The following is a 115,533-nucleotide window of genomic DNA, read 5'->3' as shown; positions in this document are numbered from 1 at the left end:
TCGAAACGGACTTTTTCTCCGATTTCATTGCTACAAACTTTCTTTCTTGCGAATAATCATAAAACAACATTCCTGAAAGTTTGAGCTTGATCGAACATCGTCTTCATTTCTAAAAATGCTGATTCTTGCCAGTGTTCACTACCTGTGAAATAAGTAGGGCCAGTAAAAGTCATTAAAGTCATATTTTTTTGGTAATGCAGAAAGTTGTCAAACCGATAACAGTGAAACAACGACGTTTCTACGGTGTCTATTTAAGAAGTTATAAAGTCATAAAAAGTTATATTTTCTGTTTTAGATCATAAAATATGACTTCATTTTTACTTCAAAATACAAAGATTGAGCCGGAGTAACTTCGTAAATGCAGTTCAAACAGCTCCTGTAGACATTGAACTTTGATAATAATTTGTGGAAGGGAGGCAATGAGAGTTCTCACGCTGAGTCTCACTTAGCATTGGAAGCAACATTTTTATTACTTTCTGTAGCCTAGTAATAGCGCTTGCTGTTTGATGTTAATTTGCATTGTGACATCATCTTGACACATTATTTTGCAACACACAATCCAGTCTCTGAACATTATAAACACTTGCAGTAGGCCACTACGTCGCTAATAAGCTGAACCGTCGTAACTCCAAAAATGCAGTTTTGAGAAAATTGAATTTTAAAGTTCACGCTGTGTTTGCTGTACATTGTTTGATCTTTCTAAAAGTTCTCTAACGGAAAAACATGAAAACTATATATACATTGTCTTTCATGGAGCTTTGTTGTTGAAAAAAAGATAATTCTTTTTTGCAAAAATTGAACGTTAGAAAAATGAGTATGGACATACGATAGTTTAACAATAAAAAATTGTCGAAATGTAGTTACAATAAAACAGCAAAATCGTTATGCGAAATAGAAAGAAATATAAGTAAGCCTTGAATATCAACATGCAAAAAACGATTGAAAGAAAAATTACCTAAAAGAAAAGGGAGTGTTAACGTGAAACGTGTAAAATTACTTTCAGAGCAGAGTATCGTAAGTCCCATTTTATTATTTTGCAAAACTATCGTAACTCCAATTTGCGATAGTTCATCATTCTGTATCATCAAAACTAAAGCAGATGGACTTACGATGCTTTAACAAAATAAACTGTAGTTTATAAAGATATCAAATCAACCAAAAACGCAATTTTGAAAAATTTGGACTTACGATAGTTCAGCTTAACGGCGACTAAGTCAACCAGTGCTGAGACCTCAAGAGTCAAGGGTACTTTTCGAGTACAGAGCTTTGACTCGTACTACTAAGTAGCTGGTTTGGTAGGTAGGCCTACACATAGGCGCCGACTTTTATTTTTGCACGGGGTGGCAGATAGCACAATATGGCAACCTATAAACTTTCAAACTGCATGTTTTTGTTTGATTTTTACTAAGCATTCGAAAATTGCATTTTTTTAATTTGAAAATAGATATTCATTTAGGGGGTGGAGCTAATTTTATTTCCGAGTATTTTATAGCTGTCATAATTTATAGCGATATTAAGCAGTTTAAAATTTTTCAAAAAAGATTTTTGGGAGAGGCAATGGAAAGATCGTATTTTATTGATTAATAAATCCCATTGTAAACCTAACAAATGTAACAATGACTTATGAAAAGTAACAAATAAAACGATCCCAACAACAAGGAAACAAATCGTAGCCACGTGTTGCGTAATCTTCACGTAGCTTGCTTGATGTTACGCAAGTATCATGCTTGTGACAAAAACAATCATTTTCTTCGCAATACTGTATTGGTTCACCTCTTGCTTTACGTTGACTTGAAGCGAAAACCAATAATCAAAAAAAGATTTAAACGTCCGTTCAAATTACATTTATTTGCAGTAAGTAATGTAACCTAAACGGGGTGGCTGCCATCATGCCATAGAGGTTATGGGGTGGCGTGGCTGGCCACCCCGCAAGTCGGCGCCAGTGGATGCATTAGACATTTGAATTTTTGTAGTGATTTTCAAGTGAAATAGAAGTGTTTTGTTAGTTGTTCGAGTGTGTTATTGTTCAAAATACATGTAAAAACTTACATACGAGTTATTAATTAGAGATTAGCATAAATTTGATGCTTAAAACAAAGTCATATATTATCATATATTTCAAAAAATAAAGTCATATTTTTCAATTTTTTAGGTAAAAAAATGGCCCTAGTAATAAGTAATAGCACAACGTCACTATCAAAGCAGTTGTTATTATTAGGGTAGGGCAGTCCGTGGTGCATTCCCAGGTCCAACGTCAATGCAGGTGAACAACGGTTGCAATTATTACAATTCAAGTACTTGACATTTCTTGGCACATTTTCTCAAATGATCAAAATATAGTCATCATAACACACATTATTACCTGATTTGTTGCCACACAAGTGTTGATGCGAGCCTTGCATTTCTCATCACGTCGGGAACAACGCCAGTATTTCTTAAGCCCGTCTGGACTATATTGAGCTAGTTGAAACATGTAGCCATCATGTAGAAAAACCTCACCTTTGCGCTGCGTACTAATCGATTCCTCTGCCATGATCAAGTAACATCAACTGAGAGTCTAACGAAGGAACTAACCAAAGGAATTTCAGGTCATGTAACGCCGAAACCCAGGTTTACTCTAAACTGCCACTTAGGTTTTAACTTCATCTTTTATTGCAAACGCTATTTGGCAACTGTCTTTTTTTCGTTGACACGTTTTCGCTGAGACTTTATCTCATTAACCCCTATTGGTAATCATGAAAACTGTTGTTCTCATGTAAAACACATATTTTGAACGAACCCAGACATCAAAACTCGTCATTTTTACATTGATTCAACGTCTGCAGACGTTGAATGAATGTAAAAATGACAGATTTTGCCGTCTGGGAAGGCACTCAAAGGTAAACACTGGATAAAATGCAAGAATGCAAAAGATACCATATTGTCGAATTAAAATACAAAATTCTCTAAATAAACAGAAGAACCGGACATACATTTCTCTGTTATCATTTTTAATGTAAAAAATTCCTTTTGTGGTCCCTTTGTCTGGAACAAATAAAAACTGTGCTGTTGAAATTTCCGATTGTAGTTTTGGTCTCAATCTCATCAACATGATTCGGAGTAAGCTGTTTGTTACGTAATTCACAAGGCTAATTGTTCTGTGGAGTGACCATTCTGTTGCTCCGGTTTTCTTTGGTAAAGTTATGAATATGGAACGTACCATATCACTAGGGATGTAACCGGTGTCATAAATATGATTTATGATCTCAGTGGTTAGGTCTAAACTCCACTCATCTAAAGCTTCGAGATCAAAATACAAAATTCTCTACAGTAAATAAACAGAAAGTGTCGTTGGATTTAGAATTTTGTAATAGTTGAGGATTCTAATATATTCTAAGTTTGCATGCAGACGGCGACGCATGATACATGTCAATTTTATCTGAGCAAACATTGATAGTTCAAAAATAAATTTAATTCGCTTTTTAGTTTTAAGATCTCAATGGTTAGGTCTAAACCCCACTCATCTAAAGCTTCGATGATTTCAACTATAAAAGAAGCGATATTACAACATTCTCTAAATAAACAGAAGACGTTGTCTATTTTATGTGAGCAAACAGTTCAATTTAATAGTTCAAACATTTTTCGCTAAATTTCATTTCAATTTGTTTTTCTTTGTCGGAATGCAAAAGAAACGATGTTGGATTACAGAAGGATTATCGTTGGATTTTCAAAAAATTGCCGAATAGGGAACTAACAGATAAAGACTGTAGCCCAATAGGGAACTAGCCGAATCGGATCAGCCAAATCGGACTAGCCGAATCGGGCTGTAGCCGAAAAGGGTAATAGCCGAATCGGACTAGCCGAATCGGATCAGCCGAATCGGACTAGCCGAATAGTAGCAGACCCTGACAACAGCATCTTAAAAGAAAACCTGGTAAATGTCCTAGGAAGCAATGTAATTACAGGCCTCGAAATTCACGGCGGACACGGTGGTCATGTCCGCCGTCACGGCATGTGATGTCCGCGGGATGTACCATCTAGATCGGTCATATTTGTCCGCCGAGAAATAACACCGGAACTAGCAATACAAATTGTCATTGCATAGCACGAACCATTGTTGCAAGAATATAATTTTCCGCGCATTCTAGGGCGCATCTACAAAATGTGAATACGGTACTGTATCCCTTAGCTTCCATTCAAGCAGGAAAACTTTCGATTTTTACGTTGCTTCAACGATTGATGACATTGAATCAGCGTAACAAAGGTGAATTCTTCGCGAAGAATCGATGGGAGTACGGAGTACTTCTACACTAATCAGCGCAACTTAGTTCAAGTTTTACGTCACAATGTCTGGCTTTGATCTCCGAGTAATATTGATAAGGCACGGTTGGTTACAAAATTTGTTAAGTTTTGAAATACAGTAAGAAAGAAAAGGCCGAGGGAAAACTCACTTTCGCTCACATGACACACAAAAATAAACCTAAAGAAAAACGCCTAGCGAAAACACAGCAGAAAGTACTAGCGTTAGTGTAGAAGTTTTCCGACTCGTACCCAGAGCATTGTGACGCAAGAAGCCACGCGACCTCGTTCGGTGGAAGTTATGCGGCGTATAAGCAGCTACACAACGCTTTGACTCTTCAAGCACACGTCGTTAATGACGACAGCCTTTCAGAGTGAGTTCGCTGAAATTTTAAAAAGCTTCTAAACCGTACTAGCTATAGTTCTCGAATGGCGAAGAATTATCAAGATAAAGTGATTAAACATGACGATCGACGTTAAAACTGGTGTGTCCGCCGTGAGACTTAATTTGTCCGCCGAGATAGCTGCTCAGACCGGACACGTTTGTCCGCCGTCAACAAAAACGAATTTTGAGGCCTGAATTAATGACTGTGCTGAAAAGTATATAAAATTAAGCTCAGACTTCTTGGGATCTTCTCACAGCGAAGACCATTACCAAGACACCCTGCAAGTGGCAGAAAAACACAGAAAGTGTCAACCATTCCTTCGCAAAAGAAGCACCCACTGTTGATGATACCCAACTGCCTGTTTGACAATTATATGCATGCATCATCAATCATGATAATATGTCAACCAACTGGCTTGGATACTAATCGTACTTGCAGTTTTTGAAAAAATGTAACTATTTGCAGGATTATAGATAACTTAAGCCCGTATTCTAAGATCCAACTTGAGTTCAAGCTGAAACTCAAGTATGACTTGGTCCATGCATTTGGTATACCATAACCCAAGTCCAACTTGTGTTCCAGCTTGAACTCAAGTTGGATATTAGAATACGGGCCTTAGTATCCTATCCAATGTATCCATGTCCTACTTAATGAGCGTTAGCTGTTGCTGTGTTACTATTTATGATTCATGTCCCACTTGTGTTGTCGTCATTGAATTTTTATCCTCCAGGACGGAAAAACATCATTGAAGCACAGCACATAGTAGGCAATTTTTGCAGCACTCGCTTTGGAGTTGCCTGTAATACACTGTTTCCAGTGACTTAAATTAGTATGACTGGAATTTATTTTAACTACCCATTACTGGATGGAGGCAATCATTTTGACCTTTCTTGCACAAGAAAACAGCAACACAGTGGTTTCAGTAGCTGAAATTAATGTAAACACTCTTTGGTGCGAAGACCAATGCGCTAAGCACAACACACCACGTTGCTGCCTGCTTAATGGAGGTTGTGTGAGCCCCTGCTGTGCTATTACTTATTGTGATGTCCTATTACTTCATAGATGGTTTTTGATAATATTGTGTCATGTGATTAATTTTGGTGAACTTGTGTCAGTTGCCACTTATGTTTGGTTGTTCACATCCTATGTTTCGCTATTCAATATTCATGCCAACTGCTTTTCTTAGGTTGTGCAAAAATGAAAAAAAAAATTTTTTTGCTCAGATTATTATTTTGGCAGCATTTTTGAATTAAAGTGGGGTATGGCAATAACTTTGATACCCAACAACCCATGTCTATCTAAAGTGGTTTTTGAGCTATGGCGATTGGAGTAGGCAGAAATTTCGGAGTCGCGGTGGGGGGGTAAACGGGGGGCCATGAAATTAAAAATTATTTCCAGGTTATTTTTTTCCCAAATGGAACAGAATTAACTGAGGGACAGATCAAAATTAAAATAAAGGGAGCAAATGAAACACCCTAACCTGCGCAGATCCAAGAAAGTGCTGACAGACTTTTAGAAGCATATTCCCAGGATTTGGAAGACGGATTGAAAGATGAACTACCTCAGTTTTCAGAATTCGTAAAGCACATTACTATTGATTGCTCCTCTTCAGAACTCAACTATTTCACTTTGATTAAAGAAAACAATATTGACACCACGTTTTCTAACATTGACATTCTGTTGCGCATTTATCTATGTAGGCCTATGATGGTAACTAATTGTACTGGAGAGAGATCATTTTCAAAATTGAAGTTGATTAAAAACTATCTACGAAACACGATGGGACAAGAGCGGCTACATTATGTAACTCTTTTGAATACGGTGTTGAAAATGACATTTTGAAGTCACTGAACTCATCTGAAATAATTGCCAAATTTGCAGAGACCAAAGTGCATCGAAAAGACCTTTGAATGATATTGTTGAATTTTATATTTCTTCTTGCAAATAAAACATTGCATTAGACTTTTGTTATTTTTGTTGTTGTAGAACAGAGGCGGGCAACATACGGCCCGCGGGCCGGACCCGGCCCGCGACGGGATTTTAAGCGGCCCGCAGACAGTTTCCGGTCTTAACATGATAATGTGGCCCGCGGCCACACTCTGCCGCAATCCCCCACTCTGCCGCAATCCCAGCTACGTCAAATAATAGTGACTGTTAGTTATTCTTTGGTTCTTTGATTCTTTGTTTTCGGTTTTTAGTCAAGTGACAAGCATGTTGTGTTTCGACCTGACAACGGATATATTATGGTTTTTGGAGATAACAGAGAAAGATACAGAACATCCTCAACTCAGAAATTCAGAATGGCTATCAGATCTGGCGTTTTTAGTTGATCTCTTCGAACATAATTATGAATGAATTGAGCGCCAGACTTCAAGGGAAGGGCACTTTTACTCACGAAATGTACTCAACAGTGAAGGCATTCAGGGTGAAGCTAAAACTGTTTTCTCGCCTGCTTAATCAGAATATCACAACACACTTTCCAACACTCGAAACTATGGTACCCCAGATGATGACAATTGAGAAGTACACCAATATGATATCTGCACCAGACAATAAATTTGGTTGTCGTTTTGAGGACTTCCAGAAACTTTCTGCTGAGTTTGATCTCTTGTCATCACCCATTACAACTGACTTTGAAAAGGTGCCGGATGCTCTACAGCTGGAATTGATTGATTTGCAATGTGACTCACCCCTGAAAGAGATATTCCAATCTAAAAGCATTGACAAACTTTATGCGTCACTGAATGAGTCCAAGTTTACCAACCTGAGAAAGATGGCCATGAAACTATTGTTCTGTTCGGGTCTACATACATTTGCGAGCAAACACTTTCGATCATGAACATTAACAAGACAAAGCTGCGACCCAATTTCACTGATGTTCATGATGTGCAGTCTTTACTGAGGTTTCTACATCCGACATGCAGCCAGAATTCAAAGAACTTGTTGACAACTTTGATCGACCACAAATGTCTCATTGACTTCAGCAGCTATTGAAGTAGGCCTACATTACGTTAATTGTTAATAAATTCTTTACTACTGTTTTTGGTCTCCATGCTTTAAACTTAAAGTTTACATTACATTAAATACAATTTATTCCTTGTCTAGTTAAATGAATACGCGATTAATGTAGCGATTCATGAATCCGGCCCGCCAAGCACTTCATTTTCCCATATCAGGCCCGCCGACTGGAGAAGTTGCCCGCCCCTGTTGTAGAATGTAATCAAATTTATAAAATATTCAATTACTTCCCGGGTATTATCTATACATCAAATCAATCTGCTACAGGCCCCGCACTTGGTTAATCCAGCACTGAGGCTCCGTCTACGTAGCAAATTATGTTGTTTTTGGGTGCATTCAACATCTGATGACATTGAATCGACACAAAATGGTAGCTTTTTGCTATGTCCCAGACAGCAAATCAGTCATTTTTAGATTGATTCAAAGTCTGCAGACATTAAATCAATGTAAAAATGACAGATTTTGTTGTCTGGTGTTGGATTGTAGCATCGCAACTTGTTCTAGTGATTATTTACCGCGAAGCTGTTGCAGTTTGCATTCTAAAAGTGTTTTCCTGCTTCCGATCGCTAGTTCATCTATTGTTTTATGTGTCAATGCAGCATAAAAAGTTGCCCCCACACAGAAATATGCGTGGGGGCCTGGCCCCCACGCAGGCCCGCAGCCAGCCAGGGGCCTCGCCCCCCTGGAAAAAATTTCGTCCCCCCTTGACAAAATCTCAACATTCTCGAGCAACAGCTACAATTATAATGGTTTTGCCCATTTAAATTTTTTTGAGCCCCCCCCTTGCTCTGCGGTCTGGCTACGGCCCTGCCCCCACGGCTTAGGCACCTATGGATTCGGTAAAAAATGGATAAAATTGCGAGAAAGCTCAGCCTACACTTTCTGCTATTGCACAACCTAGCTATCTTCATTCTTGAGAAATTTGTGAAATTTAGCATTAAAAATGCCAACCTGGCATCCCTGGCCGTTAGACCCGCGAGAGCATGTGATAGTCACATGATCGACGATGCGCATGCGTCGAAGTCTTTTTTCGCTTGCAAAATGCAACAAGACAGATTTCGCGCCACTCGCGTTACTTTCAACCACGTTCAGCCGAAAGAGCGGCTATAATTTCGAATATGTCCGATACGAAAAACGAATTTCGAATATCACCTTAATCGAAATCGAATCGAAATTGAACACCCCTAGTTAGGCTTAGCGAAAACTGTGGTTAGCGGAAACTGCAAAACTGCGGGAAAATGTTTGCGGAAACTGCGATCAGCAAGGGTTAGGGCATGTACTTCTAGATTACCTAGGTAGTCTAGATTACTTCTAGGTAGTCTAGAAGTACCGTACCAGTACATGGTTAGGGTTAAAGCATAGATTACTCTATGGTTTGAGCTAGGGTAAGCGAAAACTGCGGAAAAATGTTTGCGGAAACTGCGATCAGCGAGGGTTAAAGTATAGATTACTCTATGGTTAGGGTAAAGGTTAGCGGAAACTGCGGAAAAATGTTTGCGGAAACTGCAATCAGAGAGGGTTAGGGTTTGAGCATAGATTACTCTATGGTTAGAATTAGGGTAAGGATTAACGGAAACTGCGGAAAAAATTTTGCGGACACTGCGATCAGCAAGGGTTAGGGTTAGAACATAGATTACTCTATGGTTAGAGTTAACGGAAACTGCGGAAAAATGTTTGCGGAAACTGCAATCAGCGGACTTCGGTTTTGAGCTATTTTTTCTCTCGATCTTTTCAGGGGGAAATTTTAAAATGATTGCGGAAACTGCAATCAGCAATTTCGGCTTTTTTTATTTTTTTTCTCAATCTTTTCAAGGTACGAACTGACGGTCCGAACTGTTCATAGTACGAACTAGGTTGCATCCGACTTGACCGACAGGACAAATTGTGAAAGAGCACCCGAATTAGTTTGCACCCTTCTTTTCAGGAAACGAAATACGGTAGGTTGAATCCAGAAAAAGTCACACTTATTTTGTGGTGGCCCATATACCCCTAAATTCAATGATTAATTCAAGGGGACACTTTAAAATGATTGTAGAAACTCCAATCAGCGACTTCGGCTTTGTTCTATTTTTTCTCTCAATTTTTTCAGGCGACGAAATCGGGGGACAGAGTGTTCTGGGGACGAATAAGTTGCATCTGAAAAAAAAGTAGCACCACTACAGTCACTACTCCAGCAAAAATGTACAACATTGCTATCACTACCGGTACCAGAAAAGTATTAGTGCTACTGCCACCTCTGTGCACAACTACAGTAGCCCAATATTACTTACAGTATGGTAACACACGCTGCTTGTTAATTGTAGCCTATTAAAGTTGCCAAATCGACATTTTGTTGTAATGTTTGCACGAAATCATTAAGACAGTGGGCCAGTGGCTATACTTACCATCTAGTTGCAATAGTTACTGAAGCTATAATTACCTTACCCCACTTGCCTTAAGTACTGACATAAATATGATCATAATGACTTAGTGAAATGGCCATAAAGTTAAAACTTTCCTACAAAAGACAGCTGGAAGCACTGAAAAGCATTGTCAGTCAGTCAATTGTCATTGAATTAACCGCTTTGAATTTTAATCATATTGCCAAGATCGAAATCGACATAACTATTCAGGAATAAATTCGAAGCCGAAACTACCTATCCCTAGATGGGATCAAGGATCAACAAAGAAAGGGTCAAAGTTAAAACCTAGAAAAAACTGCCACCTTAAGCCACACTTCCTTCAGCGTTGCCACAGGCCTGTAAGTAAATTGGAGATATTAAGGGGATATGGGGACAGTTCAAGACACTTATATATGCACTGCTGATGTTCCCAAGCATGAAGAAAAGAAAAAGAGAGAAAAAATTTATTTAATATGTTGTGAGAATAGTATACGGTACAATTATAAACTATACAAATAAAACAGCACCATAACAGTCTAGATTCCACAACTGACAAGAAGCATCGAAAGACTTTATCAGTTAATGAATGAGCATTTCATTTTTGTTAGATTGGGGCCTTAATGACTTGATAAATTTGAAGTGATTGTTTTTATGAAAGGTAACTTTTGATCACAACTTAGGTTAAATTAAATGAAAAAAGATAAAATTTAAAATAATCGGGGCCAGTGTGGCCAACTGTAACAAGCGTCGAATTGTCTCAACGTCCGCCCATACCTAGTCTTAATTGCTGCAGCAACATCCCGAGTACCAGCATAGTAGTGAGGATGATCTTCAGATCTTGAGAATGATACCTTGTTTTTCTGCACGTATGAGTATATTGCAAGAAAAAAAAAGGAGTTTCCAGATCGAAAACGTTGCAGCCAAATAATGCCTTGATTACCAACAAAATGAGATGAACTGAAACGAAATCATGATTCAGAACATAAAACTAAATTATGACCATAACTGAACTGACACCGTGACTTTCAAGAAAATAATCCGTGGTGAACTGAATGAAAATAACGCACCACTCAATTGACTGAGAAAAACCATACCGATGCCGGTAGCCTACTGACATTTCTTTAACACTAGACGGTTGATTTAAGGGAAGCTCAGTGTCATTAGAATGCTTCAAGCAATACAGCATGTCACAGATGCACAACATTGAAACGGCGTAAAGCTACGTATATGTGTATCAAGGGAATATAAGAAAAGCCGTAGACGCTGCACCAATCTTGCATTTTTCCAGAAAAAAATTTTTTTTCGAGTTTGCGTGTTTTCTTTTGCAGTTTTGGTGTTGCTTGTTTTCGGGCTTGTTTTTTCCCGTCCAACTTTTTTGAACTTTGAACTTGTTTCTGAGACTGAAATTAGGAGTCTTTTGTAGTAAACATTGCACTTTTTTCAATCTAAATAATTAATGCGTAGGCTAGTCTACAAAGACGTAAATATATGTCATTTTTGGAAGAAATGTCTTTTCCGTCATTTATGCATGAAAAGGATTGGCCAACAAATATTTGCGTGGAACATCAAATGCCTGCCCATGGAGGCTATGTGGGCAGAATCAATTGCATGTCATTGCATAGCTTTGCCACAAAATGTGATGTAGTCTATGGACTACGGTACAAAAGTTGTATTTAAATTTTTAAACTGTCAAACTGCGTGCTTGATGTTGATTGGTAGTTTTTGCTAATTATTGGGTTTGTTCAAACTGAAGTTAACTCATAATGTTTTTTCTCGCTGTGATGGTCAGAAATAAAAACAAACTGAACTGAACTGATTCTTAAAAGGTATTTTTCAAATGAAGACGTGATAAAAAATGGATCAACAATAGACCTTTCCCGCAGCTCTGTGCAATGAAGCGTGACGTTGAAAACAATCAGGCTGGCTGCTTCATTGGCAATCACCAAATTGCTTGTGAATACTTGATAACTTGTTGAGTAGTTAGTAGAATCTTCGTAAAAACATGAAATCAACGTTAAAAAACAAGGACCTGACTGTTAAATTTTATTCAAGTTACTTTTCAAGTTAAACAAGTTAAACAAGCCAAGCGATACAATGATAAACCACTTATTTAATGGGCTCTAGTAACTACGCATAAGCTATGGCGCTTGAAAGAACTGCTGGTAGTGTGTTAATGTCTAAGCAAAACGCTGTTGGTCTGCAATTCTGATAAACTTGAAATTTCTTTCTGCTTTAGCTACTATGTCTTATAATAATAAGTGAGAATTACTGTCTTATTTGCTACAATAAGTAGGCTAAGTGGTTTTCAGCTTGTAGCCTTTTTTTGCTTCTTTACTTGTGAAAGCAATGCAGCCTATCACTTATGGCCTACTTGCATTGAATATGAACCAACTGAAGTAGGCTAATAAGCTGGACTGCCATTCAATCAGGGCCGTAGCCTAAACTTCGTCAGTTGGGGCTCCGATACAATTATGAGGCCTCCATTTGTTTCTGTGCTTAGGCTCTTATAGAACGTAGAAATGACGCATGTAAAGCTCGCATGAGCTGCACACCACAAAACACCGGTGTCTATCGTTGTCAATTCTTGCTACAATCAGCTTCTGACAAATATTTATTGTTACTATACGCTTATGCCTTGTTTTGGCCGCTTTTAGCTCAATTGCCCAACGGTCAACTCAACCCATTAATAAAGACGTAAAACACACACTTCGCATTTGCCCAAACTCATCCAATAAAAACTGGATTTCCGCAGAAGTTTGGTGATTACTTTAGATATGAAATCGAAGCTACGTTTTAATCTTTTTTTTCCGACCACAGAAGAATTTCAATTATTTGTTTGTTTAGTGTCTTTGCCGAGACACAGCTGCAAACTCTGGAGCGGTGTCGAACCGACGTCCTTTGCGAACGTTGCACAAACATTTTCATAACTTAACCATGCAGTTGCTACATTACTATAAATTGTTTGTATTTAATTAAAGTTTTATAATGTTAAAAAGTTTGCTAAAATTTTAGACAACAGTTAGTAGGCTAATAATTTAATGAAATTGTATTAGCCTAACCAAAAAGTATGGATTGGGGATTCCACTTGCGCTGTAGTTCAATTTAAAATGATTGCGTGTGTGTTGCAAACTTGTGATGTGATTATTTCTATTTTGACAGAAAGTAATAATTGCCAAAAATACATAGGCCTATGCTGTCTCTATATATTAATTCCATAAAAACAAAAGAAGCCGAACCAAACACAAACATTAAGTGGCTAGAAACCTGGAGTGACCAAAAGCATAGGGTAAGCTAGGACAAAAACATCAAGTAATAAACGGAAAAGCTGCATGAAAAAAATATAAGTGTAGATTCTACATGAAATGATAACACGCCTAGGCTACCCACTTTAGTTGTTTACAATTTTTTTCTAAAAATAAATAACTCAATTGTAATACTCAGTCAAAAAAGTACTTTTAGTACAAAATGTAGCCTACGTCTAAAATGAGCAATTGTTCGATTAAAACGTTCAAAAACTGTGCTTCACTACTACGATTTCAATTCTTGAAGTGGTTTGTTTTTAACGTCACGCTTCATTGGTTGGCTGCGGGAAAGGTCTATTGCACGCTAGCAAGGTCTGTGTTTACAGATTGCTATGTTTTTTTCATAAGCTCAAGCGCACTTCTGCCAAGTTGAGACTTTATTTTTGTTGGTTGGTTTTGAATCTTTATTCTCGGACTGACAAAGCCTTGATTGGTTATTCCTGGTAGTTTCGCATACTTGTAGAGGCTCTTGACGCAGGGCCGGTTACCCAGATTGGCAGAGTGAAGTTTTCCGATTGTTGAAGTGTTGTTGCCGGGGAATTATTCCATTCACTAGGTGCCGCTGAATGGAGAGCAGTCCTGAAATGCGTTGCTCAAACGCATCCCCCGAGAGTCGAACTTACGCCGCGTGATCTTGAGCCGAACGCATAACTACTGAGCTAACGGGGCGGATAAATGTTGAGTCATGTAGATTGTTGAGATAAATGTTAAAGGCGTAGTAAATGAAATTTTCAAACGGGAATTAAGCATTAAAATGCGTAAACTGAATTGAAACATTCAAGAATACATTTCAAAAAGAATTACTGAAAAAAAATTGTTTTCAATGACACTGGCAAGGCCCAAAGTTCAATATTTCATTTATTTTTATTTTTTTCAAAATGACCAAAAAGTGCAAACACTGCTCGAGAATACGTCACTATCGACAGCAATAACAAAAGCCACGTTACCACATCTGATGTTTTGAGCAAACTGTCTGATTTTTTGATGTTGAAATCTGCTGGGCACGGAATGCTGATCAGACCGCAATGGGGCAAAATTTTATTGAAAATTGTTTTTGGAAAATCGCCAAGTCAGGTTTTTCTTTTACTATCCCTTTAAGATTGTTGAGTCATGTAGCCTAGCTCCCACGAGCTTTCTCTAACGTCACCCACTCTTACAGTACGCTACGTTCGCAACAAGTCACAACTCACAATTAATTGCGCCCATTGCGATAACATACAGTACACTGCGATCACAGATGCGATACAACAGACGACAGGAAGCAGAGAAGTGACATATAGTCTTCGAGTCAGCTGCTCCCGTTCTTTTGGCTTGCCATTAAGTGTCTTTGCCGAGACACAGCCGCGTGCTCTGGAGATGGGTCATGCCTCGCCATGTTCTATGCAATTTTGCTGACAGACAAAATAAGGAATATTTTCCCCGTTAAAATAACAGAACCGTTTTTAAAATCACTTTGAAGTTGGAGACAAAAACACAAACGGAAGGTTTGCGATGAAAGTGCTTGTGAAATAAAATTACTGTTGAGGAATTTGCGAAAAGCCATTTGGGTAGGCTATATGGCTGCATCTGGTGTAGCTCCTGCGGCACTATACACAGTATGTATTACACACGTTCTTTCATAAATAATTGGTTCTGAATCCGGCAGTCTTCGGCTTTATTGTTTTCCCTGCGTTAGCTACAAATCCTCAGGCTGGAATTTCACAGAGCGCGTAGGCTTACTTGCTCTTATGCATTACGCTGCATTCTTATCATTTTGTGTCTATCTGCGTTGTTGGTCTGTTGTGTGTTGTGTGTAAAAAACAAGTAGGGCCATGTTTGTAATCTAAAAGCTGGTTCTTAAACTGATAAAAAAAAGTAATAGAAGTCTCAACTCTTGGTGTGTAAGTTTCGATAAATTATGGGCTGAGTTGGTTTTCAGTAAGCTATAGTAAATTTGTTCCTATGTTTCAAGAAGTTTCAACGTGCAGTCGAATGTAGAAAAGTAGTTTCAATAGTTTTCATGATGAACTTGAACAGTATGCTCCAACTGTAAAATATCTCGTTATGGGCTTCAGCTTCAAGATTGATTTCAATCAGTTTTGTATTCTAGGCTATTTGCAGAGATGTACGTATAGCCTATGCCGCAAATTCTACGCTGTAGACTTGCGGCGTAGACTTTTTGTTTACGCTAACGCTTACGGCCACAAATTTTTTGGATAGGCTAATTGTCGCTTGAGGCTACGCCGTAAAGTTTTCGCGGTTTTTTAGCATAGCGTCAACGTATACTTTTTAATGTCTTAGCTGTTGTTTGCATTTTTTGGCGTTTCCAAAGCTTTCAAAAATACTTTTTTTCGCTACAACACGCCAATACCTTCCAGCGCTGCAGTTGAAAGAATGTTTTCAATGGGCAAAGACATATTGAAACCAAAACGCAGCAAAATGTCAGATGAAAATCTCAGATGCTTGTGTTTCTTCGTGAAAATTCAAAATAAAACTTGTTTGTTTCGAGTGGTTTATATGCTACCGTGTGAATGTTTGGCACCTAGCAAGCAAAATGAGTTTACCCTAGTGCAGTATTTCTTAAACAGGTGAATGGTTCACCCCAGGGTGAATGAAACTTTTGCAGGGGTGAACCAACCAAAAGGGGTGAATAAGGGTGAACCGTCAGAAATGGATGATAGCTTGCGAGCAGGGCGGATATTCTGGGTGTTCACCCTGTTCAGTGAACAGGTGAGAATTTCCAAAAACAAAATCAATTCTAAGATTTTCATTTTTTAATCAAAACTAATTGTTTTTTTTTTATAAATTTCAATATTTTTTATTGTTTTATTCTTCTATAAATTTCAAAAACTAATTATTTGATGCTTTAGTCTTTTTAGACTATTACATGTGATGTGTTCTTGAAAGCGAAACCAACCGACATCTTCGAAGTACATTAGCTTACCATTGTTAACCATTGTTAACCATTGTTAACTTTAGCTTACCAGTTAGGCCTACCATTGTTACCTTAGCTTACAGTAGGCCACCATTGTCCAGGTGATGCCCGAAATGAACAAGAACCACTTATTTTTAGCTTGTCAATGATAGCGGACTTGCATGAATATAATTAAAAACATGAGCAGCTTGTACGGTACCAAAAAAATAAAAATGTGTGGACTCGTCGATGAGAGTGGCATTAGAAAGACTGATGTATCCACGATTTAAAAAACTAGTTGCGAAAGTTCAGGAGCATCCTAGTCACTAGTAAACAATTTTCTGCAGTAAATCGACTACTGAACTGTTGTTTTTAGGTGTTTTTTTTGTTTATTGTAACGGCGAAGTTGGTTTGCACTGAGTGTATAAGTACAAAAATTCGGTGACTGTGTTTTGTACTTTTGTAGCTTTATATTTCTGGACTCGAGAAATTGTAGATTTGCAATGGTAGCCTAAAACTTAGCTTGAGTTATTCTTAACAAAAATTGAAACAACCTCAGTCATTTTGTGCTGTTGTATATAGACGAGATAGTTTTATCATATCATGAGACAAGGGTGAATGAAATCTGGAGATAGATGCTAGGGGTGAACAAAACTAAAAAAGTTTAAGAAGCACTGCGGCCTAGTGTATGCCCTGACGCCACTAACTTTTTTTACAAGTTACGTTTACGCATACGGCGTATGGTTTTTCGAACGTTTGCGTTTACACTGACAGCGTCAATACTTTTTGTATGCGCGTACATCACTGGCTATTTGTAATCAAGACCGGTCTTACATATCTTGTTGCAATGTGTCAAGTTGGCTTGCGCAATCGCAATAAACTACAACGAAGAATATAGACGTCGTTCTCTGTTCATCTCCACTGCTGCCGCGCTCGAGTTGTTGTTGCACTACTGCAGCTGTGTATGGGAGGCCCATCTTTGAGTGTAAAGTGACATTTTACACAACATAAAAGATTTACCGTTCCATCGCTTTACCGGTAAGTCAAAAACCAAATGTTGCATGGATATATACAGTTGGTCACAGCGGTAAACCATAATGTCGTCGTGGGAAAGTGGTAGGCCTAACACAAATTTCCCGGATCCGTTCGTCTGTATGCAATGACACCGCAACGAAAAAATACTCTTCTGAAAACGTGTTTTTTCAAGAATTGTATTTCTGCAAAAAATTATAGCCACCGGCTGTCGAAAATTAGTGCAACGAGTATGCACTACGCAGTAGAAAACTTGTCACCACAATACAAATTACTGAGACAAAGACGGAAATTTCGTCTAGTTGGTAAGCACCAAGCAAATAGTTAAATATTCGACCAAGTTTTCAAAACGACAATTCTAAATGACGAAACTGACTTGAGATATTTTAAAACGCACGTAACCAGCTTCTGTGACGTAATATTCCATATGCATTGTTATGCAATTTCACAGGTGTTCAAAAGGTTGTGCAATGTTATGCTACAGGTGCAATGTTTTACAGGTCTTACGAAGTATGTTGCAATGTCGGCTCATTTTTTAGCAATTTCCATGACGTAAGACGCCAGCTAGGTTAAGTAGACCATAATGGTTTTATGTGACGTTTCATTTGGTGAACGATTGTCCAGAACAACAGTAATAATAATAATAATACTAATCATGCTTTTATTTGCGCCCATTGCGATAACATACAGTACACTGCGATCACAGATGCGATACAACAGACGATAGGAAGCAGCGAAGTGACATAGCCTATAGCCTAGTCTTCGAGTCAGCTGCTCCCCTTATTTTTGGCTTGCCTTTAAGTGTCTTTTGCCGAGACACAGCCGTGTGCTCTGGAGCGGTGTCGAACCCACGTCCTTTCGAACGTCGCGCAGACGTTTTCACCACTCGGCTACACAGCCGACTATTATTATTATTATTCAGTGCTGGTATTCACGTTTTTCACCATTATTTCAGAAAGCTTTCGCGAGTGCTGTAGGCTATAGCCTTTCCTAGCACACAATCACATATTGGTCGTTGGTTAAATCTTGGTCGCTGGTTTGAATCTTCATCGTCTTGCTCAGTTTGAGAATGGAGATTCAAACCAACAGTAGTAGGCTATTCATTGAAGTAGTGTGCCTGCCTCCTGCACACCTGTGTGTATGAATTGTGTAGTTAGATGTTAGATTTCCTGTTATAGGGTGGTGGCTGACTAGATGACTGCTTATGATCTTTCGCTACCATCCTAATTGCCCCATAATATAACTAACAGTTGTACAATGCATTGTTTTGACAATTACATTTAGTCTGCTTTTTTAACATAGTAGGCTATACATGTATGGCGTTGTTGAAACAAAATAAGTCGACTTGACTTTAAATAGTGCCGCTACATCTGGCAACGCTGCGACTGTCATTTCCGTTTACTCATGGGTTACATAATTCAAGTATATAAATCTGTTGGTAAAATATAAGCCAAAGTTTATGAGGTTGTTTGCAGTCTTTACCCAACCTTTTGTTGTAACGTCTTCATTCAGACGGTGGTTGATGATGGGAGGTAATCAGTCAATGGTTTCTAAAGAAGAAGCAATCGAAGGGCGAGCTAACGTAAGCATATTTTAATTACATCTTTTATTCAAAACAACAACTTCTCATAGTGCGGTGAAATGATTTATATTGTATTCTCAATATTCAATCAGTAGAAGTATCGGTGCTGGTTTAGGATCGGCCGCTTTGGTTAGTGACGTCATGAAAATCTGTGACGTCATGCATAAAAACGCAACTACTTTTAGGAAGGGTGCAAAAATGCGGAATAGAAGTAAAAGCGGAATGACTATTGATTTTTAAATATTTGTAGGCATTATTATTGATCTAGCGCTAAAAACGCAACTACTTTTAGGAAGGGTGCAAAAATGCGGAATAGAAGTAAAAGCGGAATGACTATTGATTTTTAAATATTTGTAGACATTATTATTGATCTAGCGCTAACTTAAACTGTTACTATTTTGTACCAATTCTCAGCAATTCATTTTTACAATAAAAATACTTGCTTTATTAACGTAACAACTTTCACGTTTATATGTTATCTACAAAACGAGCAATCGTGGTTCAGTATAAACCGCCCACAGTTTGCTGTGATCGATGAATACTGCCTCCACCAAATATGCTGTAGCTTTCTCATTTCTGCTCGGATTTTAACAATTTTCCTATCGTTGGATGGCATTATGCTTCATCTACCCGAATAGATTAATTGCCCATCTAAAGTAGGCATTATATTTATGTAGCGCTAACTTAAACTTTACTATTTTGTACTAATTCTCAGCAATTCAATTTTTACAATAAAAATACCAAACCAACACAAATTAAAAGAGTATGTCTTGCTTTATTAACCTAACAACTTTCACGTTTATATGTTATCTATAAAACGAGAAATCGTTGTTCAAACGCAACCGCTCGACGAAGCTTTTTACCAAAACAATGCATTTTTCAAGGCGATTCGATCGTGGTTCAGCATAAGCCGCCCACAGTTTGCTGTGATCGATGAATACTGCCTCCACCAAATATGCTGTAGCTTTCTCATTTCTGCTCGGATTCTAACAATTTTACTATCGTTGGATGGCATTATGCTTCATCTACTCGAATGGATTAATTGCCAATCAAAAGTAGGGATTATATTTATGTAGCGCTAACTTAAACTTTACTATTTTGTACCAATTCTCAGCAATTCATTTTTTACAATAAAAATACCAAACCAACACAAATTAAAAGAATATGTCTTGCTTTATTCATATGTTAACTTTCACATTTATATCTAATCCACAAAGCGAGCAATCGTTGTTCAAACGTAACCGCTCGACGAAGCTTTTTACCAAAACAATGCAAACACAAAGCGATCATTACAAGCCGCCCACAGTTTGATGCTATCGGTGAATAGTGCCTCCACCAAATATGCTGTAGCTTTCTCATTTCTGCTCGGATTTTAACAATTTTCCTATCGTTGGATGGCATTATGCTTCATCTACCCGAATGGATTAATTGCCAATCTAAAGTAGGCATTATATTTATGTAGCGCTAACTTAAACTTTACTATTTTGTACCAATTCTCAGCAATTCAATTTTTACAATAAAAATACCAAACCAACACAAATTAAAAGAGTATGTTTTGCTTTATTAACCTAACAACTTTCACGTTTATATGTTATCTATAAAACGAGAAATCGTTGTTCAAACGTAACCGCTCGACGAAGCTTTTTTCCAATGCATTTTTCAAGGCGATTCGATCGTGGTTCAGTATAAGCCGCCCACAGTTTGCTGTGATCAATGAATACTGCCTCCACCAAATATGCTGTAGCTTTCTCATTTCTGCTTGGATTATAACAATTTTACTATCGTTGGATGGCATTATGCTTCATCTACTCGAATGGATTAATTGCCAATCTAAAGTAGGCATTACATTTATGTAGCGCTAACTTAAACTTTACTATTTTGTACCAATTCTCAGCAATTCAATTTTTACAATAAAAATACCAAACCAACACAAATTAAAAGAGTATGTCTTGCTTTATTCATATATTAACTTTCACATTTATATCTAATCCACAAAACGAGCAATCGTTGTTCAAACTTAACCGCTCGACGAAGCTTTTTACCAAAACAATGCAAACACAAAGCGATCAGTTTCGAGTGTTCATTACAAGCCGCCCACAGTTTGATGCGATCGATGAATAGTGCCTCCACCAAATATGCTGTAGCTTTCTCATTTCTGCTCGGATTCTAACAATTTTATTATCGTTGGATGGCATTATGCTTCATCTACTCGAATGGATTAATTGCCAATCTAAAGTAGGGATTATATTTATGTAGCGCTAACTTAAACTTTACTATTTTGTACCAATTCTCAGCAATTCAATTTTTACAATAAAAATACCAAACCAACACAAATTAAAAGAGTATGTCTTGCTTTATTCATATGTTAACTTTCACATTTATATCTAATCCACAAAACGAGCAAATGTTGTTCAAACGTAACCGCTCGACGAAGCTTTTTACCAAAACAATGCAAACACAAAGCGATCAGTTTCGAGTGTTCATTACAAGCCGCCCACAGTTTGATGTGATCAGTGATTACTGCCTCCACCAAATATGCTGTAGCTTTCTCATTTCTGCTCGGATTTGAGAAATTTAACCATCGTTGGAAAGCACGATACTGCATCTATCCGAATTCATTGGTTGCAAGTTTAAAGTATGCATTATGTTGATCTAGCGCTAACTTAAACTTTACTATTTTGTACCAATTCTCAGCAATTCATTTTTTACAATAAAAATACCAAACCAACACAAATTAAAAGAGTATGTCTTGCTTTATTAACTTAACAACTTTCACGTTTATATGTTTATCTACAAAACGAGAAATCGTTGTTCAAACGTAGCCGCTCGATGAAGCTTGTTTGACAATTTTACTGACGTTGGAAAGCACGATACTGCATCTACCCGAATCAATTGGTTGCATGTCCATTGTCCAAGGCAGTAGCGTATTTACGGGGGAGGATAAAGGGCGATGGCCTCCCCCTAATGATCAGGTAAAAAAATAAAATAAAATACAAATTTTGCAAAAAAAAAAGTTGTAGCGCAATAATTGCTCGGATGATTCATCCTAGCGCGGGGGGCGGGGTATACTTTTCGCAATGTAATTTATCAACAGTTTTTCTTCCTTTTCTTGACAATTGCATGGCACAAATTTTTCAGTAAAATGTGCAAAAAACACTTCTTTAATAATCAAGAGTTATAAAAACGACATCCACTACCTGACTTTATGTCCATTGTTCTTATTTTTTGTATTTCTTGCGTCTGTATCTGTATTTGTTTTTTTTTTCTGTTTTTCCTTCCTTCTTCTTTTTTGTGTCAATTTGCTATTAAAAAACGCAATACTTTCTTTCGTAAAATTGTTTGAATGAGAGAGTGCAGACTCGACGACCTCCTACGCCTTCAGGGCTACGGTCTTTCGCACTCTCTCATTAGATGCACACTGTACGTTTGTGTTTTATGTACGTTTCGCATCCAAACAAAAATAAAATGACCATCCATCCATCTTTGACACTTAATGTATAATAATTTTCGTTGTTGCTGTTAATAAAAACAAAATTTCTTTGTTTGAGATCTCACGCGTGGAATCTGCTCAGTGCTCATGTTGCGGTAACCTCTCCAATATAGCTGTAAAAATATTTGGTGGAGGCAGTATTCATCGATCACAGCAAACTGTGGGCGGCTTATACTGAACCACGATCGAATCGCCTTGAAAAATGCATTGGAAAAAAGCTTCGTCGAGCGGTTACGTTTGAACAACGATTGCTCGTTTTGTGGATTAGATATAAATGTGAAAGTTAACATATGAATAAAGCAAGACATACTTTTTTAATTTGTGTTGGTTTGGTATTTTTATTGTAAAAATTGAATTGCTGAGAATTGGTACAAAATAGTAAAGTTTAAGTTAGCGCTAGATCAATATAATGCATACTTTAAACTTGCAACCAATGAATTCGGATAGATGCAGTATCGTGCTTTCCAACGATGGTAAAATTTCTCAAATCCAAGCAGAAATGAGAAAGCTACAGCACATTTGGTGGAGGCAGTATTCATCGATCACAGCAAACTGTGGGCGGCTTGTAATGAACACTAGAAACTGATCGCTTTGTGTTTGCATTGTTTTGGTAAAAAGCTTCGTCGAGCGGTTACGTTTGAACAACGATTGCTCGTTTTGTGGATTAGATATAAATGTGAAAGTTAACATATGAATAAAGCAAGACATATTCTTTTAATTTGTGTTGGTTTGGTATTTTTATTGTAAAAAATGAATTGCTGAGAATTGGTACAAAATAGTAAAGTTTAAGTTAGCGCTACATAAATGTAATGCCTACTTTAGATTGGCAATTAATCCATTCGAGTAGATGAAGCATAATGCCATCCAACGATAGTAAAATTGTTATAATCCAAGCAGAAATGAGAAAGCTACAACATATTTGGTGGAGGCAGTATTCATTGATCACAGCAAACTGTGGGCGGCTTATACTGAACCACGATCGAATCGCCTTGAAAAATGCATTGGAAAAAAGCTTCGTCGAGCGGTTACGTTTGAACAACGATTGCTCGTTTTGTGGATTAGATATAAATGTGAAAGTTAACATATGAATAAAGCAAGACATACTTTTTTAATTTGTGTTGGTTTGGTATTTTTATTGTAAAAATTGAATTGCTGAGAATTGGTACAAAATAGTAAAGTTTAAGTTAGCGCTAGATCAATATAATGCATACTTTAAACTTGCAACCAATGAATTCGGATAGATGCAGTATCGTGCTTTCCAACGATGGTAAAATTTCTCAAATCCAAGCAGAAATGAGAAAGCTACAGCACATTTGGTGGAGGCAGTATTCATCGATCACAGCAAACTGTGGGCGGCTTGTAATGAACACTAGAAACTGATCGCTTTGTGTTTGCATTGTTTTGGTAAAAAGCTTCGTCGAGCGGTTACGTTTGAACAACGATTGCTCGTTTTGTGGATTAGATATAAATGTGAAAGTTAACATATGAATAAAGCAAGACATATTCTTTTAATTTGTGTTGGTTTGGTATTTTTATTGTAAAAAATGAATTGCTGAGAATTGGTACAAAATAGTAAAGTTTAAGTTAGCGCTACATAAATGTAATGCCTACTTTAGATTGGCAATTAATCCATTCGAGTAGATGAAGCATAATGCCATCCAACGATAGTAAAATTGTTATAATCCAAGCAGAAATGAGAAAGCTACAACATATTTGGTGGAGGCAGTATTCATTGATCACAGCAAACTGTGGGCGGCTTATACTGAACCACGATCGAATCGCCTTGAAAAATGCATTGGAAAAAAGCTTCGTCGAGCGGTTACGTTTGAACAACGATTTCTCGTTTTGTAGATAACATATAAACGTGAAAGTTGTTAGGTTAATAAAGCAAGACATACTCTTTTAATTTGTGTTGGTTTGGTATTTTTATTGTAAAAATTGAATTGCTGAGAATTGGTACAAAATAGTAAAGTTTAAGTTAGCGCTACATAAATATAATGCCTACTTTAGATGGGCAATTAATCCATTCGGGTAGATGAAGCATAATGCCATCCAACGATAGGAAAATTGTTAAAATCCGAGCAGAAATGAGAAAGCTACAGCATATTTGGTGGAGGCAGTATTCATCGATCACAGCAAACTGTGGGCGGTTTATACTGAACCACGATTGCTCGTTTTGTAGATAACATATAAATGTGAAAGTTGTTACGTTAATAAAGCAAGTATTTTTATTGTAAAAATGAATTGCTGAGAATTGGTACAAAATAGTGAAGTTTAAGTTAGCGCTAGATCAATAATAATGCCTACCATGGCCACCTAAAGATACGGCCTGATTTGTCACATTTTGCAGAAATTTCCAGGTTTTTCTAACTTTGAGCGAACATTTAAATAAATTTTTCTAAAAATTTGATTTTTACGCTTTCTTTATTCTTTTCCTCAGCTGACACAATAGGTTTTAACATCCTCACATGTTGAATAACAAAGAAAATTTGATTTCGAAGATTTTAGTCAGACTGTTAATTTTCAATAACAGTCTGATTTTGTGTTTTTCAGCTTACTTTTTCTCATTTGCTACTGCTTCCCCAAGGCAACAAAAATTTTTTATGTCATTAGGAAAACGCAAAAAGTAAAAACATCTCAAAAAATGTCAGTCAAGCACTAGCAGTAGCTGCAATCAAAATCTGCAAAATGTGACAAATCAGACCGCATCTCCAGGTGGCCATGTGCCTACAAATATTTAAAAATCAATAGTCATTCCGCTTTTACTTCTATTCCCCATTTTTGCACCCTTCCTAAAAGTAGTTGCGTTTTTTTGCATGACGTCACAGATTTTCATGACGTCACTAACCAAGGCGGCCGATCCTAAACCAGCACCGAAGTATCTATACTGTAGCTGTAGGTTATAAGATTGATTGCTTTATTTTTTGTGCAATACGTTGTCGGCAACAACAACAGAGTAATGCAGCACCAAAAATAGTTCAAACTTTACAAAAAATAACCAAGTAAAAGTACACTGCAAGTATCTTATCATATAGCCTCTATGTAAATGATAACTAGAAGCTGCATGATGACCATGACTGACTGCCTTCAAGTCTAGCACCTACAGTACCATTGCATAAGAAAACACATCAGAGGCTACCAGACTAAATACGGTACGGTATATTCTTTCATGCCTTGCACTTTGTTGTTACTCTCATCCAAATGTTACGTAGTTCTACAGTCTCACCAATGTTTACATGCCCACCTGACTCAAGATCAAGTGGTGTTATTTGTCTCTCGGAATGTGCACTTGAGCAACATATTTCAAGGACTGTTCTTCACTCAGCGGCATGAAAGTAGATGGAGTAATTCTCCAGCAACAACACTTAAACAACTATTAGAAACTTGACTTTGTCAATCTTGGTAACCGACCCTGCATCAGTGGTTCAAGCCTCCACAAGTATTCAAAATTGCCAGAAATAACCTTCCAAAGGCTTTGTCAGTCTGAACTCTAAGGAGAAAGATTCAAAAACCAAATCATGTGTTTGGCCCACCACCTCAAAGTTTAAACTGACTGGAAAGTGAAGCTACATTGTCCGGATGCAACCTAATTCGTACCATGAACAATTCGTACCGTCAGTTCGTACCTTAAAAAAACGAGAGAAAAAATTAAAAAAAGCCGAAGTCGCTGATTGCAGTTTCCGCAAACTTTTTTAAATTTTCCGCAAACAAACAAAAATTCTTGGAATCATGACTAGAAATTTTAAAATGTTTGCGGAAACTCTGATTAACCCTAACCCTTTTAAAATGTTTGCGGAAACTGCAATCAGCGACTTCGGCAAACTCTTAGGATCATTACCGGAAATTTTAAAATGTTTGCGAAAACTACGGAAAAACGGAAACTGCGATCAGCGATGTTCCATTTTTTTCTCACGATCTTTTCAGTTTGATTGTTTGCGGATACTGATACCTAACCGATACTCCAATACCCTAACCCTTTTAAAATGTTTGCCGAAACTGCAATCAGCCACCTCGACTATTATTAATTTTTTCTTTTGATTTTTTCAAGGTACGAACTGACGGTACGAGTTGTTTATGGTACGAATTAGTTTGCACCCACATTGTCCAACATTCTGCAGTTGCTATCAAGGCCGAGGATAAACTAATAGTTGAAGTCTTAAGTTACAATGTGTAACTTGTTTAAAGTTAGAACTCACATTTAAAATCTTGTTACTTGGAAGCAATTTAAGTATCTCACTAATATATGTACTGCAATTAGAAGCAATTTAGGTATCTCACTAATATGTACTGCAATTACCAAAAAGCTAAATTGCTTTTGCTGTTACCGTACACTTATTATAAATTGGGGTGCACAAAGCTGGGATGATCATTGTTTAAGAGTGACATGCCATAAAAAATATTTAAAAACAACTGGTTCAGACAGCTAGGCTTTACTTGAAGTGGAAAAATATATTAAATTAATTTTGTGTTCATTGCTGAAGCTTTTCACATCTTTAGAAGCAATATTTAGCAGGCGATTTATGAGAAAGATTAAACACTAGTTTTATCAGAGTATGGCAACCCTCACAGGACACGTTTTTATGACACAGTTCATCTGACTCTAACCTCAATAACGCGATTCACTTGCTACCATGTCTAAATAATGAGTAGCCATAAGGTCAGTGCCATTCTGGTTGAAGTCATTTAAACCCTGGAGGACTTTCTAAACTTTTTTTTTCACGACCAGTTTTTAATCTCCTAAAATTTTCCACGACTCCTCATGGTTAATTAAAATGATAAACAATGCAAAATATATAGATTTATGATATTTATTCAAACGTCTATTTCGAACGAAAAGTAAAAGCTTTTCCTTGCTCTAAATCTTGATGCTGTTTTCTTTTAGGGCATGTAGTTTAGTCACTGTGTCTTTAAACATTGCTGACTGTGTAACATCTTAATCACTGACACATAATGGTAAGTCTTGAATTAAGCTGTGAAAACACAAAAAGTGTTAATACATGCTTAAACCTTCATGATGAGAGCAACTATTTTAAATTTCTTAATTTTTATTATTTGTATTGTGATTCAGAATATTACATTGCATCAACGTTATATCATTAATTTATCAAATATTTTTCTAGCAACAGGTTTTTTATTGCTTCAGTGCTGGGTTTTTTTTTTCGCTGAGACTTTTCGATTATTTGTCCAAAATGACTTGAAAAAATTTGGTCATTTTTTATTTGTTTCAGTCATTTGTTCTGATGAAAATATTTCCTTTCAAGTAGCTGATACAAACTAAAAAAATTTTGAACATTTTGACCGAATTGACTATATTTTTTTCGGACATTTTGCTAAAAACTCGGTCAATGACCGATAAACAACCGAAAAAAAAACCCAGCTTCAGTGATAACATTTTTTGTGTGCATATCTGCAGTACATTGTCTGTATAGAATGAAACAGTAGTTTCTAAGCCTTTCAGTGGCATCATCTATTTTGACCATGTGGTGGTGAGCTGTGAATCCAAACATAAATGTAAAAAATAAATTTATAAGAAAGGTTTATTTTTTATTTAGTTTTTTTTAAATCTTCAATAGAATCTTAAATATAATTCTATTTGAGTAAGAGTATATATTATAGTCTATATTTATACTGTATACTAATGTAGCCACACTTTTGTGGTGAAAGCTTTAATACACTTGAATTTGCCAATTGAGTGTGGTACTTTTTACTTTATTTGTAAAAAAAGTTTACATTTTTTTCAGGCTTTAAAAGGAAATACTGAAGCTAAGCATCATGTCAATAAAAACAGACTTTTTCCTCCATATCCAGAAGATACTGAGCTTGCTATGTTTGGTTGGTGTTTTGTAATCCTAACAATTTTATGTTGTGTGGTTTAGTCTCATCACCTCCAGTCTTGTTTTTTTTTTTAGTTACTATGCCTTACCCCAGTGGTTCTCAAACTTTTTCAGCTTGTGGCACATTAGAAAAAATATAAAACGCACGCGGCACACTTACAAAAGAAGAAAAGTTGCTTTAAAAAAAATATTTTCATGCGTCAATACGATGGATGTGCTTGTTTATACCAATATAAGCTTCGACTGAAACGAGGTTGCATTGTTGACAAACATATACCCGAATTTCATCGTCAGTTCCAAGCAGTCTCTCTCGTTTACAGCTTTTAATTTCAGTCAAAACAGAAAAGCCATGTTCACATAGCCATAAAGATGCAAATGGTAATATAATTTTGATTGCTTTTGCACGGATCATGAAATAGAATTTGGAAGCAGACAGCCAAAACGCATTCAAGTTTTTTTGTGGCAACAGCGTTTGAAAAAATGGGTCGTTTCGTAAATCAATGAGCTGTTCTTCTTCTGCAGAAAGATTGATTCATTGCTTTCAAATGGTGTAGCTAACTGCTCTTGGCTGATGCTGAGCTGCGTCGGAGTCTGCCTCGCTTTCTGACCTAGTCTTATTCTGAAACGATCCCTGTTCCATATCTAGAAAGCTAAAACCTCAATTGCTAAGGTAACAGGGATCAGTTGTCAGTAGATGATACAGAAAATATATTTCGCACTTATTCAGTGCATCGTCAGTTCTGATAAAGGGCAGTTAAAACCTACAAGTAATGTTTTAAACAACATTACTGTGACGCAATAATGTCAAATAATGTTGTTTAAAACATTACTTGTAGGTTTTAACTGCCCTTTATCAGAACTGACGATGCACTGAATAAGTGCGAAATATATTTTCTGTAACATCTACTGACAACTGATCCCTGTTACCTTAGCAATTGAGGTTTTAGCTTTCAAATGGTGGGAAGTAATGTTAGCAATAGCTAACATAGCAGCCCAATAGTGACGTGGCAATTACCTTGCTGTATCGGCAATGCCATAATTGGTTTCATCGTCACATATGGTGAGGTAGGTGTGTGGTACAAGTAGCACCTTTGAACCCTGGGCAGTCGCCATGGATTGTTACACCATGGGTCTCGGGGAACACTGGTTTTGATCACACACCAAACTAACAAGTGGGTCTACGTCCCACCTCATGGGCAACAACCTCGACTGGTTGGCTAAAACTTGTTAGAAATCCTGCTGCCTTGCAGGAAATACTTTTTTAAGTAAAGGCTAGGCCCACCGCCAATAACTGTGGTTAGCGTCAGGAAGGGCATCCGGCTGGAAAATCTATGCTCCAAAATATTATTTAAATGCAGCAAAAGCTAAAAATGGCCCCTAGTCCCCAGCAGCCCTTAGATGGGCAAGGGGTGCGAAGAATCTCTGGGTTCCAAGAAAACAAGAAAACATTGAAAAAAGATTATGGTGTTAGAATCGGATGCTGGAATGTGGGAAGTTTGTGTGGTAAAGGAACTGAAATATGTGAAGAACTAAGAAAAAGAAGGGTGGATATATGTTGCCTAGAAGAAGTAAGATGGAGGGGACAGTCAGCGCGGTTTTTAGGTGCCAATGGGAGGAGATATAAGTTATGGTGGTCAAGAAATAACACGGGAATCGGTGGTGTTGGTTTCTTGGTAAAAGAGGAATTGTGTGAGAAAGTAATAGAAGTTAGAAGAAGGAGTGACAGAGTGATGACAATGGTACTTGCTTTTGAAGAGGAGGTAGTGAGGCTAATCTGTGCATATGCACCTCAAAGTGGTAGGGATTACTTAGAAAAGGAAAGTTTTTATGATGTTTTGGCAGAGGAATGGGATTTACGGAGTTCAAAAGAGTTGGTGTTTGGATTAGGAGATTTTAATGGACATGTTGGAAAACAAGCAAATGGGTTCGAGGGCATTCATGGAGGGTATGGTTTTGGGGAGAGAAACATGGAAGGAAGAATGCTACTTGAATTTTGTGATGAAAGGAAACTTTGTATTGCCAACACATGGGTTAAAAAGAAAGAGAAAAGGAAGGTGACTTACAGCTCAGGAGGACATGAGTCGGAAATTGATTTTATTGTGGTTGGGCAGGAACAGAGAAAGTACTTGAAGAATGTGAAAGTAATTCCGTGGGAGTTGCAGCATAGACTAGTAGTAGGAGACTTAAATATGAAAAAAGTGAAGAAAATTATGAAGAAAGAACGAGTTTTTGTGAGAAATGTGTGGAAACTGGAGGAAAAAGAAACGAGAATTATGTTTGTGAAAAGAGCAAAAGAGCTGGTAAACATAAGTGCGCAGGACTTGTGGGCTTCATTTCAGAAAGGTGTCCTAGCAGCATGTGATGAAGTATGTGGGAAAAAGAAAGTGAGGAGGGATCGTGGAGACACATGGTGGTGGGATGAAGAGGTGAAGCATGCGATTTCACAGAAAAGAGATGCATACAAGCAGTGGCGCAAAAATGGGTCAGAAGAGAATAAAAAGAAGTATAAGAGTATGAAAAAGAAGGCAAAGAGGGTTGTTGCAAGAGCTATGAAGAATGGTGCTGAGGAGGAACTTAATAAAATGGGGGAAAGCCAAAACAAAGTATTCAGACTCATAAAGCAAATGAAAAAGGATGGGAAAGATATTGTAGGGGGAAGATGTATAAGGAGTGGAGATGGGAAGTTGCATTTCAGCCCGGAAAGCAGAGGAGAAGTGTGGAAGGAACATATGGAAAATGTTATGAATAAGGAGAATGTATGGGATCATATGACAGAGGTTGATCTGGTGGAGGGTCCAGTGGGAAAGGTGACTCGTGATGAAGTGGTGGAGGCAATGGGGCAAATGAAACTGCATAAAGCAGCCGGTCTATCAGAAGTGAGCGTAGAGATGATAAAAGCAAGTGGAGAGTTGGGAATTGAAGTAATGCTACAACTTACCAAAGGGTATTAGATGGAGAGGGAATGCCGGAGGAGTGGAAGCACAGTACTGTTGTTCCACTGTTCAAGAGAAAAGGGGATGTGAGAAGTTGCAGTGCATATAGAGGTGTAAAACTACTAGAGCATGGAATGAAAATTGTGGAGCGAATACTAGAAAAGAGGTTGAGAACATTGGTGAAATTAAATGATATGCAGTTTGGATTTATGCCAGGAAAAGGTACAGTGGATGCTCTGTTTATATTGAGAAGAATGCAGGAGGAATACCGAGAGAAGCAGAGAAAACTATATATGTGTTTCGTCGACTTAGAAAAGGCATTTGACAGAGTGCCAAGGAAGGTGATGGAGTGGGCAATGAGAAAAAGAGGTATACCAGAGGTATTAGTGAGAGTTGTGATGTCTATGTATGAGGATGCAAGAACAAAAGTGAGAGTTGGATCAAATTATTCAAACGAGTTTTTTGTGAAGGTTGGTGTACACCAAGGATCAGTTTTGTCACCTCTGATATTTGCTATTGTGGTTGACGTTGTAACTGAAGGAGTGAGGGAGGGCTTATTGAGTGAAATTTTGTATGCAGACGACCTGGTCTTGACAAGTAGTAGTATGGAGGGACTGGAGAGAAAGTTTGAGAAATGGAAAGAAGCATTTGAAACCAATGGTATGAAGGTGAATCTTGAAAAAACAAAAGTGATGGTGAGTGGAGCAGAAGGAACAGTTGTTGAGAGCAAAGTAGATCCCTGTGGAATATGTGGCAAGAGAGTGATGAGAAATGCAATGCAAGGAATGTGGAAAGTGGGTACAGGCAAGATGTGCTAATGTCAAGAGAGCCGCAACAAGATTGGCAAAGTGTTTTGTTTGTGGGAAATGCAGTAAAGGAAGGAATGAAGTGGAAGGCCATGATGAATAGTTCTGCCATGGCATCGAAACAGTGACAGACTTCTGTTATCTGGGTGATCGGATGGATGGAAGTGGTGGATGTGAAGCAGCGGTGACTACAAGGGCAAGATTGGGCTGGGCAAAGTTCAGGGAATGTGGGGAAATGTTGTATGGCAGAAAATTTTCACTAAGGATGAAAGGAAAAGTATATCGGAGCTGTGTGCGGCCTGCAATGCTATATGGTAGCGAGACATGGGTATTGAGAGAGAGTGAACTGGCAATCCTGAGAAGAACGGAAAGGTCAATGGTGAGAGCAATGTGTGGGGTGAAAACGAGAAGGGAAAAAAGGACTGAAGAATTGTTGGATATGCTAGAGATGAGAGAGACCATAGACCAAATGGCAAGGGCAAATGGAGTAAGATGGTATGGACATGTGATAGGAGGGAGGAAGGAAGTTTTCTTAGAAAGGCACTAGATCTAAAGGTGGATGGGAAGAGGAAACGCGGTCGTCCAAGAAGAACGTGGAAACAACAAGTGAAAGATGAATTTTAAAAAGTCGGACTGAAGGAGGAAGATGCAAGGGACTGGGTGAAATGGAAAAAAGGGATTAAAACAATTGCTGCACGGAAACAATCGGCCACCCCCACTAGTGGGGAACAAACCGACGATGGATTATGATGATGATGATATGCTTATTTATCATCTATTGAAGGAGTTAAAGCACTTTTAAGTCGCATTATGCTTGTCTGAATGGCTTATTTTAAATATTTATACAGTTCTTTTCCAAAATTTCAAAAAGATTCGCGGCACACTTGAGAATCTGTGGCGGCACACAGTTTGAGAATCACTGCCTTACCCAGACAGCAAAATCCATCATTTTTACTTACCTTTGTGGATCAGTATTTTCTTTTCACTTCATTTTGTGTTAGTGAATAGTGATAAGAATAGTTTGGTATTATTTTGGTCTGAGCTAGTAGTGTTGCTGCTGTTGAGATAACATAGAACTCTTGTTGACTGAGGTAAAACACAACAGTGAGTTTTTCCATCATTAACTGTAATCAATTAACTACAAAGTGCATGGTTTCAGTGCATTTTTATGCACACGAAGTATTTCGTATGTTCTTGCAAGTTCTAACCAAGTAATTTTAACAAACCTAAAATGTAATAAATAAATAAAAACTTTAATAAACAAAATTTTAAAGTTAAAATGCTAAAACATTATATCACAACGATTTTATGTTGACCAGGAATGGGGTGTTTTTGGGGAGCAGAAAGGAAGTTTTGGAAGCACAAAGGAGTTTATTCCACCCAAGTTGGGTATGTATTTATAATGCAAAATGATTAATCGTCTTTGTGTGTTTTAATGATGTAATGATAAAGTCGTTTTTGTCAACCAGTTTTATATGTTTGCAGTACAGCAAAGTAAACTCTCTACCGAAACTCTAGCCTGCAAAGTTTGCATAAAAAAACGTTTCAAACAGTTTATTATTTAGCTTACAAAAAAATAATGCAGTATACTTGAAAATCATGAATTCATTGCAGCACAATAATTTTTTTCAATTGAACATACAAATGTGTTCACCTTTACATGATTTGTTTTCTACACTTGCACTTCAAGTTAGTACTGAGCAACTTTTGCTGAAACACCAACAAACCGTTGATTATATCTAGTAAAGTTATTCAAATTCTTTGTCATCGTCTCTCCTTCACACGCCTGTGACACTCAGTTCCACATAATTTGCTTTCATTAAACTATTGTTGAAAATTTATTTTTCTGTGAACCATTGTTCCAACCTATCAACTATTATCAGTACAAACATTTGAAAGTTATTGTATGCACCACACCTGATTGTGCAATACCATGTAACAAAAATATTTTCTTACATTCAATTTTTTTCCTGCAGGTACAGTGCTGGTTATACAAAAAATCCAACATACGATGAAGTCTGTAGTGGTAAGACTGGTCATTCTGAAGTTGTAAGGGTCGTTTTCCATCCCAATCAAGTATCCTATCACGATCTTTTAAAGGTTTTGCAATAACTTATTTGAAGGTCCAACGTGTGTAGTTGATAATTACTTGATGTAATCCGCAAGTAAAACACGGGACTTTCTTGACAGCATTCTTATTCTTTCATTGTCATACTTGATTCCCAGCATTAACTGCCTCTTATACGAACAGTTTCCAAGTTTCTCGGTCTTTTGCTATTTGTGTTAGATCTGTGCTGGTGTTGTGTTTGTTGCTTCAGGATTTTTTGTCTGCCTGGGGCACGCTTCCCTTTAATTTTACCTTAATTTGACAAATTGAAACGCAGTCCTAATGACAAGGCGGCAATAACAAACTGTTTAAACAACCAAAAGTTGCGTTGTTTACATCATGTCATCGCCAGGTGGCCCTGGTATGATTTAAAAACGTCAACTTTTATGGACTAGAATATCATAGTTTTGTGAGAATCTGCACTTTCGAAATGTTGCTGTCAAAGTTACCGTTGACGAAAGTGAAAGTTTGGTTTGAAAAATCTTATTTTTCCCAATGTTGTAGATTCTACAAAAAGATATTTCATCACACTGTAGAGCTAAAGTAATCGGAACAAGTTTATTTCTGATTTCAGTGACTCAGCATTTAGTAGAAATGATTAGAATAAACATAAAACAAATTCAGACTTGTGATGGGCGCAAGTAATATTGATTTAAGTGAGTCGTTTGACGTAATCGACTGAGTTATGTTTAAATTTAAAACTCCTATTCATGTTCTAGTTATTTTGGGAAAGTCACAACCCCACACAAGGCATGCGACAGGGAAATGACTCTGGAACCCAATATAGATCGGGAATATACTATTACAATGATCGGCAGCAACAGGAAGCAGAAGAGGCGAAAGCAACTTACGAAAAGGTAATTTCGCTTTAGAAAAAACAACTAGTTGTTCACACAAACTATCGGAGTTATTTGTGTATCATTGCAAGTCGAATATTCTTAAATCATGCGTGACACCAGCAACTGGTTCGTGAAAGTTAAATAGATGTTTTGTCTGGTGTACAGCTGAGTGTGGGTAGCCGTACACGACGCTCAGAAGGGCGTCGGTTAGACACATACAGAGGCTATGCTGATACGGAATGGCCCGTTTCGGTGAGTCCGATTCCCTATTCGGTGATTTTTTGAATTTTTTTTTAAATTATCGGGTACCGTAGCCTAATTATTGCCGTTTTAGGGTTAGGAGTTAGAAACTCACCGAATCAGACTCACCGAATAGTAGCAGACCCATGCTGACAAGTAACATATATAAACATGGAGATTGGTTTCTTTGTCGTCTGCTAAATCTACAGTATATCTCAAGCCACTGGGAATAAATCTGAAAATGACAAAAATTAAATATAAAAAGTGTAGGTACCACCATTATTAAAACGAAGTAAAAGTACAACTCTTGTTTCCAGAACAGATGTTGTGTTATTACTCAATACGCTTTTGGTTTAGTAGTTTAAGCCAAAGAAGGCTGCAATGTAAGCACTTGCACACATTACCGAAGGATTTATATGGTTTGACCTTCAGGTGCTGCTCGAAAAAGGTTATGGCAAAATTACTACCGAGATTAAGGAAGCCACGGAGTTTTATTACGCCGAAGAATATCATCAGCAATACCTGTCCAAAAATCCTGGAGGTTATTGCGGTCTTGGGGGTACTGGTGTGTCCTGTCCCATTGGACTTGGAAAAAACAAAAGTTGACTTTAATCTCCAGTATTTTTTCTCAATACTGTAAATGTGTTTTTGAGTAACACATGCTGTATTCATGGATTATTTTTATTTTGCATTGCGTTTGGTCACAAGTGTATAGGTTATAAAAATCTCATTGTTTGTTGTGAAAAGGTGTGATGTTAATTTGTTGTAACATCTTGTTCAATTAAAGTTTTCTTATTCTGACAATGAAAACTGTACGCCCATCCAATCAGTTACAGTGTTTTTGCTGACATTAACGTGTAAAGCGGTGTAACTTTAATATAGTTTTCAAGTCACGACTTACAGCCGAGCCACGCATCAACACAGTTCGGACAGACAATGGTTCGGAGCTCATGGACAGATCGGTTGCACGTATGTTATGTAATTGAAAGCGTTTTAGTGAAAAAGTCATAGCCTACACTGCCAGGTACGCATTTTTGGCCGGCAACGCTGTGGAAGATATTGTCGCTTTGTAAAATGTCATTGCACTTGCATGGAAGTTCCTGTATGTTGCCTATTATGTGAAATGAACAAGTAGCCTAGTGGTTTACTGTAGATGTTAACGAACTCAAAGGACCTATTGCACTGTGCTTTGTTTAATACTACTGGGACAGAAGCCGCTGCTTTACTTTCTCGAACAAGTTGACACTTCCTTCTTCACTGATACTCTTCAGCGTGACTAAGTTCTATTGTTTCATGAGTCAAACTGCGCAAGACAAGCCCGTAGCGGAAACACTAATTCCTGTAAAGAAAAAAGTGCGATGTGTTATTCACAGTTGCTTGACTGATGATCGATACTATGATGCATCTTAACCACCGATGATTCATACCTGAATGCTCTTTTTCTGTACAGTAACTCTGATTGACGTGTTGCAGATTCCAGAGAAAACGGTGTGATATGAAAAGTACCTGCGTTGTAATACATTTATTTTCTTCGGAATGACCCCGTTTGTGGGTTGTATTATTGCACTGTCGTTTTTTATTTCGTTTAACAAAATAATGTACGTATTAATTTCGTATAGTTAAATTCGTCAATAAATTCTCTCAGAGTTTACATTTTTATTCTGAAATAATGTTGGATATTTAAGTTTCTCGCATGTAGCAGTCACTGTGCTTTGAAATTCTATATTTGAAACCACGTTATGTATCAGTAGGTAACTTAACAACAGTACTAAAGTACGGTAATTGAATAGTAGGCCACTGGCTGGGATCTCCAAGAAAGTTGTGCAACTTAGAAATTTCCAGTGTCAGGAAGCTGTAAATCCGTCTGACGAAAGCTTAGGCTCTTTGACACTTTTCTTACAAAACAAAGACATTTCCTGACACTGACTCCACACCATTCGTCATAGCACATGACTAGGAAACTGTGTTCCGAAAGCTAGTGCAATTCGCTATTACCACTGTCAGGGAAATCAAGGACGTGACCACAGCGAACCCGCATCAAGCTCGTTTATATCTACATTCTACATTTGTGAAATGATTAGGTTAAAATGAACCAACCAGTGCCATTCGTCAGATCAAATCGTCACAGATTCATTTTTTATACAGTAGAATTCGCCTATAACGGCTTCGTTTATAACGTCAATTCGCCTACTAGGTCACATTTCGCTCGGTCCCGGCAGAATTCTTATCTTTTATGTACATTGTAGTTCGGCTACAACAGCATCGCCTATAACGTCAATTGGCATGTGACAGCACCCTTTATTGGTCCCCAGACGTCTTTTGTTCGTTTATAACGTCACTTTAAGCCATCACCTTCACCACGAACGGTCAGTCTTTTAATCCAGTTAGCGCTGCTGCTTGCAAAATGTCTTCCCTTTATTTTGCTACGTCGATCGCAGCAGGGACTTTAATTAACTTTTTTCCCGCGTGAAAAACTATCACGTGTAAAAAGCAGCTCTCCCGTGATTTTGGTAGACCTAATATGCGCCATTTTGTCAAAAATGACTTTTTTGCATTTTTCTACGTTTAAAGGCTTCATGCATCTCCTGACAAAAATTTGTGCCCTAATGTAGTATGGTTTTCGAGATAATTGGTGGGTAAAACCTAACATATTCTAATCTGTGCAAGAATAATTTTCTGAAACCTAACATATTCATCTACTCCAATCACGTAACAGGATATCGTCACGTGACAGCCATAATTTCAGAAGCAATTGCAGCAGGTTATTTCACAACATCTTACATCTCTTGAGTTGCATGAAGCGGATTTAAAAGCGTTTGATAAAGCAGATTGGGCGAAAATGTTGTCAAGCACTAAGTAAGCTTAATTATGTAGGCTAGCCTAAAAATGTCCATCCGAACACACTAGCTTTTCTTTTCATTTAATGCCGTATCACTTACGTCTCGCCGATCAATTTGATTTTTCGTAGCCTACTGGTGTACTGATGGCTTAGTTGACTTTACGGTAGGCTACGCTAAAAAACTTAGCTTGCATATGATTATTAAGATTTTAAAGCAGAGGCCCGGGGCCGGGAGTACGCTACTCAGTGTGTTTGGTCATTTTTAATCAACCGTCCCAGATGTTGTGCAGCCAATGAGCCAATGTAGTACGGTAGCCTTAAATCAGGGGTGACGAACCTTTTTGCGGTCGCGGGCCACTTTGTCAATTACACATGAGTTATCGGGCCACACAACTTAGCGCTTGTCAAAATTATATGACGTCATAGATTGGAATCGACCAAAAGTACAAGGTGAATTTGGTGAATAGTGTTTAAACAACTTTGCCTTATAGCTTTCCTATTTTCTAACTTTAAACCTTGAAAGTTAGTGTTTAGGGCAAGAAAATAGCAAAGGAAAGGTGTAGTGAATGTACCAGTGAATGCATAAAACAGCTTTGAGATGTCTTTAATGCATGAGCGATTGTCAAATCGTTTTGCGGGCCTAACAAAACTCATTGACGGGCCGCATGTGGCCCGCAGGTTTGTCACCTCTGCCTTAAATGAAGGCATGGTTATTAAGTAGGCTACCAGCAACTAATTTTGAGTCAGCGACAGCCTTTAACCTAGCAGGCTTTTGTGGTATCAGCAAAGTTATCTAGAGATTACAGTGATAAAATGATACACAGTTCTGGGAGAAATCTAGAGGCTTACCGGTACTTTAGGTTTGATTTAGGCTTACAAAGTCAACATAGTGTGGTCAAAGTCAACATTTAGCGTATATGAGGCTTTATCATACAAAAACATAACATTAAGTAAGCCAATACGGCGGTTAAAGTCAACATCGAGAGTATATATTAGGTTTTATCATACAAACCTAATACTTTTGTTATAACTAGTTATCTGGCAAAACCAAATATAAGCCATATGTATTATGTTAATAAACAAACAAAAACCTGACTCAAATTTCATTCTTGAATATTTTGTTTGGTTGTCCGCTCCAGCCTTCCAAAAGTCAACTTCGAGTGTTTTACCTTGTTAATTTTACAGCTATAAACACAAAAAGTCGTATATCTCGAAAACTTGAAAATGGCGGATATTAGGTTGTGACAAATCACGGGAGAGCTGACCTTTAAACAACTCAAAGCAACAGTTGTAGGCTACATGCAGTACTGTATAAACTAGAAGCCACTATGTGGTAGAGAAATCTGTGTCAAAACCGAAACAGCTGAAGATCAATGCCTTTTTTGCTAATAAACTTCTCCACTACTGTATGTAACGAGCTGTATTGCGCAAATTTCTTGTACCTTTCGCTGTAGGTTTTTTTTTTAAACAATTTCTTTGTTTACTGTATTTTCTGCGTAATTTTTGTCAGTTTGGTGGTACACAGTAAACCTGACTGGATTATACACCTCTTTCTTTAATCAAAAGACAGTTTTGGAATAGTTTGCGGTAGTTCGTCTATAACGTCAATTCGGCTATAACGTCAGTTTTTGCAATCCCCTAGTGCCGTTATAGGCGAATTCTACTGTACTATGCCGTGCGAAAACAAAGAACAAGCGTTGGTAATTCACATCTTGCAGGGCGATGTTGTGCGGAGCAAGGAGATTTAATTTCGGTAGCTTAGATGCAGTAGCTGATTAGCATTGACACTGACCGTAAGTGATCTGGTCTGCAAACCAACGTTTTCAAATTGGTTGAAACTGCACAGAAGGCTGAATTCACATCTCACCTCAATTTGTAATTTTATTGTCAACATGTAAATGGTCACTTCACTAAATCGGAAGATTTTGGAGATACCGAAACAAATGGGTTACATTGAGCACTATTCAGGACGAGAATACAAGTTGTGGGTGTTGGGAGGTTTATGAGTAAAGGATGTGATTCTCTTCTTTACTCAATCGCATAGAAGAAATGGAACTGAGTGTGGAACATTGCGACACGAACAATGGAATCGAAAGATAATACTCTTAGTATATGTATATATTAAATAAAATGTAAGCATAGTTGAAGCAATACATGTGCCAAATGTAACATGTCAAACAGTAGGCCTACTTGGGTGGAAAAACCATGATTTAGTAATGGACTCGAATAATCTAAATTTTACTTGCAAACGGACTAGAAAATCTTCAGCTACCGTACTTAACTTGAAGTACACAACCAGGGATATCGCACAAATTAGTGAAATAACTGACAATGTTGCTGGTAGCAAGAATATTAGTTGCAACCATTGATGTGTAATGTTCGCAACTAGCAAAGGGTTAATTTTGGTAACTCTAGTCTAAACCAAACCAGAAGTATGGCTTGGCGTTTCAGAGTGTTAATGACTGGCGACCTATACACCGGCCCTGCCAACGTGCAAGCTTTATGTTTCACTGGAGGCCTATCTGCTACCCTTAATAGCACTCAAGATTGCCACTATAAATTGATAGTCTGAGTACTAGCTGATATAGTGTTTTTGTGTAATAATGAGCTACTTCTGCGCTGTATTTACCATACATATAATGGACTGGATTTTGGCGGTTGTGCTGAAAATATGAATAGCATCTGGAACCTGGGAAAATATGTAATGTTTTAAAGGTGAAACTAAGAGCTTTGTAGTGATTTCAGATTTAGTGATCACACTTTGACAATTTTGATTTTCAAAACTATCATTTCAAACAGATACCCTATAAAACACAACTATCCCAGAATTCAAAATACACCGGCCTCCTGTCAATATTATAGGCTTGCATGCTGGCAAGGCCTGTGTATGAAGACCGCTATGCTGGCGACAATGAGTGCAACTTTGGCGGTACGTAATATATAAATTATAAAACCTAAGTGTACGGTACACTGTCCGTGCCTGAAGAAAAGAAAACTAAGTTAAAATCAGTATGAAGTGGACCACCGAAAATGACAAATATATCTTGATGTAGGTTGTTGTTTTATAACGTTGCTAATTTTTGGCTGCCCAACCGCCACATTACCATATTTTCTATCAGGCACGTAACAGGATGCTTGTGCAATATGAAATATGCATTTGAAACAATAACAAACTTTCGTGAAATTTATGACAAGCAGACAAGTCTGCAGGCTTTTTTTGTAGAGATTTAAAAAACAAGAAATTCAGCTCTTGAACTGGGTTCGTGATTGTCATAAAATACACAAACGCAGGCACCAAGATGTGTGATTGCATGATCTGCAACTTAAGTGTCTTTCGCGAAAATAAACACCAGATACTGATAAAATACTTACAACCGTTTGGTCACGAGTCCTGTAATGCGTATGCAATGAAAATAAATGACAATAAAACAGCTGTCGGTACACATGCACTAAATACATTAGACTGGACGAAACAGACCGAAAGGTTTTACGTTTCAGTTTGTAGAAACGGTCAGGTCGAAATGGTCCTGTACAAGGCTAGACATATTTTTACGATTTACAAAACTGAGATATCTTCTTTCAGCATTACACATCATTTATTCTGTAAAGAAGTTGTAATTGTACAGTAAATGAATAAATTTTCTGCAGAAAAAAATCTAACTGCTCAAAATAGAAAAAATTCAAAAAGGTATTGATGACAAACTCAACGGGATGCCATCAAAAAACGTCGGAGATTCATCAAGATCGTTATTTCCGCCTAACTGAAGCAAGCGGGCAAGATTGTGTACAGGTACAGTGGATGGAGGAACGACGAAGCAATGGTTTGTCATAGTAGAAGTTCATCATCAGGTGACCCGGATGCAAACTGTTCCTTGGGTTTGGGAAGCGAGTGGGCCTGGTGCAGCTGCCGTTGATACACGACGTGGTTTACCTGGTGAAGAAATGGTTGAACATGAACGCTATAACAACGATTATTTGGACTAAAGGTCATGCGGGGGAAGAAATGGGAGACCAAAAAAACATGGCTTGAGATGGTGAGAGAAGACATCAATAAAAACTCTAACAACCGGGAAGCATGGCAAAAGGGCTGCAAAAATCTGCTGGCGGACTCTTACTAGCGGGGACAATCGCCATCTACTAAAAAAACAGGTGTGCGGATAGCAACGTTTTCACCGATACTTTGCACGGCACAAAAATAATAAACCTCAGCTAGCAAAATTGGTACTTTTTACATTGATTCAACGTCTTGTTGCTAGCTGGGACGTTGTCATGCGAGTCAGTTCGGACACTGCCACTAACACAGCTGAAATAGCTGGATCACCTTCTCAGTTAATACATGAGAACAACGCAATATTTTTCTAACGAAGATAACATTAACAAAGTAGTTTTAATGCTGAAATATCAAGACTAGTCAAAACTGCACCAACTATGCAAAGGTGAAAGAACGAGAGGATAAGTTGCTGGGCTGACAATTGTGTTTCAACTTTTCCATTACCTTTAAATCGTAATCACTGACGAAAGGAGGTATTTCAATTTGATCAGGAGCGATGTACTTGTAGAGTTCTGGAATGCTCTTGATGGAAGTTACTTGGCCAGATACGTCGCGAGCAGAAAAGGAAGTGAAGAACCAAACAAAAAACTAAAAAAAAAGGAAAATCACGTTGTTTAGGTCCCCAGAGAGCAAATCAGTCGTTTTCTACATTGGTTCAACATCTGTAGACGTTGAACCAATGCAGAAAACGTTGAACGTCAGAAGACGTTGAAATAATGTAAAAAAAACACTGATTTGCTGTCAGGGTCGTCGTCACTGAGTTCCCAATGAGTATATTGCTACGGCTCGCCCATTACAGCTGTTTGCGAGCATTACGTAACTGATCGTATTTGATTTGTGGTCTTACGTGCAGAAATGTTGGAGCACTGATTTGAAACCTTAATGCTGTTGTGAGCTCTTTGTACGAGAAAAGCTAATGGACATATCGGTAATTTTAAGTCAAGGAGTATCTGAAAAGCTATTTGTAGAATGGGGAAAAGAAGAAAGTTACATGCTGTAAAAATGAAAGGTCTACAAGACATTTATCATGTTTTTAAAACAGAAAAAACTGCAAACGTTTTCTGTTGATACATCTCCAGCCCCTTTCAAGCATTTAAAACTATGGCCAAATATACTAAACGAAGTATAGCTAATGATTGCAGTTTGTTTTCTATTGTGACATTATAAATGCCTTGTTCCTGCTTGGCTTGCTTGCTTGTGACCTAACAAAGTAACCTCTCCACCAGTGTTGTTTCATCTTGGAAGTTACAAATTGGTTTTGGTGATCATTAGCAGAGCACAAGAAAAATACCACGTACGATCGCATCCTTATAATGAAAGCAATCGGTTACTAAAGCATATGTGCAGGATTGTCTTTGTTTGTGACATGTTAGCAGTTTTATAATAAAGCACAGTCACAAACGTTCAGTAAAATCATTGTCCAGGAGTAGAACACCATACACGGAGATTCACACCTTGCTCGCAAAGGTAGGATGGACGATCAGAAGTCTCTTCAGGTTCTTTTTGTACTTGTGATCCAGTGCGTTGTGCACTCGCTTGACGAAGCTCATCGGTGGATGGTTGTTGGATTGCGAGATGGTGTGGAAATAAACGAGATTGTACGGTTCGCTTACCATTGGATCCAGCAAACGTATGAAGTACAGCAAAGCCTGGGGAAAGAGTACATGCTGCAATTTATGAACGAAATAGCGATTATGAAAATATGATCGTTGTGAAAACATTCTGCCGTGCAATATTCATATTTCTCCTCTCACTAATTTCTCCCTTTCTTTCTTTTTCTTACTGCATTTGCTTAATACTGGGTTGTATCAAAGTCCACATAAACCTTTTATTTCAGCAACTACGTACGTATAATAAGCTTAGGCAAACAATTCGCCGGTATGACAAATGTTATCCTGTTGCCAGCTATCGCCTGATGATAAAACACTTCCCTGTAATGATTTGTCCGGAATCAGAACATTCTTTTCAAACGGTTGTTTCACCTACCTTGTCCAAGTCCATGGTCGACATATCCATATGCTTTGCTACAAGGACTGCTACCCGAGATCCGTCTTTGTCTTTCCCGCAAATGTATAAGGCTTGCGCTTGGGCAATTTGAGAGACATCTTCTGTGCGGGCAAGGCGTAGTAACCTTTGATACCTAGAGAAAGTCATGTTTAGATTTTTTGTCATATCCAGGCTTACACTTGGTGGTTGAGGATCCGAATTAAGCGGACGGGAAAGCAAAGGAACGAATCTTCGTATCCACCTTTAGGCATGTTTTTAAGTGTCCTGCCAAAGACACAGCCGCATGCTCTTGAGCGAGGTCGAACTGACCCTGAGTGCGGTACCGAGGCTCTCACCACTCGGCTGTGCAGCCGACTATAAGTGAATGCTCATAACATACATTGACGACTGACGTGGTATAAAGAAAGCCTTAAAAGAACGCAAACACCAGCTTTTCATTCACATGCAGACTGATATGCGGAAAAAAGTGTGGAAGTTCATTATAACTATTTCCGAACAAATATTGATGATTAATAATTAACTAGTATCTAGTATGTAAATAAAAACTTTATATCAATAAAAATAAACCAACAAAAACAGTACCGCACAAACAAAACAACCGATGGTTCAATGAAACTGAAGTCTAAAGTGCAGACTGATTGCAATTGCAAATAACAAGATCAGGCTAGTATCAGCCATTGCCGTATTTATTGAACCGCGTAAGAGGTGCGGCGGTTCAATAAATTATTAATGAGCTGGCAGCAAAGACCGGCAGAACATGGAATTTAGATCCATTGTAGGTTCAAACCAGTGTTATTTTTAACATACAAATTGTTATGCAATTTCAGCTAATTAAGATCTTGGACAACTACGCTCGTAAAGTACAACGGGCAAGTCCAACGAAAGCCTACACGCTGTGCAGACCGTTGCATTCCAACCAGAAAATTAGCCCTTTTTATTGCACATAACACTTCACAGTGCAAAACTGTTTGATTTGTTGGCTTGGACACTAAAGAACTACACCTTTGTACTAAAAGCATTGCAGTACATGCATATCGGAAGTCACAAAAGCACTATGGAAGTTTTCTTAGAATACTAAACTTCTTCGGGCACAGGACGCTTCCGGTCGGTGTCTATTCGGAGACTCCGATTCGGAAGCGCCGACTCGGAGATATCCCAATTAGGAGACAACCTTTTTCGGAGATTTCTACAATCGCACAGCGCATCTGTTTATTCAAAGGAATTAGCATATAATCGAGGTTAATCAGATAAAGTCTCAGCAAAAAGTCTCAAAAGACGTCTGAGCGACAATAAACAAACAAACAAAACAAAAAAACAGTTGTCAAACGGCGTTTCATGATTAGCAATAGAGGTTGATCAAATAAAGTCACAGGTCGACATCAGTGGCAAATCTTGCAATCGCTTCCTAACGTAATAAATTAACTTTATTAACATGTAGGTCAACTACTTTTCTTTGTCAGATGAATGAAATCGTCCCTCCCTTTAACGCTACTAACATGATCCACCACTGACATCAACGATTATAGGTTTGGTTAATTGCTTAACCTGTAAAATAATCGTTGCTGAATATCGCTGCTTTGATACCAGCAAGAAATCAGCTACTTTACACCTACCTCAGCGAAACAATAACCGTTTTGTTTGCATGGCATAGGAAGCTAAACACAAAAAAAAAACGCCTACCTAAATTAACCCTAGAAATTTTCAAGAATTCACCGAATCGGTTGTCTCCGAAATGGGCCATTCCGACACGCTTCCATAGTGGTACGTGGACAGGTTTTTATAGTTGTGTTTGTGTATACCACGCTGCATCAACCCGCACAGAATTGCCAGCAACAATGGTAAATTCTGATTTTTGTATTTTTGTTGTCACATGCACCATCACTGATGCGGCCTTTGATAAACTAAAGTAGATGCTGAGCAAGCAAATTTTGTCAACGTTCTCCACGTCGTGCAGTGTCCCAAATGTTCTTGGTTATTTTGTTTTATGAAAAGTTTGATAAGAATGTTATTCGCTATCTGCCACAGGCACATCTCATGAGAAACCGCCTAGGCAGAGATCTTTGTATTTTTCGTTCATGATGTCCGAGAAATTTTAAAATATATTTTTGTATATTATCTTCAAAGTATTTTGTTGCATATTTTTCCATATGTTCCCTTTCAAGGTTGGCACGCCTGGGAATAAAATGCCACACTGATAAACAGGCATGCAAAATAAGACGAGAAGATATTGCCGAATATAATTTTATGCCCGTTTTTGCAAAGGTTAACTTTTTTCACCTAATTCCGAATAGTGGAAAAGATTTGCGTCTTTGTGTTTGGTTTTTAAACAGTTCAGCTTGTTCATGCCAGTTTTCATTTTTGTATAGAATGCTGTTCTACAATGTTTACTGTATTGAAGTCTGACTTAGCTAGTGAAGTGATACACGTTTGAATGGTGGTGCCTAAATCGCATATTTTGCAGCGCATCTTTATACAAATCGCTTTACGAGGCGGACGATGCAAACCTATCGTCAGAATGACGTGGTAGACCGTTGATGTCAGCAACTATGACAACTCCCATTCAAGCCACTGATCTTTATCAGGCCCTTGACAATGATTAGGATAAAAAAAAGTTGACAAGAATTGTTGATGAAATCTTTTTCCAAATTGATATCCGGCATGAACGGTGGATTGCTTGCCATGCATTGTAAACTGTCAGTGCAACAGAACTTACACACGCTCCTGTGCATTTCGTTTGTTATCATTCCCCATGGTTTTCAAGAGAGCTTTCCTTGCAGCTTCATGGTCATCAGAGATTGCAGAAAAGGAATGCTTGGTTACTGAGTTTCTTGTAATGTTCGACGCAGTAGGGTCACCCGAAATGCTGGTATCGCCATCTTCAGGAGCATCTATTTTTACAAATGAAACCAAACAAAAACTCGATAAAATCGCGACACAAAAATATCGTGGAGTAGGAACACAGATGGAAATCAGGCTATTTTTCCATTGGTTGCAATGAAAAGGTCCGAGTTTCCGGCCCGGATACTCATTATGCGTAGTCTCCGAAGTAGTAGGCGACGCATGATGCATTTGAAATCGTTAAGTTATTGAAAAACGTTGAGCTACAAATGATAGGTGAGATTGAAACCAATTACACAGTTAAAATTGCAATTACATAATTTACAGTACTGCTCCGAACAAATCTAATTTATCGAGAAAACTTGATTCGTAGCATTGATCAAGAATAGAATATACTTCTAGACACCTCAAAGATTGTGGGCGGTTATGCACACGCTTCACGCTTGCAACACATTTGCATACCATAAACAACTGCAAGATTGTTGACTGATCAAAGTAAGCTGTTTTAATGCGTGGCAGAATTGCTGAACAGTCACGAAAGAATTTCAGCTGTTTTTTTTTATACACAAGCGATTGGCAAACGTGAATAAAAAAATATAAAAGAAGTTCTAAACTTCTAAAAATGCAATTTACCGATAAATGATTTGGAGAGAGGTAAATCAGTGATGCGTATCGCTCTGTCAACATCTATCCGTTCGCCCCATTCACCCAAATCACGTGAAGCTATTAAATCAGCGTTACGTAATGCTTCCTCGGTGGAACGAGGAAAGTAGGCAGGAAAAAACTTCAAATATAGGTCCTAAATAAAAAAAAAAAGTAGTTGCTTATTATATTGAACTACTACACGTAAATGAACACACCACAAATAGCTGGGTTACTGTCTATAAAAGAAACAAGAAAAAAAGTAGTAATAATAACAATATAGGCTAATCATGTTTCATTTTGTGCCCCTTACAACAACATACAGTAGCCTACATTTGCAGACGCAACACAACAGACAACAACAAAGTCATTAGGTCAGCAGCTCCCAATATTTTGGGATGCAATCAACTATCTTGCCGAGACGCAGTCGCGTGCACAAGAGCGGGGTCGAACCCACGTCCTTTTCGAACGTCGCGAAGACATTCTCATCACTCTGCCACACAGTCGACAAAACAGTTTGTGTCACTAAATTTCCGAAGCAAGTTCGAATACATCACTTACCAATTCATGTTGGTCGACAGACAAAACAATGGCTTGAAAACTGTGGCCCAGCTTGCTTAAGCAACATCTTATTGTACCTAAATTAAAGCACAACTGTAAATTTTTAATGCATCTAAGACAACTGACATGTTAAAAATCTCAGGACAAATTGTCTCATATGGTCATAGTATGCAACTAAGTGAGGCCTAGTTCTTTCATAGAAGATGTTCAGCATTTCCAAATATTTTCAGCAAGTCAATCCGACCATGCAATCTGACACACAAACTTGCTTTTACAAGTAAAAAATAACAACCACAAATCATACAAAGATTTACACAAGTGCAGGCTACACAAACCTTCATAAGAATTCACTACTTCCTTCTAATTGGAGACTGTCATTGAAAATCAATATTTGTATTAAAAATGGCGCACTTTATGATGTATCAAACTGCATGTGCACTCTATTTCATCAGCGATACAACGAAATACTGTAAACCGCTTAATATCGGTAAAAACAAACTCACCTAGTGCAATGTGAACTGCTTCTTCAAGTAGAGTAGAGCTAGTACTCGCGTACAAAGGAATAAAGCCGACCGTTTTAAACTTATTGTTGTATGCCATTTGCATGGCATTGCGATATGACCCTGAGTGAACAAGCAATAGAAAACAAAGTGTTGAAAAAGAATTTCACACAAGTAATAGTAGTCCAGTTTTAATCCGGTGATGTCCACGTTACCGAGGGTGGCCGGGTTCACCTCGAAGTGCCGCAACACAAGCAACTCATTATTCCGCTTCATTATATTGGTTTCGTTTCATAAATCGAACACAAGTGTTTGACAATAAGACATAAAAAACTTAATTTTGCAGAGCAAAAATTGTATTTTTTTTTTAGTTTTTATTAGAATAAAATTTAGAAGATTGCACCACAAAACACTCTGGTATTGTAGCATAGAAAAGATAAACAATGTAACTAAACTGAAATTTAAATCGAGAGTGGTGGACATACACAGTTCAAACTGGTGCACAAGAGACAACCAAAGAAGTGCACCAATTAATTACCAGCAGAAGAAATGATCAGTTCTTCGATTTTGGTTTTAACATTATAGCAGGGTCCGGAATTGTTTTTATAGCAACGAATCTGCCTTGGCGTGATATAAAATATCCATAATAAACGGACCGAGATGGTTTTGAATTACTTTAGTACATACACAAGTGAATTTGTGATAAAGCAATGAAGCTTTATCAAAAATAAAAAGATTAAAAGCAATACGGTGTCATATTCACTTACTGTGAAGAGCGTTTTGCACGGCCGATTTAAATTTTATGTTATTTCCAGGTTCCATCACTTGTATGATATATCTAGCTGGAAGATCATATCCACTACCTAATACTGTATTTCCAGTTTTGACACCTGAAAGAAGGATTGTTCAATTTATATATCAAACCAAGCGCAGCTAGATTCGGCGACAAAACAATTGATTATGTCTAATACAGTTTAAAATCACTCAACCATATCGACCATCTATTGTTGAAGACAAAATGCAAGTAACTTATCACAAATGCAGATGAAGCAACGAAGACATGAAATGTGAACACAATCTTTTATGTCAGATTGAATATAATTTGTTGACTACCTGCGACATTGCTTGTTCCATCACTGCTTGAGTTTGATATTGTATATAAATTTATATACAATATAAATTTATATAAATTTATCAAAGCACAAACAACATGGAACGCTCTAACCTCCGAAAGAAACGTACAAACATCCTACACAGCATATCCAAAAAATTAAAGGAGGTTGCAATAGAAAAGGCCAACTCTTTGGCAGAAGAAATATCCGCATCTGAAGACAGCAGTAAAATGTTCCAAGCAGCAAAACTACTTAAAGCGAGAAAGCCTCCTACCCCCATCATGATTCAAGATGTCAATGGCAGTTTTGTGGTCTCAGACAAAAGCAAAGTAGAGATTGTAAGAAAATGGTTTCAGCAAAAGTTTACAATTCAGATGATGAACCAATACAACCATTCACCGGAGAAGCAAGACCCTTGCAAACACCAATTACCACTGAGGAAGTGTCTGCAGCAATTTCTTCTTTGAAAAACCGTCGTGCTGCTGGCCCTGATAACGTCAACAACGAACTCTTCAAATTCTCCAAAGACATAATCTCCGGTTTAATATCACAGACTATTAATGAATCTTTCAAACAACACAAACCAGTAGACACCATCGGCGAAGGCATACTGATTGCTATACCAAAACCCAAGAAACCAAAAGGACCACCAGCTAATCTTCGACCCATTGTGCTCCTCAATAGCATCAGAAAAATCCTCTCCATCATCATTTTGCATCGGATTAGAGACAAAATTGACAGCTTTACTGGACCCTTCCAAAGCGGTTTCAAACGTGGCAGAAGCTGTGCTGACATTGTCTGGGCACAACGTATGCTCGTTTCAGTGGTAATGGCTAGAAAATGGGACTTCCACAAAATGGGAATAGATATGTCCAAAGTCTTTGACACCATCAAACGCAAAAAAATCCTTCAAATTTTAGACCAAGTTGGCTGTGATGAAGATGAACTGCGACTAACCCGCACCCTGCTAGCTGGCACGAAACTGTATGTGCGCATTAACAACGAAATGTCCGCAAACTTTGAGACTACCATCGGTTCCCCTCAAGGAGACAGCCTCTCCCCAATACTCTTCACCTGCTACCTATCTGCAGCATTGAGCTCAGTGCGAGAGCAATACTCCAGACCAAACCCCCCTATATCTGACACATGCATGCCTTTGGAAATGGAGTATGCAGACGATGTTGAGTTTCTGGATGAGGAAAGACAGCCACTTGATATGCTACAATCTATTGCTACAAAGAACCTGAAAAACTACAATCTTTTCATGAATGAGACTAAAACTGAATTCACCCACATATTTCTTGCAGACACAAATGAAACTGATACTGCTAGCCTACCGATTCGAGGAAACGAAAAATGGCGTACACACAAACTTTTGGGATTATTATTGTGCAGCACTGCCGATGTCAAATCCCGCTGCAATTTAGGCAATGTCGCTTTCAGATTACACTGGAAACTATGGAGCAAGAGATCGAGAATCCCATTACAGTTGCGACTAAGATTGTACAACGCGTACTGCATCCCAATTATGATCTACAACTGTAATAGCTGGTCTGTTACCAAAGCAAGTCTTGAAAGATTGGATGCCTGTCATCGAAGACATTTACGTGTCATAACTGGTCATACTTGGCCAAACAGTCTTATCTCGAACAAAAATCTCTACAAAATATGCAACAGTGAACCATTGTCTTGCAAGATCTCCACCATGAGATGGAACATGTTTGGACACATTCTGAGATTTCACCAGGACTCACCTCCTCAGAAACCCCTTGAATTTGCAATAATTGGCAGCAAAAAGTACCAAGGCCGAACCGGACGTCACCGTACCAATTTATTACAACTGCTGAGATCTGACATCAGAAAAGCTGGCCTGGGATCCCTGCTCAGCACACCACATCTCCACCGATTGCAAAACATCGCAAAGGACAAAACAGAATGGAGATCCTATCAACCTTGTTGAAAGACTGATCGAAGCCAACGGATGCCAAACGATTTGGCTACACTGGCAGCGGAGACAGTTACAATAATAATAATATAAATTTATACATTTGGATACATCAGTGCAATAAACAGGAGTGTTATGAAATTTTAACTAAAGTAATTATCATGAAATTTCATTGACAGTTTTATCATACAGATACACAAAGTGTTATATATTTGTATAAATCACAGGACAGTTTTTGACAGCGAAGCATCATTTTATTGCCAGTTCTTATTCACAAGCTGTGATCTACAGTCTACAAAAGAAAAAAAAATATATACAATAATTTACCTTTCAATTCTTTATAATACTTTTCAAGGGATAAACCCGCAGACTGATGAATCTCACTTGCAAGCGTCGAGATCTTTAATGTCATCTCATTTATAGGCAAGACAATGCAATCCAACTCGAGGTTGACAATGCCTCCTTGGCTAAAAGAATATATTTTTCTTTAACTACACTACCCAGACAACAAAATTTGTAATTTTTACATTCTTCTTCCCTCACACGATGAAAGAATGTTAAAATGACAGAAATTGCTGTTTGGGTACATTGTGTCTAAGAGGCAGCAATATTTACCACCGGACACCGGTATTTTAGTTTCATTAATTAGCATTATGACATTTAGATTTTAGAATACACACCTTCAAATAGACCATTTTGGCAGACGAATAACTTTCACAGTTTTCACACAATATATATACTGTATATATAATATATATGGATGAATGCATCATAAATTAAATAAAAAAAAATTCAAAAGCTATCTTTAAACCATGTATAATACAGTTTGAATTAATTGACGTTATGAATATACTGAATAAGAATCATTTACCACAAATATATCTGCTGGTTGATTGCTGAGGAGACGACAAACTTCACGGCACATCTTGAGTCTTCATTCGACGAACTCTCACACTCTTCTTGCAAAGACGGAGCATCCCAAGGCCTTAAATTCTCAAGCTTAATTGTTGAGATGGCATTCATGGAAAAATGTTATTTAGAATGTGTAACTATAGTTCTATCAACTAGTATCATTCATTCCATTGCACACCTGCAACAGCACAAAACTAAATTAACATTTGGCATAGCACAATTAAACTCTTGGAGTACAAGTACCACTACCAGTACATGACATTCTGGTTTGCCTGATATGGCGCAAAACAATTCAGTGCGGCTAATCTGTCGCCAAGACATCTTACCACAGGGTACATCTTATCATAAGACTATTTCATTCAAATTCTATTTCATCCATAGAGCATAGTTTGTTTTGTGCAGATGTTTTTGTTTACCAATGTTGAATTTTTATCACAAGTTTTTTTTTTTTTCATTAGACACGCTTTGTGACTAACAAACAAAAAGCTCATATACAACTGGAAGTGAAATGATATCACAATGTCATATTGTCATTCCAACGCATTGTATTGCTACAATGGGTGATATGTTCAGTTGAAATAAAAAATGGCATCATACAGTTACTCAAACGATGTGTTTACAGTTTTTACTGACACAAGCATTTAGTCACATATGATGAGAAAATTACAATTGAAATCAAATACAAATTGAATTGAAATTGCTTTTGAAAACCTGTTTAGTACTTACTGTGCTTGCTTATTTGGCATGAAAGGTATAATAATTAGCCTAAGTAAGTTACTATAGTTACATTGAATTTAAAAACAAATCAGCTACAATGCAATGTGTTGGTACAATAGGATACCGTGCATTGAAAGTGCTGAAGATTCCTCTGAAACTGTTGCAAAAGTTATGGGAGTACCGTTCGAAACAACAACATACAAAAAAGTAAATAATTTTGTTTCAACGTAAAGTTGCGAATATTTCATTTTATTCTGACATCCAAACAACCAGGCCTTCAATTATAATGTTATTGTGACATCATCTTACTTCCAGTTGTAGATTAGCTTGTTTGTTTATTTGTAGCTTGTATTGTCTTGTTTGAAATATACCATGATAATTTCTGTATCACAACGTGTGTCTAGCGAAAAAAATTGAGATGAGAATTGAACACTCTAGTACACGAGACCAGTTCAATTCTCGGTCCTTTCCAACATTAATGCTCCACCAGGAGCAGAACTAACTCGGAAGGAATGTGTAAAACTCAATCGCTTGCAAACTGGGACGGGCTGTTTCAATAGCAATATGTTTCAATGGGGCCTCGCTAACTCACCATCTTGTGCATGTCACTCAAATTTTCAGACTGCATACCAGATTCTCTACCAATGCCCTACATGTCGACCTAGACATGTAAACCTAACAACGCTCGACAAAAACACAATCCATTGGCTGCTGCGCCTGAATATAACTAAGTGATCTGCAACGGCCTCAAACACAAGATGTAGAACACTGGTAGTGGTACAACAAATATCGGCACAAATGCAAGCCATGCTCAATGGACAAAATAGAATTTGCACCAAATGGTCTCCCAATGAGATGTTTCAGTGACAGGTCGAGGTTGGCCGCAGTTGATTGCCTGCTAAAAAGCAGGCTGTAACAGAATGTCTTGAACCTGAAGTTTGCCTTCCAAAATACGGTACCAGAGCACAAATGACATCACACAAATATACAGGTACAAATATATTTCAAATAAAACTAGCCAACCACACTAAAAAGAGCAAAGATTTTACTGCCCAGGGTAAAGTACCGAAAGTATTAAAATCGATATTTTAACCACTTATTTTATTTTTCAAAACTTTCTCTCAAGGTCACTTGCCTACTATTATAGAAGTTCACGGGTTGGCAGACTTGCACTTTATTGAAGAGAATTGGAAACAAAAAAGGTTAGTAACCCTGGGGGGTTTTTTCGGTCATTGATCGATTTTTTAGCAAAATGTCCGAAAAAAATATAGTCAATTCAGTCAAAATGTCCGAAAAAATATTTATATAGTCAATTTGGTCAAAACGTCCGAAAATTGAAAAAACGTTTGTCTGTTATAACTTTTCTCAGATAAAACACGACAACGTTTCTCAGCGAAACTTAATGTTGTAGCTAGTCATGAAGTGCAAATTTTGGTTTGTATCAGCTACTTAAAAGGAAATATTTTCATCAGAAAAAATGACCGAATTTTTTCAAGTCATTTCGGACAAATGACCGAAAAGTCTCAGCAAAAAAAACAAAAAACAGTTAGTAACCACTGACATGGATCAAATCAAATAGCTAAGAAAAATGATAATGGTTAAAGCTAGGTCAAAAAATCAGTAACTTTAAATTTATTGTGGTTTTAGACAATTTTAAATTTCATTTATTAAAGAACTAATGTCATAAAAGCATATAATACCGTAGTACAGAACATAGCAGTAACTTCACGTAATGCGATTGAATAAAACACATGCAAAATAAAGCTATTGGTTGGGTAACAATGAGCATTTAGTTGATTGAATATGCAAACCAACAGTGTTGCGCATCCAACGACAATCTGCGCAATAAACACAGTTTCAAAAAGTTCAATTCTGTCGAATTTGGTGAATCATATCTTTGATCAAATCGCCTTACAACAATACGATACAACAATACACATAGTTTGTTCATAGTCATACTAAGCACCAACGATTCTAACATTTCTTAAAGTAGCTTCTGGCTACCGTACTGTATTTATAAAGAAATTCTTGCATTTTTAGGCAAGTTTTTGGAAAACTTATGCTTTATAGCAAATTAATTTGATTAAGATGAATACAACGATTGCTGTAACTCTAAAATTATTAGGCATAACATGTGACATCAAAGTAATTAGAAGATATTTGCAATGTTTAAATGCATGCATCCTCAAAACTGGTTAAGCAGTAATAAAATTTTATTTGCATAGTTTATGCAGATCAATTTATTGGATAATATATAGCTACTATTAGTTGTCATATACCGTACCGTAGTAAAGAAAATTTCAACATCAAGTGTATATACATTTTACTTTCAGTAAATCTAATTTTATAAAACGTACTTTTCAGTTACTGTACCAGTGTACCTTTAAACCAAAGATGCTCAAAGTAGGGCCTGTGGGCCACCAGTGGGAACCTTATCTGTGGCCTCCATCTGGGCTTTAGAATATATAATACATTATACAATCTTAAACCTTAGGTCAAATTTCATAGAAAAAATGAGTGAAAATTTTAATGCATCTGCCAAGACTTGCAAAAAGCAAAATGTGGCTAAAAAACTTAGTGCACCCCTGCTTTAACACTAGAACGGCCGAGGTGTCGAAATCGACACTTTTAGAAATTTAGTTCACTATTTTGAGCCTTAATTGTTATCGCAACGTTTTCAAACTTTCAGTAGCTTCCCAATTATGCTTACACTTTATAGTTCAGTATTATTTTTCTATGAAATCTTTTTATGTTATCTACAATGTGCGAATATACCTCCAACGGCCGAGGTGTCGAAATCGACACCTCATACAAATGTAATAATATTTGTAAAGTATAAAAGATTTTCTGTGTGAAAAAACTAATTCAATAGTTTTCACACTTACTTATAGAGTTTCTCATGGTAATTGTCCAACGCTCGGCTTGACGTGTGTTATCGCTTGGCTTGATTTTAGGTCATCCCACTGAGTTTACAAATACCTTCCAAAAATCTATCAGCGATTTGCAACAGATAAGTATATTCATATTCGAGAGCCACTGGAAGGACTTGTTGCCAATTGCATCAACAATTACACTCCGGATTGGAGCCTGCCGAACGATGAACAGCTATTTCCAATGAAAAACAGATGTCCTTTTATCATGTTCATGCCAAACAAACCAGACAAGTTTGGCATGAAATTTTGGGTGTTTGCCGAGGTTCATTCCAAATATGTAAGCAATACCGTACCGTACTTATCGTACCTTGGAGCTATTGAAAGAAAACAACGAAATGGAAGGCTTCTCCCCGAGGATGTAGTGATCAGGATCACCACCAATTTACACAGACAAAGCGGGTACAATGTCACAACAGTTAACTTCTTTACTAGGGTGAATCTTGCTGGTTTGCCACAGGAAAGAAATATAACCATATATGGAACTGTTCGAGCTAACAGTAAAGGACTGACAAAGGAGATGACCAAGGGTGGAGGAGAAAGATTTTCCAGTAAATTCTTTTACAATTCAACGAACAGCTGCATGCTTGTAAACTATCAGGCAAAAAAAAAATGCAAATGTCCTTTCCACTATGCATGACAGCCCCAGTATTGATGCAACAGAAAAAAAGAAACCCTCTGTGATCCATTTTTATAGCGAGAACAAAGTAGCAGTTGATGTGTTTGACCAAATGGCAAGAAAATGTCCCACACACGCAGCAAGCAAAAGATGGCCTCTTGCAGTTTGGACAAATATGCTAGATGTTGCAGCTTTGAACTTTTGGATTATTTTTAGAAAACGTCCCGGCAGCAACATCAGTCGACGTGATTTTATCCTCCAGATTGAGAGCTTGAGAACTGCTCATGTGCTGAAACGAAAGCCGACACTGCAGAGAAGAGCAGGGACGACAACCTTGAAAACGCAGAAAATATGATGGACATTATTGCAAAAACAATACAGTTACCATTTGTCGCCACTGTCGAAAAGTGGGAAGTGTGATAATGGTGACTGGAAAGTCACAGAGTGCAAAGGCTGCACTGCGTAAAGTGTTTGTTGGTTTGTTTGATTTTTTTCTCCTGAATAAGAAAACTTTGTGCTATTTTTATAATAATTATGTATATATTCGTTCTGTTGAATTTTTAGATCATTGTACAGAGTCAAGATACAGATACAGTCAAGCTTCGAACTGATCAAACCCTGGTAGCCTACGTCATAATTTTCGTCTAAAGCTAAAAAATGAACAGCGCAAATAGGTGATAAAAGTAATAAGTGCTTCAGATAATTTTATCACTGTAAAATAAAACGAACTCTTACTGTTAATTTTGCGGAAAAATAAAGTTTTTGTGAAAATGTTGATTTCGACACCAGCGGCCGTTAGAGGTATACTTTTTTTTCGGCCGTTCTAGTGTTAAACAAAGACAAAAACTTCTATAAACAAAGTCGATTGCGACAAACCATCTCACACTACAATGGTAACAATCAATAAACAAACACACATTAAGCGCCTTATAATATGTTTCAGACAAATAGGTTTGATATTATATTATATAAATAGTTTTACTCCAAAAATGTGATCTAGGGTATCGTATGGTTTTTGGTTATTTGTTATTGTTTCATTGGCATTGGCAGTTTAAAAGTCTTTTTCTATTAACCTGCAACAATAGACATCCCAATGTTTAGGCAATGGAAACAATAAATTTTTAGTCAAACACAGCAGTGAAGAACAAAAAAAAATGTTGAAAAGACTCCATTTTAAAGACTTTTGTATTGATGCTATATGAAAAGATCCTGATATCTACTTATGAAATGTTATCATATTTAAATTTGGCATAAATTGGACACAAAATTTGTACAGATTCAAAAAGATTTTGCTCAAAAACATTCAAGTTCAACAAATTGCAACAGGGTCTTCTTTCCTCAATTAGAGAACTAAACAATATAGTAGCCCCCATAACCAAGTGTAAACAAGCCTTAAAGCAGCCGGCGGCCATGGCCGCTAAGTAGTGCTTGCATGACCGCCAGTGCTACCTCCTCAGTCGGCCAAGTTTGGCCGCCGGTTTTTTCTAGCTAATTATTTAATTTTGCGATAGAATGATCGTGAATCAACTGTCGAAAATATCTAGTATCAAAGAGTGACGCAGAATTAGGTCAGCGCGTCATAATCACCACTGTTGTATTATATTGTGCGGAAACATTTGCTATTGTATGGAAAATATCACGCTGGAATCACCAGCTATAAGTCTTGTTTGTAATTCCCGACGTTTATTTTAACAAAGTGTTAATCTGAAGTGCTAATTTACATCGGCTGGCAATATTGTTGTTTTTATGTCCATTCAATGTTGTCGGAAATTGAATCGTTGTTAAAAAGGAGAACTACTCAGACAACAAAATTTGTCAATTTTACCCTAATTTAACGACTGCAAACGTAGAATCAATGTAAAAATGACGGATATTGTTGTCTGGGTAAGTTAGTTGACATCCGAGGGGAAAACACGTGTCTTCAGAGTTGAGAAATGTTTCCGCTGTGGGTTAGTGACTTCACACACTCAATGGTGACATCATAACGGTATAAATGGTCAGGTTTTATGAAAGGCGGTATTCGGTAATGCACTAATGCAGTTGAAACAATTTACTGATCAGCGAGCAGTTGAAACAATTTAGCGTCGTTAGATGGTCCCGCAATACCGGATTACAATAAAGCAGTTATTGCGTGGTACAACGATTCTATAGCAGGACATCGCCCAGACTTCAACAACACTAAGTGATCATTTTGGCCTTGTTGCAGGTTTAATTCTATTTACTTGTGCTATCGTTATTTGTATTTTGGCCTCCAAGCACGCAGATTTGGCCGCCGAGAAGGAGCTCTCGGTAGGCCACGATGGCTGCCGGAAAAAAACACGAGTTTTAAGGCCTGTGTAAAGTTTTTTTTTATTATTACTGTCACAGTTATTACATTATTACTGTCACAGTTACATGAGTAAATGGCTGTACAGTGCAGCCCATATAAAGAGTAGGCTAAATCATTAAAATACATATATACATATAATATAAGAAATAACCCACACTTATTCTGACATTTTTTCAAGCATCTTGTTGACTTCTTCAATCTTCAACTTATCAGATGCACCCATCAAACATGTAAATAACAAAGCACAGAGAGCTGTGTCAATAGAAAAGTGACTGAATATGCAATCAACCAATGAAAGTCTGGGGCCTGGGCTAACACATTTATGAAATTCTCATTGGAACAGTCTTCATGCATGACTGCACAAGTACACAACTACACATGCATAGATTATTTTAAAGCAAGAGTGTAAACTGTACAGCAATAGTATCAAGCTATAAAACAAAATTGGGAAAGAATTTGACTTCATTTGCAACACAACTATATCAAAATTAGCTAAATATCGTACCATGAAAATACCATCAGAAACTGTAGCATAACACTGACAATGTACACAAATTCAGTTAAGTGTACTATAGGCTATAGAAACTAAGTAATCTGTTCTCTTCCAGGTAAAAAACAACAATTGCTTCATGACAAATTATCACAAGAAGTATTTGAGCTGTTTAATTGAAAGGCGTGTAAAACGTCAGTTAAGCCAAAGTAGATCTTGACTTTTGATGAGTAAAATGTATTCATGTACGGTACCTAAACACACACAATTTTGTATATATTTGAATAAGACCTTCTGATGATCCATTATATTTGATGATATATTTATATGATATATTTTGATGATATATGATCCATTATTTTGATATATTTTGATGATATATGATCCATTATATTTGATGATATATTTGAATAAGACCTTCTGATGAAGACTATTTGAATAAGACTTTTTGAATAAGACCTTCTGAATAAGATATCTGATGATATATTTGAATAAGACCTTCTGATGATCTGATGATCGATTCTATTTGAATAAGACCTTCTGATGATCCGTTAGGTGAAACAATTTGTAAAGGCTTCAGATAGTAATAACTATATTTGATTTAATTTGCTCTGCTTTGCTTTTTTGCTTAGCATTGAGCACTTTTTTGTAGTATTGATAGTTTTCATTGTTTCAATTTTGTATATATATATATATATTATTTTTGTATACCAAATGATACACAATGCATGCTAAAAAATAGTTTGCACAAAACTAGCATCTGCTTATTTGAGCTTTTCTGCAGCTTTGATTGTTTTCCGTGTTTTATTAACATCGTTGATTAAATCAAGTATGAGGTAACGTTCAAGAACTTTAGATGCTGTTAGCAAGCCTCCGAAAGCACCTCCAATAAAACCACATGTAAATACATCCTGTCCAGTTAAGTATAAGTTTGGAATAGGTGTTTCAGGACGAAGATCAATGGCTTGGTTTTTAAAAAACCTTTCTTTGTTGTGATGCAAGCCATATATCTCACCATGTTGGTTGTTTAAATAGTGGATGTGACTTAAAGGGGAACCACCTTCAATGTTATCCACTTTGTCTTCCAAGTGAGGAAATTTTTTGACCACCTGTTTCCAAGCTTGAGTTATAAAGGTACTTTTAAGGCCATCATATACCGCACCACGCTTTTTGGTCTTTTCATTTTTCCATTCTTCAAACCAAGTCATGGCTGATAGGGCAACTATGATACATGTTGATTTGTTTGGAAACCTTTCATTCCAGGTAGGATCTTTTGCAGAAGGAAAGGACACAAACAAAACAGGAATATCTTTTTCAATGGCATCTTCTCTGGACAATGCTTCGTATTCTAAGAATTCTTTACCTGGGTCATTGCTGGTTATCATCCAATAATTTTTAGCTGATAAATTCAACTCTTCCTTGGTGCCATTTAACCCAACCATAATTTGCAAACAAGTAACTCCGGGTCTGGTTGGTTTGATATTATCCATTACACCATACTTTTCACCTACACTACTAGGCAACATGCCAATATAAGTGTTATAAACACCAGCACCGGATATAATGATAGGAGCACGAACAGTGTGTTTGGAAGAATTTGAAGTTGTTAATCGAACACCACATGCAACATCATTTTCAATGAGAATTTCTTCCACAAAAGCTTGTGTTAAAACAGCACCACCTGATCGTTCTATTCCAGGTATCATTTGATATGCTATTTCGCTTGCACCACCTACAGGATAAAAACCTCCTGTTCGAAAAAGATGATTGAAAAGCATTCCATGCATTAAAAAACATGACTCTTCTGGTGGAACACCATAGTCTCCAAAACAGTAAGTAAATAAAGCTTTAAGTTCTTCATTATCAGTCAATTCATCAATGACCTCTTTTAAAGATTTCTGGGTGAGATAATCATAGTCAGCAAATAATAGCTTGTCTAATTTTAGGAAGAAGAGGAATTTTAGCAACAATTTTGGCAACATTTTCAAAAGCGTAAAAAACGTTGTTGTAGATTTGGACTTTTTTAGTAAATTAAAATATCTTTTTATTCCTTTGTGTTCTCGAGGAAATGCAGCCAAAAGTTGTTGTTCTGCTTGTTTAATCCCTTTCTTATAAGCAAAATCTTTACTGGGATGTCCTGGTCTGTTAAATACAACAGTATCAAAATTCTCATCAATCTCTTCCCAATGGAGTTGCTTGTCAGTCAAAAGATCAATAAGACATCTATTCATACTCCCTTTTTCAATGTTACCAATATAATGAATTCCAACATCAAATTCACAACCTTTACTTTTGTATGAATGAGTACATCCACCAGCTCGATCATGTTGCTCAAGAACTAAAACTCGTTTTCCAGACCGTGCCATCAAACCGGCACAAGCCAAACCACCAATACCACTGCCTATTACGATTGCATCAAGATCTTTTGGCACAAGGTCCGAACGAAAACAACGCTTTAGAAGTTTTTTTCTCACTTTACGATCAGTTTCCAAAGGACGTGGGGGAAAAATGTTTGTTATTGCAAATGGATTTTTGGATTTGCTGCTGAAAACATTTTTCCACAAAAAGTTTATTCCAAGAGCTGACAAACCCAAAGATAACAAACCTTTAAGAAAGTACAAAATGAACGAATCCATTTAATAATTGCATAAAACTATCAGAACAGTTTATTATTCAAAATATATACCTGAAAAACAATATATATAGTCCAATTAATAAAGGCCAGTGATTCCAAACTTTTACTATTCGCGTACGGTAGGTACCATTTAGCAGTTTCATACAGGTAGCCTACTACCGGTACTGTACTTAATTCCCGGTTTGCTTTTGTTACACTAAAAAAGACATTAAACTTAAAGCTTAAAATGTGGTTACATAGATGCATCATTAATACTTGATGACCAGCAAAGCAGCAACCACTAACCAGTTATGTAATATAACCATAGTCCGTAAGCGTATTTATATTATGCAGGTCGCTGCAGCAACCACCCATGATGTGATATTATGAGTGCTCTCCTCAAACGTTTCTGATATTACAAGTAAATTAAACAAACAATGCGGTATCCAGAGATTTGTGTTATGGTCGATAGAGTTTGAGAGAGTATCATTCTGATGAGGTGAGTTCGATCCCTACCGCTGCCATTCCTTTTTTTCCCTCTTTAATTGCAAAACAAAGTACTACCGTACAAAGCAACATCCAATTCTCTGCTTGAGAGTTACAAGGGTCACCAGGACTGCAGTCAACTGGTTTATAGGAAAAATTGTAGTATCTTTAAGGTGTGTAAGATTAAACCACTCCATCTCTTGCAGCGACCAAGGACACCGACGAGCAACGACCATTGGCAAAACTTATTAACAAAACAAATTAAAAAACTACCGTACAGTATTTGCAAGAAAGACAGTGCTGCCAGATTCTTAGAATTGTAGGGACCCGTGATGAATATATCAATTGCAAATCATAAAATATTCTATACAACACCTCAAAAATCAACCCTGCAAACAGCATTATCTATAAAATGGCAAGTATTGCAAAGTACATTAACATTTACTCATTTTCACAGTGCGTGTAGTAAATGCCTGGAATAATTTACCACCAACAGTCATAAGTGCACTTAGCTTGAATGCATTCAAGGCAAGGCTTGACAAGCACTGGAGCAGCGATCCATTGAAATTTACCTTGAAATCATCTTATGATGTTATGTATTAAGTGACAGTACTATTGTGTATGTATTTTTCATGTATATATCACCGTATTGTTTTCTGGTCCCACTAATATGTCTTCTAAAAGTTTCTATATGTTATCAGATGTTATTGACAGTTAGAGTTATTAGTTATTAAACTAGCTGTTAACCCAATTAACAGCAAATGCGTTATGTATATCAGAATGATGAAAAAGCACCTCGGTGCTTACAACATCAAATATTTATTATTATTATTATTATTTAAAAGTGATTAACATCCATCTTGGATGCTCTTTAGCCATATCTTTGATATTTTTTCTCAAAAATATTGCGATTTTAGAATTTCATTCTCTAAACCACAAAAGCAAAGTTTATATGAAATAAAGTTGATTTTCGACACTTAGGCCTACTGGTCCTAAGCAATAGGAAAAAATCGATTAGAACCTGGAAACTAAAAAAAAAATTTTTGTTACGTTGTGTATTCATTGTTTTCAACCTTGTGCAAAATGTTTTTCTCCTATAATATTTGCGTTTTTTAAACACTCACTTGTTGTCAACAAAAATAATTGATAAATTGTTTTCCACTCAATAACCCAACCGCAGCTTTCATTAGTGATTCTGTTCAATAGCGATTGGTGGCTTTCAATTTTCTCCGCTTTAGCCAAAACGTTACATTATGACGTCAAATCGGTGATTTCATCAACAATAAATTTTCAGAAATAGCTTCAGTTTTAGGTTGCTGCGTGAATTAAGAAGCATTCAATATCTCCGCAATTCACCTTTACGGCGAAATCTTGCAATGAGTTAACCCTTGTTGTTCTACAATCGTAAACATATTGTTGGAATTTGCCAATTACGTAATTATTTGCCTTTTCTTTTAATCTGAAAGTGCTTTATATATAATACTGATAATTACTTAATACTTATTAAACATTTCAATAAAAAAACCAAAAACCCCTGCAAAATATTTTCCACCCAAGCTGGGAAAAAAGTAGTAGCCTACCATATCATGATATGATTGACGTGTTATTGCTTTAAGTTGCATTGTAGTTTACGTTGTTGACAGGGAGTCTAGGTGGTACTTCTGGACCCGGGCCCGGAATATTTAAGGGGCCCGGATATAAAAAATTCCCCGCGACTTCAAAGATTATCAAGATCTTAATATAATCAGATCTACAGGAATTGCCATCAGAGGGTAAAACAGCCATTTCAACCGTCAGATGGTAAAGTACTGGGCCCCCTTCTGGGTAACGGGTCCACTTCAGCTTTCTGGTGGTTAAATAGCCACTTCAACCACCAAGCAGTAAAATAAGAATTTAGTCTAGTATAGAGATTTCCCTAACCACGAATATTACCCGAAACACGAATTTCAAAATAAACCGGCTAATATTTGTACAAACTCAAAAATTGAAATGGCACAAGTAAGAAGATTGCTATCTCTATTTCTGCACTAAAAATTAGACCAAAACCCTTTTCAGATTGCAGCAATCAGCAAATGTTAGATCGAGGCCCAAACACCTTTCCCAAATCAAATTGAAAACTTTTTGACTGTCTACATTACCTGTGCTGTAAATTCTCTTCTGGTGAGCCCAGAATGACCAGCGAAACATCAATGGAATCGGGAAGTAATAGCCTACTCTAGCGCCATGCGCTGACAACCAAAAGTTCAAAAAATCAACTTCTAGAACAGTGGTTCTTAAACTGGGGGGCGTGTGAGGCTCACAAGGGGTGCGCAAGAAATTAAAAAACTCTGCATGAATTATGACCAAACACGTTTTCACAACTACGCTGGACAGTCGATTGTTCAAGATGAAACTTTGTGTTACAGTGGCACAGTGTTTGTAGAGCGTGTTGTTGTCACATCTCGCATTCTTTAAGATGTTTTAGACCAGGGTTACTCAACTAATGTTAACAAAGGTCCAGTTTGACAAGTTGAATGAATTTAGCGGTCCGGTGAATAAATTATTTCATACGCAACCACGAAAATTAAACTATCAATGCTAGTTCCGGACCATTTTTTTGGGTAAAATTTAACTCAACTTGGATTTTTGACAGGGAGTTGGGTGGTCTGGGGGGCGAAGCTCCCCAGCTACTAAGCTAATCACTGAAAAAATAACTTCCTCCCAGTAGAAATCTGTTTTTAAAGAGGTCCTAAAACGTGGCAATGAGGTGATTCTTCCATAAGCCCGAGGTCCACCAACAACACCCAAAAGGCCCAGACTTGAACCACGGTTCTCCAGTTGAGTAGCCCTGTTTTAGACGTTGCTAAATGTTTGCGCGACACCTTAACTCTCGTAACACAACGGCATTCTGACACAGCAGCCTCGAGCTTTAGTTGTAATAATAATGGCAACGACTGACCATTGACCAACAAGTGACAGAGGCTAGAAGTAGCCTACAACAGTAGCCTATCCCCAACTCTACAATAGTACCACGAATAAACTATTTTTTTAATTTTAGCATTGATTTAATTAGTTTATTTTTAATTAATCAGTTCTATTGACATAAAATGAGTAGGAAAAAAGAAAAAGTATGACAAAAATTATCTGAAGTTTGGCTTTATAGATGTCATAGTAAACGACCAAGTTGTACCACATGTTCCCGACAATGGTTCACCAAATCAAACGTCATATAAAAACCGTTCAGGTCTACTGAATCTTAGCGTATTACGTCATGGAATTTTTCCTAAAAAATGAGCCAAGATTGCACCATCGTTCGTAAGACTTGTATCACACCTGTTGAAACATTGCATCATCGCCTTTGAACACCTGTTGAGAATTGCTTCACAATGTTTCACTATTACGTCACAGTAAACTGCCTACGTGCGTTTGGCATATTGCAATCTGTTCTAGTCATTCGTAAAATGGTGGCTTGAAAGTTGGTCGCATATTCAACTGCTTGCTTAGTGCTTGCCAGCTGGACGAAAATTCCGTCTTTATCTAAGTAGTTTGGATTGTAGTGACAAGTTTTAGTGGTGTACGGTGTTGCATCCCAATTTCGACAGCCAAGTGGCTAATTTTACAAAAATACAATTTTGAATATGGTCGTTGGTTAATTCTTGGTCGCTGGTTTGAATCTTCATCCTCGGCTTACTCAGTTTGAGGATGCAGATTCAAACCAACAGCAGTTGTTTTTCAATCTCAGTGGCGAACCTTTTTATTCAATGAAGTAGTGTGCCTGCCTCTGCACACTATTGTGTATGAATGTGTAGTTAGATTTACTGTGATGGGGTGGTGGCTGACTAGATGACTGCTTATGGTCTTTCGCTACCATCCTGATTGCGCCATAATCTAACCAACAGTTGTACAATGCATTGTTTTGACAACTACATTTTACTCTGATTGTTTGTTAATATATGGCGCTGTTAAAACAAAATAAATTGACTTGACTTGACTTGACTTGAATAGATGGTTTCAAAAGAGTGTTTCTTTGGGTCATTGCATACAGACGAACGGATGCGGGAATCTTATGTTACAATTTTCCCACGAAGAGATTATGGTTTACCGCTGTGACCACCACAATGCGTCATATGTTTTTAAAATCTGAGCAACGACGGTTTGAGACCTACTCGTTAGCAGCGCAATCTTGAAAAAAAAACACCTTGACCATCAAAGTAAACCTTTAGCTTTTTTTCAATGCAAGTGTTCCGGACAATCGTTCACCAAATCAAACGTCGCATAAAACCGTTATGATCTACTTAAACTAGCTGGCGTCTTACGTCATGAAATTGTTAAAAAAATGAGCCGACATTGCAACATAGGCTATTTCGTAAAACCTGTAAAACATTGCACCTGTAGCATAACATTGCACAAACCGTTTCAACACCTGTGAAATTGCATAACAATGCATATGGACTATTACGTCACAGAAGCTGGTTACGTGCGTTTGAAGTATCTCAAGTCAGTTTCGTCATTTAGAATTGTCGTTTTGAAAAGTTGGTTGAATATTTAACTGTTTTGGCTTGTGCTTACCAACTAGATGAAATTTACGTCTTTATCTCAGTAATTTGTATTGTGGTGACAAGTTTTAGTGGCGTACCGTGCTGAGTCCCAATTTGGACAGCCAGTGGCTATTTTTTGCTGAAATACAATTCTTGAAAAAGGACGTTTTCAGAAGAGTATTTTTTCTTTTCTGTGTCATTGCATACAGACGAACGGATCTGGGAAATTTATGTTACAACTTTCCCACGAAGATATTATGGTTTACCGCTGTGACCAGCAAGAAAGGCTCTTTTAAAAAAAATTAAGATTGCAAGTAGCGAGTGCTTTCGCCAATCGTCGTCGGCGGAAGTTGTAGAAGCGTCTTTCGGAATTTGGCATCGTCGAGTTGGCCTACCTCGTGGACATTTTCGAATCCCTTAATAGTTTAAATCTGCTCCTGCAGGGCAAGAATACTAATCGCATCAAAGACTATGATGCCATCCATGCTTTCATAGCAAAACTGGGGCTGTGGCATCGTCAAGTTTAAAAAGGAAACGCAGCTTCATTTTCCAACCTTGATACTAGAATACTAACTTAGATAGTAAGTTTTGCGGTCTAGATAGAGATAGTAGCCTATTAAGCTAAGTTTTGCTGTTCAAGAAATTTTAAGATTGCGCAAGATTTGTTAAATGACCATGCTTAAACGACATCAATAAACGTTTGTACACAACCTTTATATTCATAACATTGTCGATGAAGGGGGCCCGAAAATAAATTGGTACCGGGCCCGAGAAATCTTGTCAACGGCCCTGGTTGTTGCTGATTGTTTTGTTGCTACATTGCCTTAAGTTCATCTCGAGTTCCTTTGTCGTTTTTATACTGGTGTTTATTTTCAGTTTGATTTTTGTCTGCAGTTACAGTTTGCAGCCTAGCTGCATTTTAGCACAATAAACTTCTCTAATAAATTAGAGGAATTGTAGATGGTTTTACCACAGACCACTAGAGTAGGCTACATCTAGTGGTGTGTGGGTTTTACTACATTTTATTCTGCTAGATAAAGTATGGATATAAAAGACTTACGCCCTTGACCAGGGCTACTCAACTAATTAGTTGAGTAGCATTAGTTGCATTAGTTGAGTAGCCCTGGTAGGTCCATTTTGACAAGTTGAATATTTTTGCGGTCCGGTGAATATTTCATATGCAACCACGAAAATAAACCAACCAGTAGGCTACGAGCACCAAAACGCTTTTCAGGTAGTATGTAACCCGACTTGGATTTTTGTCTAACACAAACAAAGAAATAAAAAAAGAAAAAGTGTGCTGTGTTTCTTTATAGCCTAGTGTAGCTGTGTGGATCGCACATCAGAGAAGATGGCAAAGCGTTGGGGGGTCTGGGGGCAAAGCCTCCAGTTTCTTGAATAATCACAAAAAATTGCTTTTCCGTAATGGAAATCTGTTTAAAGAGGCCCTAAAATGTGACAATTAGGTTATTTTTCCCGAAGTCAGAGGTCCACCTTCAACACCCAGAAGGTCCGAATTCGGACCGCGGTCCACCAGTTAAGTAGCCCTGCCCTAAACTCTTGGCTGCGAATTCGCAAACTAAAGATGCTAAACGACAATAGGTGCGTAGCTCGTGGCTTTTTTGTGTTTCTTTGCGTTTCATTCCTGGTTTCATTGCGTTGTGAAAATTGTGCTTGTTAGGAATTTGGAACGCTGGCTAGAATTTGGGTGTTTCCTTAAGAATTTGTACCTCTTAGTAAGGTTTGATACACATATACGTAGTTTTACGTCGTTTTGGCGTTGTGCATCTGCCGCATGCTGCATTGCTCGGAGCACTCAGCTCCCCTTAAATCAACCGTCTAGCGTGAAACAAAAATCAGTATCAGTAGCCTATGGTTTTTTTCTGTAAATTGGGTGATGCGTTATTTTCAGTCAGTTCACCATGGATTCTTTTCTTGGAGGTCACGGTGTTAGTTTAGTTATGGTTTTAGTTTAGTTTTATGTTCTGAATCAGGTTATCTCATTCTGTTTGTAATCAAGTTAGGCATTATTTGGCTGCAACGTTTTCGATCTGGAAGTTGTTTTTTTTTTTCTTTGCAATAAACTCATACTCGCAGACAAAACCAGGTAGGCTATCATTCTCGGATCATCCCCATTCCCCACTACCATGCTGGTACTCGGGATGTTGCTGTAGCAGTTACAGCTAGGTATGGGCTGATGCTCAAGCCATTTCGACGACAATCGACGTCCGCTACAGGTGCATTGGTAGGCCTTTTCCAATCTATATAGAGAAGCTTGGAAAAGTTTCAGCTGAAGACATGTTGAAATAGCTTATCACGTAGACGCTTAGCCTATATGAACTGGTGTGTGAGACCAGGGATGCCAGCGACAAATTTCCAATAAACTTAGATTGTGTGCTAAAAAAAACCTAGATGAGGCAAAAAAACCCAGGTCCAGAAAATATGTAGTAAAGCGGTTAAAAAAAAACCTGCGTGTGCTTTTAGTACCATTTTAAATCATTACACAGAAGCCTCAGAAAGCTGCAGATAGTAACAGTGTAACACGTATATATAATTATACAATATACATGCTTATGTTGGTATGGTAGTTAATATGGAGCTGGTATACAAGTCCCCCCTACCCCCTTTGGCAACTCATGACAAAGTCAGGACTCAACCAAACATATAGGGTGAAACTACTTTACCTTTGCTTTACTGTTCACACACTTCAATTCACATGTTTTGATCAATTCCTCTTTGTCATGAGTTACCAAGGGGGGGGGGGGGGGGGGGAGGGGGACTTGTATACCAGCTCTGTTAATATATATGGAATATAACTACATACAAAAACAAGAGCTTGGTAGGGCTCACAGCAAAGATTTTGGCTCAAAATTGCCTTCATGGTAAAGCGTATGGCTAGCAAGGTTCAGTGAGTGTTTAACCAAAATTTTTAAAACTGACTAGATGTATGAGTGTATAGGCTAGCCAATAAGGTGAGTTTTCACTATTGAACCAAACTTTTGCTGTGTGAGTGGCTGAGGCTGAGTGGCTGAGGCTGAGGCTGTGGCTGTGGCTGAGGAGAAAACCTCATGCCTGCTTACAGTTTGGTGTACAGCTAAATTGGTCTTAGCCTTTTTCATTTGAACATAACGTTGAAAAGAATAACTCAAATTCACAATAAATAAATGTTCAGTAACACAAATAGCTGTACTACTCCAATTTTTAGTCATCCGCATTTTCATAAAGTTGGATTATTTCTGCAGCATCCTGTACCTCACTGACTGCAGCAGCTGATGCAAAAAACATTACCTTATCATTTTTGTGTTGCAGTGTGGACCATTTATCGAGGATCCCAGTGCCTTAATACCGTGCAAGCTCTGTACAAAGTTAAAAAACAAAAAACCTAAATTTACCTAAATTAAAAAAAAAAACAATTTAAAACCCAGATGTGGTCAAAAAACCCAGATCTAGGTGGAAAAAACAAGCTCTGGCATCCTTGTGTGAGACAACAAATTATGATGAAGCTATCGAACAGCTGAAACGCCTTTTTGAGAAGGCTTCTACCCAGACAGAAAAATCCGTCATTTTTACATTGATTCAACGTATGCAGACGTTGAACGACGTTCGACGTCTGCAGACGTTGAATCAATGTAAAAATGACGGAGTTTGCTGTGTAGGTAGGCTAACCACAAGTTTTCTCGATTTGTTTTAAAAACTCGGAAGTAGAAGTCAGATGAATCATTAGACGAGTAGGCTACATCCAGACCTTAAAACGATTGAGCCTCTTCCGGAGCCTCTTCTGTGACTTTCGGGCCGTATCGGCAGTTGTGCATAAAGAGGAAGCTATATACGTGATTGGTTTATCGCTGGAATTTTGTCAAATAACATTAAACAGCGCTTGCTACAGGACAAAAATGCATCGCTACAACAAACTTTTGATAAAGCTCGATCTTTGGTTGGTTGGTTTGGTTGTGGCCTGCACTTGATGAAGGTAGGCCTACAGTTCCATCCTTCCGTAAGAACTGTAGGCCTACCTTCCTTCATCTAAATAACATACAGTAGCCTAGGCTAATTTAAAATCTACTAAAAACTTTGTCAAAAAATTAATTCTTAAAATCCATCATCTGTTGTCATCAAAATAGTTTTAAACCTAACTTCGATTTCAAACCAAAACTTTTAATTCCAATATATAGTGTTAATATTGATAATTATGAATATCATGATAATCGGATCTTTTGACACCCACGAAAAAGCCAACGTCCCTGTTGCGGAGTTAAAGCAAATTCTCTCATTTACACTCATTGCTCTCATTACAACTTTTGTCACATGAGTAACCGTGAAAACGCCTAAAACTAAATCTCGAAGAAAGTAAATGCCGCATTGGTTTAGCCGTGAAAGGATACGGTATTCATCGCAAAGCTTGGGAACCTGTAAGGTCAAATTTGCAGTTTTTGGACTAGAGTATAATAATGTAGGAGTTACTCTTTTGAAAAATGTGCTCATCTACCTAGCCTAATTATCGGACAAACTTTCATGAGACAGCACAACAGGCTCAACAGCGTAGGTTCAAGTTGGAGACCCTATGCCAACGTTACAGATTGGAGCAATAGAATAAGCTAAGACGTCTACTTCAATACAGCTTTTCAAAACACTTAAGAAAGGAGTGCCATCCGATTGCTACAAAGCCTAGAAAGTATTCTCAAGCCGATAGAAGTTTTATCTCTAGCGACTTTATAAGGAAGGTTTAATTGAGCGAGTCGTTCGCCATGGCGAGCACAGCCTCTTGTGGTAAGATAACTCAAGAAAATCACAAAAAGCGTAGGCTATGGTCATCGGTTTTAGCCAAACCATAAACAAGTTCACTTATTTGGACGCGTATCCTTTACCTCTTATGTCAGACGTAGCTCGAAAATGCAATCTAACTTTCAATGAAGCAAAAAGTACTCATTCAGCAGATACAATCGATCTGGAAGTAGCAAACAGCAGCGGGTTGTCGATTTATTTGCTTATTATGCGCAATGGATTTCGCGTTATTCTGATAAGATCCAGCCAGTGACATGTTGGCCAAATTCAAAAACCGCAATAGGTCCAAAATATCACATAAGCTTATCAATTAGTGCAAAACCCAACCCGTGCAACTTCCACAAGTTTAACTTTGATTGACCATGCAGGCATACAGCCTGCATCACCAAACGAATAAGATTCAATGCCATGTCCTTGTAGCCTACTAGTTGCAGGCTACATGATGTTTCTGATCACTTTCCGATTGTAAGTGTGATGAATTCCATAAAATTAACACAAAAAACATGCACATGAAGTAAGGAATATGAAAAACTTTCTTGCTGATGAATTCGTCTGTGATTTTGAAATTAATTTGACCAACCAGTGTACAGAAAACAATTCAGTTAATGACAAATTTACTCATTTTATCTACCGTACTCTACTCATTCAATGAAACTTTGAGTAAGCATGCACCATTACGAACGTTGAAGAGAGAAAAAACTCAAGACCAAGCCGTGGATTGCAAAAGCAATTTTAAATTATGTTAAAACTAAAAACAAACTACCGTATATCACATAAAAATAAAAAATCCAACAAACACTTCTGTACAGGCAACATACAAAATGTTCAGAAATATACTTCGGCTATACTTACATTAAAGCGCAAGCAAAAAATATGCATTAGCCTACAGTTTTTTCATTTCAAAAAGTAAGCACAGCACCGGAAAAGCATGGAAAACAATAAATGACATCATCAGGTACAAGCATAAGCACACAGCTCACATTCACATGCCAGAAGGAATAGTCAACACTGAAAATGAAAATATCTGATCCTGCACAAGTAAGCAACTGTTTCAATGATTACTTCACAGAGATTGGTCCTTTCATGGCATCAAAAATCCCTCGCCGCGTCCTGGCTCTTCCATGAACTTGCAAAGCGTCCCATTTTCTTTTTTTCTTAATCCTATCAATGAAGATGAAGTATTAAAGCATTTAAATAATCTTTCTTGTTCAAAAAGCACTGGACACAACGGTATACCAACAAAATTTATAAAACTGTCCTCAACGATTATTGCTCCAGTGCTCAGCAACTTATTCAATGAGTGTATTGATAAAGAACTATATCCTAATATAGCCTACTAATTTAAAAGTCGCTCAAGTCATACCAATCGTTAAAAGTAACTCAAGGAAAAAATATTCCAATTACAGGCCTATAACTTTGTCCTCTTTTACAAAAAGATTCGAAAAATCTCTACGGTTATGAACAAATGTACATTGTACAATTCCCTAACAAAAAAGATCTGATCACACCAAATCAGTATGAATTTAGGCCACAATTTTCTACTTTGTTAGCTGTTTCAAACGTTTGTGATAACATTTTCGCTAACCTAGATATAAAAAAAAACTTGTTCTATATGTTTCTTGATTTAGCTAACGTTTTTTGACACAGCTGATCAAACTATTCTCACACAGAAACTACAAACATATTGCTATCGAGGCCTTCCTTTACAATTGTTAAAAATCTATCTCAGCAACCGTCAACAACACACAGCTGTAAATGCAATCTCTTCAAAGTCAAGACAGGTTACCGGTACCTGCGGAGTTGCCCAAAGATCGACACTCGACAGTAGGATCTCTCCTTTGTTACTTCACATAAATGACTTACTAAATTCAACAAAAAGAAATGTTAAGCTATTTGCAGATGGCTGCAACCTTACGATGAGCGACAAATGTGAAATAAATTTGCAGCAAAATGTCTCTACTGAAATGAAAAAACTTTACAGCTGGGTGAAGCCAGATTATCGATACATTTCTCAAAAACGGAATGCATGCTAATAACAAACAAAAAACAAATAACAACGTTCAGCATTAACATTGGTACCGTAACACATGCTTTACACAAAAAGTTCAAATAAAATATCTTGGTGTTTTCATTGATAACAAATTATCTTGGAATTATCATATAGACAAAACATGCAAAAAGGTTGCAAAAGGTTCATGGGGTTACTAAAGCTTAGAAATGATGTGGACACAGACACTCTGAAAGTGTTTATCATGCTTTGATTAATTCACACTCATAATATTGTATATCAAGTTGGCAGAGGTGGGCAATAGCGTGCTACTTTTGTAGCGCCGCTACTTTTTTGGTGAAAGTAGCGGTAGCGGCGCTACTTTTTAGTTGGAGTAACGTCTGCAGTAGCGGCGCTACTTTTTTTTCCAAAGTAGCGGTAGCGGGAGAGGCGCTACTTTTTGCCCATCTCTGCAAGTTGGGGAAAGGCCTGTGACAGTGTCCTGGATTCTTTGATAAAATTACAAAAAAAATGTTATCAGAATAATTAAGCTTACAAAAAAATCATATTATGCTCAAACTAGGCCTAACCTTTTAGGCTATTTTTCAAACCGAACATCTTTATTTCTTCATGCATAGTGATTTGTTTACAATTTAATCTTCGTCTATTCTTCAGCATGCGCAAGATATCAGACCAGCGGTAACTAGTTTACAAATAAATCAAACACAAAATCTGAAAAAAAATCCATGCAGGTAGGCTACCGGGACCAATGATCTTGTCAGAGGTTCCAAGCAGCTTGAAAAACTTATCATTTTATTGTTTTAAAAAAAAGAGATGAAAGTCCTAATTTTACAAAGCTATGGAGAATGGAAATCTAATCTCTGCTTATTTCTCGTGATTTTTTGCAAACGTTATGTTTGTTTTCCCTTTAGTGTGTATTTTAAGGCGAGGAAATATTGTCTATTTCTGCTACATTTTGTTTATGTCTGAACTGACAAAATTTAAAATTATCATATCTGTAAGGGGGCAATTGACTAGTAGACCGTGTGGTCGTTTCGTTTTCTCCCTGTCAGTAGCCTATAGAAACTTGTGCCACTTTTGCAGTGGATAGGCTGTACATTATACAACTTGCATATTTCGACCATGTAGCCTACTGCTTCTGTTTCTGGCAAATAAACCATTGATTGACTGATTGAATTGTTTGCTCAAATAGGGCACTTTGAAGTTAATATGTCTGTTTTGCCCGCCTTTCCCTATACAAACAATGGCAAGACGACAAATCGGACCATATTTAAAAGTTTAAAGGTCTTGGATTAAATTAACGGTACCCGGTCATTTGGTCGAGAGACATTTGGTCGACACTCATTTGGTCGACAGTCATTTGGTCGACAGGACGTTTGGTCGACAGAAATTTGGTCGACAGACATTTGGTCGACAAGACATTTGGTCGACAGGACATTTGGTCGACAGATGACAGGACGTTAGGTCGACAGAACGATTCATTTTATGGTTAGTTAACTAACCTTAACCCTAACCTAACCCTAACTCTAACTCTAACCCTAACCCTAACCCTAACTCTGACCCTAACCCTAACCAAACTCTAACTCTAACCCTAACCCTAACCCTAACCCTAACCCTAACCCTAACCCTAACCTTAACTCTAACTCTAATTGGTACAGAGGTGTTCCTCTTCTTTATCAGAACAAGGTGGGGTTGTGTTTCTCGGCAGTCGAGTGTAGCAGGAACTCAGCGATAGACACGTGTTTCGCCCATGAGGCTGGGATCATCAGTATCGCACCACTAGTGTTCAACTGTTTTATTTGCATCAACAGCGCACGAGTACAAAGGATTGACACGGCGAGAGAGCACAAACAAACATAGCCAGGTCGAAGACTTTAGGAAACCGGCCTGCCACACTCCGCGGCGGCGGGGAGCGGCGTGATTTAGGGGTGACGATGCACCCGGAGGGGTAAGTCCACCAGCTTAGGTCGCGGGGGCCAGGTTGGAGAGTCGAGGTACCTGTGGAAGGAGAGTGTGGATCGAAAACGTTACATGACCCGTCCGCAAATTTAGAATGGCGGAGCGGGCCAGGGAGACAGGCTCTTTCTGCATAGCCCAGAAGAATGGCCTGCGACGGGCCGGGCGACCCGTCGCGTGTGGACGCTGGAACCGGCAGTAATTGACCGCCGGGCGGCGCCCACGTCTCCTTCACGCGACCTCGGCGCAGGTAGGCCTACTTGTCTCTTATACCCGGTCTGCCAGTAGGCAGAGCGGATAAAATTGGGGTCTACCACGAGAAAAAGAGTCAACTATTTAAGGATAATTTGGCTGGAAAGAAAACAACTAAACCAACTGTCGCCAAGGATATGCATTGTTGAGAAGGAGCGATCTTCCTGGCGTCAGCACTACCTGACTACTCACTATAGAACAGCGATCATTGTGTTTCGCTAACCATACCGGTGTAGCCTCCACACTAGCCATCAAGACTTTTCCAAAAACATGTGTTTCTCGGCAGTCGAGTGCAGCAGGAACTCAGCGATAGACACGTGTTTCTCCCATGAGGCTGGGCTCATCAGTACCGCACCACTAGTTCCTGTCACATAGTTCTCAACCGCTGCTTTTGTCAGTCAAGTGAATTCTTACCTAAAGCCTTGATAGGTTATTCCTGGTAGTTTTGCAATTCGCATACAGTACTTGTAGATGCTCTTGACGCAGGGCCGGTTACCGAGATTGATAGAGTGAAGTTTTGTTGTTGCCAGGGAATTATTCCATTCACTAGGTGCCGCTGAATGGAGGCAATCCTGAAATGCGTTGCTGAATTGATCTTGAGCCTAGCGCGTAACCACTGAGCTATAGGGCGGAATTATTATTTGGGTTAAGATTATTTTGTCATTTTATGTGCAGTTTATTTTATTTTAGGAACGAAAAAGTAGGCTACAAATTTTTGGTTTAGAAAGACTTTTCGGTTTAGACAAAAGAAAAAGTGCGCCTATCTTAAATCACTGTCAAAATAGTATTTAAGTTGTGCATATGAAGTACTTTAATCCAATGGTCTCTAGGTGTAAAAATATTCTTAAAAACTTTGAAGTGACCTGGCTACCGGGTCAAACCGTCACCTCCGAGATAACAGAGGTAACGGTCAAACCCCTTTCCTACGTCGAATTTTATGCTCATTTAGAGAAGTTGATGTTCACATTATATTTTTTCCGAGTGGATCTTATTTTCAGTCATTAGAATTAATGATACCGTATAGAAATTGAGAAGTTGCTCTCTTCAACTTGAATGCTCAATTCCAGTTGTAAGCTATCTAAGATTGTCACTAAAATAAGCAATGGGAAACAAATAGAGCTATGATAAGGCAAAACATTGATTTGAAATTTAGACAACAAAGATATCTTCCGCTGAAGTTGGGTCTGTGACAGTTTCAACATATTATCAAATATCAAAGCCCCATTTTACATGGGCTCATCTTATCGGTTGGAGCGTACGAAAAGCATTTTTCCAGTTTTGGGTTTGAGGCTTGAAAGGTATTTACACAGACCTTTCCTAAAAATTAATAGTCTTTTAATGAAATATGTTTTTACCTTTGTCGCTAGTTTTGCACGGATCAGTAGATAACTGTTGCATAAAAGTTAATAATTAATATAGGCCTATTCAAGAGTAGCACGCGTCCAATATTCACAGACACATTTTCCAGTTTGACAGAAAGTTAATAGCATACGCCTTACCGTACAACATGACTGTCCTCGGACATGACATGCTTTTCAATGTTTAAATTTGCAAAAGTTGGAATTGGAATAACTAGCTTACAAAAACTAAAGATGTTAAATAACATAGAGTCCTTGCAGTAGCCAGTGAGACGTAGAGAAACTTAGAAGTTTTGCTTTACATGTCATACCTTAATCAAATAAGGGCCAGTTACTAGCTGTAGCTTTCCATAAAAGTGGTTACGCTCTTAATTGTTGGTACAGTAGACTAGGTATAGGCTAATCTAATCGGCAAATCAGTTAAGTTTAATTCTTAACCATGACAGTGAAAACAATACCTGGCAAAGATGGCAGAGGTCTAGAAAATGGTAGAAGCGGCAATACGCCATGGAGATATGGATAGTTACACCGGAAGAGAACTTTTAGAATTCGCTGTTTTTGATTTTTTATCTCTATAAGCTTTAACAGGTGCAAGCTTCTTTAATAAACCTTCAAGATATGAAAGAGTAGATTATATAGGTGAATAAAGTCAGCCAGATTTGAAAATTTATATAAATTATAAAGCTTTTGGACACCAGGCGGCTTTATCAGCGTCTTATTCAGTTAAAAACTCTTCAGATAAGATTGTATCATAATCCTTGTAGGCCTATGTGTTATTCGTATCTTAACGACAGCAATTCCTACGCCAACAGTAAATGTTAATGTTCACCATCGTTGAAACAATGTGTAAAAACAACTTTTTCTGCTTGGATATTGCCTACATAAATGCACGGAGCACTCTGACACTAATGTCAAGGTGATTGAGCAGCAATTAAAGGATATTTGGGATAGCCTAAGCATTGATAAAAAAAATGTTATTTTAACAAAATTTGTATATAGGCCTATTGCAATAAAAACTAACATTTTCAATCCACACTAAGTTAAAGATTAAGCTCTGCAAGAAGCTTTCGCAGTCCGAGGATAAAGATTCTATCAATCAATCAAGTTAATTTAAATTACTCTTGTTATTTTTTTGCAGCCTTTAAGTAAGCTAAGTTAAGATACAAATTTAACCTAATTTTGAAGTCCTTGTGTATTTGCTTGAAATACAGTATACTGCAATGAACTGCAAAGTTAATGTGAAATTACTTCCACTAAAAGCGCTCAACTTCTGCTTTTATGCTGGTAAGTAGGCTATTTCTTATTTCTAACTTATACAAAACTGGTCTGTTTCTGTAACAGCCAAACCTACTATTATTTTCGTTTTATATGTCCTCTAAGTAAATAGCTTTAATATAAAGAATGGAGATTTGTTGTTGCAATGCTTCTGGCTGTAGCGGATCCAAAAAAAAACTTTAGAGAAGGCACAGTATTGTTTCGACGAAACAAAACTCTAAAAGAGAATGGATAGGTTATTGGACAATCTAAACGTAAACAATAGGCCTACATACATAGAAGAAGTAATAAGTGTATACCACCTGAGGAGTTGGGAGCTGGTTCACCGAAAAAAATTGACATCAGTTAGATTTAGTTTGTTGTTAGTCGATTTGGCATATTTGTAGCAGAACAACGCTTTATCTTCCACGACTACCTTTCGTAGCCTATTTGACAACCCGTTTAGTCCGCCCCGTTAGTTCAGTGGTTACGCGCCCGGCTCAAGATCACGCGGCGCTGGTTGGACTCTCGGGGTGTGCGCTTGAGCAACGCATTTCAGGACTGCTCTCCATTTAGCGGCATTTAATGAATGGAATAAATCCCCAGCAACAACACTTCAACAATCGAAAACTTCACTTCGTCAAGAGCCTTTAAGTTACAAGTATGCGAAACTACCAGGAATGACCTATCAAAGCTTTGTCAGTCCGAGAATAGAGATTTAATTGCAGTAGATTTAATTACTGTACGTTGGAACTCTAAAAAGCCTTTATCTTCTCTTGTAATATACAAGACATAAGTTGCGTCATTCCTCTATTGTTACTCAAATAAGTTGAGGTTACCGTAACGTAGCTGAGTACTTTAATACTTTGGATTGACCAATTTCCTACTTAAGCAGGCCAATTCCGCTGCCAATTAATTTAATGACATGCATAGTTGCCTACTGTAACTTCTTTTTCCAGCTAAGGTATGCCAGGATATCTCGTATAGTAAGTTTGCACAAAGATATACATTAGAATATGGCCATCGATTTAGCAAAGAAAAAAAAAGAAGCACAAAATCAAAAGAAAAAAAGACTATGGATTTTTCCTTACATCTTATGCCTCTTTTTTTTGTTCAATCGATGGTCATGTTCTAACGTTTACATGAGATAAACCATTACACATGAACATAGAATTAACCGAGAAGAAAAAGAAGCATGAGCTGTAAAGAAAAAAGCGTAGGTTTCGGAAAGGTAAACTATTCCCGTATACAATTATATAGATACAATTTTGGTAAAGAGGTCACTTTCTTCAACCACAGACATATACAAGCCTTTATCTTCTCTTGTAATATACAAGACATAAGTTGCGTCATTCCTCTATTGTTACTCAAATAAGTTGAGGTTACCGTAACGTAGCTGAGTAGCCTACTTTAATACTTTGGATTGACCAATTTCCTACTTAATTTCCTACTACAATTATATAGACAAATAAAACCAAGCAACCACACGGCATTTAACATCATGCATTAGACTGAACATAAACTATAAATTACGCACGTTTTCGGCCATACTCAAATTAGCCCTTCTCGAGTAACGAAAATAACTGATTTTACATTTACATTACTATTTTCGTTACTTGAGAAGGGCTAACTTAAAGTCACCTCACTACCAAAATTGTATTATAGGCTACAGTACAATTAACAAGGAAGAAATAAAAGCATGAGCTGTAAAGAAAACAAAATGTGAGTTTTGAAACGAGAAAGTAAAATTTCTTTCTTGTTGATCCTATTCCCAGATGATGCTGATGCAGCATCACGTTTAAGCACCTTATAACTTATTTTCGGAATGACGCTACTGAGGAGAATCTTTTGTTGATTTTAGAGATGGGCAGTAGTTTGAAATATTTCTGCTGTGTTTATCTATGTTTTGTTGGTGGTCGAATACATTCCCCCAATTTCAATCGCTTCCAATCACCACGTCGGTATACGTATAGACAGGGGCGCCGGAAGCGGGAGGGCAGGGGAGGCGAATGCCCCCCTGCCCTCAATTTTTCTGCACATGGAGGGGCAGGGGGGGCAATGGTGCCCTTTTAAAGTCATGTAAGCTTACTGCACATTTTGCAATAAAACAATTTCTGCTATTCGCTTTTAGCCTAATTATAATCTTTCATTTTTGCCTCAAAATAATACTTACGGCACAAAATTTTGCAACACAGTAAGCCTACAGGCCTTAAAACTTGTTTTTTTTGGCAGCCATCGTAGCCTACCGGGAGCTCCATCTCGGCGGTCAAATCTGCGTGCTTGGAGGCCAAAATACAAAATAAAAAACAACGATAGCACAAGGAAATAGAATTAAACTTGCAACAATGCTAAAATGATCACATTAGCGTTGTTGAAGTCTGGGCCTGGACGACGTCCTACAATAGAATCGTTGCACCACGCAATAACTGCTTTATCGGGATTGTAATCCAGTACTGCGGGACCATCTAACGACACTCGCACGAGTGTCTCCAAGGCTGATTAGAAGTTCGCTACTCCCCTAGAATTCTTTTTAGCAACGAAAAACAACGTTCGACATGTGTTGACGATGACGGCAAGGTAATAAAATAAGTATTTTAATGATGTGAAGGACATTACTAAAAAAAGCATGATTTTGCAAAATATGATCAAAAAATGTTTTCCCCTCGGATGTCAACTAACCTAGTTCTCCTTTTTAACAACGATTCAATGTCCGACAACATCGAATCGACATAAAAACGACAATATTGCCAGCCGATGTAAATTAGCACTTCGGATTAAGACTTTGTTAAGATAAACGTCGGGAATTACAAACAAAACTTACAGCGCTGGTGATCGCAGATGGATATATTCCATCAATAACAAACATTCCCGCACAATGCAACAGTGGCGATTATGACGCGCTGACCTAATTTTGCGTCACTCTTTGATACTACATAGTTTCGACAGTAAATCCACGATCATTCTATTGCGAAATTAAATAATTGGCTAGAAGAGACCGGTGGCCAAACTTGGACGATTGAGGAGGTAGCACCGGCGGTAATTCAAGCACTACTTAACGGCCATAGCCGCAGGCTGCTTTAAGGCTTGACAGTAGGTTACATCATTATAACATAGCATGATGCTCTTTGTATACCGGACACTTGTAGGCTATCATTACTCAATAGCCTACGTAGTGAGCTGATAGATTAGCATTATCGCTATGTCTTATCTTAAAACTTGAAAAAAAATTGGCCTTTTAGTAAACAAAAGTGCCCTTTTTCGTAATCTTGCCCCCCCAGTCAAAAATCGTTCCGGCGCCCCTGCGTATAGAGTGTAAGTTCGTTTAGTCCAACTTACCCCGCTTAACATTTGGAGTAGCCTAACAAACAAACTTTTCTTCTACTGAGTCAATCCTATCTAAATTGTTTACAACTTCACATGTTTGTAAAGCTACTTACAGTTTATACCGTTTATGGTTATTTATAATCTTTACCGGCACGTATCTACACTGTTCTTTTATTTCAGGATTAGCTTGTTATGCACCATACAAACCAATATTTCAAAAGCAACTTGGCTTGTCGTCAGCACAAAATGGATTGATTCAAGCTGTATATCAAATTGTTGGAATTGTCACACAGCCGGTTAGCGGTGCGATTGCTGATAAGACAAAGTCCATTAAACTTGTGATGATTGTTTGTATGATTTTAAGCACTGCTTTCATTTTTCCCATAATCTTTGTGCCTTCTGTCAAACTCCAAAATGCATTTCTTGAAATGCAATGTTGTAATGATACAACACGGTTAATATGCGTAGATATCTTGGATACTGGAATGCGGTGCAATTTTTCCGAACACCCAAAAAAAGAAGAAACCGAAAATACTGTCTGTTCAATTTTAAACAACAACTCGCAGATTGCAAAGAGAAATTACGCTTCATCCTTTCTTTGCATGCAAACTACAAACATCTCATTAACGAAATCATGCAAAACTGAAATGTTTTTGAACACATCCTGTCAACTTAATAGTGAAAACAAAACTGAAGTGTATGACATAACCTTTGGTTTGATGCTGTTGCTAACCATTGCTACTTCAATATTTCTTGCCCCAGTGCCAGCATTGATCGATGCCACAGGACTTCAAGCTCTTGGTAAAGACAAGATTAATAAATATGGTTTTCAAAGACTTTGGGGAGCTGTAGGGTATGGCTTCACAGCCCTTGTTGCTGGTTTGATAACCGATGTCATAAGCAAAAACGAAGACAGAAAGACATCCGATAAAAATTTTCTCTTCACGTTTGTGTGCTCGTCCGTGTTATTTTTACTTACAGCTGCAGTTTGCTTTAAAGTTAATGTTGCCAGTCCAGGTGCTAAGAGAACTCTTTTTGGTTTAATGCCTCTCTTTAAGCGAACAAAAGTTGTCTTCTTTTTCATTATAGTATACTTTTCGGGTTGTGCAATCGGTTTACAGAGTTCCTTTCTGTTTTGGTACGTTGTTACACTTCCAGGATCATCTCAAACCATTCTTGGTCTTGCTCTAGTTGCTAACGTTGTTACGGAAATTCCTCTCTTTCTTGCATTTGAAAAATTGGCCAAAAAAACAAGTTACAACTGTCTCTTGTCCTTTGGCCTTTTCTGCTATGGGGTGAGAATCTTTAACGGTTTAACTGTCTGTCAAATATAGTCTATATTTATTCATCCGTTCGCCCCGTTAGCTCAGTGGTTAAGTGCCCGACTCAAGATTAAACGACGCTGGTTCGATTTTCAGGGTGTGTACTTAAGCAACGCATTTCAGGACTGCTCTCCATTCAGCGGCATGTAGTGGATGGAAGGATTTCCTGGCAACAGCACTGCAACAACAATCGGACAACTTTATTCTCTCAATCTTGGTGAGCGACCCTTCGTTAAGAGCCTCTACAAGTAGGCCAATGTGAAACTACCAGGAATTTTATATTACAATAACTTTTATATAACAAGCAAAAGCTTTGTCAGTTCGAGGATAAAGATTCGAAATCAACCAACCTGCATAAGTGTCCCATTGTTTACATTAGAAAGAAACAGGCTAACAAGCTCAGTTCAGTATGCATTCTGTGTTGTGGTAGGTGGTCTTATAGGTGAGCTGTGCATCTGGTATTTCTAACTACTTGTTTGCTTTAGTTCTTATTTTAAAAGCGATGTTCAGTTCAACAATTTCGATTATTGCTGTATTCATGAACGATTTATGAAGTCAAGTTAATGACTCCTTTTTGCGCTTTTTTTTCAGGTTCGCTTTATTGGCTATTCACTGATTACAGATGCATGGCAAGTGATTATATTCGAAACTTTACATGGGCCTTCATTTGCTTTGTCAATCTCTGCATTGAATGCCCAAGCGGCCATACTTTCTCCAAAAGGCGTGGTTGCTACAACAGTTGGAGTCACACAATCAATTTATAGAGGATTCGGTAACTAAAATGTTTCATGTCTAACGCAATTACTTTTTGATATAGCCCAAGACTATACTGTAGTACTGTAGTAGCCTACATTAGTAGACAGCATTTCACTATAGGCACTTTATCGCATATGTTTATACTTTCGTCATTTATACTTTTGTACAGGGCTGTCTAAAGAAGGGGATGCGAAGGCTTTTATTACGTCTGACAATAGAAGGGCTTCTATATATCTTAAATAATCTCTGTTTATGGTAAAATGACAATTGGTACATATAGTAATTTAATAAACTTTGTTATGACAACCTGCATTGCACTATTACAACCAGGTATGGATATTCAATGAATGCTCATACTCACTTGTTAATTCAACTACCCGTATCCCCTTCTTTAGATATCCCTACTTTTGTATCCTACAAAGTTGTAGGCTATAGTTTTAAGCCAATGCTTCTACCTTAAACAAAATTAAACTCAACTATCCTACATGATAGGCACTTTAACATAGGACAGTTTTCCTTGCGAATCAGCTGTTTCAGTCATGCGACTCAGCACGTGATATTCTGACCGATCTACCGGTACTCGAAAGATTTTTGATACAAAGAAAATTAAGTGAATGTATAGCCACAAGCAGCGTGGCCTAATGGGTTAAGGTTAGGGCAAGGGAATAGTCATTTCGATTGCGTGGGTTTGATTCCCATCTTCTGCTAATGTTCTTTCTTCTTCTGCAACTGAACTGAGTGCAAGAAGGATCTTAATGACTGTAATCAATTGAGTTTATAAGGAAAATTGTCTTACCTTTCTTAACCAATGCGCCGCGGCGCAATGGCGGTAGCTGGTTCGCACGGACAACTGTCCTATGTTAAAGTGCCTACCATCCTACATCGCCTTCTCGTTCATCTTTTGTGCTTGTGAGGCAGTGATTCAGGCAACATCTCCCAATTGCTGCAACTGGTACAATGTCTTCATAGCAGGGTCTATGAGTTTCACATGCTACGCAGGTCAAAGCATTGGACAATAATTTATGATGTGCTGTGCTGTTTGAGGTTTGCCACCAACACAGGCTGGTGAGTCGAACAAATCCCAAGAAAACAAAGCCTATTGTATTTGAAGCGACCAACACCAGTAGGCCTACGGAGGCAATTTAAAGCCTTCTCGTTTAGGCTTCACAACTGGAGCCTTGTTGGGAGGAGTGGCTTACAATTATTACGGACCAAAAAGCACCTTTCGTGGAATGGCAATCATATGCGTTGTTGTATCAATCTTATATACGGCAGCGGTAAAAGCAGAAGCAAACTTGAATCCAAAAAATCAACAAGAAAATGCTAAAGGTAGAATATCTGATAAAAATTTTAAATCAAATATAGTTGTTACTATCTAAACCCTTGACAGCCTGTTTCACCTGAATGGATCATCAGAAGGTTCTTATTCAAATAGAATCTATTTGAATAAGAACAAATTAAATCAATTCTATTTGAATGAGAACCTTCTGATGATCCATTTAAGTGAAACAGGCTGTCAAGGGTTTAGATCAGGGGTCGGCAACCTACGGCCCGCGGGCCGGATCCGGCCCGCCAAGCAAAATTATCCGGCCCGCAGCATTTTTGCAAATTGTAGTTGGCGGGCCAAAACGAACATCCCATTATTTTATGCTGCCATTTGGTTTTACATAACAGAATTAAGATTACTAAATGTTATGTAAAACTTTCGCAATTTTTACTTTTCCATATTTATCCGTAACGCTCACTTGTAATCACGTAGCCTGTGTACTTATGCCGCAACAATGCTTAGTTAGGGCATTGTCGCCATTTTGAATTTCCTTGATATTCTTTCTCTGCGAACTGCATTTTAGAGAGAGCGACGTTGCAGGCCTGACAGATAGTTTGATAGATTTGAAGTTTTAAGAATTAGTTTGTTTGAAGGTTGATAATTTAGAAATATGTGTAGCTTAGGAAGCAGGAATTGGCCTTTTTAGTGACAGCCGGTCCAGACTTTTAAATTACTTTATTTTTTAGAGTTATAATTTACTCCCAGTTCCATTTTTCCGTTTTTTTCAACAAGTGATTCTTGTCTTTGAAGAATTTGCTGCTTGTTAGAATCCACCAAGCATAGGAAATTATCACAAAGCGCCTTTGTACCCGCGACCTATCGATCACGGGTCGCTTTGTTATAGTAAACTAGGTTTGGGGCAAAATTTAGCTTAAGCTTGCAGAAGGTAGCATCAAGGTACTTGGCAGTTTCACCTTGAAGTCCGGTTATATTAGCCTATTTACTGCATGCTAGTTGCAGGCTACATGAGTTGCGTTAGTAATAGTCAATTAACCGTATATTTAACGGCAAGTTGAGAACACAACTTACTGATGACCACTTGCAAGATGTTATGATTCTTGCCTCATCCAACCTATTACCTGACCTTCAGAAACTTTCTAGCAGGAAACAACATCAAATATCACATTAATGTTGTGCTGTCAATAAATAAAGTACTTGGTGTTTTTCGTTACCAATTGTTACTAATTTTCTTTATATTAATCTATATAAGCCTATAGTAGCTAAATATGGAGATACTCTGATAAGAACGCCAATTTTAACAATACTATGAAAAGTAAAGAAAACGGAAGTGCAAATGGAAAACTTGTACGGCCCGTTGACATCTGCGCAGTTTTGTTTTGGCCCGCGACTGAAGAAAGGTTGCCGACCCCTGGTTTAGATAGTCAGGGGCGTTGACATGGAGGTCTAGGTGGTACTTTTGGACCCGGGCCCGGAATAGTTAGGGGGCCCGGATTTAAAAGATTCTCTGCGACTTCAAACATTATCAATATCTTAATATAATCAGATCTAATGAAATTTCCGTCAGAGGTTAAAACAGCCACTTCAGTCGTCAGATGGTAAAGTACCGGGCCCCCTTTCGGGTATAGTGAATTCCCTAACCACGAATTTTTTTTTCGCCCACTCTTTAATTCTGAATACATATATTTTGTACGCAACCTTTATATTCATAACATTGTCGATGAAGGGGGCCCGAAAATAAATTGGTAGCCTACCGGGCCCGAGAAATCCTGTCAACAGCCCTGTAGATAGTTATAACCAGGGCTGGATTTCAGCCGGAGCGGTCCGGAGCGTCGCTCCGGAAGCTCGATCAAAAAATTGACTTCTCCGGAACGGCGTTCCGAAAGCTCAAATATTTTATACTCTTATTATGTTTTGCCCTGTTCAGTAAAAGTATATATTATTCTTGATGAGTCGACCACGTTAAATCGGGTATTCACTCTGATAATAAATCTTCGTACCAGTCTTGACGGAAGCGAACCTGTGAATGTATTTGTCTTGTTGAGCTCGCTATTCTTACGGCGAATGGCATCTATGATTCCCTGAAAAGCTGCCTAAAATCATATGGCATGTCTACAACATTTTTATCTTCTTGTTTGATTGGTGTTGTATGTGATGGCGCGGCTGTGATGATAGGTTGCAAAAATGGTGTAGCAAAATGGCTTCGTGATTAATTTCCAGACATTGTGGTGTGGTATTGTGCAACCATAGATTGGAACTATCGGTTCGTCATGCTGTAAAATCAGTCAGTAATTTGAATCGACTTCGATCTTTTATGGACAAACGCTATAGCCTTTACCACGCTTCTCCTAACAATAGCAGGGAATTAGGTGAATGTGCAGCGGCTGTTGAAGTGCAGTTGTTGAAAATCGGAAGGGTAGGCCTACTGGACACACGTTGGGTAGCCTCGAGTTTCCGCACAGTTAGTGCCGTCTGGAATGATTTCCCAGCACTTGTCGAATTTTTCAAAAAGGGGACTATTAGCGACACAAAAGATTCTCAGGAACGTGCGAAATATCAAGGACTCTTGTCGAAGATAACATCCACGGATTTCTTGTTGGACTTGGCTTTGATGTAGCTACGAATACTCGCAACAATTATCCAAAATAGCCTAAGCCTTGAACTGTAAAACAGAGCATGTAGGCTATACTATTTGAGATGCAGATAACAAAATTAATAATCTTGCAAAATTATTTGAAACACGAAGGAACGAACCCGGACGACATTATGGCATTGCTAAGGATGCTGAAAAAAACTTAGAGTTCAAAGGTGTAGAATTACATGTAAACAATTTCAGAAACAGCCCGCTAATCAATCCCCGCATCTTCTACAGTGTAAATCAAACAGTGTAGTTTTAACCACTTCTAGGGGTGGTCTAAAAATTCCACTTCTACTTTTTCATTCCCACCCCATAGCCTATTGGGAAAGATGGTCACTTCCACCGTACCAAAGGGTGGTATTTTCCACCCAACAGAGAAGGGTGTATAATCACTTAGGAAATTCCATCCAAGATCGCTTGTTGAATGCAACACACTTGTCATTTATTAACAGCTGAAAAATACTTGATTCAACTATTTGGCCAGAGGACACAGTAATGACACAACGAGAAAACGAAATCATTGAAGTGGCAAAGAGATTGCGCTTAGATGAACGCGAAGCTGCTGTGAGAGGACTTCGTGAATATATAACTACGAAAAGAAGATCCCAGAGTCTTCAAAATTTGATAACGTCATTATAATCCCTTCCAATTTCATCGAGCGAGTGTGAGCGCGGATTTTCACAAATGAACCTCATACTGACATCTGACGGTGCTTCTCTACACACTGTAACTGATGTTTCAAGTTTACTCTTTATACGAATGATCCGTCTTCCACTGCGAAATTTTTAACCAGCGAAGTAGGCTATGTTGGATCCTGATTACGCCATGGACGTAACCCGGCAATTGAGACCCGAAGTCGCCAGAGGTTTTATGATTTTGAATACGATAAGTGTATAAGTGTCTTAAAAATTGTAGGCTATAACTTGAAAAATCAAAAATCAAAAGTGGAAAAAACTAAAAACAAATTTTTTTTTTTTTTCTAGGCTATAACTTGTATTTTTTTGTATTATTGTTTCACTAAAATATGAATATTTGCATTGAACAACGCTATACCATCTATTGACCATGATAATTACTTTGTACCGACTGCTGTCTCGTATTCGTCATCAACCAATATTCTGCAGTGCAGTCATCTTAATTCAATTGTTTAGCCTACCGTACTCTCAACTGTTTCAAGTTTTAATTCATTAGCATGGCGCCTGGCAACACTCGCGCGGATGAATACTTTCGTGATAAAAGACACTAGCATAGCATGGCAATATTTGTTCTTTTCAAATTGACACAACTTGGCGTGACATGTTTTTGTCTCGGCTATCTGATGAAATCGACTTGTATGCTGGGTAATCAATAAAGAAGACGTTTTGTGGAGCAACTTTAGTGCTTGATCTATGTATACAGAATGTTAGCTTAACCACTTCTGTCACAATGACATCTGCTTTCATCACTTCTGTTACAACTTTAGCAACGTTTTAGGTACATCAAGTGTGTTGTTTCAAAGTCTTATAAAGACATATTTCTGAATTTCTTCTACGGCACCTAGCGCATTTGGAAAGGGAACGTTCAAATATTACGTAACGCTTTTTTTCCGAATTTTTGACCCCCCCCTCCCCCATGTAACGCTTTTTCACTACGAATTCAGCACAAAAAACTACCATTCCGTACTCTAAAGCGTTACGTAACGTTTTGCTTGAACCCCCTCCCCCCTGATGTGACGCTTTGCATAAACCCCCCCTCCCCTCGAAGGCGTTAGGCTACGTAATTTTTAAACGTTCCCACAGTAAAAAAACTAGCGCTCCGGAAGCTAATCTTCTGCAAATCCACCACTGGTTATAACTATATTTGATTTAATTCGCTCTGCTTTGCTTTTTTGCTTAGCATTGAGCACTTTTTGTAGTATTAATAGTTTTCATTGTTTAGATAAAAATTTTAAGTTGTTTCGTCGATGAGCTAATTTTTAAAGTTTGCTTTATCTAAATTGTATTTTGTTGCCTTCATTTCGTGGATGCGTCCGTAGACAATGATAGAACGTTCAATGTTGCTGACTAAACATAATTTTTTTTATATAACAATAGAAAAGATATAACTATTTGTTGTACCTTTGTTTCAGAAAAAATCCAGTTCTTATCTCAAACATCTAAAACGGTTGAACCATCACAAAAAGAAATGTCTAGTAAAGGCGGTTAGTTTGTGGCAGAATTAGAGGTGCATCAATAGCCTGCGGGATGGCGCAGCGGGATGGCGCAGCGGGTAAGGCGCTCGCTTTCCAATCATGCAATCCTGGTTCGACTCCCGGCTTATGCTGGTTGTTGACAAACACCGCTCACCTCTACCCAGGGTGTAATAAATTGGGTGGGCGTAGTTGCTGAAGTAAAGGCGGCCGAGAGAAAGGAACTGGCCACCCTACTCTCTTTAGTGCCGATGGCTTAGTATAATGAGAACCTTATCTTCTCGTCCCCCGATGCTTGGATCAAGTATGGGACTCACCTTTACCTTTACAATAGCCTACCGAGGAGCCTAGACTTATGGACGAAACACGGTGTCTATCGCTTTCAATTCTTGTTACAATCGGCTGCCGGGGAACCGTATGAGCACTTAGTTAGACAAAGTACACAAAATTACTTCAAAATAGAATTTGCCTTGGTCAAGTGAAAAGTGCAAGGTTATTATTTTTTCCGTCGTCGATATAAATAAGTTCCTTAAATTTATTAGCAGGAGCGGTGCGTTTCAACGATTCCATATCCTTGAAATTTTAGAAAACAATCATACCAACTGAACTCACGATTGGAGGCAATAACTCAATATTTTTTGCATCTGTTTCTGCATGAAATGCTTAGTGAAACCCCTGTGTTAGATATAGTTTGATATATTTGTCGGCTGCGTAGCCGAGTGGTGAGAACGTCTGCGCGACTTTCGAAAGGACGTGGGTTCGACATCTCTCCAGAGCACGCAGCTGTGTCTCGGCAAAGACACTCAATGGCAAGCCAAAATAAGGGAACTTCGTCTGTTGTATTGCATCTGCGATCGTAGTGTATTGTATGTTATCGCAATAGGCGCAAATAAAAACACGATTATTATTATTATAATCCGGAAAGAAATACTTTGTTATTGAGAATAGACTGAAGGTAGGCTACTAATTCACCATGGAGCAACCATAGTTTTCCGCCTTGTTCAATCATGTTGTGATGTAGATAAGCAGTTCACACACGCACACCGATAGTGCTCCAAACATAAAGCGGCATCTAGTTTGTATCTTTATCTTCTTAACCAAAGCAATTTATCTTTTGTAGCCTATAGCAGTGTTTTTCAACCACTGTGCCGCGGCACACTGTAGTGTGCCGTGTGAGATCGTCAGGTGTGCCGTGTGAAATTATCCAATTTCACCTAATTGGTCTATAAAAAAATTTTGAAAACAAATTAATTATTATCTGCAAATAATATATCATTGTCGAGTGTACATGCTGCAGTAGTGACCGACAGGGTAATCATTTTTTTGAAGCCAGATTTTAAAAATCTGACTGTTTTTAACTTCTTGGGCTTTTTTTATTAAATAAAAAAATTGTTGTTGTTATGTGTACTTTATTGTATCATTAAAAAATTTCGTTTAGTGTTCCGTCAGATTATTTGCATAAAGTGTTCCGTGGCTCAAAAAAGGTTGAAAAACACTGACCTATACTCAGGCTTCTGAGCAAATCCTAAATATTATCCTTTTCATTGACTTCATTAACTTTACGTTAACAAACTGTGTCTTTATGATGCATGTTGTCAATTGATGATGGCAAAACTTTGTCCAATTTATCTGTAGATAACCAAGGGCAATAAAAAGAGCCTCTTTTATGATATTTGCTGCTTTCGTGTTTTGCCAATACTTTCCAAAATAGGTCAAACTGATTGTAACATGTTATACTATATATTGTACGTGCTATAGCCTACTTAGGCTACGTTGTCTAAAACTTAGCAGAAAATACATGCCATTTCTAGACTTGCATTTTGCAGAGGAACTTAACTACCAATAATTCTATCTGCACCACTTGCACCACTCTTACTATTCTAGGTACGATCAGATTTGTTGCAAACAAATAGCATAGAACAAAAATTAAAGATTTTATTAAAGAGATATTAAAGGAAAAACCTGACTTGGCGATTGTACACGTTCTTTGTGTTTAACATGCTACCATAAAACGATTTTCAATAAAATTTTGCCCCATTGTGGTCTGATCAGCATTCCGCGCCCGCTTTTGTCAGAGCTTTCAAAACGAGAATGGGCGTGAGCAGCGAAGCGTGCGACTGTACAGTCTATAAGTCACTATAGGCGAGCAATCAGTTGATCGCGCAATCGTTGTTACTGCGGGCGATTTAACTGTAGGCTATGTATGTATGTACATCAAAACAACAGATTTCAACATCAAAACATCAGACAGTTTGCTCAAAACATCAGATCTGATGTTGAAACATCAGAAGTGGTAACGTGGCTTTTGTTATTGCTGTCGATAGTGACGTATTCTCGAGCAGTGTTTGCACTTTTTGGTCATTTTGAAAAAATAAATGAAACGTTGGACTTTGGGCCTTGCCAGTGCCATTGAAAACAATTTTTTTTCGGTAATTCTTTTGGAAATGTATTCTTGAATGTTCAGTTTACGCATTTTAATGCTTAATTCCCGTTTGAAAATTTCGTTTAGTATGCCTTTAACAGAAAGTTAAGTTTTATTTAAATCAAAGTGCACTAGCCTATTTATTGATTTCATGTAAGGGATATCCTACGTTTTTTCGCACAAATATAGGCCAATGAAATCAGAGCCTAATTGCCTCGTTGTCATTCCCTATCAATAATAATGTCACACTTTAAATAATTATTAAAGTTAAAATTATGAAAGTTCTCATATTGGAACAGCAAAAAAAATCGGCTACCACTGAAAACTTGTTAAACATTCATTGTTCCAAACTTTGGCGAAAAATGCTAGTTGGCTGCTATGCATTGATCTACATGTCATTCTTTTGACCTGGGTAAGAAAGTAGGCTACTCGAGATAACTAAAGTAGTCTCAAAAACAACTCTTCATTGGCCCACTGTTTGATTGCGACGCGACTCATACAGTAGTTTTAATAAAGACTGTTTTACACCAAGTTAATTGGTAAAGGTGGTCCCATACTTGATTCAAGTGTCGAGTATGAGAAGATAAGGTTCTCATTGTACTAAGCCTTCGGCACTAAGGAGAGTAGGGTGGCCAGTTCCTTTCTCTCGGCCGCCTTTACTTCAGAAACTACGCCCACCCAATTTATTACATCCTCAGTAGAGGTGAACGTTGTTTTCAACAGCCAGCTGAAGCCGGGAGTCGAACCAGGTTTGCATAATTGGAAAGCCAACGCCTTATCCTTTGCGCCATCTCACCGCAACCAACTTACTTCGTAAAATTGTGAAATAATGTCCTTATCAGGTGCTGCATATTTATTTGCCTTTTTGTGACAAGCTGTATGCTATTATGGCACGGTCAAGGAAAAAAACTTAATAAATCAAAGATAGAAGCGAACTTAGTCTATCTCATGATTAAATATATCATCAGTGGAGCAATATCTTCTCTTTTCTCTAGGTAGATTCTCGTTTTCTGGCATTGATCGCATTAAATGACGATTTTCTGAAACAAATAATATAAAAACATCGTTGGAAACAACTTTTCAGATGTTGAAATTTGATCTAGCTACTAAACTCATAATAATTTTTGGGCTGTAGTCTACATAGCATAGGCTGATGTATGTTAAGTCTATCTTAATATTCGTTCTTATACATTAAGTGAGACTTTATTAGTGCTTTACTTATACACGCTAAATTTTAATTCAACTAAACAATTCATTAAATTCAGTAAAATAATGGCATAAATAAAACAAAACATTAAACATAGCAAAAACAATGGGAAAAATATCGTGGCTTGTAAAGTCAATTAAGAACAGCGAATTAAAACATTACTTTTAGGTAAAAGTCACGCTTTTTAAAAAATCTATACATTGTTGAAACAAACCGTCAGATGTCTTATTGGAGTTTGCCCGGTTGCAGTAGGCTTCTAGTTTCATCGCTGGGAAGTAAAGGACTGAAACTATAACGCATATGATTGCCATTCCACGAAAGGTTGTTATTGGCCCGTAAGTGTTGTAAGCTACTCCTCCCAACAATGCCCCGGCTGTAAACCCTAAACCAACATCGAAGCAAACCTTTAGATATTCTCCGGTGGTTAGGCTAAAGTCTATGTGGGTTTGCTAAACATGTGGAACGTAGGGAAATCTCCCAATTAAAAACAAATATCAATGGTTATGAATTGATGGGTAATAAAGTGTTCTTACCCACTCCTCTGTATATCGCTTGAGTCAGCCCAACTGTGGTAGCAACCATTCCTTCTGGTGAAAGAATAGCTGCTTCAGCATTCAAAGCAGCAATGGTCAATGCAAATGACAATCCGTGCAAAACTTCAAGTGGGAGCACTTGCCACGCATTATTCACCAAAGTGTAGCTCAAAAAACGAACCTGTTGAGCCACAAGATGCATAAAATTAAACACATCCAATATAGGCTACTCTATCATGAAAAGAGTTTAGGGCTTGGTTTGTACTAAAAAGTATCTTTATGCCTTGAAATCGATCGAAAAAGGCTATAGGCTACAGGCTAGGCTACAAAAGCAACATGATGTTTATTTTCACGAGACAAAGTGAACCATCATTCGTATTTATTTGGGACATTTTGCTTGTCTTCTGTTATAACAGCTTTGGATATGGACAGCTGCTTTGTCTGACGCAAATAAATAATAAAAATAATAATAATAACAAGGTTTCATGAAATAAATCAATATGTAAAAAAAACTACTTACTCCAAAGCAAAAAAGACTGAACGACAAAAGAAAGTTGTAACTTGTTTTCTTGGCTAATTTTTCAGTTGCGATAAAGACTGGGATTTCAGCTAGAACGTTGACAACAATGGCAAGACCTAAAATTGTTCGTGATGATCCAGGTAATGTATCAACAAACCAGAAAAAGAAGCTGTACTGTAGTCCCAATGCACAACCAGCAAAAAATGCAAAGAGAAAAAATAAAACAATTTTTATCTTTTTGAACAGGGCCACCATTCCCAAACAAACATTTTGAGCTTTTGGAGTTGCAATGTCAATTTTAATGCTAGTGGCAGCTGTGATAATAAATAGCACTGACGAACAAACGAACGCAAAAAGAAAGTCTTTTGCGGTACTATAGTCATTTTCTTTGTTCCGTAAAACATCCATGGTTAACCCAGTAACAAGACCCACAATACCATATCCTACTGCACCCCAAAGTCTCTGATAACCGTATAAATTAACTTGATCATTACCAAGTACTTGAAGTGTAGTAGCGTCAATAAGCGCTGGTAATGGAGAAAGAAAGACTGAACTAGCGACTGTTAAAAAAAGTGTTAAGGCAAATGTTATTCCATAGACTTCCTTGTCTTTATCAGTTAATGGACATGATGCATTCAAAAACATTTTCTTGCTGAATGTTGTCGCTTGTATGGTGACCGTCAAACTTAACAATCTCGATATGTGAGAAGTTTTTTGGAGCTGTAAATTCCTTTCCCATTTACACTTCATATCTCGTGTTCCATTTATTCTACAAAACTTTGTGGATAAGTTACAGGGAGTTTCGGCATTCCTTTCATCAAGACAAAGTAGCTGTGCTGCATCATTGCTACATTGCAGCTTAACAGTTGAATTATGAAATTGCACCGGAGGGATGAAAATCAAAGGGAAAACAAAAGTCGCACTTAATACCAACCAAATAATAATCACAATTTTGATAGATATTGCTTTATCCGCTATCGCACCACTGACCGGTTGTCCAAAAATCCCCACAATTTTGTCAACAGCTTGAATTAAACCATTTTGCCTAGGGGACAAGCCAAGTTGTTTGTGAAATAAGGACTTGTATGGGTTGTAACCTGCCCAACCTAAAATCATACTATTTGGTTAGTTTTTTTTTCAGTTCTCAGTTGAATGTTTTATTTTCGACAATCAAACAGAAATATATTACTTGCCATAACAATAGCAGGGATCAGAAAAAAGGTAGAAGTGACAAAACGTGATCGTTAAAGCGTGCTCAAGAGTGAAATAATTTACTAAATACAAGAATTGCAACTTTGGCGTAATTATATCGTCAAAACAAACCATAGGCCTACTCATTAACATTCTTCTAACATCGCGAACACAACAGTGCTTGAGTCGAGATGAAAATACAAACATACCCTAATAAACCCACCAATCCACCATGTAGGCTACTGTAGATTATAGGCACTGGCACTTGGCAGCCTATATGGCAAACGCACAAATGTATTGTAAACATGTTATGCAAATAAGCAAAGTGGCTCGACAGCACTTGTGCTTTTTACGAAACAAAACCGCTTAAAATTTAAAGTGAAACACTTTACAAAAAAAATTGTTTCGAAACGAAATCAAACTCTAAAAGTGTGACTAGAAACGAAACGAGTCCTTTGTAAACCCTGCTGTTGTTTATAACATAAATCAATTGCACTTACCAGCATAAAAGAAAAAGGTAAGTGCTTTGACAGGAAGCAACTTCATGTTGATCTTGCATATTTCCATCTTATCAATATTACAATATGAGGCAGAGCTACTAGACTACTGTTGTAATGTTGTATGGTAATTGTAAGATTACCATAGGAGGACTTCTCTATGCACTTTGAATTTATTTTTACTCGGTTTTCAACCCATTTTTTAGCCTTTAGCCTAAGCAAGATATTTTTGTCACATATTTTTGTATCTGCATAATCGCACTTTTAGTTTGAAGCAATTTTTACATTTTTAACTTTAATTAAATGACTTTTAAAAAAATGCAAGCACTACAGTATAGGCCTTCTTGCATAATTGGTGGCTATTTTTGTCATCAAAAGCTAACAGACCCCTTGACATAGGCTATATCTCAATTTAGATTGACATCAACTTTTTATCACAAGCAACCCAGATAGCCACTTTATCTCGTCCAGATCTTTACCCGATCGGGTACGGCTCTGAAAAGATCCTTACCATATCTAGGCGAGATGAAGTGGCACTCTGGGAACACTTCAAAGCCAATAACACTTTTTAAAGCAATAAAACTTTTCTTAATACAAACAAACTCTTTGTGAAACATTTTAAGTGCTCATTAATGCAACAATATTTCCGTCACGTATTTCCGCCGCTATGTTAGCGTTACTGGCACTAAGTAGCCCTTTGTTTACTAAAGACTACGTTGGGAGATTCAACTAGGCTAATGTCTTATTTCATCACACAACGCTTGATTGATGGCAGAAAATTGTATTTCAGACTTTGAAAGCCTTTTTAAAAGATCAATAAAAAATCTTGTAAGTTATGCATGTATAGTTGTATACAGAACGCTGTTACGGACAATTTTTAAATCAAACGTCACATAGAACCGTTGTCTACTGAACCTGACGTCTTACGTCATGGGCTGTTGCTAGAAATAAGCAAAGATTGCATCACCTTTGTCACAGCTGTTGAAACATTACATCATCGTTAAATCTTGAATTATGAGATATGGTGTAAGCCAAACTTAACAGGTGCTTGAATAGTTTCATAATGCTTATCATTATTACGTCACAGAAGCTGCTTACGTGCGTTTGAAATATTGCAATCTATTCTCGTCATTTTAAAATTGTTGCTTGAAAAGTTGGTCGCATATTTAACTGTTTTGCTTAGTGCTTGCCAACTGGACGAAATTCTCGTCTTTATCTCAGTAATTTGTATTGTAGTGACAAGTTTTAGTGGCGTACGGTGTTGCGTTCTAATTTCGACAGCCTTGAGGCTAATTTTACAGAAATACAATTCTTGAATAGACGTTTTCAGAGGAGTGTTTCTTTCGGTCATTACGTACAGACGAACGGATCCGGGAACTTTATATTACAATTTTTCCACGAAGAGATTATGGTTTACCGTTGTGACCAGACGCCTCCGACGCAGGATCGGTCAACAACATTGACAGAGTGAAGTTTGCTTGCTGTTAAAGTGTTGTTGTCTGTGAATCATTTTATATACTAGGTGTCACAACTGTCGTTGCAAAATGTGGAAAAGCGAATAAGATTTTTATTTTAAATAAATTTTGTAGCAAAGCAATGGCAAACTCATTAGAAGATCCTGCACTTTGCTCAGATTTTTCATTCCTATGAAACCATTTTCACAGGCAGGAATGGGATGGAATGGAAGACGTTTTTTTCATCTTCCATCTGGAAATTTTCTTCCATTCGATCTCCATTTCATCTCAGAAATCTCTTCCATCCTCCATTCCATCTCAGAAATCTCTTCCATCTTCCATCTTCACATTTTGTGATCTCCGCGTTAAATATGCCACAAATAAACCTAAAAACTATAGACTAAATTTAAGCTAAAAATTTAACAGCAGTATTTTGCTAAGGATTAGCCTACGTACTGTTTGGTGTTAGAACTAGAAGCGTAGATTGATTCTATAAATACAGAAAGAAAACACGTAGCAAAGAAACTGTAGTAGTCGTGGTCTACGTTGGAGAAGATAAAAAAGTAGCGAAAATACTTGAGAAGCAACATTACTTTTGTTCAGGTTGCAAATACTTTCAAACGTTTACTTTTGAGAGCTTTTTGTTGTTTTTTTCTTCTGTTTTCTATCAACTTTCCAATTGTAGTTTTTCGTTTCGAGATGTACAAAATCTATTTCGTTTACCTGCCTTCTCGAAAAAAAAAACACGAGAATCTCCAAATATAGAACACAAGTGTCGTATGATGGAATGCTGTCAAACGTCAAGAAGTTTCCTCCTCTTGGGAAAAGTGTGAATCGTTTATTGCTTTCTGATTGGTCAATTCTGCCTAACGACAGTAGGTTTGACAAATACGCGCCAGGCAACAGTCCCGTTGGTTTAATACGAACCGAAAATTGAATTATTTCAGCAAGCAACGTAATATTTTGCATGTCTTGATAAAGCGTTAAAAAGTTAATGATGGAATTGGGATGGAATGATGGAAAATTGTCTTCCATTCCATCATCAAGATCTTCCATTTCTTTCCATCCTTGACATTTTCCATCTTCCATCCCAAAATTTGTCTTCTATTCCATTCCATCCCATCCCATTCCCTGTTCAGGGTAAAGACAATAGAGAAAAATGTCAATCTTTGCATGTGATTGTAAAAGATGCTCATTCAACTCGTAATGATGCTATTCATCAATGTAGGTAGTGATGTACAATTAAAAAAAATAAAGTTTTTGATGAAAAGAACGAAAACGCAATCCAGACGATTTCAAAATTTAAAAGCATTTAGGAAGGAAGCAATCCAATTTTCAATTGTTTCAACAAGGATTAGAAATCGAAAACAGTGTTCAGCATAGAGCACAAATACTTTTTATGAACGTTGCCGGGAATATTACCATCCAAATTGATCTTGACACAACCGGACGTTTCAAGAGTGTATCATTGCCACTGAAAAATGATACAAATTGCTTGAAATGATGTGATTTTTAGACCAAATCAGGAAAACCAATTTTGAAAAATGCCATTGCTTTTTTATTTACATCGTAGGCCTATAATGTCAAAATCGAAATGTTTACCAAGAAAGTGCATAATCAGAGAGTTGAGCAAGCTGTGGTTTATTCGGCTGCTGACTTCGATGAGTATTTTATAGTTAATTATCTTATTTATTCTTGAAACTTTCTTTGCCAGTCCCAAAGGTCGAGTGGATCATCTTTTTACCCCTTCGATGTAATGACTTTCGTTCAAGACTAAATTAAAGCCCATTATGTTGTTTTAAGTGGGTTTGCGCAAGCAAGCTATTGTTAGATCCTCCAGAAGCACTGCGGAAGTTCGTAATGAAGTTTAAATAATCAAAGTTTATTACCAAACGATGCTCAGAATAATCAGGATTAACTGAAAAAGTGATCAGTTGAATTACGTGAAGCAACTAGCTACTGTCTAGATAAGCATATTCATCAACTTTCTCATAATTTTGTTGCAACAACCTGGCCTATAGGTCACCTCAGGTATGCTTTAGCCATCCTTGATTAACAACAACTGCTTATTTGCTTTCAGATCAATATTGTATCTGAAGGGGGTTCATGAACTCCTTTGCAGTAAACTTGACAAGGAGTCCATTGGGTAATCTGGACGACCCGCAATGATTTACCGACATGTTTCCGGGGGACCCGAAAGTTGATGAAAAGGCAGCACATTTTTTGTTATTGTGCATTTAGGCTATATCAAATGAATTTCATTTTAGAGACAACTCTTGGTTTTTGGGAGAAAACTAAATCTTTCCACAAAGGTTATAGCCCAGTAGTTAATAGATTTTACTAGTATTTCTTGTCATGCGCTGATAAAACGTGAAGCTTACCGCTGCGGTACCCATCTTCGATGACTTATATACTAAAAATAAAGATGCGATCAAATTATAATATACTATCATTAACTCTAATCTTGCATTGGCTTTTCTTTAAATTGCAGGTGAGATGACATCTGGCAGTATACTTCACGTTATAGTGCCATTTCTCCGCGTTAGGCATTTCGTGGTTTTGTTCGTTCTGAGATGCCCTGAAATTTCATTGGTACCAGGCCAAATTAACCTTTCAATGGCCCTGTGTTTGTGATGTAAGAATAATTGAATTAACAATAATAATTAATGGCATTCTTACCACTACTCTACTTCTAGCTGTATACTAACAAATCACTTTTTGAATTCAAACTCCTAATATCAATTTATTTATACCCTTATTTATACCCTTCAACAACGAGTGGTGAATGCCATGGTTCGACGTTCGAAAGATCACCGGTTCGACACCGCTCAAGAGCATGTGGCTGTGTCTTTGGCAAGACACTTACAGGCACGCTGTCGATTGCCGAGCGGCACCCTTTCGTCTGTAGCTTTTGATTTTTCTCATGTTTAACGTTTAACGTAAGACGTTTTAACAAAAAAGAGCAGTAGCCTACGCTGTTCCAAAGAAAAATGTCTACGGCCTTCTACAGTATATAAAGGCTAATATGGCCTGCTGAAATGAACAGAACTCTGTTTCGTCGTCGTCGTCGTCTCTAGCTCGTGTCTGAGCATTAGTTTGTCTTTAAATCAAATTTGGCTTTGAATGGTGATGTCGTACGTGGCTTTGGAGGCCCAGTCTATGATGGAAAAGACGTGGGCAAAAGGCACTTGGTATGGAGGGTGGGGGACGTGGTAGTTGTAGCTTTTCTTTTCTAGTGTTTCGTTTTTCTTAGACTTTTTGTATCCTGTATTTTTTCGAAAATTTCCCTGTCTTCCCTAGTTCTTTTTCTTCAGAGTGATTTGTCATTAGCAAGTTGTTCCCATGAATCCAGATCAATGTTTGCAAGGTTGAGGGAGACTTTCAGCTGATCTTTGTATCTCAATCTGTTGAGGCTTGCAGTATCGGCAGCTAATGTTTAAGATTTTTCCTAATACGAATGGACAGCGAAAAGGACGTGCTCGGTTACGGTTTCAAAAGGTATTGCTTTAAAGCCACTGTTATACACTCTCAAAAAAGTAGACTTTCTTTTGCTAGAAAACTGCTATTTTATTGGTTCAACATTTCAGCAATCAAAGAGCAAGTATTTTTCTCAGTCATCTTCTTGTATCGATCTTGTTTCCATTAAAGAATATGTTTCTGGATAAAACATGCAACACAATTTTACTGTTAATAGAAGTAAGACCACCTTAATGTGAAAAATGAAATCGGTTACTTGAAAATATTGACATTTTTATAGCATGCGGGATAGCCGTAACCTCAAACCATTTTGAAGAAGAGTATACAATTACTGTAAAAAATAGACATGTGCAGAGAAGCGTTTACAGGTGGGACCATAGTGAGTACTTTTGAACCTGAAGCCGGGATGATTTTGGGGTTCTGTAAACTTTTCAGGGGTCCCGGGAACTTAAAGAAACCATCAGGTATTCTTTGGATAAAGTGCATTTTTCTTGGAAGTATCTTGATTTGGCCCAAGGATCACATCGGTACCGGGCCCAAACTATTCTTTCAACAGCCCGTCATGTGCATGTACATTCGTAATGTATAGATAAAAGGTCTTCTAAAAGCATGAATAACTCGGCCAATCTGAGGTATGTATAAATGAGCGTAACTATAAGGTTGTCTGTAGTTTCGTGAAAGATGTTTCACAACAGAGAATAAAAAGTTTGCCAACTTTACAGGTAGGTCCATCGTACAAGCCAAATTGGCAACCCCAATCACCACAGGCCGATTTTTCAATGTTACAATTATTTTTTGAATAATTTTTCTACTTGTTAAGTGTTTTTTTTTACAATTTTAGCTAACAAACCAGTGATCGTATTAACGCTATTTCTGGATGGGGTGAAGAATAAACAACAAGAAACAAATAACCTTCAATATTTGCATCAGTTTTCTCTGGAACGATACACTCTACTAGTTTCACTGCTGGCATATACAAGATTGAAATAGCAAAGCATAAAATCGCCATTCCACGGAAAGTTGTAATCGGTCCACAATTTTTGTAAGCAACTCCTCCCAATAAAGCTCCAGTTGAAAAACCTTAATATTATATCAAAATAAAAAAAGTTGCTAATTTATCTCAATTCTTCATATATTATTGGCAGGGTTCCAAACAGAGTTTACAAAACAAACAGAATATAATTAATTACACATTTTCATGTAGACTGTTTGTAATTATAATTGTAAGTGAGACTTTTTGTTGTTGCATAATTGTAATTCCACAACTTATTGGTCCAAACTACATTTGGTAAGCTGCACGCATGATATCAGTACTTTTCTTGAGCCGCTAGTTGGGGTTCAAAAGGGACTTCCATATTGCAACTTAATCTTTATCAAATACAATTTTACTTATCTTTGATTAAAAGCAACCTCTAAAAAATCATCGGTAAACTTAAAGATTGAAATATTTAATTTTTGATTGTTTGCAATAATCGTTAGTCAAATGAACTATTAAAAATTTCTTATTGACTTGGAAGCTCTGGATGAATAGACGTAATTGATAGGTAGCCTCTTTAGCATAACAACTTTTGTCAGAGCCAGTGAAGCTTCGAAGCAATCAACCAATCAGAAGTACAAGTAAAATAGCGTTTCAACCAATAAGAAGCAAGAGATAGAACAGAGAAAAAACGCAAACAGTTCTGATATGTAGCATGGCTTAGAGCAGTGGTTTTCAACCGGGGGTCCGCGGACCACAAGGGGTCCGTGAAGCGATTTCAGGGGGTCCGTGAAAGTTTCTGAGTTTTTAGCATGATTAATAAATTACGAAATTGAAAATTTGTTTGTGTTTTGTTTATGTATTAGCCTACAGTAATTCTCAAACTGTAAGTCGCAACGCATTGGTGCGTCGTTTGAAATTACAAAGGACATACCGGTAGCACAAAGGTTTGGTTTCTTAACTAAAACATATCATATACCTACACTAAATGACTTAAACCCTTTAAAAAAAAGACTCTGTTGGCTATGTTTAAATTGATTCTTTTGAGACAACAGATTGTTGATCAATGATTAACTTAGACTGCTGACTAACGCAGCGTTTCTCAAAGTGGGCGAAATCGCCCCCCTGGGAGCGATTTTGAGAGCCAGGGGTGCGAAAAAATCAAAGGGGGCGATTGGGGGGCGAAAACACTCGAAGGGGGCGAACTTATCAAACCACCAATAACAGTCCAACGCGCTAACCATTTACTGCAAATAGATGATTCCACCTTGAACGACAATGTATCGCTGCTGGTTGGATATGTGCGTTTTGTTCATAATATGAGAACAAGAAGAAATGATTTTTGCGCTCAGTCTTCTTACATATATTCGGGCATCAAGCATCTTTAATGCAGTGAAAAACTTCTACGAAGAGAAGGGATTCCACTGAAGAATATTCTACAATGCGCAACTGGTGGTGCTCCGGCAATGGTTGGAAAGCATCGAGGGTTCATTGCACTGATGAAAAGAGCAATTCCTGGACTTATTGCAATACATTGTGTAATTCACCGTCAGCATTTGGTTGCCCGTAAGCTCAGTCCTGAACTGCATGAATCATTGAACATTGTGATAAAATGCGTCAACAACAAGATAAGTGCAGGTCAAAATGTCTTAACTCAGTTTCTCAATTTGAGCGAGAATGTTATTACAGAAGAACAACGGCAAAAATAGTGCTCACATTTAGACATGCTTCATAAAGACATGAAACTCCGCTTTCCAGATCTCGTGGACCTCCATGTTCCAAACTGGGTGGTACAACCATTTTCTACCAAACCAACATACATACTGTAGAAGTGGAACTTCAAGAGCAGTTCATTGATATGCAAACAGATGAGTCAAGAGTGAAATTCAAAAATGATCGATACGATTTGTTTTGGTGCATGGTTGCTGGAAAATATGAGGTTCTCTGGAAAGAAGCTAAAATGTGGATTTTGTTGTTTCCTACTTCATATATGGTTGAAAAGGGGTTTTCGGCTGTGGCATTGACGCTTTCAAAGCAAAGAAACGCTTGCTAGTTCATAAACGGGATGATCTTCGACTCTATCTTACGAAGATGTCGCCAAACATTTCAAAACTTTGTAAAAGTCGCCAAGCTCATCCATCCCATTGAACATTATCATGTATTCATGTTACTGTCAATTTCGATGATTAAATTCCTAAAACTAAATTTGTCTATCACTCTATTATCAATGTTTATTTTACTTGACAGAATTATGGGGGCGAAATTTTATTTCAATAACGAAAAGGGGACGATGCACTAAAAAAGTTTGAGAAACACTGGACTAACGTCTGCATTTCCATCACCACTCACAGTTTTGCAGTGGCTATGATTATAACGAATTAATGTTGATCTAATGTCAATTTACAAATGAAAAAAGGAAAAAATTCTCTTTAATGGTCGCAAGTATTCTATTAACTTTTGATAAAATTTATTGAAAAACATCAAATGAACATATGGATTACTGATGTTTGATCCTGTGTGCCAACAGATAGTTCATACTTATCATAACATAATTTCGTCAATCTCATCAATCATCAAGTGCGTTGCGAATCCAGCAAATCCTTCCAAGTGTGTTGCTTTGAAACTTATGTAACATATGATTCCATAAGGAGACGCGATATATTAGCCTACCAAAATTTCAAATATAAATTTTTAGGGGTCCGCGACCGCTTCGAAGGTACCAAAAGGGGTCCACCAAGACTAAAAGGTTGAGAACCACTGGCTTAGAGGATTAGGGCTAGGGAATACATTTCGATGACGTGGGTTCGATTTCCACCCCTCTGTCATAACTCTTTTTCTTCTGTAATTACCAAACAAAGTTCAAACCACGAATCAAGTCTCTGGCTGTGTGGTAGAAGGGTCACAATTAGAGATGTAAATGCAAAAAAAAAACGAACCGTTTTTTTTTTTAAAACGTGTTTTTTTTTCAAAAAAACTTGGGCCAAAAAAAACACGCGTTTTTTTTTTTTTTTTGTTTTTTTCATATTTTTCTGGAAAAGTTGCAAATTTTTTACAATTTGCAGCTTAGTTTCATTATAGTGCTCTTGAAAAACATTAAACTAGTAAAAATGGTTTTATGGTTGTGCTGAAATTCCTAAGCGTTTGTGCTTGGCAGCAGCATATGTTTTTTGCATAGTCCTACGTTGTTTTGCTTTCTTCTTCATTCTCAGGCATGTTTGTGGCAGTAGACCTGATAAACATTGAATTAATGCAATTTGATACATGACATAATGTAGATGAGTTAATTTCTTTTTCCTTTTATGGAAGTTAGCCTACGATGTTAGTATACCGGGATTGGTTATTCTTGTACACACTCAATGGGTTGACGAAGTTTTGGCAAAAACAAAATGACAGTATTCAGAACACACATTATACCTTGTTTGTGGTAATTTACTAATGCAAACTATTGCCAATAGCTTGTTTAAACATGTTTTTTAACTGATAGCTTAACAACGATGTATATATGCTTTATAAATGTTGAAACAGAAGTCTTTTCGTGTGTTGTAACTTGTAAAGTCTTAGACACTTTGTGATTGATGCTTCTTGCAGATCATTTGTGACATAATGTAAGAGATCTTATCAATGATATTTTTAGCTGTCAAAAGTAAGTGCATTTGTCAGAAAAGGTTTAGATTAATGTTCCTTTCAAACGCCCACCACCCATGTTGACTATTGCTAGTAACTACCAATCCTGAATGAAGAAATTTTCCTTTTAAAGTGGAGTTGTTCAGCACTGCTCAGTGTTCATATAGTGAATAAATGCTTCATTATACTTTTCCTGACAAGTATAAAGTTTTACCCATATTCCCGCAATGCAGATAAGAATACAAAACAAACATCAAAGATGAAAACTTATTTTATTTGGGAACTAGGCCTGCTACTTTTTGAGATAAAAAGAAATTGACCTAACCCTTGAAATGGACCCTAACCCTTACGCACCAATAAAACCATGATGCGTAACTTAAAAAAAAAAAAAAAAAAATTGGGTAGAGAAAAGATTGGCGAAAAGTTTAGCGAAAACAAAAAAGTGCTAAAGTCTCAAAGTCCTGCAAACAAGTTTAAATTGGATGGATTAAGTGCAACCATATAAAACAAACATGACTATGACATCACAAAGGAGTATTGAACCTCTTCAGCGAAAATAAAAAACATCAAAATGTTCCATCTTTCACTACATTTAAATGTGATTTGGGCTAAAAGTTGGGACTTTAGCACTACACTGCTTTTGCCAAACTTTTCATCTATCTTTCCTCTACGCAAGTAATTTTTTTTTAAGTTACGCATCATGGTTTTATCGGTGCGTAACGACAAGGAGTTAATTTCTTTTATCTCAAAAAGTAGTAGCCAAAACTTGTTTTAATGTTCATAAACAGATAGCCCACCCAGAAAACATGGGGGTTAGAGCTAAAAATTATCCAAATATGTTTAGCGGTTCTTGAGATATTGCCGTTTTTCTATTGCTCCTTATATATGAAGCCACCTAGTGGCTAAGGTTATTTCACTTATAACTCGAGAACCGCTTGTGTGGTTTTCATTAAGTTTGCACCAAATGCACATCAACTGGAACAACTCTTGACGTTGTACTGGAAAAGGTGTGGTGTGCTGGTCAAAAGTGCCTTTGTGAAGCAGAGAAACAGGACACTGACCACCTGGTCCTAACATGCCCATTAACCAAAATCCCAGGTGGCTTCGAAACTGTGCACGAGTGTGGTACTGCATTTAACAACTGGCTGGACCAAATTACGGACAATACTTGAGATGTGCCAACCATAGGACACTGTTACTACTATTTGAGACGATGAGAAGTCTTTATGGCTCGTGTGTTGAAACTTGAGATCTACAAAATTGCAATGAAACAATATACCAGACATGCAGTCCTGATTTGAAATAAGTTATACGAGTTACGAGACTGTTTGTTTGTTGAAAGAGACGCTATTGCAATGAGTTTACCCTAATTGCTGTATATTGTGACATTTAATGTCAAAATAGGTAAAAAAAAAAAACGAATAAAAAAAAAAAAAAAAACGATAAAAAACAAAAAAACGAGCTCGCTTTTAAAAAAAAAAAAAAAACGTTTTTTTACATCTCTAGTCACAATTGAAGGGTAGCCACTTAAAAATGTTGTGATTGGTTGACGGTGTCATTGGATCTTACTGAGAGTTGACATGTTGACATGTAAACCCAAGTTTAGCCACTTTGCCTAAATTCTGCTACAGCCACTGAAGCCTCGAACCAACCAATCAACCAATCATAAGCTACGTTTTCCGTGATGTAAAAAAGTACAAAAGCAGATAATAAATAGCAAATTAAGTGATTGGCTAGCGAGTAGTCATTTCGATGACCTGAGTTCAATTCCTACACCAACCACTGCTTTTTTTTCTGTATTTACCAACAAAGGTTTAAAGCAAAGATCAATTCTATTCTCTAGCTGAAGGCTAGAAGGGTGACAATTGGGCGGTAGTCATTCAAACAATGTTATGATTTGTTGGCTGTGTCATTGCAGTCATTGGGATCGGGGAGAATTTCTTCATGTTGAAGTAGGCTACTTGTTGATACATGTTGTTACTTAGCCTACATGTTGTTATAGTAGGCTACTTTCCTGATCAAACACCATTCAAATCAAAACATGAAACATCTTGGTTATTGGACTGATCTATGGCTTGACAATTTTTTTTATTGATTTTATGTTTTCATTTAGAAAATACTTTTCTTTGCCAAGTTGGGAATTATTGTTTAGCAAAAAGAGTTACAAAGAAAGTTCAGTCGACGCAGCTGGTCCACATCAGTCATCTAATTTGACGCAAAAGTTAGGCTATAACCAATGCTCACCCACTCCTCTGTAAATAGCTTGAGTAACTCCAACTGTAGTAGCAACCATCCCCTTTGGCGAAAGTAAATCCGCTTGTGCGTTCAATGCAGTGATGGGGAACGCAAATGAAGGCCCGTGTAACAATTCAATGAGAACCACTTGCCATGCATCTTTTACCAGTGTATAGCATAAGAAGCGAATCTGTACCAAAAATAAGGTTAACGATAAAAGATTGTTCGGAATAAAGTATCTGAAAGTTTTCTGATAAGAAAAGTAACACTGGTCAGCAACAAGTTTTAATCAGAGTCCCGATTAGGCGTTTTTTGACCGGTTTTCGACGCTGATTCCGAAAATGTCCTTATTTTTTTCTGCAGCACATTAGAGTTTTGAGATATTAGAATTTTTGTTGTTTAAATTTGACATACAGCAACGCAAAAGCCACGCAATTTGACATGACAAATTCTGACCTCAAGCTTGCACAAAGCGGATTTTACAATGCATTGTGATTATCAGCTGCATTTTAGAAACTTATTTTTATATAACTAAATACGCAAAATACGTAAAAATATCTAAAATACTAAAATGCAAAATTACCGTTTTAAAACCTGATGTGCTAGAGCAGTGGCTCCCAACCTTTTTGTTGTCACGGACCCCTTTAGACAAATTATTAATTCTGCGGACCTCTGCCTAAATTTTGCCTGAAACTCAATTAACATACTATTGACTATTGTAATAAATATGCTACTCAACTACTGTACTGTGTCATATTGCATTGCCGATATGACTCCTGCGGCAAATATCAGGTTAAACAGTTGCTCAAATAAAAAAAGGAATAAATTGTTCAAGAAATGTCAGCAGTATTTGAATATTAAGGTGACCCAAAGTGCCATATCGAAACTTTTTCAACGTAAGCAAATTTAATGAGAGGGCTGTTGTTGCCTTTCCTGAACTAAACGACTGAACTGTGCTTGAGTTTTTGACAATGCAACACGCATGTCATCTTCAACGTCCAGGCGATTTCGATGTTTAGTTTTTATAGTAACAAGAGCTGAGAATCCTGCCTCGCAAAGGTAAGTGGTTATGAATGGTAACAAAACAATAATCGCTTGCTTTGCCAAGAATGGGTAGGTTTGCAGTTGTGAGCACCAAAATTCTTCCACAGTTTTTGAATGAAATTCAATACGTAATAACTCTTTTGATCTCAAATCAATTAGGTCATCTTTACTGAGATCGTCATCGCTAATGTTGCTCAAGTCAAAAACAAAAGGATTTCGAATCCATGTTTCAACTTCGTGCGGCAGGTGTTCTAAATTAAAATATTGTTGAAATGAGATTTGCAAGGTTTCCAAGTATGCGCAAATTTTTTCTCTCATAGAGATCAAAAGAGTACATTTTCTTTGAGTTTCATCCATCAAGATAAGATCTTCTAACATTGGAAAGTTAGCATAATTACCTGCTTCCAATCTGCTAAATCGAAACCGGCAACTTGGCTAAAAACGCTTTCAGTTTTTCAGCTGCATCAATAATTGTGACACCTGGTCCTTGAATGTCACGATTAACCAGGGGCGTATCCTCAATGGAAGCAAGGGAAGCATTGCTTCCCCTGCCAAAATTGAAAAAAGAGAAGATGATATTTTTAAGTAAAACGATTTCGTAATTTCTTTACCTAAATACGAATTAGAACAGTTTCTCACTCACGCCCGCGTATGATTTCAGCTCGGTTTTAATTTTAAAAAAGTTGGAAGCTTACGGATGCAAAGATTGTATCGCTTCCCTTGCTCTCGTTTTTGCTATAAGGAGAAACAAGCAAGAGAGAAAGGAAAAAAAGCAGGTAAATAGGCCTATATCCATTTGGCCTTTTTGTCTAATATTTTCCTTGTTTTGGTCTTTTTTGTATTATTTTGGCTTTAAGGCCTTTTCATAGTCTGGCAATTTTGATCTGTTGGATATTGTGTCATTGAGCTAGGATGCTAGGTAATGAGAAAATCTAAGGCGCTGTTATGGTTATAATATCGGCCTAGTAAGCAAAAGTTTGAGCCAAATGTTGGCTTTACACTGTTATCTTGGCTGGGTAGACTTTGGCATAAGACATGATATGTGAGGTCTAGGCTAGAATTGACTTGACTGAAATGAATTCTGGCTTAAGCTACTTCAGCAGTAGGTAGCTGTAGCTGAGTTTTTGGTGTTCTCTAATTTTAGCAGCATATTTTGCCCGTTTGTGTGTAAGAGCTACCTTTAATAAGTTAATACCTGTTTATCTGCTAATAATTAAATTTCATACAAATATTAATTACCCTAAAAGTGTTTTTAGAAAGCATTATAATCCACTATTTGAGTGTAATTTTGCAAAAAATTTCCTGGGGGGGCATGCCCCCGGACCCCCTAGGATACACGTGCCTTCGGCACGCTCTAACCCCCCACGAGTTATAGTGCTTCCCTTGCTCAACCAACCAGGATACGCCACTGCGATTAACATTGTATAATATGACCGAAAATATCGGCTAAGTAGGCCATGCCGTATAGAAAACTTTTACTCTCAAACAATTTTGAGAGGAGACTTCCTTTTGCTTTCAAAAGAGTTGATACCTCACTTTTTAGCTGCTGCAGTCGTTTTAAAACTTCTCCTCTAGATAACCAACGTACCTCAGAATGATACAAAAGTACTTCGTAATCTGACCCCACTTCTTGACAGAACGCTTTAAAAGTACGGTGGTTTACAGCTCTGCTTTTGATGAAATTAACAACTTTTACGCAATTCGTCAGAATTTCTTTGAAACTTGCTGGTAAAATTGTTGCTGCTAAGGCGTACCTGTGTAAGAAGCAATGGGTAACAACCACGCGAGGAGCTTCGTTTTTTACTGAAGCAGCAAATCCGGATTTGTTCCGGAGCATAGCTGGTGCTCTACCCGTGCGTATAGAACATTTTTTTTTCCAAAATTTATCAAGGTAATCACGGACCCCTAAATGCTTTCTCACGAACTCCCAAGGGGTCCGCGAACCCCTGGTAGGGAATCACTGTGCTAGAGAAAAATCGAGCACAGATTGGGAATCAGCGCCGAAAATTCATCTAGGAAAGTTAAATTGTATCTCTGATTAAAAAAATTTAGTTAAAATTTGTTGACCTGTGTAATGATCCACTCCGTTAGTTTAGTGCAGTGATTCTCAACGTGGTCCAGGTGGACCACTGGTGGTCCACCTGGAATTTATGTTGGTCCACAGAGAGTTTTCTATAAATCCTTGATAAAACGTTCTTCAAAATTACATCATTTACTACAGTAAATTATGTAAGGACTGCATACAGGTGTGAGAAAACTATGTAGCATGTATGATTGTATGTCAGCGTGACGTAATAATCATGTTTACTACGTGATTTTTGATCGATTTTTCTGGAAGTGTTAGATACGCATAAGCTCCGCAGTTTTTGAACATATTTTACTACTTGACGAGTAGGTTATTGAACTGTTCAAGGCATAAGTGAAGTGCTGGTAGACCTAATCAATAAATCATATGTTGCTGTAATTGTTGTGGTGTCGGTGCACGAAGATTGCGCTTCTTCATGATACAAAGTTTCTTTATAGGGAGAGTAGAGCTATTCGCTGTTTCACTGAATTTTAATTAAATTATTTTATGAATGTCACATGTTATATTTTTTCATACGCTAAATTAAGTATTGTATTCTGCAGTGCTTTCAAACTAACAAAATGTTAGAAGCTCCTGTTGCTAAGAAGGCAAGACTGAAACATTACCATGACATTACCATGCTATTGAAACAATATGTGCAATTGTGCATGAAGTTTTGTTAGAATAAAATTTGAAATTAAAATTATGTGTATTCAAGTAGTTAAGGTTGAGTGTGCAAATTAAGAGGGTTTGCTTAATTAGTTAATTACGTATTATTTTATTAAGGACTAAGATTGAACACGCCCTTGAGTTTTCTGACCTGTGTGCATGTTTCGACTAGTGGTGTTCATGAGACATCAACATTGCAAAGTGGTCCATCGTATTTTTTTTTAAATATGGTCTACGGGCCAAAAAAGGTTGAGAATGACTGGTTGAGTGGTTAAGCACAAGACTTTAGATCAAGCGGCTCTGGTTTGACTCAGGGGTGTGCGCTTGAGCAACTCGTTTCTGGATTGTTCTCCATTCAGCGGCACCTAGAGGATGAAATAAGTTTCTAGCAACAACACTTCAACAATCGGAAACTTCACTCTTTCAATCTCGGTAACCGGCCATGCGTCAGTTGTTTAAAGCCTCTGCAACAAGCATACCAAACTGCCAAGAATAACTTATCAAAAGCTGTCAGTCCGAGGATAAAGATTCAAAAACCAAAACCAACCAATTACAGGAAGTAAAAGTCGCATTCTCTGTGGCTGAATCTCGCAAAATAAGAAAATGAGATTCTTCACATTCACAAGAGTAGGATGGCTAAATAGTGTTCTTCTCTGCGACCACATTTTCTTAACAACCACAGTGCATCCTCCAAATATATTACACCTTGGGTAAAGGTGAGCGTGTTTTTCAACAACAGCTTAAGCTGGGATTCGAACCAGGTTCATATGATTGGGCAGCGAGATCCTTTACTGCTGCTCCATATTACGTCATCTACATTATAAGTACCGTGGCGTAGACTATACGAACTTTGTTTAAAGATCACGTGCAGCGCAGCAAAACAAGTCTTGGATGCGATGTTAGGTGAAAACGTGTTGGCGAAAAGAAAATGCGTTTGCATAGGAAAATTCATCATTCAAAGTTAACACTAATAGAACACGATGTTACTAATTTAAAAAAGTTGATTCGCTTAAACTTAAACTAACAAAATATGTTTTGCAAATGGCTACTTACGCTATAACAGAATAATCCAAAACATAACAGAAAATTGTAGCTTGTTTTCTTTGCTACTACTTCAGCTATCAGGAAAAAAGGAATTTCAGCCACTGCATTGGCGACGATTGCTAAACCAAGAATTGTGTGAGATGCTCCTGGCAACGTAACCACGAACCAGAATAGGAAAGAAACTTGAAGTCCAATGGCACAACCAGAAAAATAAACCATGAGAAAGAAGGGAATAATTTTTGCTTGCTTTAAAAGAGAGAATATTCCAAGAAAAATGTTAGTAGCTCCAGGACTTGCAATGTCAATTTTTATGCAAACAGCAGCTGTCAGCAAAAACAGAACAGAAGCTGCAATGAAACTGAACAAGTAACTTTTTTCTGATTCGCTCCCAGCTTCTTTGTTGCTTATAAAATCTGTTCCAAAACCAACTCCCATAGCAAGAACACCGTATCCAACAGCTCCCCAAAGCCTCTGAAGCCCATATTTATCAACCTTATCTTTTCCCAATGCTTGTAGTATAGAGGCATCAATAAGTGCAGGCATCGGAGCAAGAAATATTGCACTAGCAACGGTTAAGGATATCATCAACGCAAATGCTGCTTCATACATCTCTTGTCTGATTCCATTAAGTGTTTGGCAAAATAAGATTACAAATGTTTTAGTATGTATTGCTTCTGCTTTGGTTGCATTTCTATTTTCTGAACAAGCCATCAAAGAAAGGACGTTTTTTCTATGTATCTGTAAGTTTTTACTTATGAATGGACAAGAGTTATTGACTTCACCTTTTCTGCAGAGATTTGAAGAGAAATCGCAATAAACGTTTGCCCTGACTTCATCCAAACAAGTCAACTTTGTTGTATTATTGCAACATTGCAGTTCAAGGGTTGAATTTTGGAATTGTACTGGAGGTATGAAAACCATGGGAAGAACAAATACAGCACCCAAAACTAACCAAATAATCATGACAACTTTGATGCTCTTCGTTTTATCGGCTATTGCACCACTGGCGGGTTGTGATATGATTTCAACAATTTTATCAGCAGCTTGAATCAAACCATTTTGTGTTGCAGATAAACCGAGCTGCTTTTGGAAGTTTGTTTTGAAAGGATAATAACTTGCTAAGCCTGAAAAAAATGTGGCATCAAAGCACAGATAATTCATCATAGGCAGTTAGTGACTGACATTTAATCACTGGTTAATTGTGCACGCCTTATAAGAGACTTTACAAGTTGAAAGCAGCGTTTTAAATTTGAATAGCTGTAGCCTACATTTAGGCATACTTGATGTAGCCCTATTGCAATATAATTGAAGCACAACTTAATATTAAAACATATGAGCTGTGATAGGTCCATAGAAGATCAAGGTTTATAAGAAGAGGTAAAGAAGTAATAGAGAATTTGCAGTGAAATGCGTATTAATGAACACTACGAGTAGGCTACCAGCTTGCCGCACCGCTAGTGAATTTTGGCACGTATAGGCTGCAAATCAAACTTATGATACTAAATTTGATGCGTGGTAAACGTAAATGTCTTTTTATTAGCAGCTCAATGTTACATTATTCTTTTCTTTATTCTGTAAAGAAAAAAGATATTTTTATGCTTTACCAGATAGCAAGCTTGACTGTACTTTATGGGGAAAAAACTGATAAGCAGAAAAAAACAGCGTTCAAATAGTGTAGCAAAATTTGCTATTTGTTGTCGATATCTTTCGACATGGTGCTAAAACCCAAAGGCGGTCACCAGAATTTTGTTAAACTCAAATAAAATATGATATGGTATGAAATACGAATATGATATGAAATCGTGAGCTTCTATAAACAAGCCTTATTGTAAATAATGCTTTAGTTTGCTAGTAGGCTAAATAGATATTGTGATCGCTCATACGTGACGTGCATTATATTTTTCAACCAGTTTGATTTTTTTCGTTGTTCTTGATTTATTTTACTTCTGTTGCATCAAAAGCACTCACACATTCTGACCATTCAGTGATGTTTTGTTTATCAAAAACATGGATTTCTAAATAGTAGCATCTGGACTGGAAACTTAGTGGGCAACATGAGGCCAAACAGTTGGTACAACAGTTGGCCAACAGTGGGCCAACAGGGTTAGTTACTTGGCTGTTGGCCCACTGTTGGCCAACTGTTGTACCAACTGTTTGGCCTCATGTTGCCCACTGAGTTTCCAGCCCAGATGCTACTATTTAGAAGTCCATGATCAAAAAGTTCCAGTAGCCTTAGCTTTCAA

General features: G+C 37.5%; 5 protein-coding genes and 1 pseudogene across 8 annotated transcripts; 2 read left to right on the top strand and 4 right to left on the bottom strand.

Moving 5' to 3' along the window:
- Nucleotides 1–18,699: 18,699 nt before the first annotated feature.
- Nucleotides 18,700–36,766, top strand: LOC145777002 (mitochondrial peptide methionine sulfoxide reductase-like). 2 transcript variants are annotated; one of them, XM_082588266.1, is made up of 6 exons: nt 18,700–18,872; nt 28,104–28,194; nt 33,255–33,324; nt 33,912–34,035; nt 34,762–34,899; nt 35,554–36,766. In XM_082588266.1, the coding sequence occupies exons 1-6, from the start codon at nt 18,750–18,752 to the stop codon at nt 35,725–35,727; spliced, it is 720 nt and encodes a 239-aa protein (XP_082444392.1). In that variant the 5' UTR covers nt 18,700–18,749; the 3' UTR covers nt 35,728–36,766. The 2 variants fall into 2 exon arrangements, with proteins under 2 accessions (XP_082444392.1, XP_082444393.1); XM_082588267.1 differs by lacking the exon at nt 18,700–18,872 and adding an exon at nt 27,243–27,315.
- A 3,062-nt stretch (nt 36,767–39,828) lies between these two features.
- On the bottom strand, nt 39,829–52,702 carry LOC145777056 (protein GDAP2 homolog). The gene is made up of 11 exons (XM_082588334.1): nt 52,488–52,702; nt 51,944–52,083; nt 49,327–49,449; nt 48,563–48,682; nt 48,060–48,136; nt 47,490–47,655; nt 46,732–46,906; nt 43,998–44,151; nt 43,466–43,660; nt 42,456–42,599; nt 39,829–41,891 (listed from the first exon to the last, which is right to left on the bottom strand). Exons 1-11 carry the CDS (start codon nt 52,637–52,639, stop codon nt 41,787–41,789), a joined length of 1,551 nt encoding a protein of 516 aa, XP_082444460.1. The 5' UTR covers nt 52,640–52,702; the 3' UTR covers nt 39,829–41,786.
- Nucleotides 52,703–60,377: 7,675 nt separating this feature from the next.
- Nucleotides 60,378–62,269, bottom strand: LOC145776655 (all-trans-retinol 13,14-reductase pseudogene; annotated as a pseudogene).
- Nucleotides 62,270–78,806: 16,537 nt separating this feature from the next.
- On the top strand, nt 78,807–90,349 carry LOC145776654 (major facilitator superfamily domain-containing protein 6-like). Its single transcript, XM_082587886.1, has 5 exons — nt 78,807–78,870; nt 82,345–83,459; nt 84,078–84,258; nt 85,404–85,571; nt 90,273–90,349. Exons 1-5 carry the CDS (start codon nt 78,807–78,809, stop codon nt 90,347–90,349), a joined length of 1,605 nt encoding a protein of 534 aa, XP_082444012.1.
- Nucleotides 90,350–92,253: 1,904 nt separating this feature from the next.
- Nucleotides 92,254–96,946, bottom strand: LOC145777316 (major facilitator superfamily domain-containing protein 6-like). Of its 3 annotated transcripts, none has more exons than XM_082588668.1 (5): nt 96,706–96,946; nt 95,015–96,120; nt 94,495–94,675; nt 94,176–94,343; nt 92,254–93,794 (listed from the first exon to the last, which is right to left on the bottom strand). In XM_082588668.1, exons 1-5 carry the CDS (start codon nt 96,770–96,772, stop codon nt 93,691–93,693), a joined length of 1,626 nt encoding a protein of 541 aa, XP_082444794.1. In that variant the 5' UTR covers nt 96,773–96,946; the 3' UTR covers nt 92,254–93,690. The 3 variants fall into 3 exon arrangements, with proteins under 3 accessions (XP_082444794.1, XP_082444795.1, XP_082444796.1); XM_082588669.1 differs by having other exon boundaries at nt 96,005–96,120; XM_082588670.1 differs by having other exon boundaries at nt 95,015–95,130.
- A 5,528-nt stretch (nt 96,947–102,474) lies between these two features.
- Nucleotides 102,475–113,899, bottom strand: LOC145776653 (major facilitator superfamily domain-containing protein 6-A-like). The gene is made up of 3 exons (XM_082587884.1): nt 113,300–113,899; nt 108,478–108,658; nt 102,475–102,713 (listed from the first exon to the last, which is right to left on the bottom strand). Exons 1-3 carry the CDS (start codon nt 113,897–113,899, stop codon nt 102,475–102,477), a joined length of 1,020 nt encoding a protein of 339 aa, XP_082444010.1.
- Between the last annotated feature and the right edge of the window lie 1,634 nt (nt 113,900–115,533).

This window comes from Aplidium turbinatum, chromosome 9, assembly GCF_918807975.1.
Source record: "Aplidium turbinatum chromosome 9, kaAplTurb1.1, whole genome shotgun sequence".
NCBI classification, from domain to species: Eukaryota; Metazoa; Chordata; class Ascidiacea; order Aplousobranchia; family Polyclinidae; genus Aplidium; species Aplidium turbinatum.
Note: the sequence above shows the minus strand (reverse complement) of the source record. Positions and strands in the feature narration are given on the sequence as shown.

Coding starts and splice junctions, on each gene's coding strand:
- LOC145777056 (XM_082588334.1), bottom strand. CDS start 52,639: ATGAATGCCATCTCAACAATTAAGCTTGAGAATTTAAGGCCTTGGGAT. Junction 48,683..49,326: donor CGTGCAAAACGCTCTTCACA/GTAAGTGAATAT, acceptor TTGTTCACTCAG/GGTCATATCGCAATGCCATG. Junction 44,152..46,731: donor CGAAATGCACAGGAGCGTGT/GTAAGTTCTGTT, acceptor GACTTTCTCTAG/GTATCAAAGGTTACTACGCC.
- LOC145777316 (XM_082588668.1), bottom strand. CDS start 96,772: ATGGAAATATGCAAGATCAACATGAAGTTGCTTCCTGTCAAAGCACTT. Junction 96,121..96,705: donor TACCTTTTTCTTTTATGCTG/GTAAGTGCAATT, acceptor GTATGATTTTAG/GTTGGGCAGGTTACAACCCA. Junction 93,795..94,175: donor CTCCAATAAGACATCTGACG/GTTTGTTTCAAC, acceptor TATTTGTTTCAG/AAAATCGTCATTTAATGCGA.
- LOC145776654 (XM_082587886.1), top strand. CDS start 78,807: ATGAACTGCAAAGTTAATGTGAAATTACTTCCACTAAAAGCGCTCAAC. Junction 83,460..84,077: donor TTGGCCTTTTCTGCTATGGG/GTGAGAATCTTT, acceptor CTTTTTTTTCAG/GTTCGCTTTATTGGCTATTC. Junction 84,259..85,403: donor ATCAATTTATAGAGGATTCG/GTAACTAAAATG, acceptor CTTCTCGTTTAG/GCTTCACAACTGGAGCCTTG.
- LOC145777002 (XM_082588266.1), top strand. CDS start 18,750: ATGAGGTTGTTTGCAGTCTTTACCCAACCTTTTGTTGTAACGTCTTCA. Junction 28,195..33,254: donor TACTGAGCTTGCTATGTTTG/GTTGGTGTTTTG, acceptor TATGTTGACCAG/GAATGGGGTGTTTTTGGGGA. Junction 33,325..33,911: donor GTTTATTCCACCCAAGTTGG/GTATGTATTTAT, acceptor TTTTTCCTGCAG/GTACAGTGCTGGTTATACAA.
- LOC145776653 (XM_082587884.1), bottom strand. CDS start 113,899: ATGTATGAAGCAGCATTTGCGTTGATGATATCCTTAACCGTTGCTAGT. Junction 108,659..113,299: donor TTGGATTATTCTGTTATAGC/GTAAGTAGCCAT, acceptor TTTTTGGTACAG/ATTCGCTTCTTATGCTATAC. Junction 102,714..108,477: donor AGCTATTTACAGAGGAGTGG/GTGAGCATTGGT, acceptor TATAATATTAAG/GTTTTTCAACTGGAGCTTTA.